Below are 107,429 nucleotides of genomic sequence, written 5' to 3'. Positions count from 1 at the left end.
TCAGAACAGCAAGCCCTGCTCTCACTCTCCTGCAAGGATCCTAGAAGCCAGAAACCAACATCTCATTTCCTGCCTCGGACTTTCTAGGGCCTCAGGCTGGAACTTCTGTTAGGGATGGAGGGACGTCCACGGACCCTCAAACCAGGCCACTGTGCAAAGAAGGAAGAGGGTGGGGAAAAGGGGTCCCAGTGAAACTGAGTCAGCTTTAGCCTCTGAATTTTAAGGGGCAGGTCTAGGAGAGTTTAAAGGAGGTTGCATAAAAAGAAGCAACAGCTTGGTGTAGTGACTGCCAGCATCCAGCAACATAATGGAAAACAGAATATAATTTTTGAAACATAAGCTGTGACAATTATGTAATATATAGTTTACAATTATGGTCATTTTAGCAAATGCCTTCTGAACCATAACCCTAACTAAGGTTATGGTATATCTTTAAGTGAGTCACCCTAACTTTACTCTGAATTTCCTTGATAGCGATACTAAAGTACTAGCTTCTGTGGACATATACTAAGCCATAGCGTTTGTTGCTTGTGTGGCAGGGTTGTTGATAACTTAGAAAGGAGAAACAAGGAATGGCAAACTAAAAATATTTTAAGCTTTTAATTTACATGTGGACTTTGCTACAAACCTGGGATGCATCCAGATGGCTTTTATTTCCATTCGAAGTGTATTTGATGAACAGAATTCTGTAGAGAAGATTCATAAATGGAAAGGCTTCTTAATGTGAAGTACCGCGGTTAGTCACTGCCACCTGCTGGCAATGTAGGGTCCTGCAGGCCAGCTATGTTTCAGAGTGAGGGGTGAATAGTCATCACGAGAAACCCAGGCAGAGGAGAAATTCCTGGAGTTGAGGGAAAGATATAAAGGTTGTATAGACAGACAGTGGCCAATCAATGCCACAGTCAAGAGGTGCCACAGGGACAACTAAAAGAAAATTACCTTGTTGTGTTTTTGGGGAGACTACTTTTTCCATAAGGAAAATATCAATTATGTATGGAAATAACTGGTATGCCTTATTTTTACCCCTTCTGCACCCTAATTTTCAATGTATTCCTTCAGGGTATCACCCCCCCCCCATCAGAATATGTATCTGCTTTATAATGGAATGGAAAAGATTCATTTTTCAGAAACGTATTTTAGCTGGCTATAGGGAACATCTCTCGTCCTAAAAGCAAGAAATCTTTGAACTGGGTCAACTTCACTGTCCCACTCCTTTTATTCTCAACTATATGAGAATATACCACCTTAGCCATTGCTTTTTCTCTTCTCCTTTTTTCTTCCACACCCAAATGAAGGTGTGTGGGAGATTAAAAAAAACAAAACAAAACAAAAATAGCATAAAGAGGACACAGCAGAGCATTCAGATTACAAGGCGGTTTATTGAGTTAGTGGCATGCGGGGAAGTTCTTCCCGTGATCAGCAAATGCAGGCATTACAGTGCAAATCCAGAGGGAGAAGCTGGGTGCGGTCAGGAGGGCCTCGAGCCCAGGGCCTGGTCAGCTGGTGACGTGCAGAGCTCTCTAGAGGGGACTGTGCCTCATCGCGGGGACAGCTGGACGCAGACACCCCCGCACTTGGAAGAGCAACGTTCACGTCTCACTCCTCCCTGAAAAAAGAAGGCGCGGAGGGGAAGGTGAGGCCTGATGTTCACCGAGAGGCAGCAACCAACACTCCAATTCTTATCAACGCAGAGAAAACATCCTCCAAAGGAAGGAGAAAATTCCCAGTAACTTTGCGGCTTCCTGCCTGCGCTGTGGCTGCGGGAGCAGCGATTCCCAGGCCAGGTCCTCTGCCCTCTTCTCAGTCCCCAGGGACCTGATGGGCCCAGAGGGACCGCAGGTGAGGCCCGCACACTCACCGGCTCTTCTGGCGGTATTGTTGCAGCGCTTTCTCTGCCACAGTCTCCATAAACTTAGGACTGGAGACTTCTTGTGGGACCGTCACAGTGAAGGGGTAGGAATCAAAGAGCTTCACAACCACCTTAGTGAGGCCAGAGGGAACGCTGGGGTCGGAACTGTGGGAATTCACCTAAAAGGAGAAAAGTCACGAGAGGGCGGAAACAACGGTCAACACGGACTCATCTGGCACCTGAAGTCAGGCTTAATTCAGATCAGTTGACCCCTTTGCTTTTTACTGACCTCGACATCTATACAACTTGGTGAACAGAAATGCCCTAATTCAGAGACCCTCACTTGTGGGTGTAAATGTCATTCACGAAGGACCAACCCGGGGGAGCCCCACCGAGTAAAACATGTTTCCTTTGAGGAGCCACTGGCCACGCGGTGGCAGAAGAGGAATCAGGGGAAGAAAAAGAAAAGGTTCCCAGCGCTAGAGGAAAGCTTCTTATCACTGGAGGAGAACGATGGGCCGATTCATGAGCCATCCTAGGCGGGCCAGGGCAGCAAGGCAGCTCCCCGGAAAGAGCACTAGCTCTGCAGCCGGGCAGACAGGTTCAAACAAACACCCAGGAGATCACCCTGCAGATAGGAGACCCTGGGTAAGCTGTTGAACCTCTCAGTTTCCTCATCTGTAAAATGGGTTCATGACATTCCACGTCACTGAGTGATGAGGTTTCCATGCACCACTGGACCTGAGGTTTTTGTTTCCTGTCATATGACAAATGCTCAGTGAAAAGCAGACATGCCCTCTTGAGCACCTTCACCCCGTTTCAGCCCTGGGGCAGGATCCCATGAGCTCCAGACAACACCTTGAGCCCAGCTTCAGTGTGTGGCCAGGACAGACTCACCGTGGAGACGTGGAGATAGTGCTGGCTGTCGCTGTGCGTGAGGTTGGCCAGCTGGGACACCCAGGTGAACTGCTCGTTCAGCTGCTTCAGCAGGGAGGACGTGTTCAGCATCTTCTGCTGGTAGGACTGGAGCAGCTGGTCGTACAGTTTGCTGAACTTCTCCGCCAGCTGCAGGGACACGTTCAGCTGTTGGCGCAGCTGCATCTGAGAGGAGTCGTTGGCTGAACAGTCTGCCCGGAGATAAAAAAAAAAAAAAAAAAAAAGACAAACGACAGAAACGTGAAGGGAGAGCTAAAAAGGGATGAAAACAAATGGTATCCAGTTCACGCAGCCAGGACCTAAGGCAGAGCTACTCCAAGCTCCGGTCTGCCCAGCGTTCGCTAGCAGCCCAAGACAAAACAGACCGCTCGCCCCGAATGTAGATCGGCACGCGCGTCCTTCATTGAGGAAGTCTTGCTCTGGGAGACAACGTCAGCTGAACTAAAGTGTCTCAGGGACATCACTGATTTCTCTTTGGGTGCAAGACCCTGTCTCCTTGGGGACCAGCAATGAGGGGCACTGCCCACACCTCAAGAAGCACAGACCTCAGGGCTGCATGTGCTCAGACCTCCCTGCCCTCCTCCCTCCATTAGTCATTTCAGGAAACGGTGGATGTTACTTGCAGCTGCCGTTTGCGTGGTACCTGCTATGTACCAGGCACCACCAAGTGCTCGGGATAGCCGTGATCTCTAATAGTCACATGTATTCTGACGTTAAGTCTTATCAAGAATGAAACTGAGGACCAGAGCGGTAAATCATTTGCCTAAAGTCATAGGATGAACGATTGGCGAGGGCAGGATGTTGAACCCCGGGCTTTCACTCCTAAACTTGGGCTCTTCCTACTCTGAGTCTGTGGCTCTGGAAAATTCTCCAAGCTTGCCTATATCTATAGAGTTGGAAATTCTGGCCCCAAGAGCCTGGGTAGCAGAAGAGCCGGTCAGGACCCTCGGGCCACAGAGCATAGTAGCCTGGGGCTGGGCATCCGGGCTTGCCCACCTGCCCACCATGGCTGGTCGCCAAGCTCACCAGAGAGCAGGGAAGTTCATTGCTTTTGGTCACCAAGTGCCCACTGCAGGTTGTCAGGTGGATAAGAGCTGGAAACTACCCACTCTCTCTCTCTAAAAACTACTGTTTTTCTCTCCCTTGATTTTTGAAAAATACCCTCCAAAGAGCTCATCAAACCCAAGCAAGTCGGGGGAAGGAGGAGTTCTTTGCACACGTCACCATGGTGGCTGTAATCATTTCTAAAATAAAATAAAACGTCAGGTGGGGCAAGACATAGGATTATTAACAATAAACTGGGTTGAAAAAGATATATAATGATGAAACTTAACTCTTCTTACCAGGGAATCATTGAAAATAAGGACAGTCATTGAGAGCTGGGTAGCAGTCTAGAGCAGTGGCTCTCACCTGGGGCGGTGCTGTCCCCAGGGATATTTGACAAGGTCTGAAAACCTTTTTGGTGTCACAACTGGGGTGAGGGAGGGAGGCTACTGGCATCCAGTGGGTAGATGCCGCTAAACATCCCAAAGTGCACAGGACAGCCCGCCACAAAGAAGGATCTGGTCCAAAATGCCAGCAGTACCGAAGTTGCGAAATTCCAGTCTGGAGGTCCCGGGCAGCACATGCTCAAATGGCTGCAAGCACCTTAGATAAGAGGTCATAAGTCTTCCTCGATGTAGAAAACAAAACCACCGTTTCAGGAAGCTGTGATCAGTGAACATTAAGGTCAGCGCCAGGGGCGCCAATCTGAGCTTGGGGATCTGTAGGTCTCTTTTTCTGGCCCTAATGTGACTTTCTCATGGTGTGATTTACACTCTTCTAATCATGGTATTTTATGGGATAAACCCAGAAGGTTGTGTACTCACCTCTCGCTTCTTCATAGATCAGCCTCTTACAGCATTTGTATTTCTTTTGCAGTAGCTTCTAAAATCACAGCAATGAGGCTAGGAATATTTAACTAGACTCGGAAGGCCTGCCCGGGCAAACTCAAAAAGTATTAAGTAAGAGCAAAGCCGCAAGATCGATCCGCCTGGTACAAGGGAAACAATTAACTTTTTCTGAGCATAGACTGTTGTGGGCCAGGAAGTGTTTCGCCGCTTTTATAGCTGTTACTTCCAAGTAAGAAGAATTTAGTCTGCCTGATAAAACCGAAGGAAACAGTGGAAGGAAGGTATTTCCTCTGCCTCAGGGACCAACCTACCAAAGGTAAAGTTACGGGGAAGCTAGGCTACCACTAGGAGAGACCCACATGTTCAGGGTAGAGAACACAGCAGCACTGGTTGGGAACACATCACAAGCGCCCCCAGGGCGTCATGTAATCTTGGGCAGGTCACCAAACCTTCTCTGACTGAGTTTCCTCCTCTGTGAGACAGGGATGATAGGTGTTGCCAGCCGGTTATTCCAGGGAAAAGAGTAAATGTTTGTAAAGTGTTTACAAGAGTGTTTAGTAACAAACACATGGGAAGAGTTTGTTTAACAGAATCCACACTGCCTAAACTCTCATTGTCTGCAGCAAAACATGAGGACCTCTACCAGGTTTGGCCCTTGGGAACAGACCAACTGGGGGAAGTCAAAGGATGACAGCTCTTTAGAAAAGCACAGCAGCTCCTCCTACTGTCGGCCTGTTGACCGTGAGCTGGATGATGTGGTAAGCACCTTGTATTCTGTCTCCCGACTTCAGGGACAACCCCTCATCTTAACCCGCGACCCCAAATGGGGACCCAAGCAGAGCCGGGCAAAGGACTCCCCCACCCAGAGTCACAGCTGGAAGGCAGCAGAGCTGGCATTTGAACTCCCATCCATCTGAGCCCATAAAGGCAGCCCCAGTGAGGTGCTGGAAACCCAAGGACACAGGAGACCACGGGGCCCCCCGACTCACCCATGGACAAGATCTCCTGGCACTTTTCACACTGGTCCTTCATCTTCAGGCATCCCGTGGAGTTGTGGCGGATTTCCTTGCACACGGTACGGTCACTGCTGTTTTCTGGAGACACACGAGGGAAAGTCATACAGAGCAACACAGAGATGGACCACCCCGATCTCCCAGAGCCCTTCCACACTACTGTCTGGCCCTTTGACATGGTTCTGCGGGCAGAGCAGGTTGGACTCTGGTTGTTTGCCTGCAGACACAGGCTCGGATCGGGGCTCCCTGCAGCGGGACCAGGAGGTGGTTCGGCCCCCTCCCCCACCATCCCCACCTGCTGACATGTCTCTTGCCTGCTTGTACTTCTCCTTGGCATCATAACCCGTTCTGCTCTGCATTCTGTCTGGCTCATTTCTCTCCCCGGGCCAGACAGCAAGCGCCTTGAAGGCAGGAATAGGATCCACCTTAGAACCTCCTTATAACACAGGGAGCCCCCCATTATGGATATGCAGTAAACTCCCTGTTCAGTTCAATAACCTCCTGTGTTTCCAATCCATTTCAAGCCACACCCCAGTGCCGGTCAAACTGTAGCGTTTAGGAGATGGGGTTGGCCAACGAGTGTCTATTGGTTCAATGAAGGAAATCACTTCCGAAAGTTTTGGCTTCTCGTATCCATGTTAGAGTTCCTTCATTCAAAATATATTCATTGTGTGCCCATTCACTACCAGACCCTAAGGTTACAGCCACAAACAGCTTTCTTAACTGTACCGTGAGCTGATTATATAATTTGTTGCCAATATATGCATGGCGTCCACATAAAGCCATCTGAGTTCCCAAGACAAAGGGGTCTAAGTTCTCTAGAGGAAATGGTCAATGTCATGCCCTCCAGTTGCTGGAAGGAGCTTGGTACACTCGAAAGAACACAGATTCCAAATCCTGCAGGGCTAGATTTGACCGGCTCCCACTTTATCAGCTGTGAACCCTTGCACATGCTCCTTTACCATCCTGCCATAGTTTTCTCCCCATCAAACCGGGATGAGAGCACCCTCCCCAGGTTTCTGGGGGCAGAATTCAGATGACACATGCCAAGCCCCGGCCACTGTTCTGAGCATCTAACGGGTTAACATCTCAATGAACTGTGAGTTCCCATCCCATCCTCCTAACCTCCTGGGAATTCTGCCATCGGGAAGTGGTAGGGAATTCTATGCATGTGGGCATCCATGGCCTGCTGGGCCTGGTGGATCATGTCGAAGAAGGGCTGAAACATGTCATGGAAGTTCAGGGGTTCCAACACGGGGAAAGGCATGACATTCCGGGCTAAGCGGGACTTGGGATTGAAGAAGAGCGATCCCCTTGGGAACGAGCTGAAGGGCGAGTAGTACTGAGTGTCCTGGAACTTCCGGGGAAAGAACCGGTCCTGGAAGAGCTCGTCCATGATGTTGGATGCACGGTTGAAGCTGTCCTCCATGACGTCCATCACGTGGCCCTGCTGCCGGTCGTTCTCCAGTAGGGAGTCGATGCGGTCACCGTTGATCCACAAGTAGAAGGGGGAGCTCTGGTTCAGGAACTCCTCGAGCTGTGACAGGAGACAGGGGACAGTCAGTGGTGCTTCCCCCTTGTCAAGACGGGCCAGGCCCGGCCCCTCCTGGCTGCACCCCGGGCAGCTCAGAGTCACAGCAGGCGGCAGAAGGCCAGGCTGGGACTGGCTCCCCATCTCTGAACTGTCCAGGTCAGTGCCCTTCCATTCTACCAACCCCGAGGGGAAGAGTTTAGGAAGACCTGCGAGGCCGAGAGAGTCACAAGGCTCATCACATGAGACTAGTCTGCTGTCCTCTTTGGCCACTGGTGATCCCCAAGCCCGCTCAGCCAAGGGCCAACTGATGGGACTCCTGGAAAGGGCAAAATTCATGAGCCCTAGCTGAGCAAGGCCCACAGGGGAGGGAGGATCAATAATAGCATACTAAAATTTCTTAATTCCTTCTGTTTAAGTGGACGCAGGGCTCTGCCATACTGTGGAGCCATTTGTTATGTTAGGCAGCTAATAATTGCTGAATGAGAGTCTTCAAAGATGGCAAATACCTGGCACAGGTGCTTTTCATGACTCTAAATTACTGCACTCATAGCAGACATTACCAATTGATCACAGCGCTCTGGGCCCAAATGCAGCCAGAACTAATCAATTGCATCTGGCATATGAAATGAAGCTGTGATATTGTGATTTATAATAAGAAATATATATTTGGTCTGGTCCTTGACAAAGAGGTCCTAAAGCCCTTGGAATTTCCTGTGATAAGAGCAATAAAGGTGTCTTTTGTTATGTTAGTGAGGTGACTTTTCAGAAAGCACCTAGGGATGGGGGCTGGTCGCCAGGGGAGCCAACCGTATATTAGAGGGTTGGAACTTTCAGCCCCACCCCCTGATTTCCAAGGAGGGGATAGGGGCTGGACCTTGAATCAATGACCAATGGTCAATGATTTAATCAGTCGTACCTATGTAATGATGCCTCCATTAAACCCAAAAGGATGGGCTTGGGGAGCTTCTGGGTTGATGAACACATGTGCCAATGAGATGCAGGAGACTGTTGAACTCGAAGAGGGCATGGAATTTCTCCACCCTTTCCCCATCCCTCCCCATAGGCATCTCTTCCATCTGGCTGTTTCTGAGTTATATCCTTTTATAACACATCAATAATCTAGTATGTAAAATGTTTCTCCGAGTTCTATGAGCTCCTCTAGCAAATTAATTGAACCCAAGGAGGCAGTCATGGGAACCTCTAATCTACAGCCAGTCAGTCAGAAACACAGGTGACCACCTGGACTTGTGATCGGTGGCTGAAGTTGGGGGTGGGGACGGGGAGGCGTCCTGTGGGACTGAGCCCTGAGCCTGTGGGGTCGGACACTGTCTCTGGGTAGACAGGGTCAGAGCTGAGTTCAACTGCAGGACACCCAGCCAGTGCGGGAGAAATGCTTGATGGGGAAATCCCCACACTTGGAATTGGGTGCAGAATCAAAGAAGCATATTCAGTTCTCCTCACTGCCCACCCAGAGCCCAGGCTGTGCTGAAGAAGCGGGGCCCCTTGTCACCTGTTGGCCAACCAGTCCGGAGCCGCTTCTGCAGACGCGCGCGTAGAACTTCATGCAGGTCTGTTTCAGGCAAGGCTTACACTCCTCCCAGAGGGCCGTCATGGTCTCATTGCACACCCCCTGGGACGCCTTCAGCTTTGTTTCAGAATCCTTGGTGTCGTTCAGGGCATCCTACAGGAGGACCCAGGCTGGGTTAGCCACAGAAACCACGGCTTCCCCTTCCCCAAGCAGGCACCGTGGTGCTGGCCCCCCGGCCCAACCTGGCCACATGGGGTGCTTATTTCCACCCCTGCTCTGGCTCACGTGTTCCCGCATCTGCCCACCTGGAATTCCCTCCCCATCTGGCTCTACACGTCCTCTCGTCTTCAAGATCCAACTGCTCCTTAGTCCTTTCCAGCCATTAGAGCCCATCTGGACAGCTCCTTTCTCTGACGCTGCACTTAAAGTCTTTACCCCAGGACTTCCCTCTCGCTAATACCCCACTTTCTAGTCTCAACTTCTGGAATTTAAATGTCATCTTTCAAAGTTTCCCTGAATCTTATTTCTCTATTGCAACCATGGTCCCCGGCATGCCTGGGGAATAGGTAAGCTTCCGAAATTAAAGCCACCACTACTACCAAAAGTCTCCAAGACGACCATGACATTTGATCCAGTAATTCTACAAGAACTTATCCCGAGGAATTCCTGCAATAAAGGAAAAATCCATATGCTTGAAGATATCTGTTACAATATTCACGTGTGGAAAAAAAATACTGGAATCAACCCCAATGCTCAAAACTAGGGGACAAGTTAAGGACACTGTGGTACTTACAAAAGGTAGATAGGACAGCATTACAAGGGATGTTTGTAATAAGTTTTAAATATTATAATAAGCATTTTTCATGTTAAAAATTCATGAGTTTGAGTATAGCCACTGTCCAAAAAGTATAGAGGAGAAAATGTAGTAAGAAATAGATCAAATGTTAAGTGAATCGTCCTTAGGTAAAAGAGTTATGGAAAAACTTCTGCTTTTCTATATTAAAATCTTGATAAATGAGTGTATTACTCTTCAAAGAATTAAGTAGACCATCCATACCCCAAAGCAAAGCTACACTATGAATATCTGAAAATGTGAGATCTTCTCCTGCTCTTTGTCCCCTGTCTCCTCATCTGAGATGGGGAAGGCCACCACGCCTCCAACTGGGCCAATTTACAGGCGTCAACTCTGCAGTCCAATTCCATTCCTTTCTTTCCGGTTCGCATATTCCTCAACTAAGAAGTCATGGAGTCTTTTTCCGAACTTGATATACTTTATCATAGAACCTGGATTGTCAAATATCAAACTCCAATGAGAAGTGCAAAAATTCAAGAACAAGACTTGCCACTTCTACATGGGCTCTAGGTTTCTCATAGTGTGATGAGAACTAATACTGATGCCAAGAAAGGCACTAAGTTTCAAAGAAAGTTAGAGCTGCACCCAGGCCAACATTTCCTTAAGTGGTTTCCGTGGAATTGTGCTACAAGCTATCAGGAAAAAAATAAATGGATTCCATGGTCAATTCGATTTGGAAAACACTTGGATTAAATGAAGTTACACGTGCTTCCTTTACCGCACAACTTCTCTGAGTCTTTATAATGCTTTTACTCTATGCATTAGGGATCATGAAGGTGGCAGGGGGCCCCATCTCAGCATCTCTGTCATTAGGGGTAGGGTGGCAATGGGCATAGGCTTTGAGGAGACCCTGAAGGACACTGTTGACTTTTTAAATAAGCTGTTTATTGAATTATAGTGTTTTACTTTTGTATGTTCACCATTGGACCTAGGTGTCTCTTTACGAAGTAGTCCAGAACTCTATAGAGACTTGGGCAATACAGCGTGTGCCTGCTGTACCCCCAAAGGTATTGCCCCTACTAGATAAGCTTCCTGAAGGTAGGGTACCATCCCTCTCCTGACCTGTGACAGTGACAGACCCTACCCAAAGCCTGCCTTGGAGCTTGCACATAGTCTGGGTTTAGAAAAATCTACTGAAGTGAATCTGGGTGGCAGGCCCTGGGCCAGGCTTGTAACAAAACCAGATCCAAGATCTCACTGCTTGAAGCTTTCAAAAGCAAATAAACCTTCCCTATTTGTTAACCACAGCCCCAGTATCAGCTGACACAACCGGAGAAGGCCTGCAGGTCACCATAGTAACCTGGCAGGGCACTCAGAAGAGCAATGGCCCCTCCCTCCCTCCAGCACAGTGGATCGAGGCGTGGGTCACCGGGCTCTTCCTTACCTCTTTCTTCTTCTTGGCCTCCTCTAAGGAGCCAAGCAATGACTTGCGCTCTTCGTTGGTTTGTTCTATTAGGGTCTTTATCTGTTTCACCTCCTTGAGAGCATTTTTAATTTCTTTATTAATGTACTTACTCCCCTCGGTGGACATTTCTGCAAGAAAAGAGCAGGGAGGTAGATGAGCCCAGAGGAAGGGATGGTGCTGGGGATATAACCCTGGAACCAGCTGGAACGGTCAGAAAGGCCAGTGGGCCTAGGGGCTGCCATGGCTGGGATCCCCCTGGCAGGCAGCCTTTGGGCCCCAGCTTTGCCCTGACACAGGTTCCATCCCAGGGCTCACTGTAGACCCAGGGCCAGAGAATCGATTACACCCAGCTGCTCAGAAATGCAAACCATCGGGGAGCGGACACGCCCCAGAGGAGGGACAACCCAGTCCGCCCCTGGAGCTCTGGAGAAGCAGCCTACCCAGCTGCAGAAGAAATTTTTCAAGGAAAAACAAAAAATCCTGGAAGCATAACTGTTTAAGCATCAAAATATAAAATAGTGATATTGTGGATACAAGTCTTTCTGCAATGCAGTTTAAGCAAACATCGGAACTTCGCTGTTCTGATGCACAGTGTCAGGTGACAGGGCCACGGAGGTGACTTAATAGCACCATCCTTCAAGGAGACTGGGATCAGACACCACACCGTGTGACAAATGCAATGAGACAATGTCACCAAAGTACCGAAAGTAACAGCCAATGCTTCTCTGGTTCTTATCTTGGGCCAAATGCTGAGCTGGACACTTCACGTGCATTTTATTTAATACTCTTGACACCATCTTCACCCTTTTGCACAATCGAGGATAAAGAATCGCAGTGAGATCAAGATACTTACCCAGGGTTATACAGCTGGGGAGGGCGGAGCCAGATTCCCACCCAGCTCTGGGCTCAACGCTTGGGTTTTTAACTATTACCCCATAGAGTCAGTCAGCTCATAGGACAAGAGTGGGGCAGAGGGAAGAGAGGTTTCAGGAAAGGCCTGGCAGAAGAGGGGAACCACCAACTGGGCTCTGAAGGATGACAAGCCCGCGTAGTGAATGATATTCTGCCTTTCCTGAATCCGGAGCATTGGTTTTCTAGGTGGAAAGGTGGTGGATACAGGTAGTAAGTGCTATGGAAACTCAAGGGGAAATCCACAGAGGCTCCAATGGTCCAGGCTTCATGAAGCTTCGTGGAAGAGGTGTGGACACTGGACCGAGCAGATGGGGAGGGGAACAGCCAAACGAGCTGCAGCAGCCAGAAAGGACTTGGGGTCTACCTGAAACTGCCTGGAAGCCCACCTGACCACAAAGAGCCTAGGCCGGCGAGAGAGGGCTCAGAGAGGGGGCCCGGGCAGAGCAAACCCGATCTGATGCACAGGACAAAGATGGTCTTAACCCTTGGGGCCCTGACAGAGGGAAGCATGCCAGGAGGGCACTCCTGGTCACTTACCCTGGAGCTCTTTGTCCGAGACTGCCCTGCCGTTCTCCCAGCTCAGCAGCAGGCCCACCAGCAGCAGTAGAGTCTTCATCTCGCCTCCTTCTCCAATTCTGGAATCCTAGCACGCCTCTGTTTGCAGAGAACAGGGGACTGTCATGGCAACAGCTAGACAGCCTGCTGGTTACGGGCCCAGCCTGCTGCCTGTGTGGCTTCCCAGGAACCCTGCCGAGGCCTTGCCCTCCACTCTCCCCTCAGCTGGCATCACCGACTTTTTATCCCAAGGAAGTGACAAGAAAGTATCAGACTTGCCACTGGGCCCCTTCAAAAGAAAGTGGAGGAAGCGGGTACGGGGAGGAACCACAGGACAGCAGCCTAATATAGAAGAAACGAGAACTCCAGAGTCAGAGCCACTGGGCTCTGGTCCAAGCCGCCCTCCTCCTCCTCCTCATCCTCCTCCTCGCCCCCCATAATAGCTGACTATGCCTAAAAAAGGCACATGTGCTTTCTGTATCCAGAAAGGGCATCTATCTGATGATAGCTGCTCACATCAAACAAACCCTGAAAACACCTCTCTTGGGTCACTCATCTGGCCTCTGCCGTCCCCCTAAAGTGGGGACTGCAGCCCAGAGCACAGACAGCCCCCTGCTGTCTGCATCACCCATCCTGCCCACAGCAGGCATCACCAATCAATCACAGCACTGTCCCCACCAAGGCTGGACACCTCCTGAAATTGCTTTTCAAGGGTCTGAGGCAGTGACAGCCTCTGGGTTGCTACAGGGAAATAAATCCATTTGTCATCCCTAGCGTGGAAGAGACTAGAGCAAGGCGTGGAGGACAGTTGTCTTCAGGGGATAGAGAGGGAGGGGCAAAGCCAAAGGATTAACGGCGGAGGGGGGCCAGGGCAAGGAACCTCCCCAGGAAAAGTCCCTGTGGGAGGACGTACCACTCTGCTCTGCCAGGTCCCTTTCACGCAGCCAGTCCCTCTAAGCCCACAGCAGGGTGTCTGCCAAGGTCCTCCCGCCACCACTCGGCTAGCTGCCCTGAGCCCTGGACCAAGCTGGTCTTACACAATGGACCCTTTCCCAGAAGCTGAAGTTGTTGCAAAACAGAAACCCCTCCCCCCGCACTGCCCTCCACCCCAATGCTCATCCGAACTCACCCGTTTCCCCTAAGAGAATGGGAAGGGGGGGTCTCCCCTTCCTGAGATGATGTACATCCAGAAGCTGCTCTCCGCTCAGCAGGCCCATCTGGACCCTTGGGAGAATATTAATAAGGCAAGTCTCTCCTGAGACATAATTAGTAAGGCAGCCAGGCTGTGGTTCCCGAGCAGCGTGGGAGAAGAGAGCGGGTCACCGCCTTCCCCAGAGATGGTGAGTGGGCAGCTGAGCCAGGGTGCTATTTCAGGTCTGTGAGGCTCTGCCCTAGCTGCTCACTGAAGCCTGAAACGCCTCAAACAGGGACAGAACCTTTGTCATGCCAGAGAGAGAAAGCCGGCGAGAAACACCCTTCCAGCGGAGGCCCCCGATAGCAAAGACTTCTGAGAAATCCAGACATGAGCCTCTGAAATAGGTTGGGACCAGAAGATGGGGCATTGGGTCCTGACGAAAAGAGAGACAGGGCAGCCAAAGGCAAGAGCTCTGGATGAGAAGTCTGGAAACCCAGCGGTCAGTACAGGATCTCCCACCAAGAGCCTGGGGGCTATGGGAGCCATCGAGTTCCGAGCTGGGAGAGAGACCTGTCTCCTGCCCAATCCCTCCACCTCAGAGGGGAGGCCGAACCCAGAGACAGGATGGGGCTCCCCAAGGCCTGCAGCAAGCTGGTGACAACCCCAGGATGAGAACTCAGCCCTCCCAAACCCCAGTTCAGTGTTCTTTCCTTGACACCAAGTCACTTAAATCTCTGAGCCTCAGTTTCCTCACCTGTAAAATGGACCTAATAGAGACCTTACAGATGGAAATGTGTTCTGTAAACACAAGGGTCTTATGTAATCATAGGAAATTCCGACTCCTTCAAAATTGACGTAGGATCAATCATGGGCATTGGCAGTATCTATCGGGGAAGTGGGAGGAGGTGGCGTGTTGGGAGAGGGACAGAGGAACTGAAGCAGGTACACAAAGGTCACCTGTGGTCCCTCCCCGACTGTGGGCTTTGCCTTAGTGATGTGATCAGCTCCTATGAATTACCCGGGAGTCTTGTTATAACGCTGATTCTGATTCAGAGACTGCTTTTCTAATAAGCTTGCAGGTAATATTGATACTAGTCCAAGGACGGTACGAGAACAGTGGCTGCGCGGCCACACTGCCCTCCCTTTGCACTGACTCACCTCCCCACCCATCTCCTGGCCAGGGCGCCTGGTTGCCAACTGCTCTGATTGAACAAGCCACTCCAAGGCCCTCCTTTCCCCAGAGGAAGCCATGGGGAGGACATGGTCACTAGTAAGCTGCAGGGTTTAAAGCCCAAAGCCCAAGCTCCTCTCCTACTGCCTCCCCAAATGCAGAAAACTCAACCAAAAAGAAAAATGAGAAAATAATTCACCTGTAATTCACACCATCGAGAGGCAAACATTAGCACCGTGGTATATTTCCTCTTTTCTATGCATTTGCATACAATCGGATCCTTTACATCCACTATCTTCAAATACTCTCTAAAAGCACACTTTTGTGGCCGTATAATATAGTCCTTTTTCTGATGTACTTTATTTGCCATCCCACAAGCCAGGCATTTAAATTGTCTGTAATTTCCAACTATTATTATCGTGAACACTCTCGCACGCATCCTTTTATAGTATCTGTGCTTACTCTTAAATTCTAAACTTCACTCTTAAAAAAATAATAATAATCAGTTTCTTTTTTTCATTAGGTCCAGAAATTCTGGAAGGTCAAGGCTTGGGTTCTAATCCCAATTCTGATACCTATTTGCTGTCTATCTTTGGAGATGGTCCTAAACCTCTCCAGGTTTCAGATTATCATCTATAAAATGAGACAGTTGAATCAGATGTCTGAAGTCTGATGGAGGTTGTGTGATGTTTCTCTGATGTACCCTGGTGCATTAGGAAGCAGAAAGAGTAGGATTTCAGTGGTTGCAACATATACTTAAATCAAAACATCGTTACTTATAAACACACAATCCAGAGAACTAGAGAATTCGGGAGCAAACAAGATGACTCATGCGCGCAAGCTGACAACCACCCCTGGAGATCAGTACCTTTCCAAGGAAGATGCCGCGGGAAGGCTGCAAGTGCAGGCCAGCTCTGCCACTCACTAGCCTGGCCTCGGGCAACAGCCTCCGTCCTCCAAGTGTCCATTTCCACATCTTTACAAAAGGAGGATCCTTACACCTATCCCCTTTACTCCACAGAATTGTGGTTGGAGCTGATGAACAAAGGGCCTCCTGAGTCCCTTGCCTGTCTGCCGGCAATTCCGTCCCGGCTCGGCTGTCTGGTGATGGGGCTCCGACCACCTCCCTTCCCTGGATCCGCGACTCCATCTAAAGCGCCCCTCTGACAGCCGTGTGGTCGTCCTCTCCTCGCCTGGGTGCCGCCCCCCGCCCGCCGCCCGCCGCCCATCAGTCCCGGCCAGGCTCTGCGCAGGGGCAGGAAAGGTGGGGACATCTCACCGGTCAGCGGTGTCCGCGCGCTCCTCCTGGCGACGCCGCGTGCACAGCACGGTGAGGCGCTCGTATTTATAGCGCTCTGCTGCGTACACACCCACTTTGGGGCTGGCTGCAAACCTGCATGACTCACGCCCCAAGAATGCGGTAGAAAGCACCGGGAGCTTTCTGGAAGCCGGTGCGGGAGGGGGTTCGGAGGTGCGGGCGGGTGGATGTCCGGTGCAGCACCCGGCAGGGGGCGCGGGGGCGCGTATCAGCAGCGCGAAAGGCTCCGGCGGAGACAGACCCTGGGGTGCGGGCGCGCACCGCTGCCGGCTCCCAGTCCCCGGGGGCTCAGAGCTGGCGCACGGCGCCCCCAGGAGGGCAGAGCCTGAATTAACGTGCACAGCTGGCGCCCAGCTCCGCAGAGATGGAGGGATGCTCTGCGCCCCTGGCCGGTGCCTCGCCCCCAACAGAACGTCACTGTTCCGCTGCCCAGTTGAACGTTAATCTTTCGCATTCAACACGCGCCACTCCTCTGGCTCCACTGAAGCAGAACAGCATCAGAAATAACGTGGGTGTGATGGAGAGGGATGTCGTGCTAAAACACAGGAAGTACAAAATGCCGGCTTCCCGAACCACCACCTGACCTGGTGGTCCCTTGGCAGACCTGCTGGCCGGGAGGAAACAGAAATGTGTTTTTAGGGATGAACAGAGCATCCATATGGGAACTAGAAGGCCTCCCAGGCTCCTTGACTCCTGGACGTTAAGCAAGTATTTTCCCCATCCACTTGGGACCCAGCCAAGCAGGGCGGGCTTCATGAGCACAGGACCCTGCCGCCCCACACTTGGTTTGAGGAGCTACTGCCCAAGTTTTGAAGTTCTTAAGAGTTTTTGAACAAGGGGCCCTGCGTTTTCATTGTGCACGGGGCCGCCCAAATTATGCTGCTGGTCCTGCTTACAAGGGACTCACTGATCTCCACCAGCACCAAGTTTCCTCTGCTGGCTCAGGAGGAATCTTGCCAAAGGACTTTTTGGCAGGGGGCTTTGATGTGGCAGAGGGATAGGAGCCGTCCGTCACACCACGCCCTGGCAGGGAGGGGACTAACTGAGAAGCCCCTCAGGCATAGCTACTTCTTGGGGAAGAAAAAGAGCCACGCACTCTGACCCTAGGATGTCTGAGCCCCAGGAGAAAGGTCCAGGGGCTGGAGGGTGGTTCTTATACTGGCTGGGGGAGATGGGTGGGCAGGGCAAGTATAGGCAGCTTGGTTTGCTGGCCGACTGAAAACCAGCAAGATGAAGGGCTCAGAGGAGAGCTCTATGACCAGGGGCTGGGTTGTCCTGCTCACAACTTTTGAGATACAGCCTAAGGCCCAGTCCCTGGTCGCCCAAGGTCCAGGGGCAACTAGGACCCCACCCTTTTCAGGAAGGAACACAAAGGGAGCTTCTAGGCCTGTGAAAAACAGGGGATGGGGGAAGGACCTGAGCTAGGTGCATGGAATTCTGACCACAGTCTCAGCTCTGTCCCAAGGCTCTGGGTGACCTTGGTTGGACCAAAGACTTTAACCCCCACTCCTCAGTTCTCAGTTTCTTCCTTCTGTACAATGAGGAATCTGGAATGTATCATCTCTGAGGTCCCCTTCACCCTAACCCAAGGCAATGCCAAGTGTGAGGAGATCATCAGCTCAGAAGGAAAAAAAAAACAATCGACAATTGGGAACAATATTTCTCCCCTGAGGCTTCACTTTATCTTCCTTAAAAAGTCAAATTATCAGTAACAGCTACATTTTCTATGGCAACTGCCTCTTCCTTGGCATCATATCAGTGCCCGAGGCCAGAAGAAGTCTCTCTGAGCACGCTCCTTGTAACTTTTCTATTCTGCAGCTCCCCCAGCATCCGGCACAGGAGGCACATATCTGTAATAATTATATTTTTAAAAATCGGACTTTGGAGGACAAGGCAAGGAGATCTCCCTTAGTCAGCTGAAGTAGGGGAAGGGAGGAGAGGAAGAAGGGATTGGGAGAAAATAACATGATTCACAGCCATGACTGCGGTCCTCTGGGAAAGATCACTTGATGACTCTAGCTCGCTGCTAAGCACACAAGGCTCAGAAGATTAAACTTTAAGGAAAAGAGTTCACCATAAATGCATCACTGGATTTTAAGTAGTCTCAGTAGATCACAGATGCCAGTTGGTACAGCTGTCACCCAATACTTGATTCTAGTTTTTTTTTTTTTTTTTGGCATATAGTTGATTTACAATGTTGTGTTAGTCTCAGGTGTACAGCAAAGTGAACCAGTTAGTTATACATATACATATATCCACTCTTTTTAGATTCTTCTCCCATATAGGCCATTACAGAGTATTGAATAGGGTTCCCTGTGCTCTACAGTAGGTCCTTATTAGTTATCTATTTTATATATAGTCGTGTGTATATGTCAATCCCAATCTCCCAATATACCCCTTCCCCACTTTCCCCCTGGTAACCATAAGTTTGTTTTCTCTATCTGCAACTCTATTTCTGTTTTGTAGATAAGTTCATTTGTACACTTTTTTTAGATTCCACTACTTGATTCTTAACTGCCCATTCTTAACTACTTGATGCCACCGCTGCCACATTCCCATCAGGTGGTCATCCTGCCTCTGTTTGAATGCCTCTGGCAACAGGGAACTCCCTACCTACATGGGAGCAATTGTCTGGTAAAACTGTCTACAGAGTTAGCTGTGTGTAGACTTTGTTGAGTCAAAGTCTGGCTCCTGCAAGGGATAACCCCAAGCCCAGCTCTGTTCCCTGGAACTACACAGAGAAAACCCAAGCCATCTCCCGGCTGCTAGCCCTTTAGATATTTGAAGGCAGCTAGTCACTTCTCCCAGTGGTGCCCCGGGCTTGTCGCTTCCTGCTTTGTCATTGAGTGCAAGATTCTTCCCCAGCCCTTTGGCCTTCTGGACCTTGCCTCTCTCGAACCCTGGGCCTGCCAATACCAGTGAGAACTGACTACAGAGCAGAGCGGGACTACCTGCTCCCTTGCCCAGACACTCGAGATAAGCTTTTATTTAGCTGCTGAGTCACTTGGCTGATTCATATAGAATTCATCATCATTTTGGCAGAGGCTGCTGTTTAATCATTTTTCTCCCATCATGGACTTAGGCGGTCGGGTTTGGGGTTTTGGGCTTGATTTTTTTCTTGGAGTGGGGGACCATCAGGGAGGGGGCTGGGGGAAAATAAAGAGCTCTACATTTATCTGTTCATCTCTTAATGCTTTGCCCACCCTCTCTCCCCTGCTATGCGATGTCTTTGTTATGCACCCCACCTCTGCCACAGCGGTCCAGCTCTGCACCACCGACAGGGCGGCAGCTTAACCCCTGCTGATAGAAGTGGAACAAGTTGGAAATGGACAAGAGCAGTAAGTACCCTGTAATTAAGAATCACTCTCCAGGCTCTAATTATTATTCGGGTGTATTCAGTCAATCATGGGCTCATAAAAAATCATGGGTAATAAAATCAGATGAGATAAAATTAGCCCACAGCTGATGCGGAGGCGTCCTGACTGCTTTTTCAGGGCCTACCTAAAGTCCAGAAACATTCACTCCATCAGATGTGTTTCCCTTATCTTCCCAAATAAGATCTCTTTGGGAAAAGATCTGAGGCTAGTCTCTCCTGAGTTGCTTATCATGGACCTATAAGTAGACAAATATTACTTAGACTATCTTCACTGTTCATCATGCTATTGACCAAAATCCAAGGATGCTCAAGTCTCTTACAAAAATGGCATAGTGATTGCATATAATCTACTCACATCCATAAAAGTCTCTTACAGAAAATGGCATAGTGATTGCATATAATCTACTCACATCCATATACTTCTTGCTTATACATATTATAAGCAATCATCTCTAGATTGCTTATAATATGTAATACACTGTAATGATGTGTAAATACTTGTAAATACAATGTAAATGCTATGTAAATAGTTATCAGAATCTCAGTAAATTCAAGCTTTGCTCTTTGAAACTTTCTGGAATTTTTTTTGTTTTATATTTTCAATCCGTGGTTGGTTGAATTCACGGATTTGGAATCTGCAGATACAGAGGGCCAACTGCATCTCACTCCAGCGCTGGTCAACGCTAACCTTTAGCTCCAATTCTTAGACTAATGGGAGTTTTTTAAAATTGGCCCCCAGATCTGCCTCAGGTCAAATCTACTTTTTCCACAACCACCTGGAATCCAACGGATAATTATTTTAGATCAGTGATTCTCAATGGAACTGTACAATATAGTTACCTGGGAACTTTAAAAATTAACCATGCCTGAATCCCCCTCCAGAAGTCATGATTGAAGTGATCTGGGTGCAGCCTGAGATTGCATCAGGATTTACTAAACCCTCCAAGTCATTTTAATGCACAGCCAACGTTGAGGACCACTGCTTTCCAGTTTATGAATTCCTAGCTTACACTTTGCCCCATCTGATCCGTACTGCATCTCTATGTCATTGCTAGAGTGTGTGGTATTAGTCTCACTTTATAGAAGAGAAAACTGGAGGTCAAAGGAATCTCAGTTAGCAGGGTTTTACACTGAGTTGAAATCTGCTTCCTTGCATCTTTTCTCTGTCCTCTGCAAGACGGCCCTCTAAGTATTTGAAAACAAATATTCTATCTCAAATGTGCTTCCTTTTCATAGAGTGAGGTCACCAGACCCTTGCTCGGCTTGTCCCTGCCCCTAGGGTGTTCCTAGGGGAACGATGTCCCTGCCATCATCTCTCTAGCGTGGCTTTAGGAACAAATGGAAGACACCAGCTTTGGTTGGCCAGCTGAGGGGGCAGCAAGCAAGACTATTACTACATGTGATTTGATATGAAGTTCCAGGAACCCCCAAGGCCCTCTCTGCTTACTTTTACATTATGTTTTAACAAACTGTATTCCTCAAACTGGTTTACACTGGCCCCCCAGGGCAGGCTATGGTCTGCCGGCTGTACACAAAGACACAGAAGCAAGTGGCTCTAGTTTTACTCAAAGATTTAGAGAGAAAAGTTAATATTTAGTGAGTAATCAGTCTTCCTTCTCTCTCTCTCTCTTTCTTTCTTTCTCCCTGTCTTTTTTCAGTTCCCCTCTAAATCTCGTGCTTCTAAAGCAATGGATGTCTATTTACATTTGTATTTAGAATGTGTGTGTATGCATAATATATATGCATAATATATACTACATATATAAATGTATAAGGGATTTTTCTTTTTTCTTTTCTCTTTAAAATAAATATAAAATCAGATTATATATGCTGCTTTGCAACATGCTCTTTTCCACCTAATAAAATATTATGGCTAGCCCTTCAAGTCAATGCTTAGATAGATCTTTTCAGTAACTACTGTACATATTTTATTCAGCCATTCTCCTATGCCAACTTTTTCTGTCACTATAAGCTGTGCCACAATAAACAGACTTCTGCATATATCCTAATATGTTGGTGCCTTTATTGGTATAAGAGGTTCTCAAATTGGGACTGTAGGGTAAAAGAGAATGTGTCATCTTAATGTTAATACATACTGGCTGATGATTTTCCCAAAAATTAGCTGCTACTCCCACTGTCTCTGAGAAAACCCATTTCCTATGTAACCATACGGCTGGATATTGTCCTTTTGAATTTTTGCCACTCCAGTGGGAGAAAATGACATTTTGCTCCCTTAATCTCTTTGCCTGTTTATGGTTTTCAACTATTCATTTTAAAATAAAGTTTCTGTTTCCGTGAATTGCATATTCATATTGTTTGCTCATTCTATTGGGTTATCCGTCGTTTTTTAAAATCCAAGTATAGTTGATCTACAATGCATCCTTTTTTTTTCTACCAGTGTATAGGAGCTCTTTAAATAAATGAAGTAATCCTATGTGTGTTGCAAATGTTTTTACCAAGCTGTCGTGTGTCTTTTACCTTTGATTATGGAAGGTCTTAAAATTTTTTATGTAGTGAAATTTATCTTTTCCTTTATAGTTTCTAGGTCTCCTATCTTGCTTAAGAATGTCTTCCTCTCACTAAAATATAGACCGTTAAAAATACTATATCACTATGCTATATGCCTGAAGCTAATATGGTATTGTAAATCAACTATACTTCAATACAAACAAATTAAAATTAAAAAATTATTAGGTAGATGTCTATTATGTAATACATGCCCAAATACTGCATAGTGTAGATTGGGTATAGTTAGGTATAGATAGATAGATGTCACATAGCTAGAGAGACAGAGAGTTCGATGTAGAGTTAGAGATAGATAGATAGATAATAGAAATGATAGATACAATAGATGATAGATGATACATAAACAGAAGATAGATGATAGAGTTAGAGATAAATAGGTATAGATAGATGATAGATAGAATAGATGATAGATAGAATAAATAGTAGATGATAGATAGATGATAAACAGAAATAGATAGATAGATAGATAGATAGATAGATAGATAGATAGATAGATAAATAGATGATAGATAGGGCCTTATCCTCGGAAAAGCAAAAATATAACAGCAATGGAAATATTAAAAGCTATAGAATAATATTAGGGAGTGATGCTTTCACTAGCATTCTTTCAAAAGACACTTAAAAATTTTTTTTGATGTGGAGAATTTTTAAACTCTTTATTGAATTTGTTACAATATTGCTTCTGTTTTATGTTTTGGGTTTTATTTTTTTACTGCAAGGCATGTGGGATCTTAGCTCCCTGACCAAGGATCGAACCTGCACCCCCTGCAATGGAAGGTGAAATCTTAACCACTGGACAGCCAGGGAAGTCCCTAAAAATTTTAACCTAGACTGAAGTGCATCTAATACATCACAAAAGACAGACGTGAGAGCAAGTGTAAGGCCCTGCAAATTCCTAATACAACTCCTGGGTTGTCAAAGAAATCTTAAATTATGAATACACTCAGCACAAAAGTGAGATTAATTGTAGTTTATAGCCCATTAAGTAATCAGTATTTATTTGGGAAAAGATCCCAGGGGCTGTCAGCTTTCGTATGGCTGTAAAAAGAGAGCGATATTGGGTAACACTGAGAAAAAGAACAATAAAAGAAATAAGGTGAAAATAAAATATAGACAGTTATTCTAATTTTCTTCTAGCTTTCTACTGTGTTAATTTTTATATTCAGATTTTTTAATTCAAATGAAACGTGTGTGAGGGGAGTGTATGCGTGTGTGTGGTGTGTTTGTGGAGGAGGGAGGTGAGGCAGGGATCTAACTTGTTTTTCTTCCAGATGTATACCCAATTATGTCAACACGATTTAGCAAATAAACCACCCTATTCATACTCAGTTGAAATGCCAGTTTGTCATCTACAAAGTTTCCCAAATACACTTGGATCTGTTTTAGGACTTTCTAGTTTATTCCTCTGATTTATTTCTTTGTTCATGTGTAATATATTGTTTTTATCACATGACTTTAAAACAATATTTAATGTTGAGAAGGTAATCTCCCTCACTCTTCCTTTACAAATTTTCTTGGCTGTTCTTGGACATTAATTCTTTTCTATAAATGTTAATTTAATTCTGCCCAGTTGAAAAAAAATGATATTGTAATTATAATTTCACTAAAAGTACATAATAGTTTTGGAAGAATTCACATTTTTATATTCTTTCTTCCTATTTAGAAGCATAACATATTCTAGAAGTCACTTAAACTATTATTTTTATTTCGAAATGAATTTTTTAATCAAAGTCTTGTATGCATACAATTAAAAAATATCAAATAGTACAAAAGTACTAATGCAGAGTCCTCTGCCACGTTCCTCACCATTTCTCCAGCCTGCCACCAACCCACTCCCAATCCAGGAAAACCATTATTTTTATATTAAAACAAACATTGTTTCATCGTGCTATGGCATGCAACTTTTATATCATTTTTTAAATAAAAGGAAAGATTTCAAAGATATTTTTGCTACTTCTATCATTATGGCAGTGGAAAAGTTTGAAAAATCCTGACTAAGTATATTGTACTGAAATTGATCAGATGATAGTTCAAACGTTTCCCCTCTTTCATTCAGCTTTGTGCTCCCATTCTCTAAGACATAGCCCAGCATGCAGTATGTATTTAATAAAGACTTGTTAAATTATCTGAGTTAATTTTTCAATTAGTGCCATCTAAGATTCCATTTATTTTTTAGCAGTCCACCTTATTTTTGTTTTTTTTTAATGTCATTTTATTATTTTTTTTAATTTTATTTATTTTTGGCTGTGTTGGGTCTTCGTTGCTGCATGCAGGCTTTCTCTAGTTGTGGCGAGCGGGGGCTACTCTTCGTTGTGGTGCACAGGCTTCTCATCGTGTTGGCTTCTCTTATTGCGGAGCACGGGCTCTAGGCATGCAGGCTTCAGTAGTTGTGGCATGCGGGCCCAGTAGTTGTGGCTCGCGGGCTCTAGAGCACAGGCTCAGTAGTTGTGGTGCATGGGCTTAGTTGCTCTGTGGCATGTGGGATCTTCCCGGACCAGGGATCGAACCCATGTCCCCTGCATTGGCAGGCGGATTCTTAACCACTGAGCCACCAGGGAAGTCCTCACCCTATTTTTGATTTGTATCAAAACTGTAACATCCATGAGGATAGGGAACATATCCCTGATACTAGCATGGTCCTTGGCTGTGTATTCAAAATATATTTGTTTAAGAAATAAATGAAAACCATGCATGGCCAAATATCACCTAGATTTTTTCATTTATTTATTTCTTTATTTTGGCCGCACTGTGCAGCTTGTGGGATCTTAGTTCTCCAACCAAGGATTGAACGCTGGGCCACAGCAGTGAAACCGCCAAGTCCTAACCACTGGACCGCCAGGGAATTCCCATCACCTAGATATTTTTCTCTGAATTACTAAGCTTCATTCATTGCTAGTGCAACTGAGGGTGAATCTAAATGTAGGGTTTAAATTTATTTCTCTTGAATTTTCTTTCATACGTGCACTTGTAGGCATCTGTCAAGATTGTTCTAAATTTTGTTCTTCCAGTTTTGAATGAGAAACAAATAAATAATCTTCTAGGTCTGTATCCAGAGTATAGCTGGAAATGTCCATTAGGACCCTTTTTACCCCAAAAACCCAACCTCTTGGGGTTTCCCTGGTGACGCAGTGGTTAGGAATCTGCCTGCCAATGCAGCAGACACGGGTTTGAGCCCTGGTCCGGAAAGATGTCACATGCCACGGAGCAACAAAGCCCATGCGCCACAACTACTGAACCTGTGCTCTAGAGCCCACGAGCCACAACTACTGAAGCCCACGCACCTAGAGCCCGTGCCCTGCATCAAGAGAAGCCACCGCAATGAGAAGCCCATGCGCCTCAACGAAGAGTAGCCCACACTCGCCACAACTAGAGGAAGCCCGCACGCAGCAACATAGACCTAACTCAGCCAAAAATAAATTAATTAATTTAAAAATAAATAAATAGATAGATAAAAGCCGATGGATGTTAAAAAAAAAAAAAAAAAAAGCCCAACCTCTGCTATAAAGAAATTCTTATGGACCAAATTTGGAGAATATCTTCCTCAAAAGCAGTCATGCCCCTGCAGCTCTGATCTTCCCATTTTAGTGTGTAAGGTTCCTGGCCAGCTGGAGACAGGGATTTTTCCAGTCCTATTTGCAGTAGTCTAAATTGTGGATTCCTGCAGGGATCCCTTTCCACTGTCCAGTGGATGGTCCGGCTAAAAGAGGCTACTCCTTCTTACAGACCATCAGGGATCCTTCTGTTTTCATCTACATCCAGCTCCAAGTGAAGTCAGCCACTTTCTTCCTGAACTTATAATTGATTCAGATGAATAATCTAAGTAGTCTGTCTTTGCTAAGACTTTATCATATTAATCTAGAAGATTTGTACAAGCTCTGAAGCATCCTTTGTAATTAAACTGCTTTTCTCAGAACTTCACCCTTACAGAATTCATAAAATAAGGTATTAATTTGATGATATGAAGCCCCCTTTAAGGATTTCTCAGGCTAGAAGAGTTCATATTATATGGCATCTCCCACTGGTAAAGAGTGGTATTGCAAGGCACCTCTTGGCCGCTGTATGCTCAAAAATGCCAGAATTGGGACTTCCCTGGTGGCACAGTGGTTAAGAATCTGCCTGCCAATGCGGGGGACATGGGTTCGAGCCCTGGTCCGGGAAGATCCCACATGCTGTAGAGCAACAAAGCCTGTGCTCCGCAACTACTGAGACTGCGCTCTAGGGCCCATGAGCCACAACTACTGAGCCTGTGTGCTGCAAGTACTGAAGCCTTCGCGCCTAGAGCCCGTGCTCCGCCACAAGAGAAGCCACCTCAATGAGAAGCCTGCACACTGCAACAAAGAGGAGCCCCTGCTCGCCGCAGCTAGAGAAAGCCCACACGCAGCAACGAAGAACCAACGCAGCCAAAAAATTTTAAAATAATTTTTAAAAAATGCCAGAATTGGTAAGTGTAAAGTGAGGCAAGAATCCCAAACACATGATGAATCTTAGGGAAACTTCTGGGAGGAAGCAATAAAATATAGGAAACTTAAAAATCATGAAAGGATCACATAGTTCAGAGAATGGAGCAAAAAGAGGCCAACTTAATTTTTCTCTGGATAAGTCTTCAGTTGAGAATGTTGATAGATCCCCCCCCCTGAGGGAATTCTATTTCTTATTTTAAATTGAAGCCAATAGGAAAATGGGATTTAGATTTTCCTTTATGACCAACGTCGCTGGAGTACTGCTATGAATTACCCTGGACTGGCCCTCTCGTCCTTTCAAACATATTGTACTCCTGTGCAGTATTGGTGGTATCGTGGTGAGTATAGCAGCCTTCCAAAAAAATATTTTACTCTTTAGCTTCCAAAGGATTCATGATTTGGGTGAAACACTGGCATTAACAAGGCAGTAACACTGCACGGAGTTGGAATCCATGCTATTGAAGAAGAAAGGGCAAGAAACTTTGGAAGGTCTGGGTTGGGGAGAGGATTGTAAATGAATGGTAGGACTCACCAGTATCCACGTTTACTCCTTTCCTTGCAGTAAGCCAGCTAAGGGATATTTCCCAGCCCCCTTGCCTTTGGTTGGGACCATGTGACTGAGTTCTAGCCAATGGAATATGGCCCGTAGTGACTGTATGCCTCGTCAAGTCCTGTCCCATGATGGTCTCAACCCACAACCCTCCAGTCTCTCTTCCCCTTCTGCAGCAACCTCGGAGGCCGCTTACTGAAAGGTGGCAGCGTCACAGGATGGAAGAAGCCTGCATCCCTAAGTCAACATTTGTTAAGAGAACTACCCGACCTGCAATGGATTGTGATACGAATGAGAAATAAACTATTACTGTACTGTCATTAAAATCTTGCAGTTATTTGTTAGAGCCAGTGTTCCTTGCTCTCACTGCTATGGAAATCGCTATCTTAAAACGGGATGCCATTGTAATAGAAACATCAATATGTAGTGCTAACTTAGCATTGGGTAGCCCGATGTGAGGAGCCTGGTACCAGAAGCTGAAAAGATGAAATTCTTTATTATGCAGTGGCAAAACATTGGGTAAACTGTGCCTATGTTATTTGGGATAGCAGACCACATGCTTACTAAGTAGGCATGTCCGGGGGCACTGGTTAGAAAAGAAACAAAGTGATAGTGTATGTTCTCTGCTACTTGGCAAAGCAATACAAGGCAGAGATGAGCTCTGGAGAAGTGGATGGTTTGCAAAGAGAAATAAGAGGGAATGGGGAGAGCAGAAAATTTGAGCATGAAAGAGGAAAACATCGACTGCTTCTAGATCCCAAATGGCAGAAAATAAGATTGGAAAGCTTTCTAGCAGCAAAGACCCATTAAGACCTTGGTAAAAGACTTGGTGAAAAGGCCAGATTAAGGATGACTTTCCCAGTCAAGTCTTGTAGCAGCAAGGTAGTTAACTGCCCTTTGGGAAACAGAGAGGGGCACAGGGGAGGGGAAACAAAGAAATAAAGCCAGTATGAGAACTATTTCTAGGAAAAAACTCTGGGTGTGGTCACTGGCCCACGACACTGACTCGAAGCAAATAGATGAGACTTTGCTAAAATTTTGAGGGACTTTCTTGGGAAACAAACAAAACCCCACATGCCTAGACCTTTACCTGTCATCTCGACAGCTGGAGATGAAAAACAACCTTCCTCCAGGAGGTAATGGGCTGTGAGAATTAAGCAGCTCTCAGGAAAGGCTCACCACCTCCCACCCGCAGCATCCACTTCAGATGTGTCCCAGGAGGATGGTAAGCAGGAAGAACCTTCTAGAGGGCATAGCCCAGAACATAATGGACAAGAGCTTTCCTCCAGAGCTGAATGAGGGCCTAAGCAAAGAACTTCCCCCACCCCAGGATTAGGGGCCTTTAGAGCACCTGTGGGGTCTCGAAATTTCCACAGACCCATAGCTACTCTGTGTCTTTCATTCTTCCCTTTTCTGAATGTGTGTTTTTATTGTGATTATCTGATCCAGGCTCTTCCATTTGGACTGGAGCCACTCCCAGACCTAAAGGAAAAGACACACTCACAGGGAGAGCCTGAACTTAGAGCTCAGTGGTGGGCGTACTTTGAGTTGCCTTCCTGGGGAGGAATGAACATGTTTCATGTGCAAGAAGAAAGCAGCAAACAGGCATTTGGTGACCATGAAGGTGGCCTGAACGGAGAATGCCCGTGCTCCCCGATCTGTGCTTCTCCCTCTATCCAGGGCACACAGCGAAGTCTGTTTTCAAGCCCTCTCGCTATGAGGGGCTCTGGCCAATGGAATATGGGTAGAAGTGCTGTATACCAACCCAGCCCTTAAAATTCTCCTATGCATGATCCTACATTCTCTCTTCTGTTTTGCAGCAACCTTAAAGCCATTTGTTGAAGACAGTGGTAATACAAGATGGAAGGTCCCTGGGTCCCTGAGTCACCATCTGGAAGAGAACTGTCCAACCCACACTGGATTGTCATGTGAGAAATAAACTTTGGTCTTATTAAGATAGTGTGTTGTTGCCACAGCAGTGAATTTTACTCACACCAACTAACTAATATAAGGGTAAGGAATGTCTACATTCAGAAAATATACCAAATAGGAAAGGCCATTAGTAAAATAAGAAGTCAAAGAAGTTCAGAAGGAGAACCGGAAGTAAGTAGGATAAGATAAACTAGGGGAAAAGAGAGATTCAAGAAGGAGCTGCCAATGGTTTGTGATGGTTAATTTTATGTGTCAACTTGGCTAGGCTATGGTACCCAGATATTTGGTCAGTCATTATTCTAGATGCTTCTAGATGTGAAAATGTATTTTAGATGAGATCATTTTAATTAGTAGACTTGAGTCAAGCAGAACACCCTCCATTGTGTGGTGGGCCTTCTCTAATCAGTTGAAGACCTCAAGGGGAAATAGTCTGACTTTTCCCACGAAAGGGGGAATTCTGCCAGCAGACTGCCTTTGGACTTGAGCTGCAACATTAACTCTTTCCTGGGTCTCCAGCCTGCTGGCTATTGGTTCTATTTCTCTGGAGATCCCTGACTAATACAGTGTTAAAGCTACAAAATGGTTGAAGAGGATACAGATTTTGAAAAGGCTATTATATTTGGCAACTAGGAGGAAGGGAGCAATTTCAGTGAGCATTGAGGGGGGAAGCCACATTCTAAGAAGGAAAAGTGGAAGCAATGTCCTAATGCTGGAGAGGAGCATGGGTGGGGTGGGAGGGAGGGAAGGGATCAAGGGCATTGGTGGAGGAATTGAGTTTTAGGAGAAAGAGAGCTTTTGGGCGGTTTTTTGCCTGAAGTAGAAAATAGAAAGGAAAGTCTGGGGAGCTCCCTGGGAGACTTTGTTCTGAGTAAATCACAACAGTGCTCAAGAACTGAAGTGGAACAACCCAAGTGCCCATCAACAGACAACTGGCTTAAGAAGATGTCATATAGGACTTCCCTGGTGGCGCAGTGGTTAAGAATCCACCTGCCAATGCAGGGGACACGGGTTCGAGCCCTGGCCCGGGAAGATCCCACATGCTGCCGAGCAACTAAGCCCGTGCGCCACAGCTACTGAGCCTGTGCTCTAGAGCCCGTGAGCCACAACTACTGAAGCCTGTGTGCCTAGAGCCCATGCTCCGCAACAAGAGAAGCCACCGCAATGAGAAGCCCCGCAACAAAGAGTAGCCCCCACTCGCCGCAACTAGAGAAAGCCTGCGCACAGCAACAAAGACCCAACACAGCCAAAAATTAAATAAATAAACTTATAAAAAAAAAAAAGATGTCATATATATATGTCATATTATTCAGCCATAAAAAAGAATGAAGTACTGCCATGTGCGGCAACATGGATGAACGTAGAGAATAATATACTTAGTGAAGTAAATCAGACAAAGCAAGACAAATATTATATGATATCACTTATATGTGGAATCTAAAAAATAATACAAATGAATCTATATACAAAACAGAAACAGACTCACAGACATAGAAAACAAACTTACGGTTACCAAAGGGGAAAGGGGGCGGGATAAATTAGGAGTATGGGATTAACAGATACACACCACTATACATAAAATAGGTAAGCAACAAGGATTTACTGTATAGTACAGGGAACTATATTCAATCTCTTGTAATAACCTATAACGGAAAATAATCTGAAATATATATATTAATACACACACACACACACACACATATATATATAACTGAATCACTTTGCTGTACACCTGAAACTAACACAATATTATAAATCAGCAATACTTCAATTTAAAAAAAGGACTGAGTTGGGACTTTGTACCTTCATTAATACATGAAGTTTCCACCACTAGTAATTCCGTTTTTTTTCCTCTAAATGACCACTGCTCTTTAGCGATTTCCTTTGACTTTCAACATAAGTATGGCGTATGTGCCACAATCAACTGTCCCCATACCTTCCCCACCCAAACTCAAGTTAAAAACAATATTAAGCAACCCTCCATAGCCCATCCCACCCTGCCTACCCTGTCTGGTGCTGTCCATGCCTCTGCACTCAAGTCCCAGCTGAGCCCCATCCTAACAGTTCCATAATCTGGTCTCTCAGGGGGAGTCATCCCAGTTGACCCTGGGTTCACCCCTCTGGCTGTTGATAGAAATTGCCTGAAATTACAGCTGAAAACTCTCACCCAAAGGCTGGTGTAATTTCTAGGAAATCCGGTCTCCTCTCTTCTTCATCTGTGATCTGTGATCTTGATCTTGATCCCACAGTCCTTTTGGAGCAGGAGTTCATCCTCTGAACCTCTTCAGGGCTGGGTCCAGCTCTGCTCACCCAGGGTCCATCTACAGCCAGACACCAGTATATTTCATTTCTCTGCTGATGCATCTGCATTACCATAGCAACACATACATACATCCTCCAATCCCAAGGGGGCGAGGTGGTGGGAGAGGATCCTCCCACATACAAGGTTAGGACCTTTTTCTCACCAGACATCTTGGATCTAGTCAACTAAAGAAAGCATGGAGAAAACCAAGGGTCATTTGTCTGTTCTCTCTTTGACAAATATTTGAGCAGCTTCTGTGAGAGGCAGGGTGGTGCACCGTGGCTAAGGACAAAGGGGCTGGATTTGGCCTCCCTGGGTTCAAATCCCAAGATCTCCACTTACTAGCTACGTGACACTAAGCGCAATATCTATCTTCTGAAAAATTAGGACTATAATGGTGCTTATCTCATAGGGCTGCTAAGACGATTAAATTAATTAATACATAGGTAAACCGCCTAAAGGATGCTTTGTGGGTGGCTATCTCCCCGGTGTTTACAAAACAGCTCTCCTCATCCATGCCACAGTCTGGGAGACTGAGGCTCATGTGGCAGACTTGGAATCCAGATTCAAAGCCCCAGGAGTGCCTCGTGACTACTACCGGGTAGGCAAAATCCTCTCCAAACCTCAGTCTCTTCACCTGTAAAATGGGCAGTAGGTTCCTGGCTCCCTCTCTCAAGGTCATGGTGAGGTTCTGGTGAGACCACAGAAAGAATGCACTTCCTGAACTGAAACTTGCCATTGGGAAGGGGAGGAGATTAGAGAGAGCTGAGCATCCCCCCTCTGACTGGCTGGGATTTGTGAATGGGGCAGGGGCCGGGGGGTGGCTGTCTTTGGCCCCTTCTCAGCTCCCAGGCTTAGGAGAAAGTTTCTCTGCCCCTTTGGCCTCACCTACTTTACTCTAAGGGCCAAATGGGGGTGGGCATGGAGGTGTGGAGATGTAGGAAAGGGGCTGATGTAGCCATGGAAAGAGGCCAGGCCAGGTGGTCCCCACTGTGTGGTCCGTCTCCCCCTGCCCCATCCTGCCACCATGGCCATCACGCCTCAGCACCATTACTTGTTAAATTGTTGTCTTTCCTCACAGGATGCAACCTCAGGGAGTCCGGGACAGTGTGGAATGTTCCCCACACTCCCAGAGTTTGGGGCAGGACCTGGCCCATGGCTGGTTCTCACTAAGTGTCCCATCAGTGAACATGTCATGTGAGGCTCCCGGAGGAGGGCCTTGGACGAGGGAGTCACCACTCCTTTGCCCGAGGCCCTTTTCCCTCAGATGTCACTGTTTATACCAGAGGCCTCTCCAGGAACGAAGTCGCAGAAGTTGGGAGCGCTCAGGGCCCAGTTTTCTCTTGCAGAAAACCGAGGCTTGGAGACATGGAGTGGCCGCCCAAAGTCACTCCCCCAGAGTGGCAGAGCCGGCCGGCCTGACCAACTGTCTGGGTCTGCCCCGGACCGAGGGATGTGCGACTTTCAGTGCTGAAACGGGGACAGTCCCAGGCAATCCGGAGGACGGGAGGGGCTGGGGCCGGGACCCGGGGATCCTAACTTTTCCAGTCCCTCTACCCCGCAGATGGGTGAGGAAAAGGTCCAGGGCGAAAATCGAGAGCCCCCAGCCACCAGGCGGCCCCCACCGCGCGAACGATTGCTCTGGAAGAGCCTTCCTTGCGCCCCCAATCCCCAGCGCCGCGGCGCCCGGGGACGGTCTGCGGGCGGGGCTCGGGGCCTTCCCCGCGCGAGGGGACTCCGGGGGGGCCGGGCGGGGCGCTGGGGCCCGCGGCGGCACAAAGAGGCCCGGCCGCGGCACTTTTGAAAAGAGCGAGGAAGTTGATCTGGGCCGGGGCCCAAGGAGTGACGAGGAGGGAGGGAGGGCGGGCGCGCGGGGCCGGGGGCGGCCGCAGCCCTCGCCTCGCCGGCCTCCACGGGAAGCGCGGCGGCGGCATGGGCGGCGGGGCGCGGCGCCCCCAGCCTGCGACCCCGCGGACCCTCCTCTCGGCGCGCCGCCTCCGCAGCCGGGGCTCCGGCGTGACTCCGGCACCGGGCCCCACTCCCGCCGGCTGCGCATAGGGCGGCGATCGATCCGTGCCCTCCCGGGACCCGCCGGCTTCAGCCCGGGTCGCACGGCCGCCGAGCCGCCTGCGGCGGGGCCCTCCCGAGGCCCCGGAGCGGAGACCATGAAAGGTAAGCCCGCCCGCGCGCGGGAGCTCCGAGGCGAGCCCCTGCGGGACCCCTCACCCTGCCCGGGCGCGGTGGGCACCTCTCTCTGCGGGCGGGCGAGGACGGGAGGACTCCCCCGGGTAGAAGTGCGTGGGCTTCTCTTTCGTCTCCTCCGGAGAAAGGTATTGGGAGGACAGGCTGGAGCCCTGAAGTCCAGAGGCAAGGGAGAGGAGAGGCAAGATGCAGTGTGCTCACCGGCCATGGCTCTCTCCCGAAAAGCCGTTGTAAATCCAGCGAAGTATCTGATCCCGTTAACCTGTCAGCACAGAACTATGTTACCCGCCCAACCTTCTCCCGGTGTCACCCCATCCGGAGGACCCGCCGTCTCAGAGGCTGCTGCGGCCCTCACCTAGCCTTCTGCCCACGCCAGGCCCAGGATTCTCCTCCGGGAACTTCCACCCTTTCCCCAGGAGGGACCTGCCCTGTCTGGGTTCCTCAGCCCAGGCCCAGCCCTTCCTGACCTCTGAACCCTGGCTGACCGTCCTCTGACCTCCTGGGCGCAGAGCAGCAGGGGGAGATCAGCGGTGCAGGCCTGAGCTCTTCCCCAGGCCGGTGGGCATCACCGCAGTGGTCCTTGCAGCCAGTTCTTGGGATGGAAACAAGAACCAAACTTGGTCCCTGCTGCTCATCCCTGGGCCTGGTTTACTTGAGGCCCGGGAGAGTGCACCCCCGGTCTTCACGGTCGTTCTCAGGCTAAGGGAGAAGCAGGCTTTGGAGTCCTACCGTGGGACAGGGAACTTCGGGGTTTTGATGCTCCCTTACCTGCTTTACGATAATCCTTCAAATAGCACTGGGGCAGGCCCTTGTGCTCCTAGCGCCTCTTCCACTTCCTGAATGTGGAAACGCCAAAGGGCTTCCGGGGTCATCCGCAGGGCTTTCCACTGTGCGGTCAGGTGGTGTTGGCGAAGCCGCTTCCTTTGCATAGAAGGGTTTGAGGGTTCCTGTGAAGAAAAGGCTCCACGGGTAAACCTCTGATGGATCACAGCCTCCATGTTGTATAGTTGCGGAAACTGAGGCCCAAGCAGGTAGGACCAGCCTCGTGGGTGTGTCACCTGTGCAGTCCCCCAGGGGCCCAGGGCGCCACATGAGGTTCAGTGCTCTGCTGTCGTTGTCTGGAGATTATTAATAATTTTTTAACAAGGGAGCCCAGAAATTTTATTTTGCACCGGGCCCCGCAAATTACGTTGCTGGGCCTGTGGATGAGAGAAGGGACTTGCTTAAGATTCACAGCTCGTCAGGGGGACCGGCCCAGGGCTCCTGACTTCCGGGCCAGTGTGCTTGCTAATGCATACACCCCTCTTCCTTCCCTCCGGCCTCTGGTCCCTCTGTCTGGGCTTCCCGGTGGCCTCACCACGTCTTGATCTATCTGGGACGAGGCAAGCAAGTTCTCATGAGCCCCAGGGACTTGCCTTAGCAGCAGACAGGAGCCTCACCCACCGGGTTCCTGCTCTCAGCTACCGCATCTGCGCAGTGTCCTGTGCCCAGTCAGCGGTCCCGGGGCAGGGCATTACCAGAAGCTTCTGGAAAGGTCTGAGGCCACATCTCACCACAGGCTTGGGGCCCACGCTGCTCTGGACCTTGATGGTGATGGTACGACCCTGCACATTCTCACGGTGGTTTGGCTCCACCAACATTCCAGAAGAGCTCTTTGGGGGGAAACAGACTGGGGGAAAGCCAGGCAGGGCCGAAATCCCCTGAAACGGAGGAGACACCCAGCTCCCAGGAAGGGAGTCGGGAACACACGGCCCACCTTTCTGAAGCTCAGTGAGGTGATGCCGCTCCTCTAAGCGGCGGGGGAAAGAGCTGGTGTGAACAGGTATTTAGAGGAGGTCTGTGAGGAGGGCCGGCTGAAGCAGGTCGTCGGGTCCCAGCGTCTTCCTGGCCTGCTCACTGGGAGGCTGTGGGCTCTGAGAAAGAAACCCAAGTCCTGCCCCTCTCACGCCTTTTCCCTCAGACTGCAGCCTCACCACCACCTGGGGCCCAATTCCTGTCCGCTGAGGCCTTCAGGCAGCTCTTGTGTGTTTTCCCCCCAGTTTCGGGAAACCTTCTACGATCTTCCATAACCTCCCAGCGCCCGGGCCACAGAGCTGCGGGGAAGGCGAGGTTGATTCCCAGCCCACCTCCCTGCAGGGTCTCCCCTCATCCTCCCCGGGGGCCAGGAAAAGCCACCCCCTCTACCTGAGATGGAAAAGCCAGGGCAGTCAGTCAGTATTTGGCCTTGGGGGCATCTGTGGAGTGTGAAGAATCAGGATTTTTTTTACACACGTGGAAAAAAACAAAGTGCCCAGAAGAGCAGGCGGCCCCTTCCAGGATGGCCCTTCCCCGGGGGGGAAGCTGGCTTCAGACTGTTCTCCGAGGGCCGCACCAATCTGAGAAGTACATCTGCTGGCAAAGATTCACTGTCCCCGCTCAAAGCAAAACACAGTGATGTTATGTTTTGTGGAGGTTGGCGGGGACGGTACTTAAACAAGAAAACAGGTCTGCTAATGCGCGCTGCCACCCGTGGCCAGGCGCCAGGGCCCGCTCTGCCAGCCAAGCTGTTTCCACCCCGAGGCGCCTCCCGCCCACCCGCCCACTGGCTGGCAGCCGGGCCTCCCAGGCAGCCGCATCTTTTGATGCAAGCCGCCCCAGCTCCGGGTCCAGCCCCTCTCGCACCTGAGGGGCACACAGCTGCCACCAGCCCCTGGTGATGGGCCCACCTTGGAGCTGCCCACTGGCTTGTCTGAGCCATTGACAGCCACCTGTGGAACTGCTCCCACATCTCCAGCGAGAGGGGTCCTGTCGTGAGATCCCCTCCCAGACATGTGTCACCCCTCCAGAAGCAGCCTGGTTCCCTGCGAAGATGACTGATTTGAGAGTCAAGGACAGAGGCTCTAGTCCTGGCCCCGCGTGAGGCTCTGGTCAGTGTTTCCCTCTCTGGGCCTCGTTCCCCTGCTGGGTGGTCCCGGAGGCCCATCTTGCTCTGATGCACGAGAGGTCCCAAGGAGAGAGTTTGGGTGTTATTGGTCCTTTTCCCGTCTCTCCTCCTTTGCTGCTCCTCCTCTGGAAGAGTCTGTGGTCTCAGCCGTGGACTCCCATTCCTTGAACAGTCCCACCTAGTCTCAAGGATGTGATACACGGGACAGGCTGGTGATACCGGATTTAATCCTCTGAGCCCCAGACCCTTACCCGGCAGTGTCCTAAACGTCTAGCTGGAGACCTGCAGACACTCCTTTAAGGTGCAGATGGGAAGCCTTCACATCCAACTGAACCCAGGTTAAATAGAGGTTATTCTGGGATGTTGCCCCACACCTTTCAGTCAGCAAACATGTATCAATACCTGCTTTGGGGGAGGAAGCGGCTAGTCTAAAGGGGAGCAAGGATGCCCTCCGGGGGAAACGAAACATACACACTTAAGAAGAGAACCAAGTAAGCAAGGGGGATAATGCGAAGGAACCAGGGAGTGGTATATACAGTAGATTGCGTAGGAATCCCCAGAAATAAAGAGCCTTTCAAGTTGGGGCAGGTCGGGAAGGCTTTAGGGAGGAGTAGAGGGTGAGCAAGGTTTGGATGGGGTCATCCAAGAGACAGGAGGAGCAGGAAGCATGTTGGTGAAAGCTGGGCACTGTCATTGGGTGTGTTCACCGGTGATGGGAAGAGAGATTTGCCTGGAGACTGAGGGTTGGCAGAGAAATGCAGGGAGCCACAGGACCAGGAGGCCGTGAGTGCCACGCCAAGGACTCCAGCTGTGTCCTGTTGACTCCTGTTGACTTTGGAGAGGCCCTAGAAGGGTTTGTCAGGAGATGGCCGGTTGCTACTTCTCTAATGACCTTCCCCCATGTTGGGAAATCTCTACTTTTAGAGAAAGCAATGAGGGAAGAAGAAAATGAGCCTGTAACAGAGCCAAGAGGAGCGGTTGGGGACACCAGGGGAGAAGGAGGATGTAATGTAATGGAAACCGAGAGGAGAAAGTTCCAAGAAGGAGAAAATGGTCAACAGTGTGACTGTTGATGGACAGGCTTAGCTAAGGGTTATTTGATTCTGAAAAAAGTAGGCTGCAGAGACCTAGAGGGGAGTGGGTGGATTTGAAACAAAGGCACAGGAAGACCTTGTGTTAGAGAAGTTTCAGGAAAAGGGAGCTAAGGAGTTGAAGTAAGAAGCGGGGCCAGGCGTGAATGGTTTTTCAAGGTGGTGCTGGCCTGCCCATCGGAAGGTGGAGGGAGAGAAGGGAAGGGGAGATGGGGGCCCAGGGATGAAGGAGATAGGAGTGGCTGAGCTTTGCTGTAGAAGGAAGAAAGGCTAGGACTTCCCTGGTGGTCCAGTGGGTAAGACTCCGCGTTCCCAATGCAGGGGGCCCGGGTTCGATTCCCTGGTCAGGGAACTAGATCCCACATGCAGCAACTAAGACCCGGAGCACCCTAAATAAATAAATAAATATTTTTTTAAAAAGAAGAAAAGCTGTCTTTATGGGGGCCCCATGAAGGATGCAGACACAGGCTCTTTGCATTCCTAGTTGCATTGAATCTTTTTACCATATATCCCCATTATAAAAATTTTGAAAAATTCAGAAAAGGAAAAAAAAAAAATCACACTCACCTGAACTCCTACCCCTCAGAGATAATTGACAGGATTTGGAAGAGAGTTCTTCCAGAAATCCTTCAGTGTATATGTTCACATGGATTTTTTTCACATAAGTAAGATTATACTACTAATAACATGGCTTATTCTGTGTATGTATTTATAAAATTCAGCAATAGAACCTAGATATCTTCCCTAGGCAGTAAGTATAGATCTGCATTCTTTTTTATTGGCTGCATAATATTCCATAGTATGGCTTTACAATAATTTATTTAACCAATCCCTTATCAATGGGCATTTAAGGTATATACATTTATCCTCAGGTTTATCATAGCATGCAGTGATAATCTTTACATCTCCATCTTTGCCTAGTGGTATATGTATCCCCTTAGAAAAAAATTCCTAGAAGGGGGTTGCTGAGTGAAAAGGCACGCTCATTTGAAGTTTGGCTATCATCAAAAAGAACACAAATAACAAATGTTGGTGAGTGCATGGAGAAAAGGGAGCCCTTGTGCACTCTTGACAGGAATGTAAATTGGTGCAGCCACTATGGAAAACAGTATGGAGGTTCCTCAAAAAACTAAAAATAGAGCTACCATATGATCCAGAAATTCCACTCCTGGGTATATATCCAAAAAACCCCCACTAATTCAAAAAGATATATGCACCCCAAAGTTCATAACAGCATTATTTACAATAGCCAAGATAAAGAAACAACCTAGGCGTCTGTCAACAGATGAATGGATAAAGAAGATGTGGTACATATATATATATACATACACACACATATATACACAATGGAATATTACTCAGCCATAAAAAAGAATGAAACTTTGCCATTTGCAACAACATGGATGGACTGGGAGGGTATTATGCTGAGTGAAATAAGTCAGAGAAAGACAAATACTGTATGATATCACTTACATGTGGAATCTAAAAAATACAACAAACTAGTGACTATAACAAAAAAGAAACAGACTCACAGATATAGAGAACAAGCTAGTGGTTACCAGTGGGGAGAGGGAAGGGAGGAGGGGCAAGACAGGAGTAGGAGATGAAGAGGTACAAACTACTTGTATAAAACAAGCTACAAAGATATATTGTACAGCACAGGGAATATAGTCAGTGTTTTATAGTAACTATAAATGGAATATAATCTTTAAAGGTTGTGAGTCACTATGCTGTACACCTGTAACTTATATAATATTGTACATCAACTGTACTTCAATTGAAAAAAAACAAAGTTTGGAAATAGAGTCCACACTACGCTCCCAGGGCACGAGGGCCCATCTCCACACATCCTCATCTACACTGAGTTTAAGGGGTAGGCACCTGGAGGAAGTTAGGGCAAGACGAAGAGCTTAAACCTAATGGGTTTGATCTTTTCAGAAAGGGAGGTAGTGAGCTCATCTTTGGAGAATGAGGTGGGCTGAGAAGAAGAGGAATAGTGGGTGAAGATGCAGATGGGAAGATTTGACCGGGGACAGAGCCACACCAGTGTCTGACATACCCCCACGGGGCTGGGTCCCCAGTGCAGTGCAGAGAGAAAGGGCTGGGGAGTGAAAGGCACCAGGGCCAGGAGAGAAAGCTAAAGGCTCCCGGGAGCCGCAGGTGATCCTGGGGGCCAGGCTGATTGCCTGGGAGAAGCAGGAGGATAAAGACTTAGTGCAGGGGATTAGGAAAAACAGCAGGAGAGGGAGCAAGAAAGGAGCTTGTGATCATGCAGACAGAACAGCAGTGAGGTTTACCCCAGAGGGTGTGCAGGCTGAGCTGTGGCCAACGTGGAGATGAGACCTACAGATTCCAGGTCAAGGAGCCCTGTGGTCTAGAGACCCAGTGGGCTTTCAGCATGTTCCCTCCATTAAAGCTGGTGGCGGGAGACAAGATGAAGAAATCATCGAATCCAGGTGATGCACTTATCCAGAACAGTATTCCCCAAAGTGGGTGCACCTCTGACTACCAGTTCCATTGGATTTAATAGATCATTGTTTTCAAGAATGGCAAGAAATTCTATGGTGAAATAAGTTTGTGAAACACAGAATTAAACACAGATTCAGGTGGACTTTTTTTCTTTTTTGCAGAACTTTTCAAAATTTGTACTATGTTAATGTGAGTCTCGAGATGGTGATGGAAAATGCAGCATTTTCCAGATTTACTTGATCAAAGAACCCCTTTTCACAAAGAATATTTTGAACTAGTGCTCTGTAGGACGTGTTTTTGGGAACTGAACTTCTTGAAAGTTGGAAATTGGTCCTGAGAGTGACAGGCATTAGGAAAGAGAGATAAATGACAGCAGCAATTCAAGCGGGATAGAAAAACAATCCTAATAAAAATGGCTGTTGCTACCATTTGTCAAGTATTTACTATGTACCAGGTACTTTTTGTATGTTGTCTCATTTTCGCAGCAGCTCTGTGCAGTAGATGGTGTTCTCACTGTTTTGCACACGGAGCCCAGAGAGGGGAAGGGGAATCCCTCTGCTAGGGGACGCATGACAGGAAGTGGTGAAAAGCAGAGAGTGAGGGGTTTGAAGGCCCAGAGGTAACAATCAAGATCAAGAAACTCATGAGTCCCACCCCTCCCACCCTACTGGGTTTGTGGGGTTCAGGAGCTATGGAGGAGCTCCTGTCTCCACAGAGGAGACCATTGTGTATGTGATAGGGGAGGGTTAAGGTCTGTTGTACTGAGTGAATAGCTGGGGTTCTCTTCTCAAATAGAGGCTATACAACCCCTTGAAGGGGTACAGTCATCCCTCTATATCTGCGGGGAATTGGTTTCAGGGTCCCCCATGGATACCAAAATCCAAGGATACTCAAGTCCCTTATATAAAATGGCATAGTATTTGCATATAACCCACACACATCTTCCCATATACTTTAAATCATCTCTAGATTAGTTATTACACCTAATACGCTGTAAATGCCAGTGTAGATGTAAATAGTTGTAAATACACTGTAAATGCTATGTAAATAGTTGCTGGTCACTCAGCAAGTTCAAGTTTTGCTTTTTGGAACTTTCTGGACATTTTTTTCCGAATATTTTCTAACCGCGGTTGGTTGAATCCGCGGATGTGGAACCCACGAGTACGGGTTGGCATTTGGAGTTGCCGCAGATAACCAGGGATTGCTACTGGCATTCAGTGGGTCAGAACGCCAGATGTCTGCTCGGCGTGGGTAAATCCTGTCTAATGGAGACCTGTGCCACTCAAATGCCAAGAGTGCCCCAGTTAGAATACTGAGGGCAAGAAAGGGGAGGAAAGTCATTTAGGATAAAGAGGGAGATTGCCCACAACCTCTGTGGTTACAGGAACTGTGGAAGGCAGCAGATGCTGGGGGCTGGGGGCTGGCCCTGAGGATGCAGGCAGAGGTGGCAGCAAGGAGAGGAAATGCCTGTCCCAAGAGCATCGAATGTGGATTTTAGGAATGAAGGAGCAGAAAAGAGGTGACTGTCACAGGGGAGCAAATCATGACACCTTGCCGAGCAGGAGAATCTGAAAGGGAAGGACCAAATCATCAGAGCAGAGAGGGACAGACTGATTCCCATCCGAACATAAACGTACCCGCAGCGGAAGCCTGTGGGGAGGGGGTCATGGCAGAAGGGTTCCAATGAAAACAATTTTACCACCTTAATTATAGCATTCTCCGACCATAAACTACAATTATTCTGCAACTTTAAATATAGCATTGGCTCCTGAGAAGACTCCGAAATCTTTATTTTTACTGACCCAATTGGCTGTTTTGAAAACCCACTCTGTGAACTCCATAGAAGATAATCATCAAAATATGTTCCTTGAAGTTCCCGAAGAAAGACCTTTTATTCAGTTCCTCGACTCTCTCCCCCTTGCTGACGCTGATGGAAGATTGCAGTCCCTGAAAGGCTAAAGAGTGAATCAGCACCACATTTTCAGTCAACCAAAAGCTGAATTCTGCGACCACAGCTGAGTTAGCAGTTGGTTAACAGGTCGGGGCTATTTTCCACCTCCAGAGGGACAAGTGAACCCGGCTCAGCCCCAGCAGAGCCAGGAGTCATGCCCAGCCATGTGCCGACTCTGGCACCTTCCAATCAAACTCTCTACAACGTGGCTCTGTGGCAGCTGAGGCTTGAAAAAAACAAGGGAGTTCCCTTGTGGCTGCCTTTCTGATATTTGAGTTGGAGAATATGACCGTAGGTATGGGAGAGACAGAGGTTCTTTCAAGTCTGCAGTGGTTGCCACTACTTTATGAGTCTGGGCTTGCAGCGCTGTCTTTGAAGGCTAATTTTTTTTTTTGTTTTTTTTTTGTTAATTCACTGCCTGGAATTTGGGTAGAGATCGCTAGCTGAAGAGTGGAGCCCGGCTGTGCCTTTGGTAGGTCATTCATGGGCTGGGCTTCTTCATGACACGGATAAGACGCTCCCTCACGACAGCTCCAATCCCTTGGGGCCTCTGGGACAGGGGAGGCTGAAACTGGCTCACAGAGTCTTCGATGTTTGCTACCCAGAGTAGCTGGCTGTCCCAAGCTTGTCTCAAGAGAGGGGTTTTCCTGAATACTTAAGGTTCCAGGCATTAGCCTAGCTTTGCCGGTGCCCTTTCCCAAGCCCACCCCCCTCCTGTCCCAGTGGCCTTTCTCCTGGAATGAGCAAAATGAAAAAAAAAGAAGAGTACAAAAAGAGAGACAGAGAGAAGGCAACAGAGGCTACTTCTGCCTTCCTGGAAAGGTGGCCTCTTTTCAGACAACTATGGCGACATCTTCAACCATTCCGGGCACCTGGCAGCTCACACTGACACGCAGGTGCTTCTCAGTTTTCAGCATGTCAGGAGGTGCTCAGTTTCATGGATGGTGTATTTATGATGCAGGAAAGAACCACAGCCTGATTTGAGAGGCCCATAAAAATGCTGGTGGTATTCTGAAGTGATTAACTGGACACTGATGGAAAAAATTAACCACCACCCACCCCCCCAAAAAAAGGGAGGCCTTTTAGCTTTAGGAGAGGAAAATCATATCCCTTGTTCCAGCTCTGAGAAAGGGAGGGGAAGAAGATCCTAAATTTTGCTGCACTGCCCCCAACCTACCCTTTCATTCCTTTTCAATCCAAACATTAGGCCCCTCCCTGTGTATTCATTTTAAGTTTCCACTGCTTTAAGCCTTTGCATATCCTCAATGCATCAGAACTCCCCAACACTCCCTAGCCATGGAGAACTCTAAGAATAAACCATATTTAACCCATATTTTAAATCATTAATCTTTTTTTTTTTTTAGTAAAACTGAGCTCTTAATTAAAAGGGCAGAAGTTAACAATTAACTAAGGATGCAGACCTTCTCAAAAGGTCAGTAAACCCATCTTTTTTGAACACCCACTATGAGGTCAGCCCTGTGCTGAAAGAGGCTGAGGGGAGATTTCCTGACCTCATGGGGATGACAAACCACTGGCAGGCCAGACGTGTAAACAGATGCTGAGCCTGGATGGAAGAGGCCTTTCCGAGCTCTGTGGCCTGTCTGCGCTGGGTGTGTGTAACTCTGCAAGCACTCTATATGTGTATTTGCATCTTGCTTCAGATCCCTGGGCATTTCAGAACCTCTAACTAGCTGACGGATCACTTAACCTCTGCCAGCCTTTGTAACATGACAGGTGGGCTCTGTGACTTGTAAGTTCCCTTCCCACTCCCTCTCTCTGAAAGCTCTGGAAAGCTGGGGCACCCAACACTAAGTCCCATGGCCCCAGAAGGCATGGGAACAGGCAGCATGGGAGATGCGGAGGGGGGTGGAAAATTCTTTTCCTGTCTCTGCTGACCCCACTTGGTCCAGTGCAAAGGGAGAGTACAGATCCTGTCTCATCAATCATCCTCTAATCAGTCATAGCCTCTGTGTCCTCAAGCCCAGCTCTTCTCAATTCTTTATGTCTGTTTCCTCATCCTTCCTCTGACTGGCTCAGTCTTGGTGTAATGTGAGTATAATGAGTCCATGCTTGCACAGGGTTTGGCTTCTAAGAGCCTCACAAAGCTTTGGATTATGTCCTCATTCAGATGAACAAGGCTGAAGTGGAACAGTTGCTATAGCGTTCCAGACATAGGTAAATTAGGGGTCCCCAGGGTCCGTGGCTCAGTGCTAGTAAACAGGAAGTTGGAAGGATTAGAAAGAGAAGATCTCTTTGGGGATGGGACCCGGGGAGCAGGGGCGGTGGGGAGAGGTGGGGCTGTGAGTTATGGAGCTGTGATGTCAGCAAAGGGAAAAAGGGAATAGGGCCAAACATTTGCGAAGCCCCTCATCTAAAGAGAGCTGAGATCGTGCTGGCCACCATTCCCCTTCCCGCCGGCGGCTCTGCAAAGTATCGGACGGGTCTCGGTGAATTCCCACTTGCTAATGACTGCCAATCTAGGGGCTCTCAGTGGGAGAGCAGAGTTATGACAGAGCTGTGTGCTCTCCTAGGGGGTGTTTGCTGAGGGTTGGTGTCCGTCCATCTTGCTTGATTTAAGTCTTCCCAGATTCCCTGCAAAGGCTGTAAACAGCGAAGTGATGAAATTGACCCTGGAGCCAGAAGAGGGAGGAGGCCTGTCACAGGGGCGGGCACGGAAGCACCACCAGGGGTGGAGAGAGACGAGAAACACAGGCACGAAGGCCTAGGAGGTGTCTCTGCTCCAATGAGTGGAAGGAATACCTCCCCGAGGGGCCCCCGGGGCTGCTGTAAATCTGACAGCCCACAGCGTGGTTCTGGCCGAAATCATCCGGGGGTGAGAGGGTGCCGCTAGTTAGGGTGAGGGTTTGGTCTGACACAGCACGGAAGGCACCGCCCCGCCTGAGGCGCTGGTTTATGGGGAAGCGATGGCAGTCCTGGTAACGTCCCAGGCAATGTTATCCTCTTAAACTGTCGGCAGACTGATGATAGGGTAGCAGCCTGAGACACAAAGCGGGGCTCAAGGGGTTGATTTCTTAGGATACGTATAAAGGGTACCAGTCATGTCAGCCTTCCTTCTGCTACTGTACCCACCCTCCTCCAAAGCGTGCACACACACACACGAGAACACACTAACTGTATCAGACAGAAGCTACCTGCAGTTTGTTACTGTGGAGAGGAAACTCAAGCATAAAATTCAGGAGGCTTTGCCACTCTTACAGATCAGGGGTCTTGGCCTTCCCCAGGCAATAGAAATTGATCAGAGGCCAGACAAGAAATTCAGGCAAGGCTTTACTGGGGCCCCTGAAACAAAAGGTTTCCTTGCTTGCTCCGCGACGGGGGAGGGATGTGAGCTGGTCCCTTAGATGGGGTGAGGGTAGGGGTGTGTCCTGGGGTCTGGCCGGAGGGGCGGCTTAGGAGTTTTGCCCACCCCTTAGGTTGGTGTTGCGTGCAGGGGGCATGCACAGTACCCTGCTTTTGCTCCCGACACCCTGTTTTTGCTTCCGGCTCTTCAGAAGTGGCAGTTGGGGTTTATTTTTGGTCTTCGGTATCTTTTTGTCCATAATTTGCAACAACTGTGCATGCACGCAGTTATTTTTAGGCCCTTATAGTTTCTTTGTATGTTATTGCTCGAGGAGACGTTTTTGTCCAGGTGCAAGTCCTGCAGCAAAGGGTCCCAGGTCCCAGGTCCCAGCCTGTCTCATCACTAGCTGTCCCTGTGGCTTTAGCCAGGCATTCAAAGTTAACCCTCCTCCCCCTAACTCAGCTTCCCCATCTGTAAAACTGGGAGAATAACTTCTTACCCTGTCTCTCTCTGTCAGGCTAGTTGTAGGGATAAAGGGTATGAACCCAGGTCTCTGCCTTCCCCCCACATTAACTCAGAGTCTCTGAGGGTGGGGGGCTGACCTTGGTCTTTGCACCAGGCTTGTCCATGATTACACATGCAGGCATAGACCCCCTACCAGGAAGGGTAACACAAAACCATTCATAGTCCCATGTGAAATTGTGTTTGCTGAGCATTTCTCTGTGCCAATCCCTGTGCTAGGGACTTTGGGTAAAGCAGAGAAAAAGACAGACACAGTCCCCACCCTCAGATCTTAAACACTGAGGAAGAGAGCTGTTGGATAAATAATAACAGGTATACTGCATTCCACGAAGGGAAAATACAGACCACGTGGAAGAATATGTAACAAACAAGAGACTTCCTCCAGTCTGGGAGCTCGAGGAAGACTGCTAGGAGGTGACGTAGTCATGACCTGGAGGACAAGCAGAGGGCATTCATGGCAGTGATGGTGGCATCTTTAATTTGGGGCTGCCCACAGTCCCTCCCCGACTGAGCCCGTTCAGGGCTGCCCTCACTTATCGGGCACTCCTTGCCCACTCTGCCTCTTGGCTCCCGGGTAGGTCACAGTAGTCACGATAGCACAGCATTTGGGAAATGAGGCTGCTTCCGGGTCATTGCCAGAGAACCTGAGAACCATGCCCAGTCCTGGGCCCAGCCCCCTTCATGGTTACCTGCTCACCTTGTAGTCACAGGAGCAAGGATTCTTAGCATTTGTAGAACCTTGGCTCATTACTCTGAGAGGGGAGTGGGTGCGGTAGAGAAGACTTCTGAGTTCAGATCTCAGCTTCACCACATATCCTGGGTGCTGTTAAGCAACACTCTTAACTTCTCTGAACCTCAGTCTTTTTGCCTATGAGAGTGGTCATTTCGACTCTAAAGTTTATAGCATCGTTGTGAAGATTGCCCCAAGGCAAGATCCAACCCTTCATCACTTTAAAAAAGGGAACAAAGAAAAACAAAAATTGGAGCTTCTACTTTGAGTATTACCAACTTAAAATATTCCTGGGTTATAAAGTTTAAGTGCCTGATAAACTACAAGCAAACTGCTAAATGCATAGCTAGAGCTGAAAGAAAACGGGAAATACCTAGGGACCAAGCCAAAAAAAAAAAACCCTTAAAATTAGGAACTGAAACCAAACGAGTCCACAAAATGCAGGAGCTGGATGTTAGGAATCTCTAGTCTTGGGTGCAGGAGGAGACAAGGCTGTGAGAGGCCCAAGGGGTACTTGTGGACCTTTGCTGAACCAAAGACCTCCCAGCATAAAAATCCAACCCTAGAAGATGCTGCTTCCAGGTGCTGTCACCCTGGGACAGCCATTCTGGTTGGGGTTATTTATTTTTTATGACCCCAGTGTTTTCTGATGGGCCACGGTCTTCCTACTGTTTGGTCAGCGCCCAAACCTGTGGTTAATGATCTTGAGTCTCACCCCAGCCAGTCTGCTCCTTGAAAAGGGGGGAGGGGAAGGGAAAGAGGCTAGATGCGAAATCTACCTGCTAGAGAGCTGACAAGGAAATGGGATATCTCCAGACAATCCACGTGAGGGGAAAGCGGCGGTGCTGGGTTAACACAGGCTTGCCCTCAACTGGTCTGGGGATCTAGTATATATTCTATGTGCACACTTGGGTGATCCAATCTAAGGAATCAAACCTCAGTGGTCCCAGATCGGTAGCTCCCCTGGCACCTGGCAAAAGTCTAGGAAATGCCCTCTGGAAGAAAGAGTCTTGAACACAGACCCCTCAGGATCCACTGTTTAATCAGGGGCTACAATATGAATGCCCTTCCACACCTCCCCACCCTCTCCCTCCCCCTGGAGTGCATTATGGTGGCCCCAAAGCTGTGCACACACAAGCTTTAACAATTTTCGGAAATAAATATATCGAAACATCTGCAAGACACATGATGATAGGTTATGTTCTCATCAAAACCTTCTGTGAAAAGAAAAATCAACAGTTCAACAGAAAAATGGGCAAAGGCTACATATAGTTAATTCATGGAAAGGCATGGTTAGTAAGCACTTGAAAATGTTCCATTTCACTAATAATTCTTAAATGTGCAAAATAAAATACGGAGATTCTTTGAGTTAAACTCATAAAGACATTTATTTTTTATGAGACTCATTGTGGGAGGGACTAGTATATCAGTATATATTCATATGCTATGTGGGTGGAAGTGTAATTTGTATGCCCTTTCTAGGTGTCAGTCTGTTCATTTGTTTCCAGAACATTAAAATGTTCTTACAATCTGATCCAGTCAATTCACTTTTAGAAAACTGTCTAAAGAAAGTCCTATATGTGCATAACATTTTACGTATAAGGATTTTCACTGCAGTATTATTCATACACACACTTATTGCATATGCACACAAACACATAATTATTTTCTGAAGCTCTTGAGGGTAAGTTACATACATCATGGTTCTTTACTTCTGAATATTTCAGTGTGTATTTCCTAAGAACAGGAATATGATCAGGGTACAATTATGAACTTCATGAATGTGCTTCAATTCTTTATCTAATGTACCATATGTATTCCGATGTTCGTTGATCAAATAATAACCTCGATGGATTTTCTTTTCCCTCTAGCACAGGCTCTAGCTTAACATTAAGGATTGCATTTGGTTGTCATGTCTCTTCACCTTTCACTGTCTTTTTTGACTCTAATATTTTTGAAAAATACAGCACCCCCCCCCCAACTTTTTAAAATACAATGCTTACATTGTGTTTTTCTCATGTTTCCTCATGATTCGATCGTGGTTATGCACTCTTGGCCAGCAAATTACGTAAATGATGGTGTGTGCTGGTCAACATTGCCTGATTTCCCCACTATATAATTACTGGGTTTTTTCCTCCCTTGCAACTAATAAGTAGTCTGTAAGCAGACAGTTTAAGACCATGAGTAAAGGCTTACACGTAAGCATACATATATGCTGTTCTTCATCAAAATTCTCCCAAGAGGTAGCATCCACTGATGGTTCTTGCCTGATCTGGTCTTTACCATGATGACTGCAGAGTGCTGATCTCCCAACTCCAGCAGTAAGAAGAGCCCTCCCTTCTCCCTACCTGTCTGTCTGTCTATCATTGGTATGGATTCCTGTTTTTTCAATGACTTGTAATTTCATTATTATACTTAATTATTTTAGTGCTCAAATTGTTCCAGATTTGGCCAGTGGGGGCATCTTCAGGCTGGTTTCTATTTCTTTTTGATATGTCCCAATCATTTTTTTTTTTGAGCATTCCCTTAATTTCTGAAATAGCAAGATGTTCTAGATTCATCTTCTACCTACCCTCTGCCCCAACCCTAGAATCAGCCATTTCTTTAAGAAGCCTGGGTTCTTTTTAGTGGGAAATGGTTTTAGAGACCAACATCTGGATTGCTAGGGGTGTTCAGTGCTATTTTGGTGTCTTTGCTTCCTGGACCTTTCAACAAACAAAGTTATATGCAAACACATAGCTACAAATATAGATGCATCTATACATATATATGAACATAAACAAATATGTACACACATAAACATATTTTAGAAATTACTAATTCCCACTGATACCTTCAAATTTCAGTCCAGCTCCAAGGGGTTCTTATTTGTCTCTCCCATTGTATATTTCTGTATCCCTTTTCTCACAGTGAGAACCCTGGGTCCAAACCACATCAATGCATTTACTCTATTTGCTGAATCTTGAATTAATCTAAAATAACTTCAGAATTGCTTTACCCATGCTACACCAAGAAATAAAATTGCTTTAAAAGTTCAAGATTTGTTTGCACTTCTTCCCCAATCCTACATTATCACATCCTAGACTGAGATTACAGAGTCCAAACTGTGTCATAATTTACTTAGATTAGTTCCTCTTTCCTTTTTTTCCCCACTTAGTATGTTTATTGTATTCATTCAAGCAAGCAAGGCTTATTTGCTTCCAAGTATTTTTTATTAATAAAATTGAATTTTTTGAATATGTAAAATATTAACATGTTTTCAGAAGTCAAACTATACAAAAAATTATATTCAGAGAACTGTGACTCCTTCGTATATCCCTTTCCCCCTCCCCATCCCTTGTAGAAAACAACTTCATTGTTTTTCGGTTTACTCTTCCTGTTTATCTTCTTTTAACGATAAGCAGATATATGTGTGTTTTCTTATTTTCCCTTCTTTCTTACAAAAAAGTGACATACCATATGTGCTCCTTTGCTGTTTTCATTTAATATCTCCTGGAAATGACTCCACATCGGTTAATAGAGATTTCCTTATTCATTCGTATAGTTGCCCTGAGCCCCATTGCGTGTATACATACCATCGTATGTTAACCAATCTCCTATAGTTGTACGTTTAGATAGTTCCCAAATTTTGTAATTACAAGTAATCCTGTAATGAGTAACCTTGTCACATATATTTTCAGATTGTTGGAGGTCTATATTCTGGACAAATTCATAAAAGTGTGATTGCTGTGTTGAAGGGTAAATGCATCTGCTAAGCCCCCTCTCCACAAGCTTGGGGCCATTTTGCATTCAGACCCCAACTCCCCCCACCACCTAGGCCAACAATATATATTGTCCTCTGCATCTTTGTCAATCGAATGGGTGAGAAATATTATCACAGTGTAGTTTTAAGTTGCATTTATCTTATGAGTAAAGTTGAACATCTTTTAAATTATTCAGGGGCCATTTTTATATCTCTTTTTGTAATTGCCTGTTCGGGTCTTTTGTTCATTTTTCTGTAGGATTTTTGGTCCTTTATTTCCTCAATTTTTAAAAGCTCTTTATAAATTTGGTATATTAGCTCTTCATCTGTGATGTATGTTGTGGATATTTTCTCCCTGTTTGTCATTTGCTTTTACGGCCATGTAAAAGTGTTGTTTTACTAGCATGTAGTCAAATGTATTAATCTTTTCTTTTATTGCCTCTGGATGTTCAGACGTAGCTTAAAAAACGCCCCCACCAACTATCTCCCAAGCAATTTAGTTGTCATCATAAGCTTGCACCCCAACTTCCCAGCACAAAAGCCCTGGTCAGCTCGATGCAGACCACCTCATTTCTCAAACACCCACTTGGAGGTCCGGCTCATTCTGCCAATATTGGACATCTTTCTTCTGCTCATTCATAAAAAGACCAGATGTTGTAAGGAGGAAGGGATATGCAGTGTCTAGGGGAATGGGAGCAATCTTCTGAATGAGGGAATACATCACTTAGGTCCCAGGGAACGAGCATGGAATCAGCCTTCCCGCATGAGATCTGTTCCTGCCACGGTCCCTTCCACCCCCTGGCACGTCCTGCACAAGGCAATGTGTGAGGCAGAGGCTGTGCCCATCCCGTGTCCTCACACCGCCAGCTCCTCCTCTCCGAAGCCCCCCAGCTGGGCTGGACGCAGAGTCTTGGTGGGGACTGTGCTGGGGCCAGATTCGCCCTTGTCCCTGCAGAAGCAGAATCCTGCTTCCATTACAACCTGTCAGGGAATGGAAGGGTGCTGAGCCAGATCAAGCAAGCTCTTCTTACTCCACCCCAGGGGTCTGAGCAAGGCACAGATAGAGAAGGCACCTGGGCTGGCCTGTGTGTCTTTACCAGTTTGCCAGAGATCATGAACTCTCCTCCCCCAGAGGTGTTGGGACTTCCCAGTTCCTCAGCCACTTGTTTCTGACCTCCATCCTTCTTTGCTCTGCTTGCTGTCAGGTCACCTGGAGCTCAGGTGGGCTGACTTGGACCCAGGGGCGGGGGTGGGCGCGGGGTGTGGGGACAGTAAAAGAATGGGGCAGCTGGAGAGGGGTGGGTGTGACTCCCCAGCCTGGGTCTGACAGCTCTGGCTCCATCACAGTGAGGTCGGCCGCCGGCGACGGAGATGCGCTGTGTGTCACGGAGGAGGAGCTGGCAGCTGACGACGACGCGGACATGCCGTCCTTCCCGTGCACGCAGGAGGGTAAGGGCTCCAGGCTGATCCCAGGCTGGGGAGAGACTTGTCTGTCCGCATGGCTTCAAAGTCCTGGCTGTTCCTTCCCCGCTGCTCCCCGGAAGCATTGCATGGGCCCGGGTTATGCGGTACAGATGAAGTCAGAGTTTGACACACGTGACATCTGTCTCCAGGGCTCCTCCTCAGACCTGTCCGGGACCATGTCCCCCCAGGGCCTCTCTTCCAGCTGGCCCAGAACTGTCCCCTTCATTGTATCCCATGCCCATCAAGTGGCCCGTCCTTCTCAGGCCCACAGGACCAGCTTGGCATGTGGCTGATCTGAGAAACCAACGCCCTCTGAACTGTTACTTGCAGTAGGGCTTCTTGGTGGGTTTCAGTATAGGTTAGAGCAGCTGTTCTCAATCTTGGCTGTGCATTGTAACCACCCAGGAATGCCTGAGACCGACCCTTAGAAATTCTGATCTCTTTCGGTCTGGAGCGTGGACAGGCATCAGGGTATTTAAACATTCCTGGTACTCATCATGTGCAGCTGAAGTTGAATCCGTCTTAGAACTTTCACAGCTTTCCCGCTGGCCATTGGCCACCTCCCCGAGCCGCCAGGAACACCTTCTTCCAACCTTCCTCTATAACAAGGACCAACTGATACACTGGAATCATCCGTTTGGCTTCCAGGAGAACTTCAGGTTACCTGCAAAGTTTGGGGACCAACCTTCTGGTTGGCCTGGGACTGAGGGGTTTCCCAAGATGTGTGACTTACAGCTTTAAAACTGAGACAGTCTTGGCAAACCATCCTGGTTTGCCCAATAGCAAGGAGTTCCCAGAACAGAAGACTCTCAGTGCTAAAGTCCAGGAAAGTCCTAGGCAAACTGGGAGGAGTTGGTCACCCAGTGGTGAGACAAGGCTGGCTGCCCTGGGAGACGGCTGATGTTTCGGGAAGAGGTGCTTTCCTGCACCACGGGCTGAATGACGATGTCACGGAGACAGAATGATGGTGTTGATGGCTGTGTACTTTGAAGATCCTGACTGTGGTCTTGCCTATTCGCAAAAGCTCTAGGACCTCCAGAAAAGGCAGTGAAGTGGGTAGAGGCGAGGATCCAGGACAGCTCCCTTTCAGGGGCTGGTTCAAAATGGGATGAGACAGGCCGGGGCAGGAGGACTGACCCTTTAGCCGCGGCCTCTGCCACCGGCCTCTTTTTTGTCCCCCCCCTCTCCGCAGGCCGGCCGGGGCCCCGCTGCAGCCGCTGCCAGAAGAACCTGTCTTTGCACACATCGGTGCGGATTCTTTACCTCTTCCTGGCCCTCCTCCTGGTGGCTGTGGCCGTGCTGGCCTCTCTGGGTGAGTGCAGGCTGCCAGCAGCAACCCGCTAGTCCGGGGCTCTCCACCCCAGGCTGCGGGGGAGTTTCTCATCAGGGCTCCTTTCAGTGCCAAAACCCCCTACAAAGACAAACACAGATCTCTGTGGCTCACGGACCAGAACCGGCATCTTCCTGACTAGGGGCTCTTAGTGCCTGATTCAAACTGCAAAGATTAGCTTGTAACTTCTGGTCAATAATTAGCTGTGTGGCCTTGAGCAAGGCACTTCCCCTCTCAGGACCTCTGTTTTCCTGCTGGTAAATGAGAGGCTAGGACTAGACAGTAGATCTCAGTTTCAGCCCCATATTAGAATCATCTGGGAGCTGTAAAAAAAATATGGATGCCTGGGCGCCCCCCCGCCTTGGATAATGGAATTAATTCAGTAGTTAAGCTCTTCAGATGATTCTGGTGTACACCCAGGGTTGAAATCACCAGATCGGACAATGTCTAAGCCCTTTCCATGGCCTTTGTGTTTCTCAAAGTGAGGTTGGATGTGTACCTGCGTCAGGGTTGCCCCCAGGATTTGTTAAAATGCAGATTCCTGGGTCTCCCTCAGACCTACTAAGTCAGGGTCCTGCCGGCGAGGCGCAGGGATCTGAAGTTTGGTGGTTCTCATACACTCAGCAGTTTGTATGACTGTGGTGGCTGACCCAGGTGATGGCGTGCTGCCAGTTTCAGGTAACTTCCACCTTCTGGATACTTAACACAATTTATGGTTAAAAAGTGAAAACAAATTTGAAAGTTTCTTACTGCAATCTTATTCCATTCTTAGCTTCAGAGTTAAAAAAAAAAAGCTTTTTTACTAAGGGAAGCCTGTAGGTTTGTTTGCTCCAATGGACTAGATATTAAAGACAAAGCTGGGACTCAGGTGAGGCAAAGGAGGCACGGAGATGGATAGGATTAAGAATCATTTTTATTTTTATATTTCTTTCTTATTTGTCCCCATTCTACCCTGTGGTCAGGTCCTAGTTCTAAAATCTGAGGGGGGTGGAAATTAGATATGTATATGTATAATTTAGGTACTATTATATATTCTAATATATACATATATACCCACATACGTATAAACACATATATACACTTAAGGGAGATATATAAAAAGATTATATCTATCTATGTCTATAGATATACAGATGCACAAGTATATATTTTTAAGAGATGTGTGACAGACTCTGGCCATTGGGAAGCCCCACAGAAGAGTGAATGGTTTTGGCCGCAGAGGGACTGATAAAAATGTCTTCTCAACAAACGACTGCTGTTTCTCTAAGACCCTTTTCTCATCTCTGTTTCCCCTGCAGTTTTCAGGAAAGTGGACTCTCTCTCAGAAGACATCTCCCTGGCCCAGGCTCTTTATGACAAGAAGCTTGTGTCCATGCAGGAAAATCTCCAAGGGCTGGGTGAGTGTCCAGTGTCCAGATGTGCTAATGACCGTGACAGAAGGCCGATATTACTTGACGGGAGGTGGGGGGGCAGGGTTTCCCCCATGCCATGGTGCCCTGGAGCAGAGCAGCCTTCACCAAGTTTCAAGGCACGAGGGAAAGACAGCCATGGCTCCCGGCCTCCCTGTCCAGCTGGAGAGCATCCAGCCAACGAGGGCTGCGACCCTGGGATGCACCCAGGAATGGGGCTGGGGGTTCTGTGAGTGGCATGGATCTAGCCAGAGCCTCCAGGTAGAGAAGCAAGCCGAAGACAGTCCACTCGCCAAATATCTTCACGTATCTGAAATTATTTTTAAGATCTTCCCTATGCTCTTGACAAGTCGGCCCTTTCCTCATCACTGCCTTAAAGTTTGCACAATTTACTATCTCTTTATCTCTTGCTTTCACAAGGGACGTTCTCGTTCTGAGAATGAGACAGAAGGAGCCATAAGAGAAGGGTTTAGAGGGGGTCTGCTTGGTGGGAAGAGAAAGTCCTATTCTGCCACTAATTAGCTGAGTGCCATTTGGCAAGTCACTTTTCTGAGACTCGTTTCTCATCAGTCGCGGGGGGAAACTATCCCTGTACCTCTTCTCCACGAGCTTGTGACAGGCTCAAATAAGCACAAATATTAAAATGTGGGGAGACATTTTAAAAATAAAATGTAAATGGGAGGTTCTTGGCAACCTCAGAGAAGTTATGAAGATACATACTCTCAAGAATTTGGTGGTGAGATGGAGAAAATATCCTAAAGCCTACATTTCAGGTCAGAGTAAAGTCATTTGGTAGAAATAAGATTGCATAGAGGTGGCAAGACTTTTCCAAAAAGGATTTCATAGCAGGTCTTAGGAAAGGAAGAGGGATAGGAAAGCCACTTGCCAATTCATTATGCTCTGAAATATTAAAGAAGCAACCTTTGTCCCGTGATCCTTCAGCAACTCAAAATGTTGTCCCTTTCTCCTGAAGAGCTGAAAGCCCCGAACAACTGCTCTTTCTGCCATGAGGCTGGGCAGCTGGGGCAAGAGATCAGAAAGCTGCAGGCGGAGCTGGAGGGAATTCAGAAGATGCTTCTGGCTCAGGAGGTCCAGCTGGACCAGACCTCCCAGACCCACGAACTGCTCTCCACCACCAGCGGTCAGATCTCCCAGGAGATGGGCAATTGCTCCTTCTCCATCCACCAGATCAACCAGTCTCTGGGGCTCTTCCTGGCCCAGGTGAGAGGCTGGCAGGCCACCACAGCCGGCCTGGACCTCTCTCTGAAGGACCTCACCCAGGAGTGCTACAACGTCAAGGCTGCGATGCACCAGATCAACTTCACCGTGGGGCAGACTTCCGAGTGGATCCACGGGATCCGGCGGAAGACAGATGAGGAGACCCTGACCCTCCAGAAGATGATCACCGACTGGCAGAACTACTCGCGGCTCTTCAGCAGCCTGCGCACCACCTCGGCCAAGACGGCAGAAGCGGTCAAGAGCCTCCAGGCCACCCTGGGGGCCTCCTCCCAGCGCATCAGCCAGAATTCTGAGAGTATGCATGACCTGGTGCTGCAGGTCATGGGCTTGCAGCTGCAGCTGGATAACATCTCGTCCTTCCTGGATGACCACGAGGAGAACATGCACGACCTGCAGTACCACACCCACTACGCCCAGAACCGCACGGTGGAGAGGTTCGAGACGCTGGAAGGACGCATGGCTTCCCATGAGATCGAGATCGGCACCATCTTCACCAACATCAACGCCACTGACAGCCACGTGTACAGCATGCTCAAGTACCTGGATGACGTGCGGCTCTCCTGCACGCTGGGCTTTCACACCCAGGCCGAGGAGCTCTACTACCTGAACAAGACCGTCTCCCTCATGCTGGCCACCACCGACCTGCTCCGGGAGCGCTTCGGCCTGCTCAGCGCCCGCCTGGACTTCAGCGTCCGCAACCTGTCCATGGTCATGGAGGAGATGAAGGCCGTGGACACGCAGCATGGGGAGATCCTGCGCAACGTCACCATCCTACGAGGTGAGAGCCAGATCTGGGCCGGGCTGCCGGGGAGCCCCCAGAGGGCCTCGGTGACCTTGGGAAGCACAGAAGGACCTGGTTTGGGGCAAAAATCTCGGTGGGTTGATAACAATCCTGCAGCAAATTCCTGGGGTGACTGGCAGCTTTTACGTCCTTGCCAACCTCTTTTGGAAAAGTGTATGGCTCCTCACTTTGCCCGACATACAAATTTGGATTTTTATGTGTGGATCTGTTTAATTGGGCCCACAGAGAGATATAGGTAGAGCTCATCTTTCGGAAACTCTGTCTCCTTTTGTTTTCTCCCTTCCCACCCCCTTACTGGTGCTCTCAACCATCTGCCCTTCAGATGCCTGTCACTCTGATGCCCTCTTCTCCTCCCTTCTCACCCCTGTCTTAGGCAGAGTTCTTCAGAGATATAGGAGAGAGAGAGAGATTATAAGGAATTGGCTCATGTGATTTTGGAGGCTGGCAAGTCCAAAATCTGCACAGCTGATGCCCTAGTTCAACTCAGAAGGCTGGAAGCTGCTGTAGAACCAGGAAGAGGCAGTGTGCCAGTTGAAGGCTGTCAGGCTGGAGGATGCTTTGTTACTCAGGGGAGGGTCAGCCTTTGGTTCTATTCAGCCTTCAACTGATTAAGTGAGGCCCACCCACATTGAGGAGGGCAATCTGCTTTACTCAGTACTGATTTTTTTTTTAACTTTTTATTTTATATTGGAGTAGAGTTGATTAACAATTTTGTGTCAGCTTCAAGTGTACAGCAAAGTGATTCAGTTATACATATACATGTATCTATTCTTTTTCAAATTCTTTCCCCATTTAGGTTGTTACATAATGTTGAGCAGAGTTCCTACTCAATACTGATTTAAATGTTGATTTCATCCATAAACACAATGGAGACACACCCAGAATAATGTTTGGCCAAATATCTGGGTACCCCGTGGCCCAGTCAAGTTGACACATAAAAATGAACTGTCACAAGTGCATCCCTCATCAACCTGACACCCATGCATATCTCCTTAAATCATACTTAATCTCCAAATGAAGAAAGTAACAAGGTCATAATTCTGCCTAATATACATGATATAACTATCCTGAGTATAACCCAAAATGCACTAACCCCTTCTCCAGAAGAGGAGGTAAAGTCCTTGAGTGATGTTTACTCTTCTTAATATCCCATAACTTAAATATTATGATATAAAGTTAACAATATTTAAATACAGTGGTATAAAGTCAATACATTTTGTATTTTTTGTTACATGGTAAGGGGATAAGAGAGGGAATAAAACAAAGATATATATACATATATGTCAACATATAATCATAACACAATGAGGAAATACTCTTGACAATTACAGTCCTCGCTCATGAAATTGGTCAGACAGTCACAGCTAGTGACTTCTTCCACTACCCATTCCGTATTCCCTTTGCCTTCAGCAAGCACCTCAGCTGGTTGTGCTTCTTTACCTGGTAGGGTGCCCCAAACCTTCATTCCTGAAGGGCCATTAGTAGTCCTGCCTTGATTGGGTTGTTGTAATTCTCCATTGACCTTAATCCCAGGACATGGTAATACTGAGAGACGCCCTAAGTGATCTCCTAGATTCCAGACATGTTCTTTCTTACCTCCATTGTGGAGAAGTAGTCTGATTTCTCCTTGTCAGTCAGGGTCAATCATCCCAGTCAGCACAGTAACTTCTTTGCCTGTTATTTCAGAGGCATGAGGAGCCCAAAGTGAGCAGGCAACAGTCTTAACTTCCAGTTCAATGGAATCGTATCTCCTGGCAGAAATATTTCCCTTTGGAACTAAGATCACTAAGCCAGCAGGGCATAAGTTTCTGGGAACAAGAAGCAAAAAATTTGCTAGTGGGGCACTAGGGTTAATAGTGAGTGGTGGCTTCCCATTTCCCCTTCTTGATCCCTGGACCCATGAGTCCTGGCTGTAAGAGAAACAGCACCATGTTTTTGTTGCTGATTCAGAGCATATACAGCCCTGCAAGGTATTAACCACAGAACGGGCACCGTAACTGAGTCTTCAAAAGGCCATTTCACCCTTCTATCCAGCCAGCTGCTTCAAGACGGTGGGGGACATGGTAACGCCAGTGAATCTTATGATCATGGGCCCATTGCTGCACTTCATTTGCTGTGAAATGAGTTCCTTGATCAGAAACAATGCTGTGTGGAATACCATGTATAATGCATTCTGCAAGTACATGGCTGGTATTTTTGGTGAAGCATTACATGCAGGGAAGGCACTTCTATATCCAGAATAAGGGTCTAAACCAGTAAGAACAAAACACTGCATGATGGAAGTGGTCCAATGTAATCAACCTGCCACCAGGTAGCTGTGTGATCACCCTGGGGAATGGTACCATATTGGGGATTCATTGCTGGTCCCTGCTGTTGGCAGATTGGGTGCTCAGCAGTGGCTGTAGCCAGGTCAGCCTTGGTGACTGGAAGTCCATCCGTGTTGCTGAACCCATGCATAAGCTCCGTCCTTGCCATTTTGTTCATGAGCCCATTGGTTGATGACAGGGGTGGCTGGAGAAGAAGCCTGACTGGAATCCATAGCACAAGTCCTCCTCTTCACTTGATTATTAAAATCCTCCTCTGCTGATATCACCTTTGGTGAGCATTCACATAGGACGCCATGAGATGGACCTCAGCTAAAGCTCCATTGATCACCTGACTGCCATAAGTCCCTACTCTGACTGGTGCGTCACAGTGATGGTTGGGTCTCCTGGAATCAGTGTCAGATCAGAGCTTGTGTCCAGTGGTGCCTGAAAGTTCTGATTATTTCCTCTTGCTCAATGCACAGTTACCCTGGCAAAAGACCATAGGGCCCTTTGGGGAAGGCTGGAAAAATGATTAGTAGTAAATATTGTTGGTAGTGTACGAGGGTCCTTCCTCGAGGGGACCTGGCCTCTTCATTCAAGGGGTTCTGAGTCTGTAAAGTGGCTCAAGTCTGAGAACTGGTTGGGGGTTATGACAGTCTGTTTTTATGATTCAAGTTAGACTCTTGTTCACTTGACCTAGAACTTTTCTGCTTACACAGAACAAGTAAGAATTAGTAGGCTTCCTGTCTATTTCACTTCTAGGAACCCCATGACGAACTAGCCAGCCATCAGTCTGCAGGAGTCAGGGCATTCTGATTGCGGCATTGACCCTGCTGTCCATCACAGGGACCACGCCCTCCTTGCCTTTGGGGCTTGAGTGCCGCCACTGGCCCCTGCCACCACGGATCAAATCACTCTCATTGTGGTTACGTTTCCCAATTCCGTGACTGCAGTTCCCTCTGTGAAGTCTGGCCCACAGAGAAGAGCCAGGGATGCCAGGGCTTCCCTCTCAAATTTCTCTCTCACAGTCGTGGTGAAAGGCATGTCTTCTGGACCTTCCCAGGGTGGGTGAGTGAGTAGGTTTCATCTGACAAACTCACTCTAACATTCCAGTCTCCCTAAGTCATGGAATCCCTTTCTCTACATTAAACCAAAGCAGGTCTGGCAATTCTAATTCACTCACGGTGGGTCTCCTTTTGGCCATATTTCAGCCAAGCAACGAAGCAAACTGTTAGAGCCCTTTCTTCCTCCCCAAGATGCAAAGTTAGATGCAGAATCCCTGCTTAGTGAGCCCGTGGCAATAAATGCCGCCTGATCCAACTTTACGTTCCTTCCACAATTTATCCCACAGCCTTAATACCCATCTCCACACGTGCGGCCCGGGTTTCTATCTGCAGGAGTTAGAACACTCAGAGGGTAGTACACCTCCTCACGGGTCACACTTTGTACCTCACCTGTAGGGGCTGCTGGGACTTGAGTCTGCTCATAGGTCTAGAAGCCAAGAGGGGTGGTGGGGTTGACACTGAGGAGAACCAGCAGTGTCTTGCTTGTCAGCTGCCTCAGGGGCGGTCATTACCCTTTCCTCAGGTAACGCAGGGTTAATACCCTGGGACGGGGGTGGAGAGGCATCAGAATTTAGGGTTCAAGGTCCGCAGCTCCATCAGGGTCTTCTTCCCACACACCCCCATTCCAACTTACAGGATCCCATTCCTTCCTAGTCCGTGTCCTCGCTTTAGCAGGAGACACCCTGGGAGGCTGGGAGTTCAACTCGCATTGTAATTCAGCCAGTCACAGGGGGAGATGGTGGGTCTGATTTTCAGCAATCCCAGCCCTGTGGCTACAGGGGGAAAGGGTCTCCTTCAGAGCAGACATAGAAGCTTTCAGGTCATTCATGGGGCCCTTGAGCTAGGAATTCAAATCCCTGAGCTCATCCTTTTCTTTCCCCACTTTGTCCAGTAACATTAGAAACAACCAACCAATCTCATCATACTTGTTATTTTGACCAAAATGTTCAAAGGTGTAATATACATGGTTGCCTAGATCCTTGCTTAGGCGTCTCCATTATTTTGGGTATCTCTATTGCCAGGGATTCTCCAGCTGCTTTTACTACTGGATAGAGAGTCCTGAGCATCTTTAAATCTAATCATATTAGAGAGCCAGTTCCAGAAACCCCAGACCAAATCAGAAAACTCATCTTTAAAATTCTGTTCACCTGGAATCATTCTTGGTACCAAAATCTGTATTAGCGGTCTCCAGAGAAACAGAACCAGCCAACAAGATGTATATTTATGCTGTGTCCAGTAGGCTCTCTGGAGAGAGAGATTGATGTATTATAAAGAATTGAAGGTATTGGCTCACATAGGTGTAAAAGCCAGCAAGTCCCAGGATCTGCAGGGTGAGTCAGCAAGCAGAAGACCCAGGAGAGATGATGCTTTAATTCCAGCCTGAGTCCAAAGGTCCGAGACCCAGAGAGCTGGTGGTGTAGTTGCAGTCTGAAGGCCAGCAATGTCAAGACCCAGGAAGAGCTGATGCTTTAGTTCGAATCCAAAGGCAAGAGGAAGCTGATGTCCCAGTTTGAAGCAGTCAGGCAGGAGGAGCTCCCTCTTACTCAGCCTTTTTGTTCTATTCAGGCCTTCAACTGATTGGATGAGGCCCACCCACACTGGGGAAAGCAACTTGCTTTACTTGGTCCACCAACTCAAATGCTAATCTTGTCCAAAACCCCCTCACAGACACACCCAGAATGATGTTGCACCCATGTCGGCTGAAAAAAATGCACAATCTTAACGTTGAGAATGATGTTTTATTCAGCAGCTATACCGAGGACTTAAGCCCAGGAGACAGCCTCTCAGATAGCTCTAAGGGACTGTTCCGAAGAGTTAAGGGAAGGGCCAGCATATATAGGAGTTTTTGCCAAAAAATCCAGGTAGTTGAACATCAGAAGATTACTCCTAATTAAAGAAAACCAGACATCTCAAGTTAATGAATTCAGCACTCTTCTATGCATGGGAAGATGCAAGAGTCTGGGCTTAATGAAATTATTCCTTTGATAGGCACCTTCACTATCTTGGGCCAATATCCTGGTTTTTTCCATCCTGAATCCTCTCAGGGTGCACTGTCAAGGGTGGCTGCAAGTGACTGATGGCTTGATGGCCGCAACATCCTTTGTTTACTGATATGGCAGGCGACATTCTTTGTCCACACCAAATATCAGGGCTCCCCTGGCCCAGTCCAATTGACACATGAAATCGACCACCAGAGGTGACATCAGAAATGAGGCCTGAGAACAGGGGAGAAAGTCAGGTAGAGCAGGGTTGGCAAGGATGAGCAGAGGAGCTCCAGGTGGAGGAGCAAACATGCAGAGACCCTGGGCACATGCTTCATCGCCTTTAATTCCCATGGTCCCTGAAACCGAAGAACCGGCTGCCGGGTGAGGTCTAGTCAAGCTCACGCAGCTCGCAAGGAAGGGAAATGGGATTCAGATGCAAGGTGGTTCAGATCCAATGTTGTGCGAGCTGCCTTGAGTGGCCTTCTCCTCCAAAGTCACCTAAGACCCGCATTCCTCTAAAAGCACCTGAGCAAACGACAGATGCTCCTTGCTGACGGCACGGGCTTCCTGGTGGAGTTTCTGCGCTCTATTCCTGTCTACCGTCCATCCATTTCCCCAAAAGGGACTGACCTCTTGCTCCCCTTGGGACAGCTCTGCCCTCAGTTTCCCCTTAGATCCCACATCAAAGGTTGGTTACCTGGCCCACTTTTTCAATTGACTTGAAATGCTCTATGGCTTCTGCTTATGAGTACTTCATTCTGAAATAAACCCTATGTTAGTCAGCCCGGGCTGCTGTAACAAAGCACCACAGACTGGGGATGCTTAGAACTGAAATCTCTTATCTCACAGCTCTGGAGGCTGGAAGTTTAAAGTCAAGGTGTTGGCAGTGTTGGTTCCTTCTGAGGGTTATGAGGGCAGGATCTATTCCAGGCATTGGCTTGTAGACGGCCATCTTCTCCCTGTGTCTCCTTATAACATCTTCCCTGTGTGTGTCTGTCTCTGTGTCCCAGTTTCCCCTTTTTATAAGGACACCAGTCATATTGGATTAGGGGCCACCCTGATGACAACATTTCAACCTGATTATCTCTGTCAAGACCCTGTCTCCACGTGAGGTCGTATTCAGAGTGGGTTAGGATTTCAGCATGTGAAGTTTGAGGGAACACAATTCAGCCCATAACAAACACCGTTACCTTTCCATTTTAGTCCTTCACAGCAATATTTCCAACAGTTTTTCTCCTGGAAAATGGCCCAGAAGACTCCTAATTGGGATTCCATACAGGAATTTGTATGGCTATACTCAGTTTCCTGGACCCTTCCCCAGGAAGTGCGTGTCTTTGTGGGAAGAATGTTCAACCTGAAAATATAGCAGCTCTTGGCTCTAGAGAATAGAATAAGTAGCCACTGAGATCTGGAGGTTCTAGAATGTATAGTCACATTTGGGGGGGCCAGAAGTCTGGGCCTGATCATTCCGGGAGTTCCAGGAGACAGGAGGGAGGGGCCCATGACCCCAGACAGCGCTGTTGTCTTCACAGAGCTCAGACATCGAGCCAACCTCTCTGATTCTCTGGTTCTCTTTAACCATTTGGTTTCAAACCTGTGTTACCTTCATTTTATATCAGTGAGCATTTCTGCTAATATTTTCTTTACTCTAGATTGGCGGTGTTGCAGGGGATGGAGGTGAGGTAAGATCTTGTTTGCCTGTTGTCATATTCTGGCAACAAAGCCAGGTACTGAGTATTTCCTTAGTAACTGAAACAGTCCCACAGTGTTTCATCTAAAATACGTATCTCTGTGACTTCTAGGATGCAATGTTCCAGAGAAGGCATTAGCAGATAGTTCTCATGGTTCATCCTCTGGTAATTTTGTTGTTCTTAGGTTGCATTCAATCATGACGAAGCCCATTCACTTACTTTGTTTCATTTTAGCCTCACAACATTTTTTTTTAATTTTTATTTTATATCAGAGTATAGTTGATTAACAATGTTGTGTAAGTTTCAGGTGTACAGCAAAGTGATTCAGTTATACATATACGTGTATCTATTCTTTTTCAAATTATTTTCCCGTTTAGGTTATTATAGAATGATGAGCAGAGTTCCCTGTACTATAAAGTAGGTCCTTGTTGGTTATCTATTTTAAATATTGCAGTGTGTACATGTCAGTCCCAAACTCCCAATCTGTCCCTCCCCTAGCCTGACAACCTTTGTGGACAAGACGTGTTGCAGGTGTTGGTGTCTTTACTTTACAGAAAGGTGACCTGAGACTGGGAAAGGTTAAGGGATAGCTCAAGGTCACACTATGATTAAGATCCTGACCCCTTGCCATGGCTCTGAGACGCACACGTCTAGTGCCCAGCCAGAAGCGGAGACACTGAGAGCATGAGCTTGCAGATACCAGAAAGGCATTTCCACTCAGGCCCTGCTTAGGTGTCATGTGTGGGACAGACTGGAAAAGAAGGAAATGGTACCAAGAGTGTTAGTAAGGGAACAATTTGAGGACCTCACTCTAAGTATAACCCAACAATAGTCATGGGACTTTGTATTTGCTCCTGTTCTAATGATGGCAGAGTTCTCATCAAAGAACCTCATCCTAACTGGAGAGCAAGGTGGGACATCTCTTTGAGCTACATTTGACGCTCAGTTCAACCTCTGCATATTTGTTTAAATTGTGTCTTTGGGCAACATTTCTCTTGGTTGTTAAATCACCACATATAAAGTCTCTCACATCTGAAAGAAAATTTCAGGGACAAAACGAACATCCCTTCCTACAGGAACATGTCATTCATTCATTCATTCATTCATTCATAGACAGGTGCTGATAGGCTCTCACGCTGGGGCTGGCAATGAGGTCTCCCTCTGGCTGAAGCCAAGTTGCTCTCCAGAATAAAGGAAGAAGGACAGCAATGGCCACAGCCAGTGTGGAAGGTGCCAAGTGCTGACTGAAGCTCTGGGGCTCTTAAACTGTCTGGGGAAGGAGCCTGGATTCTAATTTGCTGTGGGTCTTTAGGCAGAATCACTTAATCTTTCAGGGCCTCTGGTTTTTTCGGGGTTTTTTGTTTTGTTTTGTTTCATATGTAAATCAATGGATAAGACCAGCTGTTCTCTGAGACTTCTTCCAGCTCTGTGATTAATTCTGAGTCTCCATTTGCCAAACAGAAAGCCTGTGGTACTTCTATAGTGTTTGTGCCTCTCATAGAATGTTTCTTCCTATTCTATAGGAGGATTTCTGTGTGTGTGCTAGACAGTGCCTACCCTAAGACTATCGCTTGGGAATTGGAGCCAAGAAAGCATCATTGCTTATTTGCTGAGTGGCCTTGGACAAGGCTCTTGGCTACTTTCTTTCTTTTTAATAAATTTATTTATTTTATTTATTTATTTTTGGCTGCTTTGGGTCTTCGTTGCCGCGTGCAGGCTTTCTCTAGTTGCGGCCAATAGGGGCTACTCTTCGTTGCGGTGTGCTGGCTTCTCATTGCGGTGGCTTCTCTTGTTGTGGAGCACGGGCTCTAAGTGCATGGGCTTCAGTAGTTGTGGCTCGCAGGCTCTAGAACGCAGGCTCAGTAGTCATGGTGCATGGGCTTAGTTGCTCCACGGCATGTGGGATCTTCCTGGACCAGGGCTCGAACCTGTCCCCTGCATTGGCAGGTGGATTCTTAACCACTGCCACCAGAGAAGCCCTCTTGGCTACTTTCAATTCAGCTTCTTCATCTGCAAGTAGAAATATAATATCTGCCCTGCCTATATCCCATGGGTAGTTGTGAGTAACAGTGTTAACAATGGGTGTGAACAGTTTTTGGTAAAATATAAAAGGGTGTCCTAATGAAGGGATGATTCTGAACCTAATTCACTTGATGGTGGGCTCCTTGTCTTGCTCATCAGTGCCCAGCACAGTGCCTGACCTTTGGAATGTTCTCAGGAAACATTTGCTCATTGAGTGCATCAATGAAAGCATGACCACAGGGCAGAAGCTGAGGACGAGGGATTACACTTACCAATTCGTTCCCTAAGCACTAACCTCCTTCCTCCTCCCACAGACAGTGTCCAGGAGTTTACATGTTGTAAGGAGAGCTTTGAATTATTCTGTGGTTTAGGGCGGAGGAGCTACCTGGAGGGGAGGCGGGGAGGAACATGCCTGCTTGGAGGATTAGTAGGTTCGCTTGTTATTGAGAAGCAAGGGGGATTAATGAAAAGGAGAATTATACCAGCTTCTGTTGGTGCCTGCGAGAGAGCTTACCATGACACCCGGCCTATTTCTGATACATTCTTACTTCCAGGGCATAGTCCTTGAGGAGTGTTTATAGGGCACTACTACCTATTGGCCTTGAACTCGGGTTATTGTTTCCCCAGCCCCACAGGACTGAAGGAATGAAGCCTAATTCTCTGCTCAGCTTCTCCACCCCCTGGTCCTTACCGCAAATGCCCACACAGTTTCCTTTCTTCCTTTTCTCCTGCATCTCAGCCCTGGACCTTGGCAGCCCTGAGCCCCAGCCCCAGTGAAGCTGCTGGAAACCCTACTCAGCTTCTCAGCCTCTCTGCCCAAACCAATTACTAGTCAGCAAATGCCTTGAGAGGAAAAATAGGCAAAGAAGGTCTGGCTTTCTTCAATGAGTCTCCCTTCTCCCTGGGATTCTGGCCCTTGATCGCTCTCCAGATCTTTCAGAAGGATGTCTTGGCATTCTGTCAAATGATTCTGGTTGTTCTCAGTGGGAGGTTGAGTCTGCACAGATTAATCCATCATAGGCAGACATGGAAATCCACTGGCATTTTTTCAATGCTCCTCAGGTAACAACAGCCAGGATTGAGAGTCCCTGACCCAGGCTGATATTCTCCTTGAACAAAGAGGAGCCTGCAGTCCAAAGAGGGCCAGATGACTTAGCCAGCCACCCAGTTTGTTAATATGGGAGCTGGGACTCAGACTCGGGTCCTCTGAAGTGCAGGCTAGTGTGCCTTCCATAGCACCAGACCACTCTCCCGAGAGCCTCCCCTCCGTTTCCGGTTCCTCTCCCTTTGCAAGCTGGCACGTTGCTTTGGATTATGAGATGGCCTGCACCCACCCCTCCCCGCCCGTGCACTCCCCCACCCATGGGTGGGCAGCGTTGGTACCCCGAGGGCTTGGTGCTTCTGTTCGTCCCCCCACCCTCTCCCCACTCCCAGTGCAGACCAGGAGCAGCCCACCTACTTGTCCCAGACATGCAGTCAGTTGTGCCTCTGCGCTGATGGGCCGGGATGGCCTAATTACAGCTCAGGGCCTCCTGAGTAATTATGGGCCTTCTTGGGACTCCATAGCGCTCTGTTCCTCTCCCCCATCTCCCCACCTCGGCCACTGCTGCTCACGTTTCCTCCTTTGTCTCAAATGTGGCCCCGCTGCTCAGAGAAGCATTTAGCTCCCTGCCCCCCACTTTGCCCTTTAGCCCTTCCGATACCCAGATCTTGTTACAGGCTGGGTGAAGGGCCTCCTGTTGTGGAGAGCCCCTGGTCAGCCTCTGCCTGCATCCCTTCCCCCCATGCTAACCGCTAAGCTTTGCTTATTGACTTCCTCCCCGGCCAGACCCAGGTCCTGCCAGCTCTCCCCTCTCTGACTGCATGACTCATGGCTGGCTCTGAAGGGACAGGCAGAGGCTCGGCTCACCAGAGGAAGACAGTCCTTCAGGTGACCCCTTCCCAGCTCTGTGGGGACCCTCCCCCTCCTCCGAGTGGCACGAGGGCAGGAGGTCCTGGCAGTGGGAGGGGGTCTGGGGACCAGACCAGGAGCCTCTCAGGCCTGGGTTTGCATCCTGTCTCCACCCTTCCTGCTTGGTGATGGTGGGCAAGTCGCCACTCTCTGCACCGCGATTTCTCATCTGTAAAATGGGGCGATGATCTCAATGTATGGTGCTGGGGATGTAGGAGAGACTAGGCAGGCAAACGTTCACTGCTCAGAGAGATGGGATCTTCTGTGTGGGAGCCGGGAGCCCTCCCAGTGGCTGTGACCCAAGAGAAGGCAGGTCACGGAGAAGTTAGGGTGAGCTGGGGCCATGGTGGGCGCACCGACACCGAGACAAGGCAGTGAGAGAGGCCAGTGCCTGCAACACAGGTCCTGCCCCAGGTGGAGACACCCCACCGGATGTCCTCAAGGCCACTGACTGGGAGACCTGCGTGGGTTCTCAGAGACGGGGTCAGCAGCGGCAGTGGAGAGGGAGGTGACCCCTTTCCTGCCAGGCCTCCTTCCACTTGCTCTAGGGGCTGCAGCTCCTGGGGGAGTGAAGAGGACCGTGCGACCCAGGCTTCTGCTCAAACCGACACCCTGGGCCCGTGGGCACCCAGCCTTCCCCAGCCAGGGAAAGGTACCCAGAGCTTTCCCAGAAAGAGGAGCCCGAGGGGGCTGGAGGGGAGGAGCAAAAGAGAGGCCTTTACTCTCTGCCTTTTCTCCCCCGCTGTTGGCGTAGAAACCGTGAGAAATCCTTGCAGCCGCCGTGCCCTTAGGGGCCAGGGAGCAGAGGACGAGCGCCGAAGATGGTGGCTCAGGAAGGGTGGGGGTCCCACGGAGGGAGGGAGGGGCTCCCGCTGGATCCGTGGGCGTCCTTGTCCAGATGAGATTTCTCAGGCTTTTCCTGAGTCCAGGCTGGGGATGGGGACCATCCATTCCAGGGGACAAGAGTGGAAGCCACAGCCGTGGTTATAGAAAAAGAGAGGAGAACCAGGGAGCTGGGGCAAGCCCTGGGGGTCATGTTCTTAGAGCAGGAGGGACAGAGGCAGGAGGAGGGGTCCTCGTGGAACCACAGGGCCCTGGGGGACTGTCAAGTGCAGCCTCGATGTTATAGATGGTCTGAGCGCGGATGGGCAGCGACTTGCCCCGCGTCACTCCACGCCCTCTGATTCCCTTCCACTTGCACAGCCTATGGGGGCCTCTCCACCTCCGAATGGCTCTGCTTTTCCAGCCCCGGCTGGCCCAGGCGCCAAGGGCAGAGCTGGGGTGAGGACAGGCGCAGTGGCTTTGCCGGTTCCCGGCCATGCCTGCCGGGCTCGGGGAGGTGGTCCCTGCCCGGCGTCGGCCTGTGCCCTCGTTGGGCCGTGTTGTTCTGGCTGCTGTGCTGCGGACACAAGGGCAGGTCAAGCCGCTCCCAGACCCCAGCCAGCCCACGACGGCATCCCAGCCGGTGCCGCCGGCAGGCCGCGTGAGCCGAGCCCACGCAGGCCACAGCCCCGCTGTGTGTGGGAGGCGGGCATGGGCAGGAGGTGGCAGGGAACGGCTGGAAGGTTTTTATTGGCCCTGCTGGGGCTGACTCTGTCTGGGCCCCAGTTTAGATCGTCATTGGAGGATGGGGTTCACTGACTCTCCGCTCCACTTAGAAACACTCCGGGAGGGAGATGAGAGGGGGCACCGAGCAGGGGGGTAGCGTGGGAGGAGGCTGGGGGTGGGCAGCAGGTAGCCCCAGCCAGGATGGACAGCAGTGGTGTCTGCATTAGTGGGGAGGGGGCCCCGAGGCCGCAGAACTGAGTCACGGCCACTGGGAGGGCTCCTGGCTCCCACATAGAAGATCCCGTCTCTCTGAGAGGCCCACCCGGCTTCTGGTTTCCGCTCAGGGACCCCTGGGGCTATCACGTCACCTCTCTGAGCTTTAGATGCCTCCTCTCTGACAGAGAGGAGTTGGACCAGCTCCCACCGAGCTCAAAAACTCCAGGATTCTGTTACAAAGGGGGATGGTGTAACAGCAGAGTTCTCAGGGAGAGCCGAGTACGGGTGTGAGAATTCACCTCCCAGGCCAGGCCTGGGGGGCAGCCCGTGAGCCGGTGCCGAGACCACTGAAGAAAGCCAGGCTTCTACGGTGCCTTGACCCCGCGGGGGCTAAAGCTGTTCTCCACAATTCCTGTTCTCATTAGGCCAGAGGGTTCTTTTCTTCCGACCCCGGGGCATCCGACGTGCCTTGGCCAGAGTGACGACCACACTCCGCTCTGTGTCCTCAGGGCTGGTACAGCTCTGAGAGGTGGTGACTCTGACCTACGTGGCAGGCGGGAAGGGCATTAAGGTCATCTGACCCCTGGCTTGAGCGCTAGACTGGGCTCTTTAAGGAAAAGAAGAGTGTCTTCATCCTGGCGTCTCTCCCAGGCCCTAGGCCAGAGCTGAGCAGGAGCAGGGGGTCCACAGCTGTTTGGTGAATCACGCTCTTCAAGTGTATACTGAGCTTTCCCTGCCGTGTGCCGGGGCTCCGAGCCCAGGGCAGGGGATGGGAGCCGTGCCACACCCATCTTCCTGGGGCCCTACAGTCTAGCGGGGTCCACCAGAGAGGTACCAAGGATTTGCTTTCACTATATTGTGACTTCTCTTTCTATGTGTTAACTAAAAGATTCAGAAAGTAGTAGCTCCAAGAGCTCAGAGAAGATGCTGGAGTAGTCAGGGTGGACTTCCTGGAGGAGCTGCCCTTTCTCTGGGTTGTTGCTGTTCCCACTCACTCACTCACACTGGGAGGGATCCACTTCTCAGGCTTCACTTTCTTGGCTTTCTCCTCCATGTCACCTGACTCCATTCCTGGTCCCAGGTGCCTAAAGGTCACGGGCAAATCCTGGGGTTGGGATGGGCTTGGGGCAGGAGGTCAGGACCCCAGTCAAAGTCCATAATGAGTGTAGGCATCCAGGCCAGTCTCCAGAGTAGGACACACGATCCTGGATGGTTGTGGCCTTTGCCCAGAGCTCTCTCAGCCCCCAACCTGAGTGCACGTGTGGAACTACGGCCAAGCCCTGAAGTCAAAACAATGAGGGCCCTCCAGGCGCAGGCCTCATGCCAAATGCCAACGCATGTCAGCTCGGGATGGGCTCACAGCCTGCAGGTGAGATTCTCAGCCCCACTTCACCGGTGGCCAAGCCGACTTAGAGGGTCAAGTCAGTCGGCAGACCTGGGCCCTGTGGCTTCGGACCCTCGGGTGTCACAGTGCCCACTGCCAGGCGTCCACTTCACGGGACAGCCTCGGGACACCTGCCCTCCTGGACTGACCTCTCCCCTCTTCTCTCCCCTCACCTTAGGTGCCCCAGGCCCTCCAGGACCGAGAGGACTCAAGGGAGATGTGGGCGTGAAAGGGCCTGTTGGCAGCAGAGGACCAAAAGGAGACCCCGGCAGCTTGGGCCCCCCAGGACCTCAGGGTCCTCAAGGGCAGCCAGGGGACACCGGGCCTGTAGGAGAAACGGGGCCGGTTGGCCTGCGAGGTTTCCCAGGCCTCAAAGGCTCGAAGGGCAGCTTTGGAACTGGAGGCGCAAGTGGACAGCCAGGCCCCAAAGGGGACGTGGGGCCCCCAGGGCCAGAGGGGCCCCCAGGGTCTCCAGGGCCAGAGGGGCCTCAGGGAAAACCGGGGATCGCTGGGAAGATAGGGTCACCAGGCCAGCGGGGGCCCATGGGGCCAAAGGGCGAACCAGGAATTGAGGGTCCCCCGGGCCTCCCTGGGCCCCCAGGCCCACCAGGAAGCCAGAGCCGCTATTGAGGGGTGGCCCAGTCCCGGACACTGCCACGCAGAAGGTGGGGAGGCGTGCTCGGGTGAAAAGAGACCCCCGAAAAGCCGCACCTGCAGACATTGTGGTCCTTTGGTCCCGAAGAGCGTTCCCCCAGGCCTGCCCCCGCACCTCCGGGCTTCCCAGTAGTGACTGTACCGTAGAAAGCAGCCCCTTATACACACACGCACACGCACACGCACATTTCCCTGCTGGCCAGGGGGGATGACCGGGTTTCCCTGGCTGGGCGGGAGGAGAGGGCAGGAGAAGCCCCCTCTCCTGTGACTGAGCCTGCCAGGGAGGTGGCTACCTCGGGGGAACGGTCTTAACTCTGGCTCTGCATTGGTGACCAGCGCTAGTCTTTCTAGCACCTTCACACCCATCCTAGCTGGCTGGCAGTTCCCTGAGGCTCCCAGGGGTTGAAAAGACCCAGGAAAAGCTTTGCAGGGGATTATGGTTCAAACTCTAGGGACGAGGTGGATTTGGCAACCACAAGACCTTCCCTGTAACCATGGGAGCAGAGGCCCGGGAGCTCACACAGGACAGAGCAGCTCCACCTGGGCCCTGAGCGCTGTGCCCCCAGGGGTTCAGCACTTTTTCCCACATCTCCAGAAAATTCCTTGCTTCATCCTTGCGTCCGCCTCTCAGGAGCATCCCAGAAGGAATCCAAGCAGGAGTTTCATCTGCACCGGGACACTCTCCAGGCCCTGGAACGTTCTGCCAAAGTAGAAGGCCCGTTCCGATCCGGGGGGTGACCGCTTTGTGGCAACTGGGGGAGGGCTGACCGCTGGGCCGCTCTCCCTTCCCCCGCCTGCTCTCCTCCTGACCTCACCCCACCGTGACCCAGAATGGCCCCGAGGCCTCTCTGCACGGGCAGCTCGACCAGATGAGGGAGAGGGGCCACAGCTCCCTTTGATGTCACCGCTCACCCACCTCCATCCTCCTGCACAGCCAGCAGCACGGAGGACTGGGACATCCCCAGAAGGGCAAACTCGCGGTGAAGCGGCCCCTCCTTTGTGTTCTAACAGATAACGACCACCCCTGCGATGGGGGCTTACAGCTGCCCCCTCCCCAGCCTGACCCAGAGGCCGGCCCCTCCCCATTCCAGAAGCCTTCCCCCTTTCTTGTAACAGGTGTGCAACTGGCTTGCACTCCCGCTGCCCTCACTGCCGTGTAGTTCTCCTGTCTACATATGATATCATGCCACGTAGTATCACCGACTCAGTAAAGAGCTGTTTCCAGGAGGGAGGTGTCTTCTGGTCCTTTCTGCCTGACCGGGACCGTGACGCCTTCAGGGCCTGCACCTCACCTGGCCTTTGAAGGGGAACCAGTGCACAAGGGGTCCCTTAGATATTCGGTCCCACTGTGGAGTCCAGGCCTGACCCCCTGGCCCTTCACTCTGGAAACACTGGGTTCTGCTGGGAGTTCCCAGTGGTCCTGCAGGGGCCAGGGACCAAGGGTGGCTGAGGGATTACCCACAGCGAGCAGGAACCCCGTGGAAGCAAGGTGACCTACTAATCTCGCAGCAGGGCCCTAGAGCTCTTGGGCTAGAGCGAGATTGGAAAATAAGACAGGACACCTGAGTGATACCCCCTGCTCCCCCGTCTTGTCCCTAAGACAAGGAGATAAAACAGAAAAGGGGGAGGAGACCAGACCTGCCCCAAAGGACCTGGCCCTCCAGGGTCCACAGGAAACAAAGGACAGCTGGGTCCTCTGTGAATCAGCTGGACCTGTTCCAGGAAGCAGGGGTGCGTGAAGGGGCTGTGCCCTCGGCTGGCTTTCAAGGCATATGTCTTAGTCCGTTCAGGCTGCTGTAACGGAACACCACAGACTGGGTGACTTCTAAACAGCAGAAGCAGCATAAATGATGAGGCTCATCCACCCTCGTGACCTAATCCCCTCCCAAAGGCCCCCCCTCCTGAGCCCATCACACTGGGGGTTAGATTTCAACATAGAAATTTGGGGGGGTAGACACAAACATTCAGACTATGGTAGCATAGTAACCTCATTTGTCAGTAAAACATGGCCTAGTGAAAGCCCTGTGCCTTGTTTTGCTTTTTTACTTTTTTTTGGGGGGGTGGGTGGGGGCAGGGGTTGGGGGGAGCGTCTTAGTCAGAATTCTCCAGAGAAAGGAAGGCTGAGAAGTACCATGATCTGCCGTCCCCAAGCTGGAGGCCCAGGAGAGCCAATGGAACGGTTCCAGCCCCAGGGCAGAAGGCAGATGTCCCAGCTCACACAGTCAGGCAGAGAGAGAATTCTCCCTTCCTCCACCTTTTTGTCCTATTCAGGCCCTCAACAGACTGAAAGGCTGCCCATCTGCTTTAGTGAAGGGCCATCTTCTCTACTCAGTGCACGCATTCAAATGCTCACCTAATTCGAATGCTCATCTCTTCCGGAAACACTTTCACCGATACACCTAGAAAGAATGTTTAATCCAACATCTGAGCGTCCCATGGCCCGGTCAAGTCAGCACTTGAAATTAAGCCTCATGGGGTGTTTGGTAGAGGAAGTGAGCAGAGAGGTGGAAGGATGGGGATGGGGCCCCGGGGACCATGGCACGAGGCGCCCACCACTTCCTTACTCCCCGTGGTGGCTCAGGGTCCCTGCCCCACCTGCCCCTGTCAACAACTGAGATGTGCTGGGCAGTGAGTTAGGTACTGTGGGGTTACAGGGCTGAAGCGGCCTTGCCCTGGGGGCTCACCTCTCATAGGGGAGCGAGCAGTAGTGAAAGATACCTCTCCACCTCATGCAGGGCAGGCTGGGGGCTGGAGAACAAGGGGTCGTGGCACAGAGGTAATGGGCCTTGGGGGAGGCAGTGAGGACCACCCAGTGGTGTCATTTCACAGTCTGGGTCCCCAGGAAAACCTCCAGGAAACTCTCACTACTCATTGTCCCGGGTGGGGTGGATGACGGGCCTGGCAGGGGTACCCCTGGGTGGGAGGGGCCAGCATGGGTGCAGGTACCCAGAGAGCTGGGCCAGGGAAACGGGAGCAGGAAAACCCAGGCGTCGGAGCAAGCCAACGTCCCAGAGTCCAAATCCAGAAAAGTTAGGTCTGGGATGAATTCCAAGGGATGAGTTGGGGGCCAGAATGAGACACAAGGCGGCAAGGATGAAAAACTGAGTTGATTTCAGAACATAAGCAAAAAAACATAAGAAAAACTCATGGGTCCTGGACAATGGCCACCAACACGTCCCTGACCATGTGGTTTTGGGGGATCAGCTTGATTTGCAGGCACAGGGTGGAGACGGGCCCTTGGATTCCATCCAGGCAGTCACCACCACCTCTGGTTTCCCTGGTCACAGAAGCCCTCTCAAGCTCTAGCAAGGAAATCAGGAGGGGGCAGTCATGACAAGGCTGCAGCGGGTAAAATCAAGGCTATGGAAACTTGAAGTACAACTCCATCTCAGGGTGACTGGACGTGGAAAGCTGCCAGCGTCTCAAGCATCCGTCTTCACTCCAGAGAACCAACCAGTCTCCTACCTCTCTTCTCTCAGTGGCCCCTGACCTCCCCTTCCTGCTCCTCTTTGGCCCCTTTCTGTTGACCAGCATCTTCTGTTTGCACGAGGCCCAGTATAACAGGGTGACGGCTGACCACCAAAGGACCCGCTCCTACAATCTCTAGTTCCCAGCCCTAGGAGAGCAATCTGATCGCTCACCCTGTGGGTCAGGGGTCTACCCTGATCCAGTGGGCTGTGACCACAGGGGAAGAGGCGGAGGGAGAGGGATCACGTGGTAAAAAATTAGAGGCACGAGAGCAAGAGTGACCATGAGCAAAGCTGGCCACAAAATCTGTGTTTGGCAACAGAGGAACAGGGGAATAACCTCAACGGTAATGATAATAGCAAACACCAATGGGAGAGCTACTGTGCAACAGAATACCATTCTAAGCACTTTTCATATATTTATTCATTTAATCCTCACTACAATTTGCAATGCAGCTATAATGTCTATAAATCTATAATCTCTCTCTATATTGTATCTACATATATTATTATTATTCCCACTATACAGATGGGGAAACTAAGGCTTGAAGAGATTAATTAACTTCCCAAAGTCACATAGATAGTGAGGATTTTTTGTTGCTGTTTTTATGTCTTTTTGTTTGTTTCTTTCTTTTTAAAGGACACAGGAGCCAGCCTAAAGGGGTTCCCACTGGTCAAATCTGGGACACTTTATTTATTTATTTATTTATTTATACAATTCCACTTTTCTTTTTTCTATTTTTTTGGGCCATGCTGTGCAGCATGCAGGATCTTCCCTGACCAGGGATTGAACCCACGCCTCCTGCACTGGGAGTGCAGCATCTTAACCGCTGGACCACCAGAGAAGTCCGATAATGAGTTTTTAGACATTTCTCTATTGAACCTCAATCTTGGGTGATTTAGCTTCTCTGTGCTTCTGTCTCCTCCCCTGTAAAATAGGGATTACAACTGGACCTACCCCATGAGGTTGCTGAGGGGATTAAGTAAGATGATGCTCTTGGCCAGTTTCCCAGTGTCTTAGTCAGCCCAGGCCGCCATAACAAAATACCACAGATGGATGGCTCAGACAACAGAAACTTATTTTCTCAGAGTTCTGGAGGCTGGAAGTCCAAGATCAACGCACCAGCTCTTCCTGGCTTACAGATGGCTGCCTTCTGGCTCTGCCCTCACATGGTAGGGGGAGAGGAAGTGTGGGGGAAGGGGAGAGAGAGACAAAGAGAAAGAGGCAGAGGGAAGGCTCTCTTCCTCTTCTTGGAAGGCCACAGTCCTATCAGATCAGGGCCCCACCCTTATGACCTCATTTAACCTTCATTACTTCGTAAGACGCTATCTTGAGATACAGTCACATTGAGGGTTAGGGCCTCAACATATGGATTTTCTGGGGACACAATTCAGTGTCTGGTGCCTGGCAAGGGTTACCATCCCGTAAACATCAGGCATCGTCATGGTGGTGTTTATCCTACAGACCCAGGCTTCCTGGATCGCAATATTACTCACCACTTTCCTCTGTAGATGAGTGGCCAGAACTCCAGGTCCTGCACACTCCCACCCACATTCCCTGCATGGTTAGAGCCAGGAACAAGCTGTGATTCACCCGGCTCAACCTCTTTACTTTTCAGGTAAGAAACCAAAGGCTGAGAGGAGCTGAAGGGCTCATTACCCAACCGGGACCAGAACTCTGGTGTCTTGGTTCCTGGGCAAAGCAATTTCTCATGTCTCTGGTTTTGCTGCAATTTCAGTTTGCTATTGGTTAGGACCAATGGGCACCAACCGCTGCACATTCCCCAGAAAGTACTCCCCCTGCAATCCCTCTCTCTGTCTCATGTCATCAAACACTCCTGGTACTAACACGGCCCTTCAGGGCATCTGGACCATTGTAGGTATTGCTGAAAATCCTAAGAGCTGACCACAGGGGTTAGCAGGGCCGGCAGTCAGAATTGTAAAGTTTGCAGCAAACTCTGTGAATCAGTATCTTGTTCTGTGCATAAACTTTGGGAAATGGATCCAACCCGCATCCAGTGGGGAGATCGGGTGGGCTTCACGATAGAGACCCTCGGTGGACATGGAATAGGGATGGGTCGTGCTTGCTCCCTGCTGGGTCCTCCATTTATCGGGGGAAAGTCGGCCCAGCACCACCCTCTCTAACCTTCACTTTCTTCATCAGGAAACAAAGAGAGTGGCCTGGTCTCGCCTCCATCTGGGAGTCATCAGATGGCCCCACCGACCCCTCTGTCCTACAATTCTAACCAAGTGCTCTTCCTCCTGCCCTGCTTGGTTGCTTTCCTGGAATTTGCCAGGGCCAAGGCAGGAAAGTCTGAATCCAGACTGAGAGGTGACAGCAGCGGGATGCAGTCAGTGGCTTAGGATCATGGCCTTTGCTGTTGGGTTTTTTTCATCTCCACCAGATGTGCAAAACCTTGAGGAGCTCCTGAGCCTTCTTCTAAGCAGAGCAAGGGGCTTCCTGCAGGTCACAGGCCTGGGGCACGTCCTTGAGCACCTGGGGCAGGACAGCGGGCTGGGCAGAACCTCCAGGCCTTCCTCCCGCTCCTCTTCCCCAGCCAGGGCTGAGCTGGCAACGTCTGCCGTGCCAGCCCTGGACACACCTGTCAAAACAGAGCCGCAGGAGAGGAGAGTGAAGAACTGACAAATACATTCTGACCACGCCGTAATTCCAATAGGGCGGGCCGGGCTGACAAGGAGCTGCCTGGACACATAGGCTGGCGGCGCACTGAGCAACCTCCCTGGGGATTTGTTTTCCTTGTCTTCACCTGTCCAGTCCTTTTGTTTTCTTTCGAATGCTTCAAAGGGCAAGGCTCTGTGTCTGATGTAATGGGAGGGGTGCAAAGGCTGGTGCAGCGCCCTCAGCGGGACAACCACCCAGGAACCCGCAAAAATTCAGACTGCGGGCCTGCACCCCAGACCCACTGCTTCAGGACCACAGAGGTGGGGTGGGACAGGAGGAGTGAGGGGGAGAATTCCCCAGGGAATTCCAACGCCCCATGGAAAATCTGAGAACCACAGGCATAAGAGATAGAGAAAGGAAAATTTTTTTTTCGATTTATCTATAGTATCTCATTTAATCCTCATGCACTAAATGTATTTACATTTTATAGGTCAGAAAACAAGGCTCAAAACAGTAAGTTGCTCAAGGCCACGGAGATATTATGTGGATTTGAACCCAGGATTAATGGAAGCCAGCTATGCCGAGCTAATGCCGACCAGGGTTCTTGGCCTTCCCCAGTCAATAGAAATTGATAAGAGGCCAGACAAGAAATTCAGACAAGGCTTTACTGGGGCCCCTGCTCCCCAAGCGGGGGCACAAGCTGGTTCCTTATATGGAGTGAGGGTAGGGATGTGTCCAGGGGTCAGGCCGGAGGGGTGGCTTAGGTGTTTTGCCCACCCCTTAGGTGGTGCTGGATGCAGGGGGCATGCACAGTACCCTGCTTTTGCTCCCAGCTCTTCAGAAGTGGCAGTTGGGGTTTTTTTGGTCTTTTTGTATCTTTTTGTCCAGAATTTGCCCCAACTGCACATGCACGCAATTATTTTTAGTCCCTTATAGCTTCTTTGTATTTTGTTGCTCAAGGAGATGTTTGTGCAGGTGTAAGCATTGCAGCAAAGGGCCCCAGGTCCCAGCCTGTCTCAGAGCTACTTCTTCCAGAACGGTGGGATTGGGAATTCAATGGGGCCTGAGAAAGCCGAGATCCACAGAAACAGACTTGCTCAAAGTCCCAAAGCAAGCTAGTGACAAAGTTGTGACAAGACCCCAAGTCTCAGAGCTACCAGGCTTCCCCATCCTGGCTGTCTCATCACTAAACATGACAATGGACTAGTGAGAACTGTGCAGGACTTGGAGACAGGAGTGCGCTTCCTGCTGTGAAAGCTGGAGGCTTCCACAAGGTATCCAGATGCCGACCTTTAACCAGGCTGCTAACCTCCCTACGTCCTTCTCCCCAGACCCAAGGCCTCCAAAACGGGTGCCCAGCCAAACCCTCCAGCGGGGAGGAACCAACTTTTCAATATTAAAACATCTTCTTTTTGTGTTTTATTCATTCAAGGTCACACTTTGTTTTCACATAATCAGATCTGACATGAAGTCAGCCAAAAAAGTGTGGACTCATCAAAAATATGACTTGAAAATAGATTTATATTTATTATCCTTCATGATCAACATCATTCTAAGTGTAATTTTGCTTTGAGACATTAACCAATAATAGAAACATAGAAAATAATTCATAAATAAATTTACATATATTAGGAGATCAAAGAAATAATCCCCCAATTTTTTTTATTAATGGGGGTCGTGATCAAAACATTTGAACACCACTGCCCTAAGCCAACTCTGTTTCTTCTGACATTGTCTCTTGTGATAAAGCAGAGTTCCCTCATATGAAAGGAAGAAAGAATCTCCACTTGATGACTTTAACCAGATTTATAACCTGATGGTTGCTTCTTTTTCTGAACTCCCAAAACCTCTAAATGTCTCCAACAAGCCTGACCCACAAGTTTATAATTTGGAACTTGCTTGCTCCCCATCATCCATCATTGTTCTTACTTCAGCTTCACAAAACAACCTTCTTCTGGACATAGAAACATTTAAAAACTGAATAGGCAGTGTGGGCATCTCACTGAGTTTGTTCACTCAGAGATCATTGGTCCCACGGGTTGGAAGGAATAGAGGTCAGAGTTTAGGGCTGCCAAGGCAGCTGGAATTGGGTACTGGACAGGGTTCTGGGCAGGAGGGAGCTGTGCAGAGGCGGATCCCCAGAAATCTGCATAAAGCTCCCCTGAGTGGTTGGCTGAAATAAACAGGGCAAGAATCTGTGCAGGCCTGTGAGCTGACTCTGAACTAATTCTAGACCAACAGCAACAAGGTCTAAAAACAACACCCCTCTCTCAGTATTTGAAACAGAATAAGTAAGCAGAAAAGCCATGAGGATATAGAAATTTGAACAATACTGTCAACCGATTTGACCTAACGATGTGAGAACACTGCACCCAGCAACGGTTGAATATTCATTCTAAACTGATATTGTAAGCACGACATACCAACATTTGCTGGATGCAGATAAAGCAGTTCTTAGAAGGAAGTATAGAGCTTTAAACGACTATATTAAAAAAGAAGAAAGCTTTTTAAATCAAAGAACATAAAATACTTGGGAATAAATTTAACAAAATTTGTATAAAATCTCTACATATAAAATTATAAAATGCTGCTCAGAGAAATTTTGAAAGACCAGAATAAATGGAGAGAAACACATGTTCATGGATTGGAAGACTCAAAATCATGTATTCTCCCCAAACTGATATATAGTCAGTGCAGCCCCAAACAAAGTTCCTGCATGTTTTTTTTGTAGAAATGGAGAAGCTGATGCTAAAAGATACACGGAAATATAAATGACATAGAATAGCAAAAAAGAAAAGAAAAAAATTATTGGAAAAAAGAACGAATTTGGAGGACTTACATTGCCTGATTTCAGTGGTTAATATGAAGATATAGTAATCAAGACAGTATGGTATTGGCACAAAGATAGACAAATGGAACAGAGCAGAGTCAGAAAAAAGTTCAATACTAAATGGTCAACTGATTTTTTTTCACAAAGGCATCAAAAGAAATCAATGAGAAAAAGAAAGATTCTTTAAAAATGGTACTGGAACAATTGAATATCTAAACAGAAAAATATATATATCTTGACCCCTACTTCATACTATACACAAAAGTCAATTCGAGATGGATCAAGACCTAAACTTAAAAACTAAAATTATAGAGCTTCTGAATAAAATGCAGAAAAATACCTTCATGATCGTGGAGTGGCAAAGATTTCTCAGCTGAAACAAGAATAGCATTAACCATAAAAGAAAAATATAATAAAGTAGATTTCATAAAATTAAAATCTGCACATTAAGAGAGCCAGTTAAGTAAATGATAAGGCATGTTACATATTGGGAGAAAACATTTGACAAATAATTTATAAATAGAATATATAAATATCTCTTGCAACTCAGTAACAAGAAGATAAACAACACATAAAAATAGGTGAAATGCTTGAACAGACACTTCACAAAAGATACTAGTGCATGAAAAGATGATCAACATCATTAGTGATTAGGAAAAGACAAATTAAAACCACCATGAGATACCACTACACACCTGTTAGAATAGCTAAAATTAAAAAGACAGACCAGGACTTCCCTGGTGGCGCAGTGGTTAAGAATCCACCTGCCAATGCAGGGGACACGGGTTCGAGCCCTGGTCTGGGAAAATCCCACATGCTGCTGAGCAACTAAGCCCGTATGCCACAACTACTGAGCCTGCGCTCTAGAGCCTGTGAGCCACAGCTACTGAGCCCACGTGCCACAACCACTGAAGCCTGGGCGCCTAGAGCCCATGCTCTGCAACAAGAGAAGCCACTGCAATGAGAAGTCGGCGCACCACAACGAAGAGTAGCCCCTGCTCGACGCAACTAGAGAAAGCCCGCACGCAGCAATGAAGACCCATCGCGGCCAAAAATAAATAAATGAATAAATAAATTTATTAAAAAAAAAAAAGACAGACCATGCCAAGTGTTAGGATGAGAAGCAATTGAAACTCAATTACACCACTGGTGGAAATGTAAAATGATACAACCTCTTTGGAAAACAGTTTGGTAGTTTCTTAAAAATTTAAGCATACACCTGTGTCATCTGGTTCAGCCATTCCACTCCTAGGAATTTATCCAAGAAAAATAAAAACATATATTCAAAAAAGATTTGTACAAGAATATTCATAGATTTATTCATAATAGCCAAAAAGTAAAAACAAATCAAATATCCACCCTCAGGAGACTGGATAAACAAGCTGTGGTACATCCATCCAATAGAATGCCACTCAGCAATGATAAAGAAAATAATTATGCTGAGTGAAAGAAGTCATACCAAAAAAAAAAAGTATCTCATGTATGAGTCCATTTATATGAAATTCTAGAATAGGCAAAACAAATCAAAAGTGGTAGGAATAAGTTTAATGGTTACCTGGGGCAGAAGTAGGGTGTAATTTGCTGGGAAGAAGTGTGAGGGAATTTTGTGAGGTGATGGAAACGTTCTATATCTTGATTAGGGTTGGTGGTGATACAGTTGTAGACATTTGTCAAAACCCACCAAATTATATACTTAAAATGTGTGCATTTTATTGTATGTAAATCACACATCAGTAAAATTGCTTTTAAAAAATAACTAGGATACCACAGCTTACTCACTAAAATAATTAAAATTAAAAAGACTTAAAAAAAAACAAGACTTAAAACGTCCAGTGTTAGTGAGGATGTTCCTGGTGGGAGTGTGAACATGGTAGAATGTCTTTGGGAAACTCTTTGGCAGTTTCTTGTAAAGGTAAATAAGCACTCACCGTATGACTCAGCACCTCCACTCCTAGGTATTTACCCAAGAGAAATAAAAACATATTCCACAAAAAGACTTACACAAAAACATTCACAGCCGCTTTCATCATAATCGCTGAAAACTGGAAGCAGCCCAACTATCCATCAACAGGGGACTGGATAAATAAATTGTGGTATTTTCGTGCAAGGGAATATGAACTACTCAAAAGAGGGAGGGGCGAGAAGGAGTGGGAGGAGGATGAAGAAGAGGAGGAAGAAAGAGAAAAACAAAAGATACAAGCAACAACACTGAAAACCGCTATACTGGAGAAAAAAGCTAGACACAAACGAATACATGTAGTATAATTCCATTTAGAGTAAATTTTAGAAGAGGCAGAGTCACTCTGTGATGCTCAGGACCAGAATAGTTGCTGCCTTAGACTGTGCAGAAGAAGAGTAGGGGTTGATGGGAAGAGCATAATGCAACTATCTGCTGTCGTGGAAATGGTCTACATGTTGATAGATGTGTGATTTATACAGAGTTATACATTTGGTAAAACTCAACAAACTGTACACATGATCTGGGCATTTCACTGAATATAAACTAACACTCAATTTTTAAAAAATCATAAAAAAGTAGAAATTCACTTCCCAAAACTTGTGAGTCAAAAAAGAAATTATAATAAAAATTAGGCTGAAATAGATATAGAAAATATTTTTGAATTATCTTATAATGAAAAGACTAAGTCTCAGAAGTTGAGCAGTGTAGTTGAGGCATACTTGGAGAGAAAATTAATAACCTTAAACACTCATATTAATTAGAAAAAAAGAAAGGCTACAATTCATGAGGTAAGTGTCCAACTTAAAAAGTTTGAGGAAGTGAACAGGAATACATATAAAGAAAATAGAAGAAGGAAATAATAAAGGGCAAAAATTAATGAAATGGGAAAAAGAACATTTTGAATAGAGAGGATCAAAAAAGCCAGAAGTTGGTTCTTTTAAAAGCCTAATAAAACTGATAAACTTTAGGCAATATTGATTAAAAAAAATGAAAGAAGGCATAAATAAAGAACATTAGGAATGAAAAAGTTGACATTAAGAGGAAATAATATGAACATTTGATGCCAATAAATTTGAAAACTTAGATGGAACAAACAAATTCATAGGAAAGTGCAACTCACCAAAACTGACTCAAGAAGTCTAAAACCTGAATATTTAGAAACCATTAAAGAAATTAAATCAGTGGTTAAAAATACCCCCACAAGGAAAACACCAGGCCCATGCAGAAAGACTTAAAGGCAAATTCTACGAAAACGTTCAAAGGACAGCAATTCTAATCCAACACAAACTCTTCCAGAGAACAGAAAAAAATAGGGAGCATTCCCCAACTTATCCTGTGAGAGAAAATCTAGTTACCAAAAGCAGAAAAGGAAATACATAAACAGATGCAGAAAAAGCATTTAGTAAATGAAGCATCCATTCATGACTCTTAAGAAATCTTTTCCAACTAGGAATAAAAGGGAACTTTTAAACCTGAAATATATTATCTACCCAAAAAGTCCACAGCAAAATCTTTCATTGAGGTGAATTGAAATTATTCCCTTTAGTATATGTACAATTGATTCACTCTGCTGTACACCTGAAACTAACATAACGTAAATCAACTGTACTCCAATAAAAATAAAAAAAAGAGAAATTATTTCCTTTAAGAGAACCAGACATTACATACCTCCTGATATGAGGCAATAGAAAGTACACAGTTCCACCTAGTAAGTAAACTTGCCAAAAAAAAAAAAAAGAAAGAAAGAAAGAAAGAAAGAAAGAAAAGAAAATTGACCCTGATTGTAATCCAGCCTCTAGATCTGTCTTCTAGTTTACATACAATAGCTCCAAAGAAACACGTTAATACCATCTGCATGAGCTTGAGGTGTCAGCTGGTCAAACCCAGAATGACTCAGTTTCTTCAGCAAATAAATAGCATGGGAAAAGCAAAGAGAAGAGGGAATGTTATAGATTAAAAGAGACTTAAAATTCATCTTCAAGTCAAAGTGTATTGAAGAGAGAAACTCAAGAGACATATCAACCAAATGCAACGTGTGAACTTTGGACTTTAATTCAAACTAACCAACTTATAAAGACATTTTTGAGAAAATCTTAGAAACTTGAACACAGATTTATGATTAGACCATTTAAGAAATTAAGTGTGACAATGTATTGTGATTATGGTTTTTTGAAAGCCTCTATATGTTAGAGATACACACCTGAAATGTTTAGAGGGGAAATGACTTGATGTCTGGGATTTGCTTTAAAGTACTCCACGAGATATGACAAATCAAACACAATTGGCAAAACACTGATAATTGTAAAACTGGCTGATGGGGACATGGGGTTCTTTATCCAGTCACTTTACCGTTGTGCATGTTTGAAATTTTCTCTTTTCTTTAATTTCTAAAAAACTTTTCTTGAAAAATTGATTTCCAATGTTCTGTTAGTTTCAGGTGTACAGCAAAGTGATTCAGTTATATATAGAATCTTTTTTAGATTCTTTTCCATTGTAGGTTATTACAAGACATTGAGTAGAGTTCCCTGTGCTATACAGTAGGTCCTTGTTGGTTATCTATTTTATATACAGTAGTGTGTATATTTTAATCCCAAACTCCTAATTTATCCAAACTCCTTGATAACCATAAGTTTGTTTTCTATGTCTGTGAGTCTATTTGTGTTTTGTAAATAAGTTCATTTGTATAATTTTTTTAGATTCCACATACAAGTGATATCAGACAATATTTGTCTTTTTCTGTCTGACTTACTTTACTTAGCATGATAATCTCTAGGTCCACCCATGTAGCTGCAAATGGCATTATTTCCTTCTTTTTTATGGCTGAGTAATAGGAAATCTTCGATAATCAAAACTTAAAAGACAAATAATGATGATGATGATGATGAAAACTGTTAGTTTAAAAAGAAAACAGAGGGCCAGAGGCCCGTCTCCTCCTTGGCCATCATGGGACCTCCCGGGGGCCCAGGCTGCTAGATAAGCTGTCTCCAGCCCACCTCCACGGCTGATTCTTGTACCGTTCCTTTCTCCCAGAATTCCCTTCCTGCTGGTCTCTGTCGGCTTCAGTCCTGCAAACTCAGCACCCCTGCTGCCTACAGTGATAGCTGCTGTGTTAGTTTCCCCAGCAATCACTGTCTCTTCTTCGGGTAACAACACCCTTATGCTCCTTTGCATAAACCTCTTTAATCACTTCATGCGGCTCAAATAGTGTTGACCTCACCACCCACGTTCCCCCCAGAGTGGACCAGTGACGCAGGGGTGACCGGTGAGAATACCCCTGCTCTGGCCACACCCTCTGCTGGAATGGACGCGTTACCCAGGCGGGACTCTTCACCAAAGAGCATCAGCGCCCAGACTTGGGCTGGAAATATGAGAAAAGAGGCACTTCCTCCTTATGGGGTCACAAGGTGAGAAGACTGAAATGCCTGGAGTGGCTGGGCCTTTGCCTGACACTGAGAGAAGACCCCGCCTGGGAAAGAAGCCACCATAAGTCAGCAGAGACTCAGAGCCTGGCGACAGCGTCATAATCCCTGAGCAGAGCCACACTCCCTGCCGTCAAAGCAGTCCCTCCCCCCACCCCCTGCACTCCTCCTGCGCATTAATGAACCAGATACCCTTTTGCTGGGAAGTGGGGGAGAAAGAGAGAGGAGAGAGACGGGGGTGGGGAGAGGGCGAGAGAGTGCATTCTCTTTAGGATCAAGAACGAGAGATGATACTGCTGTCATTACTTGTATTCAGCAAGGAATTGGTGATCCTGTAAATTTCAATAAAGCGAGGCACAGAAATTTGTCTTTCTCTGACTTATTTCACTTGCCACACAACTTTTAGAACTATTTGTTCTAGTTCTGTGAAAAATGCCATTGGTGTTTCCACAGGGATTGCCCCGAATCTGTAGATTGCTTCCATCCTTGATGCTGTTCTCCTTAAAGAAACCAGAGTTTTTCGTTTTGTTTCAGCATAAATCAGATCTCATCTATTCCCTGCCTAAAATACTTCCAATAGTTTCCCACCACACTTAGAATAAAATCCAGACTCTTTAACAAGGCTCAGGAGGCTCCCCTGCTCTGCTCCCTGCTGGCTCCTCTAACTGAACCTCTGCCCCCCACCTGCCTCCAGACACGGTGGCCTTGATCTTCCTCAAACAGAACAGACAGGTGCCAGCCTCAGGGTATGAACACCGTAGGTATCACCGCCTGGAACTCTCTTCCCCGTGACCTTCATATGGCTGCTGCCTCATCCTTCAGAACTCCACTCAAATGTCACCTCCCCAGGGGGGCCTTCCCTGATCATCTCTCTGCAAGTAGGAGGAGAAATAAATAGGATGATGGTGGAGGAACTGTAAATAGGGAGCATTTCACACATACTGTTCACACTGTAATAACCTGTAGGCATACGTGCTCTCCCACCAGACTGTGAGTTCCTGATGGCAGGCGCTGTGTTTCATACGTTCATCTTTGTTTCTCCAGAATTGAGCGCTCCATCCCTGTGAGCGGAAAGGGACTAAATACAGCCCCTGGCTAGTGGTCTCAGGGGAGCCAGTGCCGGGTTACCTGTCAGACCTACTGGGTCAGTTATTAAGCTACTGTCTCTCTGTCCCAAACTCTGCACTCTGCTCAATGACTGCTTCGTGATGCCAGGACTCTCTCACTCACCTGGCTCCCAGTTACGCTTTGCCCAGAGGGGTTAGTAGACAGAGATCGAAGCCTGGAGGAGGAGAGGAGACTCACTCCTTCCCATCTGCTTCCTGTGGGCTTTTGTTTCTTGTGAGTATCACCCCAACCTCCCTTCTTCACCTATAACAGCAGCTGGATCCAGTTCGAAGTTTGTCAAACACAGAAGCAGCCTGATTGCACGCCCCTCCCTTCCCCTGTTGGAAACTTTGATACCAGATGGCTGATGCCCCTCATCACAGGGCTTGATCCCCCTCTCCGAGCTCGGAGATACCAGGGTCAGCTGAGCCGAGCCCCCTCTTCAGACATCTGAGTTTCAGCCTTATGGGCCCCTCTTCCAAGTTTCTGAGTTTCAATAATTCAGTCTTGACCCTTTGTTCTACCAGCCCTGGGGGTGGTGACTGCTTCCTGCCTCCGCAATCCCTTAGGGTTCCCTCCTTGCCTTTTCTCTGATGGACCACTTTACCCCAGTCCACACTTCTTTGTGTTAAATACTCTCTATCTGAATAACTGGTGTGATTTCTGCTTCTGAGTGGATCCCGAATGATACAGCAACCCAGGAAACTTTCATTGGTTTAAAAATATTTATTGAATTCCTGTCCTTCAGGGATTCTAACTAAAAATGATGGACAGAACTTGATTCTGTGACCAGTATTTGTACCTGTAATTCGTGACCTATGCGTGGTTTGTACTCTAAAATTATTTCCATCTACAGGAGGGAATGTTTTGTTGTGCTCACGATGACTGATGGTCAGTGATGACTTATGATGAGGAAGGAAGGAAGGAAAGTGATAGAAAAGACACAGGGTAAAGGGGAAAGAACCACCAAAGTCCTTGATAGTGGCCTAAAACAAACCAACCTACCAAAAAGACTTTCAAAAAAAAGAAAAGGCAAAGGAAGATTGACCGTAAAAAGCCACTTCTCCCTCATGAATACAATTCATTTGTGAAGTTTTTTTTTTTAACATCTTTATTGGAGTATAATTGCTTTACAATGGTGTGTTAGTTTCTGCTTTATAACAAAGTGAATCAGTTATACATATACATATGTCCCCATATCTCTTCCCTCTTGCATCTCCCTCCCTCCCACCCTCCCTATCCCACCCCTCTAGGTGGTCACAAAGCCCCGAGCTGATCTCCCTGTGCTATGCGGCTGCTTCCCAGTAGCTATCTATTTTATGTTTGGTAGTGTATATTTGTGAAGTTTTTTACCTACTAATATTTCTTCCTAACCCATTGGTGGGCTGGGAGGCAGGGCTGGGTGTGAGCGAAGTTCCAGAGCTTCATAGGCCCGGGAGAAGACAGCACCGTGTGTGATGGACGCTGTGAGGATAGCTGGGGGGACATTCCAGGACAGTGACCCATTGTTTTTCAGACTTGCTTAGGTGGAGAACTCCCACCTGAATTTCAACATGTCAAATAGATTAGGGAGGGCCACAAAGGGGGCTTCTAGAGTACTGGCAATATTCTATGTCTATACCTGGTGATGGTTCCATGGGTGTTGGCTTTCATTTTATTTTTAAACTGTACACATATGTTTTTGTACTTTTCTGAATGTATGATATAGTTCACAATGTTTTAAAAGGGGGTGGGGAACTCTTTAGTTAAAGAGGCTTTCCTAAGCAGCCCCAAGGCCCTTCCTTAGAACTTGGAATTCCTTGGGAAATACTCTGAAAACGTTAGGACCAAACCAGTCAGTCAGAAAAGACCTGAAATCAGAAACAGCATCTAAGAGGAGAGTGTGCCCGGGCAACTCAGAAGGTCTGAGAGAGAAATTTCATAAACCAGTTCCGGCAGTGCCCAGGGGAGACATTCTCTGGGCTTGGCGGGGTGGGGGATCTTGTAGACACCCCAGTTCCAACCAAGGGGTTGACTTGGGGGGACACTGCGAACAGCTTTTGTTTCCTCAAAACCTGGAAAGCTAAGAGGGAAAGGGCTATAGGCCAGGCTGGGGGTAGAAACGCCCTAGGAACAAGGAAGTGAAACGGGATTGCCCATCAAAAGCGTGATTATTCCGTGGTGGTTCCAAGCTAAAGCAAGTGACCCAAAGCGATGTTAGTAACGCACTGAGCCGCATCTTGTTTGTAGCTCATCATCTTCCCATGTCGCAGAGGAGGGGTTCGGGTGGCTAGGGCAGGCTCCCCAAGGCCCCATTTCAGAACAAAAGTCCTCTTGTGTTTGGATGTGGGTGTGCGGACACTAAAAAGACATCTAAATGCTCTAGGATCTGGGGAATCCTGTGTCTGGGGGTGGTCTGGCCACGTTGTCTCAGGACCCCAAGACATCATAGGACCTGGTGGGATGGGAGCAGGCCCAGTTGTGCTTTCTTAGCTCTGCTCAAGCTGAGCTGGACTCAGCAGAAGACCCCAGGCCCACAGCTAAGACTGGTTTGGACCAGAAAGCTGATTTCGGTTATTTATCATGAAGGACGCATAGTTCTAGAGACCTAGCATCTCTACCCTTTATCCAAAGAGTTGCAACCTTTCCCAGTGTTAGGGTACCCAAGAGACTGATCGGAAGTTGCCGGGTTACATTGGGATTGCCAGCACCTTGCTGAGCTTGGCTTTCTTGGACAAAATATAGGAATGACTTGCCTCTGTACCTCACAGCATTGTTGGAAGAACTGAAACAAAGAGCGTATGTAGTGGTATATCTGATCAATTTCCTCCCATCAGGCAGATGGTTTCACAAATGAGCAGCCAGCCCGCATTTAAAGAAGGGAGTCAACCATTCTCCATAGTTCAAAATGCACGTATCCTTTGACCCTGCACCTCCACTCCTAGGTCCTCCCTGCTTCCTCATACCACACACACACACACACACACACACACACACAGTGATGTATGTTCAAGGATGTTTATTGCCGAGTATGCAGTATGTAATACCGAAAGATTGGAAGTTAACCTGAATTCCCATCAGTAGGAAACTAGTTAAATTATGATACAGCTCTACGATGGAAAAGTATGTGGCTCTTAAAAAGTAATAAGGCAGTTGTCTAGGTACTGATAAGAAATAATTTCCAAAAAAATATTCAAAAAGTTAAAATTTATAAAAAGCAAAGTGCAAAAGAACATGTACAGTGTGCTGTCATTTTGTGAAAGCTATCAATATATTCATAGCTGTTTTTAAATGCTGCAGATCTCTTTGGAAGGAACCACGTAAGCCTGATAATAGGAGTTCCTCTGGAAAGGAGGGCTGGGGAAGTGGGTGACAGAGGTGGGGGGAGACCTACATTTCCCTGTATATTCTTTTGCACCTTTTGGATTTTGTGAATGTGTTAATCAATTATTTTTATTTTAAAATATGAAAAAGTAAAGATGTCACACTGCCTTTCCAAAGCAAGGAGTGTTTACATTTAATTGAGACTGGGGAGAACTTAGCAAATCATCAGGATTCATCAGAGCACAGCTTTCTAACCACCCCATTTTTGAACCTCCCCCCCCCAGTTCAGTCTGTCTCCCTTGGCCAGGGTGGCAGAATCTCTGAGCGATCCTTACATTCCTTTACTTTCTTCTCTTTTTCAAACTCTCTGACTCCTTCCCTTCTTCTTGCACTTGTCATGACATTATGCTTCATTTCAATAGACTTTCATAACATGCTAAAGTTTCTAACTAGACCACTCATTTCATCCTGATTATCTAATAAATGATGTTGGCACCCCTTGCTGAGACCAGGGGAGGCTGGTTACACTCACCCAGTTCCTGTCTCTTCATGTGTGAGTGACTTCTGGGAAGGCTGTCTGTCTGCTTCATTAATCCCGCCCCCGTGGATTCCTGTAAGTTTCAGCGCCGAATGACCTTTTTGTCACCTGAGGGTTCTGTTCTCCTTCTGACCTCATCCTCAATCCCTTCTCCTCCTAGATTTTGGACCCATTTCCTTGTGAATCCTATGATTCCTTTTCTGCAGTTTTCAATTACTTAAATCTCTGATCCCCTCGGCTAAGTTCTCCCACCCTCTTCATTCTCCAGTGCCTGTTCACAAATCCTCGCAGATCACTCAGATTCCAGGTGGGAGATTATTAGAGAGTATCCCTAAGATCTGACCATTTCCATCAAGGCAATACTGGACCATAGGTCTACTTCCCCATACATCTTCTTCCCTTCATTCCACCCTCACAAGTCAGGGAACTACATGCTCTTTGATCACTTTTCCTAACAGACATCTTTCTAGGGAGAAAGTATTGTATAGTGAAAAGAGCCCAGATATGAGCCAGAGAAACACTGATTTAACTCCTTGCTCTGTTGTTTACCAGCTGTGTCTGAGGCAAGTTACATTTACCTCATTGAGCCCCAGCTTTCCTTTTGAAAAATAAGTATAAGAATCCTTACTTCATAGAGTAGTAATGAAGATTAAATGAAGTTTGTGTGTAAAGGGTATATTTTAGTGCCTTGACTCAGAGCCAATGCTTAGTAAATAAATAGTTCTCTCCCTCTGGATGTTCTCCAACCTCACTTTGCCAACTTCATTCCACAGAAATCATGCCACACACATTCTCACTAACATATGCATGAACATCCCCCATCAGGTTGTGTAAATCATATATATGTATACGAATTTATATGTATAAATACATATAAATCAATTTATACAAAGATATATACATATTCATATGACCCCAGAAAAAAATTTTTTAATATGAAATAAAGTAGAGAGAGGAAAAACACATATAGAATAAGAAAGGAATGAGGAGATAATTGAGGAAATGATCCTCTCAGAAGGAGAAGGGGAGGGATGTGTGGCAAGAAGTAAATGGGGCTCTGATCAATAAGAAACTTACCTCCCTGATAGTTTGGTCAGTACAGGTTATTCATGATCTAATTTGTGAACATGACATGGAGGAGGAATGCAAGCTATCCACAAAAGAGAGAGGTTTGTGCCGATTTATGAACTACCAGGACATAATACTGACCCAAAGGAATTAAACATATCTGTTTATCACTTCAGGTCCCAGCAGGATCAAATCATCAGAGGGCAGGGCTAAAACTGGAAAAAAGGATACAGAAAAAGGAAGGAATGTAAGGGGAGTAGAAAATGTGGTAGATTTTCCTAAGTGGTCTCCCTCAACACCTTACCGTATGATACAAATTGAAGTGATTTTGAGACTTCCCTGTCTGAAATCTACTGGGTGACTTCCACTTCTGGATATCACAGGATAACTGGTATAGTCTTTCCATTATAAACAACCATAAAACTAGAAAAAATATATAACACAACTGTTTTCAGATAGTGGATAACAGGAAATCTAAGACTATGGTTTCCGAGAGAAAGAAAACCCACAAGGTTAACACCATGATCACCCTGGAGTCAGTTTTGTAACTGAAGGCAGAGGGTTAAAGACTAATCTAAGCATAGCAGTTTTGCTGAGCTGAGGAGTCAGGGTTCAGAGTTTGCAGCAGCTAAAGCAACTGGAATCTGCAGAGCAGGGCATTGAATAAGAGAGACATGTGCATATAAGAGACCCTAAAATTGTGCTTGGGTCACCCATGAGTCCTTGGATGAGGACTGTACCTGCACAGATCAAGACTACAAAGAATTACCTGTGAGGCTGATAAGGGCTTAAGAATAGAACAGAAATAGAAGAGGTCAAAAAGTCTTAGAGGTATTAGAAATCCATACCAGCCAGAGTGGAGAGATGTCATTAACACCTTGTTAACATCTTGGACATCAGGCTGAGATATAAGAAAATCTGTGTTTTAGGAGTAAGGACTACACCCTAGGGGAAGGCCTCTCATAGGTCCACCCTAAAAAAACTAAAGCCAAACTCTGAAAAATGTCTAAGAGACAGAGTTTGGAGGTTGAGTCCTATGAAGTTAGAGGGCTTAGAAAATAACTTGGGCTCTTTACAGACTTACCATAACAAAGCATAAAATCAAGTCAAGCCAAGTTTAAGGGTATCAACCAGTGATCAAACTGTTTGCTAGAACAAAAATCCACTCTCTCAACACTCTTCTAAGGAAAATAACAGATTCCATAGTCTCTAAAATATGTCATCAACAATTTAAAAGTACTAGATGTGTCCCACCCCTGCAAAAAAAAAAAAAATAAAGCCCAGCAAAACCCAGAAAAATGTGACAATTGTCAAGAAAAAAATTAGGCAATAGAAACTGACTCAGAGGTTACCCAAATGTTAGCAGACCAAGACTAAAAATATGATAATAAATATGCTCAGATAACTAAAGGAAAATATGGTCACGATGAATGACAACATAGAGAATCTCAACAGAGAAGTGGAAGTTATAAAGAAAAGAACAAATGGAAATTTTAAAACTGAAAATTTCAATAACTGAAATAAAGTATTCACTGGATGGAATTAACAGCACATTAGCTATGAAAAAAGAAAAAGTCAGTAAGCCTGATGACAAATCAATAGAAATTATCCAAACTAAAGAATAAAGAGAAAAAAAAATACGGCAGAAAAATGGTCAGAATCTCAGAGGCATATGGAAAAATATCAAATGGTCCAACATACATGAAATTGGAGGATCAGGGGAAAAATTGAGGATAAATACAAAGGAAACCGTACCTATGCACTTACTAATAAAATTGTTAAAAAACAAAAATAAAGAGAAGAATTAGAAAACAATCTGAAAACAAAGGACACATTACATACTGAGAAACATTGATATGAAGTACCACTGACTTCTAATCAGAAGCAAAAGAAACCCAAAAAAGGGAATAAAATCTTTGAAGTTATAAAAGAAAACACTGTCAGCATAGAATTTTGTATTCGTTAAAAATGTCCTTCAAAAATGAAGGGAGGGCTTCCCTGGTGGCGCAGTGGTTGAGAGTCTGCCTGCCAATGCAGGGGACACGGGTTCGAGCCCTGGTCTGGGAAGATCCCACATGCCGCGGAGCAACGAGGCCCGTGAGCCACAATTACTGAGCCTGCGTGTCTGGAGCCTGTGCTCTGCAACAAAAGAGGCCGCGATAGTGAGAGGCCAGCGCACCGCGATGAAGAGTGGCCCCCGCTTGCCACAACTAGAGAAGGCCCTAGCACAGAAACGAAGACCCAACATAGCAATCACTCAATCAATCAATAAATCAATAAATCTTTAAAAAAAAAAAAATGAAGGGAAAACAAAGATATTTTCAGAAAAATGAAAGCTTAAACAGCTCAGAGCTGGCATAGCTGCGTTATAAGAATTGCTAAAGGATATTCCTCATGCTAACAGGAAATATCAGATAGAAACTTGGATCTACAGAAAAAATGAAGAGCAGCAGAACTGGTAAATGAGTGAATAAATATTAAAATTTATGAGGTTTTTATCTTCTCTGGGTTTTCTTAAAAAACAATTAAGGAAAATAATAAGATTGCAGGGCATTTATAACGTATGTGTTTGTAGTTTATTAAGAAGACATTTAAAAATAGCATGTTGGACAATGGGAAGCATGTAAATAAAATCATGCTGTTGCAATGTTACTACATTAGTGAAGTGGGATGCGTGGAGTAGAAGTGTCAGGTGTGAAGTGAAAAATAGGAAATGTGAAGTGGAAATTGTGAATTATAAAGTGTGAAAGGGTACAATATTGACTATGAATAGATTTTTATAGGTTAAATGGATATTATTAATCCTAGAGCAAGCACTAAAATATAATAGTACGATGAATAGCTAAGAAGCCAATAGAAAAAATAAAATGGAATACTAAAAATTATTTAATCAGCCATGAGAAGGCAGGAAAGGAACAACAAAAGAGTAGAAGAGAGAAAGAACAAACGGAAAAGAAATACAATATAGTAGACTTACACCCTACCATAACAATGATTACATGAAATGTTGAAAGACTAAACACTCTAATTAAAATTCAGGTTTTTTTAAAAAGACCCAACTAGCTGCTGTCTGCATAAGAAGAACTTTATATTTAAAAAAATTAATTTAAAATAATAGGATGGCAAAAGACATACCAAGTCAATCAACAGTACACATAAGAAAGCTGGTATGGTTATATTAATAACAGACAAGGCAGACTTCAAGACATTAAAAGAGAGAAAAAGGGAGATGTCTGAATGATAGAAGAGATAATTCACCAGAAAGACATAACAGTGTTACATATCTGTAAACTTAAAAAGAGAGCTTCAAAAGTCATGAGGCAAAAATGACAGAAATAAAAAAAGAAATAGACAAACTCACAATCATAGTTGGGTATTTGAACACCCCTCTTTCAGTAACTGACAAAACAAGTAGCCAAAAAATCATTGGGTGTATAGAAAATCTTAAGCAACTTGAACTAATGGGTAACTATAGAACATTATGTCAAATAACAGCATAATAAACTTGTTTTCAAGAAAATATAGACCATCAAAATAGAACATAAGTTAAGTTTCAATACATTTAAATAGATTTGAATCTCATGTAATATGTAATATGTTCTCTGATTACAATGGAATTAAATTAGAAATCAGTGAAAATAAGATAGCTAGAAAATCCTCAAATACTTGAAAATTAACTACCAAACTACCAAACAACACCTGGGTCAAAAAAGATATCATAAGGGATATTAGAAAATATGTAGAATAAATGATAGTAAAAATGCAACATATATAAATTTGTAGGATGCAGGTAAGCAGTTTTTAGAGGGAAATTTATAGCCTTAAATGTCTATATTAGATAAAAGAAAGGTTAATGTTAACCTTAAGAAGCTAGATATAGAAGAGCAAATTAAACCCAAAGCAAGTAGAAGGGGGGGAAATGTAAGAAAAAGAATCAATAAAACAGAAACCATACAAAAAATAGAGAAAGTTAACAAAGCCAAAAATAGTTATTTGAAAAATTAATAAAATTGATAAACCCCTAGAAAGATTAATAATGAACACAAGGGAAAACATAGATCCCAATATCATGAATAAAAAAGGCTATCACTATAGATCATACAGACATTAAAAGGACCACAAAGGAGGGAATTCCCTGGCAGTCCAGTGGTTGGCACTTGGCACTTTCACTGCCAGCCTGGGTTCTACCCCTGACTGGGGAACTGAGATCTCACAAGTCATGTGGCGCACAGCCAAAAAAAAAGAAAAGGACCACAAGGGAATATTAAGTACAATTTTATGCCAATGTACTTGATAGCTTAGATGAAATGGACATATTCCTTGAATAGCACAACTCATAAAAATTAACTCAAGAAGAAATAAAAAATCTTAATAGTCCTATATGTGTTACAGAAATTGAATTTTTAATTAAAGGAAAGTTCTCACAAAGAGAACACTAGTCTCTGGTGGTTTTACAGGTGAATTCTATAAAAATATTTAAGGACCATATAATATTTTTATGCAAACTCTTTCAGAATATAGAGAAAGAAGGAAATCTCAACTCATTTTATGAGACTAGTGTAATGAACTGAATAATTATGACCCTCCCAAATTCATATGTTGAAATGCTAACATCCTAGTTTGTAATGGTAATAGGAGGTGGGGCCTTTGGAAGGTTGACTAGGTCATGAGGGAAGAGCCTTCATGAATGGGATTAGTGCCCTTATAAAGAGATCCCAGAGACATCCCTCACCTCTTCCACCATGTGAGAACACAGCCAAAAGAAGACTATCCAGGAACCAGAAGGTGGGCCTTCACCAGATACTGAATCTGCTGGTGCCTTGATCTTGGACTTCCTAGACTTCAGAACTGTGAGAAGCAAATTTCTGTTGTTTATTAGTCACGCAGTCTCTATTATTTTGTTTTAGCAACCTGAATGGACCAAGACAGTCAGCATAAATCTGATAACAAAACCGGACAAGAACATTAAAATAAAGAAAATTACACACAAATAACCTTCGTGAAATTCTTAACAAGTACAATTAATAATACTAACAAATTCTTAACAAATAGAATGAACAATATTAACAAATAAAATCCAACAATAGATAAAAAAAGATAATGTACCATGACCAAGCGGGATTTATCCCAGGAATGCAAAATTGTTTTAACATTTGAAAACCAATCCATGTAACTTACCACATTAACAGAACAAAGGAGGAAAATTATATAACCATTTCAGTAGATGCAGAAAAATAATTTGACAATATTCAACATCCTTTCATGATTTAAAAAAGTAACTCCCAGCAAATTATAAATAGAAAGGAATTTCTTCAACTCAATAAAGGGCATTTATAAGAAAAACCTACAGCTAATTGTATATTTAATGTGAAAGATTAAATGCTTTCTCTAAAATCAGGACCGAAACAAAGATCTCATCTCTCACCCCCTATTCAACATTTTACTGGACGTCCTCCCTAGTGAAGTAAGGCAAATAAAGAAATAAATATTGGAAACAAAAATGCAAAGTTGTCTTTATGCATAAACAGCATGGCTGTTTATGCAGAAAATCCTAAGGAATCACAAGGAAACAGTTATTATTAATAAGTGAATTTATCAATGTCAAAATACATAAGGCCAATATACAAAAAGCCATTGCATTTCGGTATACTAGGAGCAAAGTAATTGGAAAAATAATTTTTATGCCCAGAGATAAACCCACGCACATATGGTCACCTTATTTTTGATAAAGGAGGCAAGAACATACAATGGAGAAAAGACATCCTTTTCAATAAGTGGTGCTGGGAAAACTGGACAGCTACATGTAAAAGAATGAAATTAGAACATTCTCTAACACCACACACCAAAATAAACTCCAAATGGATTAAAGACCTAAATGTAAGACCAAACACTATAAAACTCTTAGAGGAAAACTTAGGAAGAACACTCTTTGACATAAATCACAGCAAGATCTTTCTTGACCCACCTCCTAGAGAAATGGAAATAAAAACAAAAATAAACAAATGGGACTTAATTAAACTTAAAAGTTTTTGCACAACAGAGGAAACCATAAACAAGAAAAAAAGGCAACCCTCAGAATGGGAGAAACAACAGACAAAGGATTAATCTCCAAAATATACAAACAGCTCATGCACATCAATATCAAAAAATCGTAGAACCCAATCCAAAAATGGCAGAAGACCTAAATAGATATTTCACCAAGGAAGACATACAGATGGCTAAGAGGCACATGAAAAGCTGCTCAACATCACTAATTATTAAAGAAATGCAAATCAAAACTACAATGAGGTATCACCTCATGCCAGTCAGAATGGTCATTATCAAAAAATCTAGAAATAATAAATGCTGGAAAGGGTGTGGTGAAAAGTGAACCCTCCTGCACTGTTTGTGGGAATGTAAATCGATACAACCACTATGGAAAACAGTATGGAGGTTCCTTAAAAAACTAAAAATAGAACTACCATATGACCCAGCAATCCCACTACTGGGCATATACCCTGAGAAAACCATAATTCAAAAAGAGACATGTACCACAATGTTCATTGCAGCACTATTTACAATAGCCGGGACATGGAAGCAACCTAAATGTCCATCGACAGATGAATGGATAAAGAAGATGTGGCACATATATACAATGGAATATTACTCAGCCATAAAAAGAAATGAAATTGAGTTATTTGTAGTGAGGTGGATGGAGCTAGAGCCTGTCATACAGAGTGAAGTAAGTCAGAAAGAGAAAGACAAATACCGTATGCGAACACATATATATGGAATCTAAAAAAAAAAAAAAAAGGTTCTGACGAACGTAGGAGCAGGACAGGAATAAAGACGCAGACGTAGAGAATGGACTTGAGGACATGGGGAGGGGGAAGGGTAAGCTGGGACGAAGTGAGAGAGTAGCATTGACATATATACACTACCGAATGTAAAATAGTTAGCTAGTGGGAAGCAGCAGCATAGCACAGGGAGATCAGCTTGGTGCTTTGCTATGACCTAGAGGGGTGGGATAGGGAGGGTAGGAGGGAGGCTTAAAAGGGAGGGGATATGGAGATATATGTATGCATATGGCTGATTCACTTTGTTGTACAACAGAAACTAACACAGTATTGTGAAGCAATTATACTCCAATAAAGATCTATTAAAAAAATTAAAAAATAAAATAGCAGAATTAAAAATAATAAAAAATATCCAGTAATAGTATAAAAACATAGAATACATAGGAAGAAAGGTATAAAAGATGTGCATGACCTCTATGCTGAAAAACTACAAAACATTGCTGAGAGAAATTTTATAGAATCTGTACAAATGGAAATATATATTATTTTCATGTATAAGAAGACAATATTATTAAGATGTCCATTCTCCTTATATTTATCTGTAGATTCTATACATTCCCAACACAATTCCAGAGGACTGTTTTGGTAGAAATTGATAAACTGATGACAAGAATGTGTGTTCAAATGCAAAGGACCTAAAAAGCCAACAGAATTTTGAAGAAGAGTGAAGTAGGAGGGCTTATATTACTTGATTTCAAGACTTACTCTAGGGACTTCCCTGGTGGTGCAGTGGTTAAGAATCCACCTGCCAATGAAGGGGACCTGGGTTTGAGCCCTGGTCGGGGAAGATCCTACATGCCGCCGAGCACCTAAGCCCTTGCACCACAACTACTGAGCCTGCACTCTAGAGCCTGCGAGCCACAACTACTGAAGCCCATGCGCCTAGAGCCTGTGCTCCGCAACAAGAGAAGCCACCGCAATGAGCAGCCTGCACACCGCAACGAAGAGTAGCCTCCACTCACCGTAACTAGAGAAAGCCCGCGTGCAGCAATGAAGACCCAACACAGCCCAAAATAAATAAATACATAAAATTTTTTTAAGTTTAAAAAAAATAGAAATAAAAATAAATCATACCTCAATACAGTTGATAAAAAAAAGAAATCCACCCATCACTCCTCATTGCTAACAGGTGTCACCGTAGTGAAATTTCCCAGCTCTCCTCCCAAGAGCTAGTCTCTGCGTCTCTCAAGTTCCATGCCTTTGTATACCCTCTATTAGGCCCCTCATCACATGCTATTATACATCTGCCATTACTTCCAGATCCCGAGCTGCTTGAGGTCTGGGGCTGGCCTGACTAAACATCCAGGTGTTCAGTACTAAAACTGGGAGAATCCCAGGCAAACCAGGGCTATCGGTCACTTTACCTGGGCCCCTGGGTTTAGTATCATACCAGGTGCAGGGTGTATGCTCAGAAAATGTTTGCTGAACACCTAGAATATATGGGCTGGGGGGTTCTCAAGGTTCTTCTACTTGGGGCCCTCATGCAAACTCAGGCCTAGGGAGGTGAAGCCAGAGGCTGTGGGATACGGGCCCAGATGCCAAGCTCCCTTGTGCCCTGCCCGTGGCCCTGGCCTCTCTGCCACGCTGCGGGGTGCTCTGGACGACGGATAAACAAGCCCTATTCAAGTTCTAGGGAGCAGCAAGAGTCTCCCAGGGCCCCATCTCCAGGAAGCTCCCCTCCCCTCTCCGGTGAAGTCATCTAACCTCAAGTGGCCTGCGGTTTCCTTTCTCCCCACATCTCCCAAACCCGCCCTGGGTCCCAGCGCTGCCTGGGATGAGTGCTGACCTTTCAGGGAGCAGTTTGCTCAGAAAGTGCCTTTATGTAAACAAAAACAGCCTTCGGGTCTTCCAGAGGCAGCCTTGTTTTCTCCCTCAAGTCCCAGGGAGAAAAATAACCAGTGGGAGGGAGTAGAGGAGGAGTGACCCTGCCTCCCCAGCCCTTGGCCTCTGTCCTCCCAGGCCCGTCCCTCAGGGCCTCCTTTGTCAGAACTCGGTTCTCAGGGGGGAAGGGGATGGCGGGGGGGGGGGCCGGGGATTGAAACAATGCCACCACGTCTGGCAGCGGGAGCTGGACGCTTGACCTGATTAGGCTCAGGGAGCCTGTGGCGAGGGAGAGAGCAAAGGCAGGCTCGAAAAACTGTTTTCCATCACCACCCGACGGACTTTTCTTCCCTGTGTCTCTGCCAAGGCCGCTTCTTAGGTGGAAGAGGCTTTCTCGTCTCATTTCCACAGGGTCACACTGGTATCTGTCCTCTCAGCCTGCACGAACGCTTTGCCCTGCCGTCCTCCCGTCCCACCAGCAGGCTCCCAAACACAAAGTGTTTTTCTCACTGCAGCTCCCCCTCGTTGGGCACTGCCAGGGCCGGGGCCAGGCCCCGGAGTCCAGCTGGCACCCACATGAAAGCCCTTCCTGTTCAGAACCCACATGGAACCCAAAGCTGCCCACACCCACAGCCCTGGCCCAGGGTCCCCGCATGCAGGGCCACGGAAATTTGGCCATGACGCTCCAGGGAAGAAACAGCCCCAAGCCATCCAGGAGAGGAGCCTCCCGGGGGCACCTGCATCCGTGGGGCACCTGGGCCCGGCAGAGGATGCTGAGGACATGGAAGGAGTGCTGGGGCAGCACTTTCCCTCTGTTAGTGCAGGTGGAGGGAACACAGGAGCCCCGCCGTTTCCAAAGCATTGGCAGAAACCGTGAAAGCTGAGAAGTCGGGGTGGGCCCAAGGGGATGTGAGGAGGTGTGTGGCCACGCCCGGAATCCGGGTCTGATTCTCGGGATGGTGGCAAAAGGCAACGGGCTGGGGCTTTCTTGAGAGAAAAAAAATCTGGTCCCTTGACCTGGGCGTGCTACCAGCTGGCAGGGGCAGGCCTCTTCCTGCGATGCAGGTGCAGCCCCGGGGACACTGAGCCCCAGACGGGAGGCCAAGGGGCTGTGATTTGCTCAAGGCCGAGCTTCAACTGCAGACCCAGGACTCCTGACTTCTAAAGAACCTGCTAGTAGATTTGGAAGGGTCCATTCTTAGAGCGAAATCTGGGAGAATGTACATCACAATGTCAAAGACGTGATTATGGGGGGACTTTAACTTTTTGTTGTTGTTTTTTGTTTGGTTTCAGCTCACCTGTACTTTCTATTTTTTTTTTTTCTTTTTACAACAAGCAAGATTAATCCTGTAAAACACTTAAAGGAAAAAATTTTTATGAAATGACACACTACCCATAAGGTGTTTAGATAAGTGAGGGGCTGGCCTCTCATCATGGATAAATAAAGGTTAGATGTTATTAGCTTAACGTGAAAAGGAGATGAGAAGAGGAAGCAGAAGAAAGGAAAAAGGAAAAAGAGGAACATGCAGAATGAGGAAAGAATAGAAGCAAAAAGAAAAGGAGTGAACGAAGGAAGGGAGGAAGGGAAAACGTGTGGACATGAGGGGTTCACGTTCGCCTTGCAGATTCCCGGGGCTCAGTGCTGGCCTCTCAAAGAGGAAGGCATTAGGAGAGCAGAATAAATATTAGCCGGAGCCCCCTTCACTTTCCAGGCCAATAGTAAAGACCCTAGGCTGAGCTGGGCTAGAGGGAAGCTTCCTGAACTAGCTGTGCCTAGAGCTGCAGAGATAGCTCATCAAAGCCTTTCAGAACTCCTGCATAGGCTTTGTTTCCCATCTCTGGTTTCTGGGTCTCTCTCTCTCTCTCTCTCTCTCTCTCTCTCTCACACACACACACACACACACACACACAAGACACGGGGCCAACTCCCCTCAGAAGCACCATTCCTGCTTTGAAATGAGTGTTCTTGTCTCTCCCCTGAGGGAGGACGTGCTGGAGATGGGAGAGGGGTGTCTTTGCTGCCAGCACCCCACAGGGTAATCAAGCCTTCTTTGGTGACATCATGTTTTTGGAGTGGATGTTTCCTTCAAAAGCTGCAAAATAATCTGAACTTTCAGCCCAGACTGGTCCCCAGAGGGCACTGTCCTCTGAATTGGGCCAAAATGGAACTCACTCCTCTGCTTGTTAAGGGAGCAGTTAGTGAGGGCACCACTGCATCCCCCATGAAAATCCTCACAGTCTGAGTTTCTCCAGGTACCTGGGCCAGAGAAAATGAGCGTTGAGGGGGATGAGGAGGGGAGGGGGAAGGGGGGTGGGTCTAAGGAGCCTGGAACTGAATCGGAGGTCCCCACCTGCCTCCCTCTGGGGCTGCTGTCTTGTATCACAGGCACTTGGCTGGCAGGGACCTCTGCAGGACCTTGGTAGACCCAGGCAGGAGAGGCTGGAGATCAGTGCCGACGGTAAACCACCCCAGAGGGCCCTGGAAATTTAATCCCCAGGGGCGCCAAGGCTGACATCTCTGAGTCAGAGGCCTGGGATTAGGAAAGCAAGTGCACTTGAAAGACGAGGTGCCCATCATCCAATAGGCTTTGAAGCCAGAGGGACCTCTGTGCAGATCCCTGCTGGATGATCTTGAATAATTCGTTTGGCCTCTCCCACCTCACTTTCTGCATCTGAACGTGGGAATCCAATCATTTATTCATATATTCATTTGTCTGACAAGTATTTATTGAGTATCTACTATGTGTCAGGCACTGTGCTAGGTACTGGGGAAGCAATAGTCATCAAACTATGGTCTCTGCTCAGGAGGAGGAGCTGATAGCTTAATGAAGACAAGTAGCATTACCCTAAGGATGTATAGAGGAGCAGCTACTAGTCTTGGGCCAGGAAAACCTATCCAGAGGAAATGACATCTAAGCTGAGACTGGCAGGGTAAGTAGGAGTTCTTGAAAAGAAAAAGGAAAGCAAAAAAGCAACATGGGCATGGGCTTGGCATTAAGCAGGAGCATGGCTTAGCAGAGGAACAGAAGTAATTCAGTATGGCTGGAGAGGGCGTGTGCAGTGGGAAGAAGATCCGGGAGGGAGAGGTTGAAGAGAGCAGTGGAGGCTGAGTATTCATGCTCAAGTTGAGATTTTATCCTAAGTCTGCACTTTAATGGGGGGGAATGAGATGATCAGCTTTGTGTGGCCACAGGATGCAGAATTGATTGAAGGAGAGAAATACACAAGAGCTTAAGGAGACTGTGAGATGAAGGATGTTGGCATGAACCAGGCACGAGACAACAGGGGTCTGACTGTGGAGGTGAAGTGAAGGCAGAGAAGGGGAGAGCAGGTGAGTGTGAGAGGTGATGAGAGGAAGAAGCAGTGGAACTTGGAGATTGAATGGATCTCGCAGGAGAAGAGGAGGCTTCAATGCTGGGAGGAGTGGTAACGATTTTAGCACCAAGGAGGAGAAATGTGCGAGTTGAGAATGGTATCTATGAGAAAAGAGCCAATCCATGCTGTAGACCCTGAAGAGGCTCAGAATGTGAAGGCACTAGGAAGGGAGGAGGGTAGGGTGAGGCACGAGAGGAAAATGAGGACATAAGTAGGAAACCTATCTACCTTCAGAATACTAGCAGCCAGATTCTTACTCCTTAGGCAGGAGGCAGGGTTTATTCTTAGGAGAAAGAGAACAGAAGAAGTTATGGACTTGGGGGCTCCAGGCACCAAATAGTGGGGGTGAGATTCAGGGCTAAAAAGGAAGTATCAGGATTTCTCCTGAGCAAACGTATCTTAAAATTATGACATAAAATTATTTTCAGTCTACGTTTCTGTACCCAGTTAATCGATCAGCCAAGTGTGAGAGCAGAAGAGAAATGTTTTCCAAACATGCAAAGATTCAGAAAATTCAGTTCTGTCCACAGTGTCTTGGGAAACTATGGGAGAATAGGTACCAAAAAAACAAAAAAATAAACTCAAATAGAAACAGTCACAGATTCCCAGAAATGGGGTTGCAACTCAGAGGAGTGGTGAGAATTCTCAGAGGATACTCTAGAGCAGACTTAGGAGAAGAATGAAGGACTCTTAAAAGGAGCTCTCTAGAAAAAACATAGACTTGATAACAAAAATGATATTGTAGATTTCATGATGAAGCTCCTCAAAAGAAGTACAGAAAATTATGCAAATAAAAAGAAGAGCAATTAATAACTCCAGGAAAAATGAAAAACTATACAGGAAAGAGAATGCATTCATAGTGTGCCACTTGACTTTTGTCATAAACAATATTTATATAAGTCTTAATGATGTAAATCCTGATTACAGATATAAAATTTTAAAATGGCAGGGCTTTCCTGGTGGCGCAGTGGTTAAGAATCTGCCTGCCAATGCAGGGGACATGGGTTTGAGCCCTAGTCCAGGAAGATCCCACATGCCACTGAGCAAATAAGCCGTGTGTCACAACTACTGAGGCCCGAGTGCCTAGAGCCCATGCTCCGCAACAAGAGAAGCCACCACGTTAAGAAGCCTGCATGCAGCAATGAAGACCCAAAACAGCCAAAAATAAAATTAGTTAATTTTTTAAAATAAAAAGAAATAGTGATTCAACCATATGGAGAGGATGGGGAGACAACAGGTGGAGGTGGTAATGAGGAAGGTAATACTTCACATATTATCATAAAAGAAAAGTCAGTAAATACACTATGCCTAAAACTGATACATTGAGAAAAATGCAGTGTTAGCATATAATTTTTATATTATAGGGATAACTACCAAAAGAAGTGGGTGAAAGTGGTTGTCTGGGCGATGGGTAGGGGGACAATGTTTGGAAGGTGGTGAGAGGTAAACTCTCACTATTTTTCATTACGGACTTAAAAAAACACATACAGATATTCCTTTTATACATTGTTTTAGCTTAAAAATTAAATGTTAATAAAAGACTAAAAAATAGATGTGAGTTCCCATTCTCATTTCCCCCTCTTAGAATGTGAGGAGATCCCTAGCAGAGTAGCCCTTGCATTTCAGAGTCAGGAAAAGGGAGAAAGGCAAGTTGCTTGAAAGTACGTCTATAGTCTACAGTTGTCTTCTGGGCAGGCAACACAGAGATGACGCTGGTAAAGTACCCAGCACAGAACAGACTCCTCAAGAAATGTCAGTTTTCCTTTCTTCCCCCCTTGAATGAACACTTCTTATCCATCCATCCATATATATATATATATATATATATATATATATATATATATATATGTTTGTGAGTGTGTGTATATATGTGTATATATGTGTGTGTGTGTATATATATGTTTGTGAGTGTGTGTATATATGTGTGTATATATATGTGTGTGTGTGTGTATATATATGTGAATGTATATATGTGTATATATATGTGTGTGTGTATATATATATATGTTTGTGTGTGTATATATATATGTGTGTGTGTGTATATATATGTTTGTGAGTGTGTGTATATATGTATATATATATGTGTGTGTGTATATATATGTTTGTGAGTGTGTGTATATATGTATATATATGTGTGTGTGTATATATATGTTTGTGAATGTGTGTATATATGTATATATATATGTGTGTGTGTATATATATGTTTGTGAGTGTGTGTATATATGTATATATATGTGTGTGTATAATATATGTTTGTGAGTGTGTGTATATATGTGTATATATATATGTGTGTGTATATATATGTTTGTGAATGTGTGTATATATGTATATATATATACGTGTGTGTGTGTGTGTATATATACACACACACACACACACACACACGTATATATACACACATTTTTTAAAAATTAAATGAACACAGTTCAGAGAAAAGCAAAAGATCATGCAGGAACAGACTCCAAAAACCAAAGTCAGAAGATTATTGACCATTTGGATGAGTTCATGGTTTCTAACCTGTGTGATCATCAGAGTCACCTGAGGAGATTTTACAAAAGGTTTCTGGACCCTATTCAAGACCTAGAGTAACTGGGGCCCAGGGAAGCGGAATAAGTGGCCAGGCCAGGACGAAGCAGGACTGGACAAGGGCCTGGCCTCCTGCCCACGTGCTGTGGCCTCCACACACCCACTTGGGCAGCCATGCCACCCCGGTTTTCTCTTCACGGTACCCCATTGGGTCCAAGAAACTCCAACCATGTACCTCTTTGGACAGTGCTGAGATTCAGTGCTGGGGCAGGGGGTGCTTCGAGTCCCACGGAGGCCAGCTCAGACTCACCCGCCCGCCCTCGGATTCCCCCAGACCCAGAGGAGCAGTGGAGCCCTTTTGTCAGGTGGGCAGCTGCTCGGCTTCCCAAGATGCCCTCCAAAGTGCGCCTCGAGGGGTGGGATGTCGGCGCAGGGCTAGAGCTACACAGTCCAGCTGCGTCAACGGCACGGCCAACCTAGTGCCGATGCCTGGCTCCAGCCAACTCGGATTCACGTACTTCATCACCCGGACAAGACCCCACCCCCTGCCCCCCCTTCCTCTCCTCCCTCCAGGTCTCTCTCCCTGCCGGTGGTTGATAGGCTGGTCCAGGCAGCTGCACCCTAGGACACAGATGCCAGGATCCCCAGGTCAGCAAATTCAGTGGTGTGTGGTTGCAGAAAATCGAAGAGAGCCTTCTCTTAGGCCTGAACAATTCCCCCATCCTCCTGTTCCTATATTTCTATAGCATGGGGCCAAGAAAAATTCTGTTTAGGAGAAGGAATTGAAAATAAAAACAATCTCGCCTTACATTTGCATATCATTTTCTACATACAGGCTCTTTCATATGTAATTTTTCAGAGATTTGAGCCTCACAAGCACTCTTTACTTTTTTTGGGGGGGGGGGATGGGGCGGGCAGTTAACGCTATATTTATTTATTTATTTATTTTTAATTGTTTTTATTGAAGTATAGTTGATTTACAGTGTTTCAGGTATACAGCAAAGTGATTCCGTTATACATATATATATATATATATATATATATATATATATATATATATATTCAGTTACATATATATATTCTTTTTCAGATTCTTTTCCATTATAGGTTATTACAAGGTACTGAATATAGTTTCCTGTGCTATACAGTAGGTCCTTGTTGTTTATCTATTTTATATATAGTAGCATGTATATGTTAATCCCAAATCCCCAATTTATCCCTCCCCCCCTTACGTTTGTTATTGGAGGCTCTAAGTTCAAGACCCTACACTATCCACCTCATCAACCTCTTCTCTTGTTTCTGCTCACTTATCATTG

The 107,429-nt window shown here is 46.9% G+C and overlaps 2 protein-coding genes across 3 annotated transcripts; one reads left to right on the top strand and one right to left on the bottom strand.

Moving 5' to 3' along the window:
* Positions 1 to 1,359: 1,359 nt before the first annotated feature.
* CLU (clusterin) lies at positions 1,360 to 16,193 on the bottom strand. Its single transcript, XM_007192733.3, has 9 exons — positions 16,063 to 16,193; positions 12,460 to 12,576; positions 10,990 to 11,138; positions 8,735 to 8,905; positions 6,816 to 7,227; positions 5,667 to 5,771; positions 2,747 to 2,976; positions 1,859 to 2,028; positions 1,360 to 1,606 (listed from the first exon to the last, which is right to left on the bottom strand). The coding sequence occupies exons 2-9, from the start codon at positions 12,536 to 12,538 to the stop codon at positions 1,597 to 1,599; spliced, it is 1,326 nt and encodes a 441-aa protein (XP_007192795.1). The 5' UTR covers positions 12,539 to 12,576; positions 16,063 to 16,193; the 3' UTR covers positions 1,360 to 1,596.
* Positions 16,194 to 32,933: 16,740 nt separating this feature from the next.
* On the top strand, positions 32,934 to 72,467 carry SCARA3 (scavenger receptor class A member 3). Of its 2 annotated transcripts, XM_007192729.2 has the most exons (7): positions 32,996 to 33,416; positions 43,245 to 43,312; positions 51,523 to 51,624; positions 52,832 to 52,951; positions 54,268 to 54,366; positions 55,352 to 56,395; positions 70,765 to 72,467. In XM_007192729.2, the coding sequence occupies exons 2-7, from the start codon at positions 43,294 to 43,296 to the stop codon at positions 71,214 to 71,216; spliced, it is 1,836 nt and encodes a 611-aa protein (XP_007192791.2). In that variant the 5' UTR covers positions 32,996 to 33,416; positions 43,245 to 43,293; the 3' UTR covers positions 71,217 to 72,467. The 2 variants fall into 2 exon arrangements, with proteins under 2 accessions (XP_007192792.2, XP_007192791.2); XM_007192730.2 differs by lacking the exon at positions 43,245 to 43,312 and having other exon boundaries at positions 32,934 to 33,416.
* Positions 72,468 to 107,429: the final 34,962 nt, after the last annotated feature.

This window comes from Balaenoptera acutorostrata, chromosome 6, assembly GCF_949987535.1.
Source record: "Balaenoptera acutorostrata chromosome 6, mBalAcu1.1, whole genome shotgun sequence".
NCBI classification, from domain to species: Eukaryota; Metazoa; Chordata; class Mammalia; order Artiodactyla; family Balaenopteridae; genus Balaenoptera; species Balaenoptera acutorostrata.
This window is presented reverse-complemented; position numbering and strand designations above follow the sequence as displayed.

Bases quoted from the DNA above. Each gene is read 5' to 3' on its own strand.
- CLU (XM_007192733.3), bottom strand. From the start codon at position 12,538: ATGAAGACTCTACTGCTGCTGGTGGGCCTGCTGCTGAGCTGGGAGAAC. The intron at 11,139-12,459 runs GTAAGTGACCAG...CTTTTCTTGCAG, and splicing joins CTCGGACAAAGAGCTCCAGG to AAATGTCCACCGAGGGGAGT. The intron at 8,906-10,989 runs GTAAGGAAGAGC...GTCCTCCTGTAG, and splicing joins AGGCCAAGAAGAAGAAAGAG to GATGCCCTGAACGACACCAA.
- SCARA3 (XM_007192729.2), top strand. The intron at 51,625-52,831 runs GTAAGGGCTCCA...CCCTCTCCGCAG, and splicing joins CTTCCCGTGCACGCAGGAGG to GCCGGCCGGGGCCCCGCTGC. The intron at 52,952-54,267 runs GTGAGTGCAGGC...TTTCCCCTGCAG, and splicing joins GGCCGTGCTGGCCTCTCTGG to TTTTCAGGAAAGTGGACTCT.